The 108,107-nt window shown below is 43.0% G+C and overlaps 5 protein-coding genes across 9 annotated transcripts in view; 2 read left to right on the top strand and 3 right to left on the bottom strand.

Moving 5' to 3' along the window:
• Positions 1 to 3,584: 3,584 nt before the first annotated feature.
• Positions 3,585 to 40,674, bottom strand: SPPL2A (signal peptide peptidase like 2A). 2 transcript variants are annotated; one of them, XM_035131169.2, is made up of 16 exons: positions 40,104 to 40,674; positions 33,672 to 33,791; positions 32,530 to 32,712; positions 31,589 to 31,672; positions 28,753 to 28,886; positions 27,470 to 27,621; positions 24,360 to 24,456; positions 21,930 to 22,031; positions 21,463 to 21,544; positions 20,045 to 20,119; positions 18,794 to 18,850; positions 18,411 to 18,464; positions 17,895 to 17,994; positions 15,482 to 15,559; positions 15,219 to 15,379; positions 3,585 to 6,488 (listed from the first exon to the last, which is right to left on the bottom strand). In XM_035131169.2, the coding sequence occupies exons 1-16, from the start codon at positions 40,155 to 40,157 to the stop codon at positions 6,414 to 6,416; spliced, it is 1,608 nt and encodes a 535-aa protein (XP_034987060.1). In that variant the 5' UTR covers positions 40,158 to 40,674; the 3' UTR covers positions 3,585 to 6,413. The 2 variants fall into 2 exon arrangements, with proteins under 2 accessions (XP_034987060.1, XP_034987061.1); XM_035131170.2 differs by lacking the exon at positions 18,411 to 18,464.
• Positions 40,675 to 47,177: 6,503 nt separating this feature from the next.
• On the top strand, positions 47,178 to 61,370 carry LOC118092668 (nicotinamide riboside kinase 2). The gene is made up of 8 exons (XM_035131017.2): positions 47,178 to 47,442; positions 50,603 to 50,693; positions 52,860 to 52,905; positions 53,061 to 53,241; positions 58,644 to 58,715; positions 58,905 to 59,011; positions 60,747 to 60,829; positions 61,169 to 61,370. Exons 1-8 carry the CDS (start codon positions 47,417 to 47,419, stop codon positions 61,172 to 61,174), a joined length of 612 nt encoding a protein of 203 aa, XP_034986908.2. The 5' UTR covers positions 47,178 to 47,416; the 3' UTR covers positions 61,175 to 61,370.
• A 69-nt stretch (positions 61,371 to 61,439) lies between these two features.
• On the bottom strand, positions 61,440 to 87,314 carry SQOR (sulfide quinone oxidoreductase). Of its 2 annotated transcripts, none has more exons than XM_035131016.2 (10): positions 87,084 to 87,314; positions 79,158 to 79,409; positions 76,459 to 76,629; positions 75,556 to 75,609; positions 72,535 to 72,729; positions 70,221 to 70,430; positions 68,551 to 68,734; positions 67,059 to 67,126; positions 64,411 to 64,589; positions 61,440 to 63,443 (listed from the first exon to the last, which is right to left on the bottom strand). In XM_035131016.2, the coding sequence occupies exons 2-10, from the start codon at positions 79,389 to 79,391 to the stop codon at positions 63,386 to 63,388; spliced, it is 1,353 nt and encodes a 450-aa protein (XP_034986907.1). In that variant the 5' UTR covers positions 79,392 to 79,409; positions 87,084 to 87,314; the 3' UTR covers positions 61,440 to 63,385. The 2 variants fall into 2 exon arrangements, with proteins under 2 accessions (XP_034986907.1, XP_060138817.1); XM_060282834.1 differs by lacking the exon at positions 87,084 to 87,314 and adding an exon at positions 84,733 to 86,949.
• Positions 87,315 to 92,239: 4,925 nt separating this feature from the next.
• BLOC1S6 (biogenesis of lysosomal organelles complex 1 subunit 6) lies at positions 92,240 to 99,446 on the bottom strand. The gene is made up of 5 exons (XM_035132115.2): positions 99,288 to 99,446; positions 97,208 to 97,352; positions 96,925 to 97,012; positions 95,666 to 95,752; positions 92,240 to 93,857 (listed from the first exon to the last, which is right to left on the bottom strand). Exons 1-5 carry the CDS (start codon positions 99,349 to 99,351, stop codon positions 93,738 to 93,740), a joined length of 504 nt encoding a protein of 167 aa, XP_034988006.1. The 5' UTR covers positions 99,352 to 99,446; the 3' UTR covers positions 92,240 to 93,737.
• A 5,201-nt stretch (positions 99,447 to 104,647) lies between these two features.
• The window catches only part of SLC30A4 (solute carrier family 30 member 4), a 23,104-nt gene continuing 19,644 nt past the window's right edge, over positions 104,648 to 108,107 (top strand). Inside the window, exons 1-2 of one of the 3 annotated variants that reach the window (XM_035131842.2) lie at positions 104,648 to 104,743; positions 106,126 to 106,670. In XM_035131842.2, coding sequence (XP_034987733.2) covers positions 106,289 to 106,670 — 382 coding nt within the window. In that variant the 5' untranslated portion in view covers positions 104,648 to 104,743; positions 106,126 to 106,288. The other 2 variants (XM_035131843.2, XM_060282924.1) reach the window with 2 other exon arrangements.

The following is a 108,107-nucleotide window of genomic DNA, read 5'->3' as shown; positions in this document are numbered from 1 at the left end:
TCCAAGCTTTACAACACTTTTGGCGAAAGAAATACTGGGTTCCTTAATGTAGGCTGCTGGGAGTGTGGGAAAATAACCTTTACGTTGCGTAGCTCTCCAATTTTACTGCCTATTTATGCTTCCAACTTTAAAGCTAATGGGCATCTTTAAAGGAGAACATTTTCAAATTGCAAATTAATTGTGTTTGAGAGATGGTAAAGCATTAATTTCTTGTTTCTTAGTTGACCTTATTGTCCTTAAATTACAGCCCTCAAGACACTATTCCCACTGAAGGCAGACTACTCAAGCATAAATAGCACCTGCATTTTAATCACAAGTTCTTGTTACTGTTAAGTCAGTGCATGTACAAAACCCTGTCTTAATAGCAACATGAAATGTGGTGCACAGGATAACAAGGTCATTGAAACCAATTTTGGTTTTTTTCCATTTTAACTTGTTCCACATTGTCGCTAAAAGCTGGAATGTTTGAAGTCCTGGGTGGAGACAAATAATGAAATGTTCCAAGTTGAATGTTCCGGCCACAGCTTCACCTTGTGGAGTTGTTTCATAGCTCAAGATTAAAGGAAGCACTACTAGATTTTCCATGCTGGCTGAAGAAAATGATGGCAAGCCACACAACCTTGCAGAACATTCAGGACTTGGGGTGTGTGATTTTCTGGTCATTTAACTGACATACTTTTTTTCCACCTGTGCAGTTAGGCAAGGATGTGTCCTTGCTGATTTTATTTATACTTGACCGATCTTCCCACATATTTAGGCTCAATATCTTCACACCCTCCTAAACTCACCACTACTGTACCAAAGTTTACATTTTCTTATGCACAGATGATGTTGTCTCAATCTCACAATGCCGGCTAGGGCTCTGCTCACCGGAGATGACTGCAGAAAAGAATTTATAACTATTAACTTTGTGAAGTCAAAGGTTATGGTGTTTTCAAGAAGGAAGACCAAGTATTATTGGGCCATGGATAACCACAAGTTGATTTCTGCAGCTATTTCAAGATCTGGTTTCAGGACTGCCAACAACTGGACTGTGCTTGACAAATTAGCAAAGGCCAAAGCAGAGCATACGGTAAGAACATTACTTTGATTTTGTTTCGCCTTCACAAAAGGAGGTGAATTTGTTCCAGCAGCAATATGAATGAACACAGCAAAAGCTGCGAAGCAGATTTTATATGGTGCCTCAATCTGGTTACTCTCAGAATATGTGTGCGGAGTTAACCCATAACTTGGAAGCTGAAATGGAAATGGAGGTGACCTGAGTGCAACAGAGAGGTGAGCAAAGAAAGGAGCAAGAGGCGGGGGGAAATGGGCTGAAGATAAAAAATGGGGGTTGCAATAAGGGTATAAGAGGCATAGGAATCGGGATGAAGATGGGAGTAGGAGGCATGAAGGGGGTCTGCAGAATAGGAGGGGGTGGTGGCTTCACAACTGGGCAAAAGGTGGACAAAAAGAGTTGCTTTGCAGGGGGTTGGACTAGATGACCCTTCTGTGATTCTAAGGGTGCTGCATAGTCACAATGTGTGGGAGGAAGAAGATGCAGGAAGTTGCCATGGGGGGGGACTTGCATGCAAGGGGGGTTGCACAAATGGGGGGGATGTATATAAGAGTGAAGGTGAAAACAGGTATGCAAAGCAGGGCTGCAGAACAGAATTGCAAAGTAGTTTCAGAAGTCCGCTCCACTTCCCTGGGGGGCTGTGTTGCGGACTGGCATCTGGGACCTCCAGTGACACAGATTGGGGGGCGGAGGGATGCCGCCCACATCATGGGGATTCCTGGTCGTGTCATGCCCCCGGCCAACCAATCAGGCAGCCAGGGTTGTGGCCGCATGCCATTTAAACTGCGGGGCAACCAAGGGGGCGGGCGGCCTCCTTTCATCTCTTTGCCGGATATCCCAGCTCACCTGCCCTCTTTTTATGCATTGCTATGACAGTGAGCTTGCTATGGACATATGTTGGCCGCCATATTGATGGGTTTGGGTAGGAGTTTTTCCACTTGGCAAATTGGCACCTCCCACTTGGTTTCCATCTACCTTGTAGCAATTGTCACAACAAAGGTAAGCCTTTGTGATGGGAGGGGAGGTTGTTGCCTCTGCTTGCCCCTCTTCAGTTAGGGTATCCTGTTAAAAGGATCCAGGGGTGTGGATCCTGTCCAAAGCCTGGTTGTGGGCTAGGGCCATGCCACGACCCACATGTGTCAAAGGGCTCCCCCTGCTGGTGGTTTACCCTTAGTGTGACTCCTTGCAGACAGGCAGGAGTCAGGATATACATTGGTACCTTGGGTTACAGATGCTTCAGGTTACAGACACTTCAGGTTTCAGACTCCCCTAACCCAGAAATAGTACCTCGGGTTAAGAACTTTGCTTCAGGATGAGAACAGAAATCGTGCTCCGGTGGCGCGGCGGCAGCAGGAGGCCCCATTAGCTAAAGTGGTACCTCAGGTTAAGAACAGTTTCAGGTTAAGAACGGGCCTCTGGAACGAATTAAGTTTTTTTTTAATAACTCATTTTTATTAAAATTTCCAAATTCACATTACATATTCCAAATTTTATATATGAATATCAAATAGTCCAAATATTCTGCAAAATTATAATTTATTCTTGGTACTTCCCATGCTTCAAGGTTTGGAGGGCTCATCCTTATCTCAATTTTACTGCTTTTCATATTCTTCTAATAATTCCTCTAGTTCTTTCTGTTGTTATCCTTCATTCTTCACAGCCTCTGGATTATTCCCACAAGCAAATTAAAGCAAATGATATGTTTCTGTGTGGATTTTATATCCATCTGATTCTCTTCTATAAATTCACAACATCTCTTCACATGCTGGCATTTCTGCCAAATCAATTCAAAGTCCTTTCGTTGTTGGCAGACGCCATCTTACACAGTTCCAATAACATCAAATCTAAGCATCCGCTCTATAATTTCCCTGAAGCGGTGCATCAAACATTAGCCTTTCCAGGGGAGATTTACCAATTCACATAGAAAGTAAAGATAATCACGTATAATGAACAAATTAAGTTCTTAACCTGAGGTACCACTGTAACTCTGGTTCCACCCAATGCCTAAGCCAAACCGCTGACATCTGTAACCAATAAAGCTAGGGCCTATTTTTGCCCATTAACCTAAATTATCATGTCCGTGTTTATTATATATTAGGGAACTACAGGGCCCGGGGCCTTGTCACACAAACAAGGTTGGGAAGGTGAAAAGTGAGCCGAGTAGTTGCATGGAGCGGGAAAGGGAAGCTCTAGGGGAGTTAAAGTGGGGGGAATGGAAGGGCCCTGTGCAAGCAGTGGCACAGCCCTTAGTATAAATCTGTGAAACTGTTCCAGAGAAGGAATTTGCATTATTGTTGCCATTGGCACTATCCAATTGGTACCCACCGCAAACTGATCTTCTCCGTTCAAGCCTGCAGAACAATACTGTATTTTAAAAGTTGACTGGAACAGGAAAGTCCTCAACAACAACCCAAAAAGCAACTAAATAGGGAGTATGGTACCGCTTTATTTGTGTGGATTATGTTTTAATGTTTAATCCTTAATTTAATGTTTAATCCAGAAAAGAAATACAAGGATGGTATGGTACTCAATCTGTTTGAAAAGTTTATTAAATACCAAATATTCTAAATTATAACATTCTTAAAAACATTAATGTACAATGTTTCAGAGGTAAAGCAAGAAAGAAGGTTGTTATCAGAAATGATTGTTATTGTAAATGGCATTATGATTTAAGCAATATGTAATTGGTATTAAGGCTTATAAAGTGTACAAAGTCAACCAATTTTTAAACATTTAATGTTTCTAGTAAAAGCTTCCAACACCAGTCCTGTTTAACTAGATTAATAGCATGCTTCTCAGTAGATGATAGCTAAACTATCCTTTTTAAAAAAATAATCCAAGCAAATATTGTTAACACCCTGAAATCAATTCCAGCACATGAGAACCCCTTGAATATTAACCATGACTTGAGCAAACAGACCCCTTAAAAAAGCAAAAGTTTATGTTGATGATAAACATCCTGCCCCAAAATTAATTTACGGTACGTCTAGCGGAATATAATCCAAGAAATGTTTAGAAATGATTAAATGAGATATTCCTCTACAGATAAGATTCTCAATCTTGACAGCTACACAGCATCAAAGTAATGTAAAAAGACAGATTCTTATGTTCCCAGTTTTGTAAGGCAGGTTAAGAAAATTCTCATATTCACTGCATGCGTTCATGACTCAAAATAAAACTAGTTTTAACTACAATTTAGGCTCGTCCCCTCAAAGTCAGAGACCATTTTAAGGGAGAAACGCCTTCTGTGGCCACAATGTAGCTGGATGTTTCAGGCTAATTCTGTTGTTCACTACAATCAGCGTAAGATCTTAAATCTGCCGGTGTTCAAATTAGTTGACTAAACAATAACTTAAAACTGACGGCTCATATTTTGGGATGGGATGAGACAGCTCGGCGGCTATCGCTTCAAGTTTCCCAGGCTTGTAAACCTGATTGGTAAATCACCAATCTGAAAGCCACTTTGTGGCCATGGTTACTTCAAATGCATCTCCTGTATCAATTAGTCCTTTTGTAAGGCGAGCTTTGGAAAATGAATAATGTCCATCATTAAAGATGTCTCTCTACTGGGAATGCCTCAGAGGTAAAGGAGGAATATTACAAAGGTAGTTCTGTCAAGCTTCCGTTCATTGCTGTGGAGCTTATGTAGGAGAAAGGTATTGGTAGATTGTGCCTGCAGTTAAGAAAATTAGATTCTATAATTCTGTAGAGGAGCCCAAGGGCCCATGGCCCTTATCCTGCACCTCCACTGGCCACACATAGCAGGCCAAGGCTACAAAAGTGAGGCTAGCTGGTAAGCCCCCATTTTCTTCCTCCATTTGATTACTACGACATGGAGGAAAACACCAAAGAGGGTCCTTCTAAGTACTGAATCATTTTGAAAAGGGGTAGACAGGACATTTAAACTGCTTTGCAGAATAAGGCCTTCAAATGTAAGACGAAGCCACAGAATTCTGCTGCATTAACAAGCCACAGCGAGTTTTGGTCCTGAAGACAATTATTCCCCTTCTCCTCGTCTTGAATGCTCCTGCTTCCGATTTTAGCCAAATCTATTTCCTTAGACATCAGAACTCGAGGAACTGCGCCTTCATTAAACTATGATTAGTGAAAAGAAGCCAGAATCAAACCCTGCTTTCAGATCCTGTCTTGTTCTCACCACAGTTTAAACAAACCACGGTTCCTCAAGTTCAGATATCAAAGGAAACCGCAATTGGTTTAAAATCACAACATCCCCACCTCCTTTCCTAATTCATAAAAGAGGATAAATTCCTTATTAGGTCCATGATTTCTGGCTACTTCTGAACTGTGGCTAAGGCATTGCCAACAGTCTGTTGCAGAATCCTCCAAGTATCTTTGGTTTCAAAATGTGTGCCAGTTCAAACTTGGAGCTTTTTCTTCATTACAGCTTTCAAAAAGAAAGATTTAGAAGACGCTATCATAGTTGTGAAATATTTTCCAAATCCAAAGTGACAATAAGGATGAACACTACATTTGCTTTTCATACCTTTTCTTCCTCTAAAGCAGGATAGCAATTTATGAATAATAGCTGATGAACAATCATTATTGGTGACCTACATCCTTACTGAAACAAGGGGTTAATGGAATTTTCAAAAAGAATCCTGAATCCCTGGCATGGGAAGTAAGCTTTTTAAACATTAATTTAGGTTCTAGAATAAAAGGAGAGCATTTCTGTTTTCTTGGTTCTATGTTTATTATTTTTAACTGTTTTGGTGTTCACACAACTATGCAGAGAAAATAAACCCGCTTGAAAAGATAGAATATAAACCGAGTCAAAACTCAGTTGTGATAGAAGTGGAAGAACTGCCCATCTTCAACAAGAAAAGGCTATGATGAGACCATCTCATTTTAACCCTCAACCATTCATATTTCACACTGTGAGTTTGTGGCAATCCATGCCTTATTACAATTGCACTGTTACCTATGGTCCAACCAAATTATAATTCTTCATTCACTGCTACCGAAAGAATCTGTGTAAGATGCTTCTAGATTCTGCCACTCCGCAGCTAAACATCTTCAAAGAAGTATTAAGTCAGAGAGTCTTATACACAGCAGCAAGTTGGACAATATGTAAAAAATACTATCTGTTTCATAGGCAATTACCTTTTGAAGTAAACAAGGCACAGGGTTTATTGAATCTAGTTTGGCACTTTAAAAAATAAGAGCTTTATGTGATAGCATCATCAATAGTAAACGTTTCACAAAAATATATGTGCAAGTGTAAAAAAAAGGCAATTCTTTTCATAATAAATTGTAAGAAATATTCCAATTTAAAAATCAGACCAGTCTCTTATTATATTTGACTAGAAAATCTTAATACATTATTTTGGGTGCCCTGTTACTGTCTTTCACGTTGTTCGCTGGCTCTCGTCGAGTTTTCTTCATTTGCAGTGAAATCCATGGGATCCATCACCTGATAATAGACCAAGTACACTATTAGCAATAAAATCGTTGCGCACTCTTTCGAAGCAACTGTTACAATGATTATGTAATAGATACAACGGTATTTAACTGAACCAAGCTTGAGCAGCAAACAAAACAATATAAAAAAAATTCTAGCTAAATAATGCATCCTTTGTCCCTGGCTGCAATCTGGCAGCATGACACCCACAAGTACCCTTTAGAAATTTTCCTAGAGGTTTTTGAAAACTTGTTCTGTAGGAGGGTGCTGGTGGAAGGTTCTGCAACAAAGATGGAAACTGGCTACTCCCTCTCTCCAAGAAGTACATTTCAGCGAGAGAGTTACTGAGCTGATGAGGATCTTCATCAGAAAATTTGCAGCTCCTTCATCAGACTGAAATATTCTAAAAGATTGTGCCGATAAAGGCTGAATGAATGAATGAATGAATATTCTAAAAGAGTGGACTACAGAAGGCTAGGCAGCAGAAAGGAAAAGGACATATTGCTGATACTGTACAGTATGTCTAAAGCAATAGACCACTGGGTTCCATTATTTGGAAAAATAGAGGATAACTGCATAAATTAGTTATTTTGCATATTAGTTATTTGCATAAATGCAAATCTTCATTCTTCCCTACAACTACTAAACATCACACAATGTAGTCCTAATATATCATCTAAGCTATGAGATATGCATATTTGTTGTCATGCTAGCCCCTTACTGTTCCACACTGAATAGGAAAGGAGGGAAAGCTGTTTAAAAAGTTAGCAAATGATTTATAGTTTTGGGTTGAAAGGGGCAGGGGGTGGAAACAGGAAATGAAAACCCATGACTCCCCAGAAAGTAAATAGTCAGCATGGGTCATTATTTTCCTTGCAGTGGGCAAATGTCTGTCTACTGCTAGTGGAAAAACAAGAACTAAGAATGATTTCATCAAAAAGGGCTATCTATTAATATATCTGCCAGGAAGTCTGCAATCAAAAGAGGCAAAATAAACCCCCACATTTGGGCCAACTTGGTAGCTGGATGTTAATGTAAAATAAAAGCCATTTAAGTTAGCGATGCTTGTGTGACATGAATGACACAGGTTGCCATTCACATTGCAAATAAAGAACAAAGAGCTTAAGGCAGTATTGCCTTGCATCAATTACTTCTGCAAGCAAAGCATGTGTCTTTAATGAGTCAAGTATTTTCCTATGTGCAGTAATTCATAACACTTTTTTTTAAAGGTACGGAAGTGGAGTGGACTTGAGTCATGTTGCCCATTCAGAGCCAGGATTTGCTATTTATTGTACGCTGGGTCAGAGCCAAGGGTGAAGCAGTTTCAGGCTGCAGTTGACCTGCAGGAGAATCGTCTCAGAATCCAGACATGTGCCATTGGGGAGGGATTTTAATATTCAGCCCAGTTCATACGTTTGCCTCTTTAACAATTTATCGTGGGGAAACAAGCATCTGAGGAGCTGCTGGTCCAAAACTAGCTAAGAGGCAACCGCAGTTTGTCCCCATTTCATTTTCTTGTTCAAAAAGGGAGAGTGAAAAACAGCACAGCCATGAGGATGTGTAAATAACATCTCTCCTTGTCGAAAGTACGGCGAATGCTGGAAAGCAGGTAACAGAGGTACAGCTCTTTAGAAACAGAGCCACTGCAACAACTGGGAGGTTTCTTTCTACAGGATGCCTTCTTGGGAAGCAAAAGTATGAACTATGGCAGTAATTGTGTGGCCTCTCTTTGTCACATGTGGCATAAGTTGGCTTGCCTTTGTTATAGTTTTAAGGCATTTAGTTTAAAAACTAAAATCTATCACATTTCCCACATGAAGTAAGACCCACTCATGAACTTCTTGCTTGGTTTCTACTAATTAAAATTTTGTGGGTTTTTTGGAAAGCGAGAGCCCACACTGCTGTCCCAATCATTGCTGTCATAAAGACTTAGATTCCTCCATTGTCTCCAATGGGCAAGCTGGAGAAAGAAAGAAAAATGGCATCGAAAGTAACCAGAAAATCCCATTTCCACAACACAAAATGATAATTCTGTCCCAATTCTTGTGACTTCCCCATGTTGAAGCTAACCATTCAACACGGATCAAAAACTCAATGGGCTTGTCAAAATGAAATTCAAAAGCAAGTGGTTCATAGATTTCATTCTACTTTTCAAAATGATGCCAATCTGCAAAATTCCTTTCTACATTCAGGCTACTTCAGGGGAGTTAGGATTGACAGTGACAACCTTAGGGGACGCTACCAAACGGATGGCCAAGGAGTGTTGTTCAGAAGGAAAACATTTGCTTGCATACCTCAGGGAACAGTACAGAAAGATTATGCTCGAGAAGCCTGGGTACATGCAGCCCTCTGAACTAATACCATACATATTTGGAAGACAGTACAAACAGGCCTATGGAGATAAGCACTTCGCCGGTCTTATTTGAAGAGCAGATTTTGGCTGCACAATGACATGTAATCTAATGTCACTAGGCTCTCTCGTACTGGCAGGACTGAAACACAAAGCAGACCAATAAGTCACGCTGCCAACTCCAGCCAAAAATAAACATAGGTAGGCTGGAGGATGATCAGATGATGGCTAAAACTTAACACATCAACAAAACACACCCAAGTAGTTTGGGCGGGTGGTGGGGGATGTTTTGTTTAATTGAGCTACAGATGTGTATGGATTGCCCAGTTCTGCAGAACCACAGAATGCAGAGCTGTACTGAGAACTGAAATCAGCACCCCATGAACCAGCTTTCATGTTCAGTTACAACATTCCTTCTAGGAATTTCAACACAGGCTTGAAAAAATGGGTAATTGGTGAATTTTCTCAAAGATACCACAGAGGATTGTGGGTAGCAGTTCTAGAGGTCATCGTTTCATGGTCTTTCTTCATGCCAAGCAGAAGTAAATTGTATAAAATAAGGACATGTTAAAGCTGCACAATTTATACATGTTGCAGAACCGAGTTCAGGTCTAGCTGAGAGACTGGAGTGTGGCCAACCCCTCCACTTCCATTTCAGGGTTTTAACCCATTAAGAATATAGATCATTCCCACAAGGCTTTCTGAACAGTTCTATGCTTTCTTGGACTGATTCACATGATGGTGTCATTCTTAAGGCAGGGCTGAATAGGAGGTAGAACAAAGCAGCAACCTAACCAGTCCACATCTCGAATAGATTCTGGTTTGCATCACTGAAACTGTTCAGAATAGCTATTTTATGCTGTCGAGGCGGGTAACGGGGCACTCTTAACAACTATAGGTGTGCATTCAATCCAAATAAATAAATACAAAAAAACAGTGCAAATTAAATACAAGCCTCGAAATGCGGTCATCAACTAGTCCCTTGACTGGCACTTAGGCTGACTTATCAGGCTGCGCTCTCGCCTGGAGGTGCTGTTACTAGTGCCGGCTCAGTCTAGAATAAAACATAAATCACGCACAATTTAATCTCTTCATTCTCTGTACCGCACTAGTCAGAAGAAGCTGTGCAGGTCCTGGACTGGTGCCTGAACACAGAGGTGGGCTGGATAAGGGTCCATAAGCTAAGGCTGAGTTCCCACAAAATGGGAGAAAATGTGGACAGGCGGGAACTGAAGACATTACCTGTTCTGGATGGGACCACATTCCACTACAAGAGGAGGTATAGATGTTCCTGGTAACCTCAAGACTGGACGGTTGCAAAATATGGCACCTAGGCTGTGGGAGCATGCTGGTGAACTACTTCTAATTGTGATCATATCTGCACCATACTTTTTAACAGTCATGGCTTCTTCCCCAAAGAGTCCTGGAGAATACAATTTGTGAAGGATGGTGAGAGTTATTAGGAGACACCTCCTGTTCCCCTCACAGAGCTGCAATTCCCAGAGTTCCCTGAGAAGAGGAAGTGCTGGTGAAGACACTCTGGGAATTGTAATTTTGTAAGAGAAATAGGGGTCCCCTAACAGCGCTCAGCACTCAAACTACAGTTCCCAGGATTCTTGGGGGAGAGGGAGCAGTGTCTGTTAAAGTGGTATAATCGTGCTTTAGATATGGCCTCAAAAGATTTGAATAACATTGATTTGGAGAAACCCGACATAAGTCAAGGTCAACAGGCAACTAAGGCCCTGGGCCAGATGTTCCTTTCTGTATCCTGTCAGAAAGGAAAGGAAGTTTCAGGCCTCCGTACACCTTTGCCCTGATGGAAAAACTGAAATATGCAATGTTTTAGAAGCAACAATACACTTATTTGAACAAGGTCTTCCTGGCACAAACCTTTCTACAAAGGTTTCAGGAGAGTATGCCCTAACTACCTCTCTTTATCAAATGTGAGTGAACAGGGCTGCTGTGAATGGAGAGGGAGAAGAAGCCCAAGTTTTACTCAGGTACAATAGTACTGCTTATTATGCCTTGTGACAAGCATATTCTTGAGGAGTTCATTGCCTTGGTGAGAGCCACTTGTTTTTAATACACAAGAAGACCAGTGCAAAACAAGTAAAAAGCTCTCTAGGGAGAGCTGACTCGAGAAAGCTTGTGTCATGTGAGTATTAATTCAAGCACAGTCACATTTTACACTGCACATTTGGGACCTGATCCAACCCTGCAGGGAACATGCAAAAGAACCTTAAATGAGCCTTAGCTGTGCCGCCGCTGGGAGTGTGAATGGCACAGAATGTTTGCCGTGCAGCACTTCAAGATCTGGGAACTGTTTCCATTCTGTTATTATTTCCATTTCCATACTTTTCAACCAAAAAATAAAAAAATAAAAATCTATCACACAACAATAGTAAATCAATTCACTTCGCTCAGGATCTTTGTTTAGAATGGGGCGGAGAATCTGCTTTGTACCGGGAAGGTCCCAGGTTCAATGCAAGGCATCTCCAAGTAGGACGAAGAAAGACCCCGTCGGAAAACCACGAGAGCTGCTGCCAGGCAGCATGCACTGTAAGTTGTGAACAAATTTGGCCTGCCAGCTTCTTCATTCCACCTGCAAGGCCTTTCTGATGTCAGGCATGGTGCAGGAAAGAGCAGTACTTGGCAGCATCTGCAAAGCCCCTTTCAGTCAATAGGCAGCGCCCATCACATCCCCTTGTGCAGCTTCCAAAGTGCCCAACGGCCAGCTGTTTGCCGGGAGCTTCTGAAATGTTGTGCAAAGCAGGACTGTACTCCCATGCATTGGCAGAGGTGTAGTAGGTCAATCTTACTCGGTCCAGATGCACAAGAGGACTGAATCAAGCAGGACTGAGCTTCCCTCACATCAGCCAATAGGCAGAGAAGTCAGCCCTGCTTAGTGCTGGGTTAGTGCAATCAGCTGGTGTGAGGTTTGGGTTTGGATACGCTTAAGAGCTCCCTGCTGAGAGCTCGCTTATGCACCAAAACCTAGTGCTGAGCAGGAGTGACATCCTGTGTTAACAGCTGATGTGAGCAGAGGTCCATCCAGTTTGATTTGGGTGTTCAAGACAGCTCCCTGCAGGGAAGTCTCTCATGCACCCAAACCTGTTCAGTTTTGCAGCACTCTGAAGTCAGGACTTCATTGCACCTTGCAGGTGGCTGAAGTTTTCCTCCTTCGTTTTATCAGCTGGTTCAATGCAAAGTGGTTTTCAAAGCACCAAGCCACCTGACGTTATTTGAGCTTCCAGGTGAATAGCAACAAATTAAGAGCTGGGAGGCAGATTCTGATATGGATCTGGCCTGTGGAGCCAAAAAAGTCCCCCGCTCCTGGTGAGTGAGCGAGATAAACCAGTGGTCAGATTCAGTATAACACTTCCTATATGCCTAATAAAAAAAATGGACTAAGTATCTTTACAATCCATCCGGAGAGAGCACAAACAATATTGAAGTGCTGTCCCTCTTCCCCTTAAATAAAATGTACATGAATGCCTTTAAGTCTCACGACCTAAAGCATGCTGAAGCTTGCTGAGCCACACAATCAATATATATACCTCACCACTTATTTTGAAGGTCAAGCTAGATGGAGTAAAATATTATGAGAACAATTCCTGAAGCTGCGTGCATCAAGACCAGAGCAATGGTCTCATTAATCGGTGCACAATATTTGAACTGCACTCAGATTCCCAAATTTTAAGTCTGCGTTTTTCATTCCGAGGGAAGTCAAGCTGACACAAAGGTCCAAAGTTCAAAGCAATTTTAATCCTTCAAAAAGGAGCTAGCTGAGAAAAGCATATGAAACAATTGCTATGGCAACATAATACTTCTAAATAATGAAGCTTCTTATTGAGGTATGAGTGGTCTTTTGTTAGCTTAGGAACTAGGGCTGAAGTATTTAGAGCAAACTTCGGTAGTGAACAAAGGCAAAAACATCATTCAAATCCAAAGAATTTTATGCTTGAGTACTCTCTGAAAAGACAGTAACCAGAGCTTCCTTGACGCACACAGACTCTGGGAATCAGAACTCATACAGGATGTCATAAAAGCTGTATTTAAAAAGGTCTATAAAGCACACACTGGATGAAGCTGAACTTCTTTGGTTGACATTCTAAATATGGAAAGAAGGATCAGTCTTCACTAGATAGCTATGCAATTTTCCTGCTTCAACAGTCGACTAACCAATAACCAAACAGATATTCAATCATTCAGAGGCATATTGCCTTTGAACATGGAGGTTGCATAGCCATCATGATTAGTAGCATGTTGTGGTCTTATATTTTAGTACTGAGCATTCCTAGAACATGGCAGCCACCAGTACTGCAACCAAGCCATTAAAAGCACCAGTGAGAGGTGTAGGAGGCGGCATCTGGATTTAATATCCCCTAGCAAATAGATCTGTATCAGTAAAAACACCCTGGCAGTAAGCTGTTCAACAATGGAACAGACTCCCTTGAAAGGTGGCAGATTCTCCTTCATTTGAGGTTTTAAAACAGAGGTTGGATGGTCACCTGTCATGGAATCTTCAGTTGAGATTCCTGCATTGCAGGGGGTTGGAATAGATGTCTCCCAGGATCCCAATTCTACAATTCTATGATTCATTGGCTGCGTTTGGACACCACAATAAACTATAGTTTATTGGAATAGGAATGTGCCGAGGTGGGCCTTGGGCTTGAGGTCAAGGAGTTTGCAAGCTTTTACTCCCAATGTGAATTATCCACAGCTTAGCACGGCAACTAGCTCCTAAATTGCATTTCAACGTATTCTTTGTTGAAATAAGGCAGCTCCACAATCAATCTGTGGTTTGTAGTTGGATGGTTTCAAACAAATCATAGTTAAGATTAATCGCACAGCTCTGATTGGGGTTGAGACTAACTTCACTGGCTACCTATTTGCTTCTAAGCCCACCAAGTTCTGGTGCTCACCTCTTCACACTCATAAATGGCTTGGAACCAAAATACTTAAGGGAACAGCTCTTCCCACACCAACCTGCCTGCACATTATGGTCATCAGCCAACACCCTGCTGCAACTACACTTCAAAATGGAAGGGAGCAATGTAGCCAGAGAAAGGACACTTGCAGCAATTGTGACCCAACTGTGAAATGCCTTTCCTAGCAAAGTTGGTGCTATGTAAAACTCCCTGGGTTGAATAGTGTTCATTAATTTTCATGGATCTGCTCTGAGTAGGACTAGCGTTGGATACAGACACACCTTCTAGACAACAGGCAAAAATCTTTTTATTCAAACCAGTCATTTTAAAAATCCCGGCTCCTTTAAACTCTTGACTTTTGACGGTGATTTTATTTGCCACTTGTCAGGGGGTCTCTCTACAGAGAGCCCCCACCAATCATCCTCACCAGCTCCTCGCCCAGCGTCAGCACAAGCAGCGAGTCAGGAGAAAGGAATGAGGAAGTTAGCAGAGTGGAGAGAGGGCTATCTCATGTACCAGAGCCCCAGCACCGCTCGAGAGAGGAATAGGGGAGGAGGAGCACGGAGGGCTTTCGGACACAGGGCAGCCAGGAAGGCGGCCCTTCCCTCCGACGCCCGAATTGAGCCGCATGCCCACCCGTAGGGCCAGGGGGCGGCGCTTTAGGGTGCCCAGGCTTTTATGCTGGGAGAAAACCCGCAGGAAGCCATTGCGGGGTTCTGACACGGACTGAGCAGTCATGTTTGCTGATGTTCTTGCACTGTAAATAGTATGCGCAATAAAACTGAAAGACAAGACGGAGTGGAGCGTCTTTACTCAAGAGTAGCCGCAACCATCTCTGACACCACTCTAAAACTCTTATTGCATTGCTGTTTTATTTTTTGGATTTTGCATTTCAAATTGGCTAGAAACTTTTCAATATGAAGCAGTAAAGAATGGAACAAATAAAGAAAATAAAAAGAAAGTCCTCCATGAAGAAAACTATATAAACCTGAGCCCTAATACATTACCTTTCTATCTGGAGGGAATATTTCTGAATGAAGGAGCATTCAAGCCATGTGAACCCCCACTTGCAGTCTGCAATAGGACGGACAGAGGCGCATCATCTCAATAAGAACTAGGCCTTTGTCAATTTTACTATATGGAAGGAAAACACTTACAGTACTATTTTTCCTTACACCTGGCTATATTACTCCTAAAGAAAGTGACACAAAAGCAAGCTGTTATTGTTACTAAACAATTATTAGTCTAGGGAAGGGCCGGGTATTCAAATAAATGCAAATTCAAAAATTCTAACGTGAACAAAAAAAGACTGTCTCAATTCCGTATTTTGTATCATGTAACATGCAAGAGCTACGTCTTTCAAAAGCATCCATCTGTTAAATATCTGTGTGCCATCTGTATGTTTTTTTTTTTGAATGGACAAAATAAAAGCACATAATGACCAAAATGCACTGTGCCTACCTGGTAGCTGTTGCCATTCCAGAACTTTTTCATCTCCTTGCGATACAAAGCAACTAACGTGGACATAATTAGTGTGCACGGCACTAAATAGAGAAGGGCTGGTTGTGCCATATTCATTAGCACCAGGCCTGCGAATGTGACCAACATGCCAATAGCATAAGCTGTAGAAAGAGAAGGAACAAGAGAGCTGTTGAGTAACATATACCTAGTATGTTCATGGCTTCCCTGTAGATATACCCCCATTAAGAGTTAGAGTTGTTTACCTATCGTGGAAGAAATGAAATACACAGAGGAAGAGCTTGTCTGAACATCAAACCTGTGACAATAGGCCACCAGGAGACCTAGAAAAACACAAAATTATAGGTCAGAAATATTTGTCAGGAAGTAAACGAAGCAAGCAAAATCACTATCCACTCTTCTTATACTAATGAATAGGAAATCATAGAACAGGCATCCCCAAACTCAGCCCTCCAGATGTTTTGGGACTACAACTCCCATCATCCCTGACCACTGGTCCTGTTAGCTAGGAATGATGGGAGTTGTAGTCCCAAAACATCGGGAGGGCCGAGTTTGCGGGTGCCTGTCCTAGAATTACAAAAGGGGTTGGGGGGCGTTGGGGGGGCGGCACCCTTAGCTACTGTTTTAGAAGGCTACAAGAGGGCATGCTTTGCCCCATCTACCTTTATTCAAGCACTCACCATGAAGCTACCAGCAATATGGATCAATTTAAATCACTGATTTAAATAACGATTATATTTTTATGTTTTTATTTACTGATTATATACCACCCTATTTTAAAATCAGCAAGAAGAAAAAGCCAAACTTAAATCACCATTTTAAATCAAGTTTCCCACTGATATTTCAGAAAATTCCTAAAAATGTGGCCACTGAACAACTAAATTTACAACTAAATAGAGGATATTATTATTATTATTATTATTATTATTATTATTATTATTATTATCATCATCCATTCAGAAGGGATACCATGTACTGTTTTTTTTAGCTGACTTGATTTTTTAAAATTAATTTTAAAAGATACTGTTTAATGGACAACTTTTTAGCCTATAGGGGGAACTTATTTACAATATGCTCATTAAGGGTCTTTCAGCAACCAAACACTATGGTAGTTTTGTGGAATATAGGAACCTGCATTTTGAACCATTTTTCTCCTTTTCTTTTCAGTGCTCCTTACTACTTCAGCTCTCCACCTTAGCACAAGCCTATCCTTACAAAAAGAAAAAGTAGCAAACAAGAATGAAATCCCTACCATCTGTTGATAATTACTAGGCAGATGAGAGCAGTTGATTTTCATCAGTTGAAAATGAAATGCCTGTGTTTAGTAGGAAGAATGTACATTTGGCGGGGGGGGGGGCAATGAATTGGTTCATCATTTACCCTTGAAAAGCTTCCTTTAACTCATGGGTAGGCAAACTAAGGCCCGGGGGCCAGATCCGGCCCAATCGCCTTCTAAATCCGGTCCGGGAATCAGCATGTTTTTACATGAGTAGAATGTGTCCTTTTATTTAAAATACATCTCTGGGTTATTTGTTGGGCCTGCCTGGTGTTTTTGCATGAGTATAATGTGTGCTTTTATTTAAAATGCATCTCTGGGTTATTTGTGGGGCATAGGAATTTGTTCATGTTTTCCTTCAAAATAATAGTCCGCCCCGCCCCCCCCCCCCACAAGATCTGAAGGACAGTGGACCGGCTGCCTGCTGAAAAAGTTTGCTGACCCCTGCTTTAACTAAATGTATCCGGTCACAGGTATTGATTCAGTTTAGCTATCGGTCTGGGCTATTTTATTTATTTTATTTGGCAGTCACTTTATCTTGCCCAGGGCAACCCGAAGTGATTTACAACCAAACAAGTAGACAATAAACCTCCCATAGGTACATCAAAACCAAAAGGAAAGAGAAATACATGAAAAACATCCCACCCACTTCTAAATGGTTGCACATATTGCTAAACCATAGCATAACACACATGAACCTTAAGACTTCCTTCTCATCCTTGCTTTTTTATCCTTGTAAGTCACTTTCTGTTTCCATGGACAGAAAAACAGGTTAATTTGAAAAAAAAAGAAGTCAAAAGAATACCCATGAAGTAAAAATCCAGTAAAAAAATGTTTTTTAAAAATATTTAAAATTAGACAGAATGATTTAAAAACTTGCAGTTCACGGGGCTAAAGAAGCCTTTTGTCAACCTGGTCCTTTGGACCAACTCTCATCATCCCTTTCAAGCACAGCCAAACATCTGGAGAGCATCAGGTTGGCAAAAACTGAGTCTCGTGCAGCCATTACATGAAAAGCATTTCTGCTTATGTTGCCATTAACTCAGTTTGTCACTCATAAAATTTTTAAATATTAGCAATAATATGATTTGCAGTTTTTGTCCACTGTTTGGTCAAAATATGTTTGTTCTACATTGGCGCTTATCACGTGTAAGCACGTTTACTTTTCATTCATCAAGGTATTTGGGTTTTTAAAAAATTCTTTTGTGGTTATAAAAAATTGTTTGAGAATTGTTTGAGAAGTCTTTTTTAGGTAATTATTTTTTTAAACTCATTTCCTGTTCTTTTGGTTTTTGAGGGTGGGTTACATGCACCTCTCTGTTTCTCCATTTGATCATCATGCTGAGTTAATCTTAGTTGATGGGGGGAAAAAAGACACTTACCTGGTAAAGCAATGTCACCGTACCCAAGTAATGAAAATGGTCTTGAACATAAGCGCACTGCAGAGAATGCCATCCTTGGCACCCTGATTACCACTGGCAACTGCAAAAGAGTGTTTCCAAAATCCCACATAAGTCAATGCCAAATGGCACCGAAGAAAGGAAGCTTCAAAAATTCAGCAGAGCTATTTGCTCAACTGGTTTACATAGAACTTCAGATTATAAAGGACTTGATCTAAGAAAACAGCAACCAAGATACTGAGTGCGTAAAAGATGGCCAAGCATCTAAACCAGAAGGACAATGCATATGGATGACAAACATAGACACCACGCACAAGAGTGTTAAGAAAATGCACCATGTGAAGTGAGGAAAAACAGTGCTGAATTTAAGGGTGGCTGAGGAACAATGATATCCAGGCCCTGGATAAATAAATTTGGAAAGGGAGAGACAAGAGAGTCGAGATTCCCACCAATCCCAAATGCTATTCTTTTTCAGAGGATCTTAAATACAATCCTTACTTTCTCATGAGGAGCTGACCGCCCAGCAGAGGCTTCCACCAAGCTTCCATCATTCTAGGATCAAACCCAAGTCAACAAGCATTTAATACTTTAAAAGAAAGTAGGAAAAAAATGGCTATATTCTGTGAACAGGTTGCACGTAAATATTTAGGGCAAAATTCAGGCCAAGTGCAGCACTTTAGATTCCCTTTGGTTTGAAAGAGTTAAGCACATCTTTCATTATTCCACGTAACGAAAGTCAAAAGGATAGCAAAGTGCTAAACTTTAACTGGATTGTGCGTTAGTGCAAACTCAATACAATAGCAGCTATGAAAACTCAGTATTTAAATTCCTTACATAGCATGAGTATAAATTATGTATTTATCATATGACCATATGCTTACCATTTCACTACTATCCTTTGGACCTGTTGCCACTTCAACCATGATACTTTCTCCACTCTGAAATTTTAAATGGAGCATTGTGATACGGAATCATTCACCTAGCAAGTACATGGGTTTAATTGTTTATATTATTAAACATTCAGAATCTAATGTAATCCTCTTACAATGTATTTTGGCAGTACATTCCTCAGCAACTCCATGTGAAACAGAATGCACGAAAAGAAAACAGAATCGGTTCATGAACCCAAGTGTACAGATTAGTATGAAAGAGATCTAATTTTGTGAAAAGCAGAATTAAGCAAAGTCAACTTCTGCAGAAGTACTGGGTAAATCCTGCTGCAGGTTTAATTTCCAAATAAGCTTGAAACGGTGCAAATTTGATAAAATTTCACCAGATACAGAAGAATCAAAAGCAGACGCCAACACTAGAAAAGGCCGACTAATAATTTGAACTTCTATGTATTAAAAGTAGTTTCAAACATGTGGATATTAACTCTGTTTTCTTTTCAAACATTACTCTCTGTGTTTCGGCAATAAGGCCTCTAAGGCAATTTGGTTGTTGCTTTAAGGCAATCAGAATTCGGAGTCCTGTAGCCTATCTTGCAGGAGATATGCAGAACACAACATTGGGAAGTTATTCTAAGTTTGTGGTATCACAGTGCCACTCAAAGGCTCTAGACTGTACTCTGCAACAGCCAAGGCTTCATGGCCTACTTTAGAATAATCTTAGAATTCACTCTTATTAGAATCCAGGTTTTTAAATTTCTAAAATATTAAAATGCAAGTGATTCACAGTTTTTGCCTCCTATTTTGCCAGGTCTCTCTTCAGGTGCATTTAACTGCCACCTGGATCTCACTACCAAGTGATGCTCAGTTATCCCTCATGTTGGTCTCATTTAGACACAAGGTAAAAACAATTCTCTTTACCCAGATCTTTGAAATGGAACCAACCTTCTACATGGACTTTGTACTGCTTCTGGTTCTGGTATATATTTAAAGTAGATAATTAAATGAGCAAATGAAATGAATTTGAATATGCAAAAGATATTTTTTAAAAAAATATATTTAAGGAACCACAGAAAAGAGGGGGAAGGAAATCAAGCTTTGAAATGTTAAATTGATTGTAAAACTAATGTAATGTATAAACCTGAAAAGTATAAATAAAAACTTTAAAAAATAAAAAATACACTTTAATACGTACAATATTGGTGTGCTTTAATGAAAAAAATAGTTATAAACCTGCATACTTACTTTTGTAAGGTATGGTGTGATGAAGACAAAAAAGACATCATATACAAGAAGGAGACCAAGCAGAATAACACATGACTAGAGAACGAAAAAAAAGTTATTTTTATAAAGCTCATGAGCAATCATTAACACTAACAAAAATAGAACAATCACATCATACTATTTAAATAAACTGGCAACATATGCTTGTAACACTAAACCATCGTTTAAAGCAATGTGTATCAACCAGAACAAACCTGAGTGAAAGCTGGCTTAGCATTATGTATGAACTGTATGGCTAGAACAAACTCATGGCTAGTTGCCAAGAAAGCTCACTAACCCACCATTTCAAAAGTGAAACAAGAATATTTTAAATCATATTTGGTTGGTACCCAACAATAGTCAGGATCCCATGAAAGTAAGATTAAAACACTAGAGAAGTCCTTTCCTTTCCTTCACTCAGGCACGTTAAACTTGTGTCCATAACACTGTCGTAAGTGACTTCTCACAACACTGAGACTTTGGCTTAGTTTGGACACAGTGCTAAACAATGGTTTAGCTAGTGTTAAGAGAACGCATTGAGCACTCCAAGAGCTCCCGCTCCTCTGGCATGGCCACAAGGAGCAAATTGGAAGCTTCCACTGATATTTGAATTAACCACCATTTAGTATGGTTATCAAAGAAAGTTTTAAGTATAAAGGATAAATACAATTCAATACAAGAAACAATATTCAGCTTACACTAGCAATTCTTTTTGAAAACAGAGTTATTTTATCCATAAAATAAAAAATAAAGTAATTTCAAAATGTTTTTTATTTCACTTCTCAAACTTATGTTTAGGACTACAACTTAGAACTAGATATTTTTGTAATGGTAGTTGGTATTCCCATTATTTGAATTACATCCACACATACCTACTGCACATTGCATACCTTGCCACTAGATTTTGAATTTAGTGTATGTTTTTAACATATATTGTCCAGAGGATTGAAAAATAGCTGCAAGCTCGTTCATTCTCTTTTGATTCCCTCTTCCCTTTTAATTTCTTGTTTAGTGCTAACCACAGTTTGTCATTATGGGCTGGATGGAAACACAAATCACTCTTGGCCAATCTGAACATCATGGCAAACTATGGTTAGCACTAAACAAGAAACTGAAAGTGATGGCGTATGAAGAAGAGGATAAACACATGAGCCTACAAGGTCATTTCCAGCCCTCCAAACCACGATTTGAAAAATTGAGCCAGTAGCACTTTAAGAAGAAATTTATGTGGTTTGGGAGCTGTATTTGACACAGTCTACTTCCATCAGATGCTCTAGCCAACCATAGCTTAAGCTGCAAAAATCGACTCAACCTTTTCCGCAGTCCAACACAGCATACACTCTCTAAAACTGGTGTTCTTTGTGTATTTTAGCTAGAATGGAAAGATTACTGTACAGTACCTTAAAGTTGGGCAATTTGAGTGTTTTAATAAAGTTCACGCAAAAAGCAATTCCCAGGATATCTTGCAAAATCCATACCCAGCTAGAACAAAAAAGAATTGTTGCAGTAAAACACAGGGACAAAATAGTGCACATAGGTGAAAGCTGCAATCCTCAACTCACTTATTACAGGGTAAACCCCCTTGAAAAGAATGCAATTAATTTTGGTACAAAAATGTATAGGATTGAGCTGTAAGGCCAGGATTCAAAGAGGCTCATGCAATAGCATCATATACAGTGCTTGTGGACGGGGGAGAGCAGAAGGGGAAAAGAAGACATCTAATGGAAAGGGAGAATGGAAAAGCCTGGCTGTCTATGCAGTCTTTGGACTCTGATCTAAATATTTTGAAGGCAACACAGATTTAGAAAGCAACAAAGTTAGCATTTCTCATCATTTCAATTCTGAATCTGAGGAACTATTCACATACCTATCGTCATTCCGAAACACTGCCCAAACAACAGATGTTGTCATGCATATCAGAGCGAGAAAAACGAGTCTCACTTCGAGGCTACTGTCCCAGCATGGAAACCTAAAAATAAAGCGGGACAATAATATGTTATAAACACAGCAAATAATACATCTAGTTCTCCAACAGATACCAACAAGGGCAGCTTGCCATCTATAGGCATCATCCAGAGCAATTTTCTCTGGGGTTTTTGCATTCCAGTCAAAGTATATTTTGTGTATGAGGAAGTGCCCTAGCTCTAAGGCAGAGGAACTGTTTTCTGCACAGAAAGTCTCAGGTTTGGTCCCCAGCATCTCTAAGTAGGAATGGGAGAGATTATTGTCTGAAACCCTGGACAATCAGTGAGCTGGCAATACTGACCAATGGACTCAATCAGTATATTGCAGCTTCCTCTAATAATAACTTCTAATACTTGCAGAGTGTTCAAAGCACTTCATGTGTATTATCAAGCTGCAACCCTCACAGCAACCCGATAAATATTGTTATCCCGCCCCCATGTTGCAGGTTTGGGTGGGAGGTTGAGGGGAGGAAGAGAAGCAGCTGACGGAATGACTTGCCTAAGGTCACCTAGTGAACTCATGGCAGAGATGAAACAGGAACTTCCTGATTCGTAGCTCAGTCTCTAACCAGACTGAGAAGGAATTGAAAGAAGAAAGAGGTGGCATTATAAAGGTGTTCTGGCAGGCAGATCCAAACATAGAAGATAAGGGGGTGGAGGGCTCTGATGGCAAGGGCAAGGAACCCATGTTGGCTCTGGGAGTTGGAAGGAAGCCAATGAATGAGCTTAAGGAGAAGCATCATGTGATCAAAGTGACATGAAAGGTGAATGGTTTGGCAGTAGAGTAGCATAAAGGGTCCAAGATGAGTCAACAGAAGAAAAGAGAAGGTTGCAGGTTGTCTGGTGAAAGACGGTCAGAAGATGAAGCAGAGTTTCTGCTGAGGGGATAAAGAGAAAAGTTATGAATCTTGGTAATGGACTGAACAGGGAGAGCAAATGAGAGGAATATAATATAAAGCCTAGACTGAATGCCTGTTGAAGGCATATGGTAACACTGGCAATGGATAATGAGAGAAGGGCTTGGGATGAAAGATGATAAATCCAGTCTTTGGCATATTGAGTTTTGGACAATAACATCCAAGAAGAAAACTGATAAGACTGAGGTGTAGGATTGGAGTGAGGAAGTAGAGAGAAAGCTGGGTGTCATGTGCATATAGGAACTACTGATGAGGATTTTGAGAAAAAACAGCAAACAGTTCTTTGAGTCACAGCAAAGAGAAGGAAAACAGGAAATGAGCTTCCACCTACGTGAACACTGAAATAATGATTAGACAGATAGGAAAATAATGTGGTGAGGACAATGTCACAGAGACTTATGGCTTAAAGGAGTCAGGCAGGAGAGAGAAGGGGGGGAAACAGACCATCTGTATCAAGGGCAGAGTAAAGGACAAGAAGAATGATAACTGAACAGAGACTATTAGATTTTGCAGCAAGGAGTGATTTTTCTGGGGGCACCTTCAATGGATTGAAAAGGGTGTAAACTGGGTTGGAGGAAGTCACAAGCACAGTTACGTTTCCGAGCACAATTCAAAGTGTTGGTGTTGGTGTTGACCTTTAAAGCCCTAAACGGCGTCGGTCCAGTATACCTGAAGGAGCGTCTCCACCCCCACCACTCTGCCCGGACACTGAGGTCCAGCGCCGAGGGCCTTCTGGCAGTTCCCTCGCTACGAGAAGCCAAGTTACAGGGAACCAGGCAGAGGGCCTTCTCGGTTGTGGCACCCACCCTGTGGAATGCCCTCCCACCAGAGGTCAAAGAGAACAACAATTACCAGACCTTTAGAAGGCATCTCAAGGCAGCCCTGTTTAGGGAAGCTTTTAATGTTTGATGAATTTCTGTATTTTAATATTTTGTTGGAAGCCGCCCAGAGTGGCTGGGGGAACCCGGCCAGATGGGTGGGGTATAAATAAGATATTATTATTATTATTATTAGAGGAGAGAAAGTCAAGACAGCAGCACACTCCCGGAGTTTGGAGGCAAAGGGGAGAAGAGTGGCAGCTGGAGAGGAAAGGTGGGTTAAGGGATGGATTTTTGAGGAATAGGGAAGACAGGGGCACATTTGCATGCAGGATGAAAGGAGGAAGAGGTGTTGGAGAGGGAGATCTGGAGATTAATTGCATGAAAAAGAGGGGAATAACAGCAGGTTGGGAAACAGAAGGATATGGAATCAGGGGAGCAAGTGGAGATGTGAGAGGATGACAACTGGGTAGTCGACTCATCAAGTGAGACACAAGAGGAAAGCATTCATTTTACAAGCCAAAAGCCTGACCATATAACATAATTTTTCTTAGCCGCAAAGCTATTTAGGAAAGTCATATGGAGTTATGGACTGTACCTGCATTGCCCATAAGGTATTTTTCTAACTATGGCATGAAGACAGTTGAACAGGCTCGATGCAGATGCGAGGCAGAAAACTGTGATGACGACATACACTGGACAAAAAAGGAAAATAAGGATACATTGGATACAAGCTATCAGAAGCATGCCATCACAAATTATTCAAGGGAAAAAATATTGCTCATGCCAAACTGGATGGAATTATTGATGATGCACAATGGAAGACTATGTAGACCACTAGACCAGCAAAGTCTGTATCACGTTTGGGAACATACCCTAAAATAAATATAATGCGGGTGCAGGACACCTGTTCAGATCTCACAAATATCACTCAACTTTACTCCCATGTGCTGGCCAGGTTGCAATAGCAGGGGTGTGTACTGCCCCCTATTATGGGAGTGTCCATTGGCTAAAGCTTTTTGGAACAAAGTGTAAAGAAATTACGGACATTGTGACAGAACCACTGCAAATTATGTCTGAAGACATAAATATGGACATCAGAGCTAAGGCACTTCTAATCTTTTTACCAATGGCTGTGCAGCTTTTGATTGCTCAAAATGGAAAACCTAGAAATTTTGGACCTTGCATTGTGGTAACATTGAATTTAAGAGTTATACAGGGCAAAGCCCTCTTTATGTGGCTTGGTAGAATTTCATTACCGGTAATTATATTAACAATACCAGTCCACAACACCGGTTTTCAGCAGTTACCTATGAAAATCTGGAATTCATGACTGTGCTCTTTCAAATGTTACTTTCCTTTTACAGATTCCTTTGCCTCATTTTCTTCACCTCACTTGTATCACCTAGTATTTTGTTTTTTTATTCTTCGTAATATGGAATGTAACATTGCCTCTTCTGGGATGTTATTACACTTTTACGTCCGTCTACAGTATTTTGATTTATGCTTCTACCATACACAAACACTGAGCATGTTCACTCAAATGTAAACACTTCCACTGAGGTCAACAGGGTTCAGTTCCTAGTAAGTATATCTAGGATTGCAGCCACTGTTGTGTTTATGCATTTTCCTGAGGGAATATGCTTTGCCCTGAAGCCAATCCTGGTTTGGTGTTGCTTTGGGCTGACAGTTGCTTCTCCCCTTCTCTCTCATACTGCTATCTCCTTCCTGTTGTCAGTTTGCATTTCTTAGTGCAGAAAGTATTGATCTGATGTGTAGAGCTATTTCCCATTCTACTTAGTTCAAGAGGGTTCTGGAAGCTTCTCTGTGTGAAAGAAACAAGCAGAAGCTTCGTGATGTTTGGGTTATGCCTTCAGAGCAGCTGAGTGCAGCTGGTTTAAACTGGGTCTGTTATCTCTTTTGTCAAGGTCAAATTAACGATAAAAGAAAGGCCAGAAGGAGCCTGGGTTCCACTTTCTCTTTCTTTCTATCCCTCTCCCTTCTGTTGTGGTGTTCTGTATATACCGGTAATATGCTTAGAGTTAAGGTTCAGACTTACTATAAGTTATTGTCAGTTTAAGTTAAGTCTGCTGCAACTGGATTTCTTATGGGCTGTGCCAATCCTGAATGTATTGGATTTGTGACCATTATGCTCATTTGCCTTCAGTAGCAGCAAAGTTCTGCTGGATGAAATACAATTGCCTCTGGTCTATTTTTGGGGAATCCTAAAACATGTTTTTTCTCTGCTAACTATACATTGGAATCTACTCTGGATCAATATTGAGTAGAATTACATGACACCTGTTGGCTTGACTTTCACTTATGTCATCAATTGAGAGTCAATTGACAGCCTTAGGTAAGCCACACTCTCACAGCCTAAGTTCCCCCCGCAGTCTCTAAACAGGAATAATAATAAATGGTCTGTACTACAACATGCAGGATGCACGTGAAGGAAATCTGGACACTTTAGCTATATACACGTAATGCTGTTACTGCTATGCTCAAATGATGGATTTTTTCTTCATTAGAAGCAGAAGCCAAGTCCCAATTAATTTTGGATTTGGGCATCTCCCTGGTTTTTGCACCTGAATTTCAAAAGCCCATTGACTCAGAGAGATGACCAGAGGCTCGTCAGCAGATTCGTAAATTTGAACATGACCAAAACAATTCCCATTTTCCCAAGGTGGTCTCAGCTCACCATGGAGAGAAAAAACCTGAAGAAAAACTGAGAAAAAAACGAAGTTTGGGGATGCCTGCTTTAGAGGAAAGGTGGGATATATATATATATATATATATATATATATATATATATATATATATATATATGTTGTTTAGTCATTTAGTCATGTCCGCCTTTTCGTGACCCCATGGACCAGAGCATGCCAGGCACTCCTGTCTTCCACTGCCTCCCGCAGTTTGGTCAGACTCATGTTGGTAGCTTCAAGAACACTGTCCTCTGTCATCCCCTTTTCCTTGTGCCCTCAATCTTTCCCAACATCAGGGTCTTTTCCAGGGAGTCTTCTCTTCTCATGAGATGGCCAAAGTATTGGAGCCTCAGCTCCAGGATATATATACTGTATGTGTGTGTGTGTGTGTGTGTGTGTGTGTGTGTGTGTGTGTGTATATATATAGATAGATAGATAGATAGATAGATATAGATATAGTGTCTACTTATTCTATCTATCTATCTATCTATCTATCTATCTATCTATCATCTATCTATCTATCTATCTGCCCCCCCCAACAAGGAAGCTGTAGCTCAGTGGATATTTATTATAAAAATATCCACAGAGCTACAGCCTCCTTGTGGACAAAAGTAGGGAACATGCTTGCATATATAAAACCAAACAGAAGGAGAACAGAAGGAGCATCCTACGGAGAACTAAATAAAGCTATATAAATTCAGTGTTGAATTCAGGCATGGCCCCCAGTTTTCACTGAGTCTGTAAGCTTGAAATTGGGGCTGAACCACTCCAGACTCCTCCAGAAACACTAATAAATAATAAAAATACATCCCTCCCTATAAGAAGTGAAGCGTATCAGGAAAATGTCTCGCTAGAATGTTTTCTTTCTATTTTTATGGGGCATTCAATCATCAAGCCCCCACTTGCAACCTGGACCCAAGCCTACCACCTCAGCAGGAAGCAGTCTTAAGAAGGCATGGCAAGTTCAGAAGGTCAGACCAGAATAAATCCAAAGTCTCCTTACCTAGATATTTGTAGAAGTAGTACATCAAGACTAGCATAATACAACAAATGGCAACAAAGAAAACAGCGGTCATAGGAGTTAAAACCACATTTTCTTCACTATCTGATGAGTTGCTGCTGCTTCCATCATTTGAAGACCGCTTCAGACTCTCTCTGTGAGGGTAAACATAAGCAGTTATAGGCTCTCACTGCATCTTGTTACCATTTTCAACATAGGTCAATATGTGGACATTTCTTTCTGCTATAATGGATAGGCTTTTCTCAACTAAGCAACATTCAGCAAGATTACATCATGGTTCATAGACTGAATATATATTTATCTTATGGCATATGCAGAGCTTAATATTTATTAGTCCATTCATTAGTATTAATATGAACTTAATATCTTTCAGTCAAAAAAGACACCTGCTCTTAGGACTCCCCTATAGGAATGCTTTTCCTAGTTGTTCTGGTGGAGAAATGCCCACAAGAAGCATCAGACTTGAAATTCTGCACAGATTTCCCAGGAAACCTATTATCCTGCTCACAGATAATTCCTTAACAGTCCACGTAGCTTTTTCAATGCCAACAGTATTTTCCAGGCATTGTGCCAAAAGTGTCCCCATGGAGAAAACACTACAAAACAAAAATCAGGTAATTATCAGTTATAGATTTGATGCATATTTATACTGAATAAACATCAAATTAGTGAGATACTGAGATTCCTTTCTGTATTCAGCTCATCTCTAAGGAGTGCACTAAGCAGTGCACTTGGTCCAATCAGACTTTGTAGACCATAATGCTTTTTGGGAGACCTTTAACAAAGCCAGACAAGTCTACCATCAAACTGGGCCTTTTCCACGGGAATGCTTTCAGCACAATGAGTTGTATCCAACTGGCTGTCCTGCTCAGATGGAATTATCCATGAACAGGATACTGGGTTTATTGGGAAATCTGTGTGGTCCATCTTGTTCACTGGATGGCAGCAGCTCTCCAGGGTTTCAGACAGAGGTCTCTCTGAGCTCTACCTGAAGATGCTGGGGGTTGAAGCTTTTGCATGCAAGCAGACGCTCTAACTATTGTCTATTGCCCAGTTGCAAATCTATGGATTTCACCATCTTTTGCTCTTCCCATACAACTTATAGACCAGGACCTTGATCCTCACATATTTTTGTTTGAGAAAAAGAGAGATTCCCACTGGAACTGTTTGAGAGAAAGAGAGAACAAACACACAAACAAACAAAGCAAAATTGTCCCCATAGCAGCAAACTTTTCATATATTAAGGTTAAACCAAGAAAACTTACAGCTCTGCCATTCCACTCCAGTAGCCTCCCAATGCTACAGAGACCACAGCGATTAAAAAGATAACCACCATGCTGAAGTCAAATATGGGGGGAGGTGGTGAATATAATGTCACATTCACGTTATTTCCAAGATCCTGGAAATTATAAAAGCATCAGATTAGAGATGTCTGTTGAAAGGAGATGCTTTACATTTCAATATCTGACCATGATTCTGGGATATTCCGAAACACAGCCTTGCAAGGAAGTCCACTTTCCTTTACCAACCCACTTGCTTACACATGCATATTTTAGTCATTTGTAGCACATCAAATGGCCAGAACAAGAAAAGAGCCAGGGTGGCTCCAGTTTTGAATGAGGAGATGCAGGTTCAAAACCCCATGAAGATCACTGGATGACTTTGAGCCCTGCCAACCTAGCCTACCTCACAAGGTTGTAGAAAGGACATAGTGGAGAAGCAGGGAGAACATGAAAAAAAAGTCAGCAAAGAGAATAAACTCTTCTCCAATGTACAAAAACACTAGCCACCAAGAAGCAATTCTCATTCATGATGTGAATGTAGAAGCCTGCGGCAACAAAACTATTCACAGCTCAATCTTCACCCATCGGCCTGGTTTGCATGTCAGGCTAAGCCAAACCGTGGCTTAACACTGGCATGCAAGCGTGCAGCACCAGGACCATCTCTGGGTGGCCGTGGGCACCCACAAAAATTTTAATAAGAGGTCCGGCCCCCCCTCAGTATTCCGCAGCTAGGCGGGCTCCGTCAGGCCCTCCCCATCATAGTAGCAGGAGGCCCAATGGAGTCTGTCACAGCCTCAGCAGGCCCCTCCAGACCTTTTGGAAGGCATGCCTGGCATTCATCCCCAATAATTTTGCTGCTGCACTTCAATTGTTAGGATCTCTTACTCACAAGTAGGACCCTGGCAGAGACACATGCCCAACTGGCATGTTCCCTCCCTCCTGGTCATTCATTCGGGAGCTTCAAATGGTTTCTTCAGCCCAAACATCACAGCGACTGATGCCAACAGACATCAGCACACTTACGGATCCGCAGTTTGTTCAGTTGCATAACAGAACTCAGTAGCTCAGCATCTGGCTAATCTACGTTTATTTACATATAAACACACACGGAGCACGACAACATGGCTCCCTCTCTCTCTAGCATCAGGCAGCAAAGAGAAAGAACAAAGGACAATAGTTCCACTTCAGGAAACACAGTAACACAAACATCCTGTTTCCGTCATGTCCCACTCTGTGGAATGAAAAACATATACCATCATGCGATATACAACAATCCCATGACTGCAGCACGGGGAATGAATCTCCAACAGCAATGAGCTAAGCCAGATTCATGGTTCAGTTCTCCTGGACAAATCTGTCAGATTGCATTTCTTAGTACTGAAAGTATTGATCTGATGTGTAGAGATCTTTCCTGTTCTGCTTAATTCAATGGGGTTCTGGAAGCTTGTCTGTGTGAAAGAAACAAGTAGAAGCTTCGTGATGTTTGGGTTATGCCTTTAGATAAGCTGAGTGCAGCTGGTTTAAACTGGGTCTGTTATCCTTTCTGTCAAGGTCATGGTGACTATAATGGTAAGACCAGAAGGAGCCTGAACTCACTTTCTCTTTCTATGTCTTTGTTCTGATATGGTGTTCTGTTCTGTATGCTATAGTGTTAAGGTTTAGTCTTATAAGTTATTGTTAAGTTTAAGCTAAGTCTGTTGCAACTGGATTTCTTATGGACTGTGCCAATCCTGAATGTATTGGACTTGTGACCATTCTGCTCATTTGCCTTTAGTAAAGCTCTGCTGGATGAAATTGCCTCTGGTCTATTTTCTGGGAACTCTGCAACGTGTTTAAGTTTTTTCCTTCACACACAGACGACAAAATCATGAGACATAAATCATAGGAGAAACCTTGGTTGCAGCATGTAGTTAGTGTGAAGAGAACTAACTGATGAACCAGGGTTCGGACAACATGTTAAACTAAGCCATACTTTATCACTATTGTATGAAAAGCAGCAACACAAAATGAATAAAATAGGATGCAAAAAAAGAGGATTTCAGCTGCAAGCATAATCTACCATGGCCATTTAATAAGCCAAGTACATCATGCTCCTTCATTCTGGTTGCAAGTGTTCTATTGAAAAATGAGCACACAGTGGTAAAAATTAATGCTGACAAAGACAAACAAAAAAGAGGAAATTTGTCAAGTAACTGTCAGAGAAGAAAATAATGTACAAATATTGTCATTGTATCCAACTAAGTCCTAGACTCATTGAAATAAATGAGTGAGTCATGATCTCTGATTTCAATAGGTCTACCCTGTGTAGGAATGAGTTGAATACAGCCCTTGATTAAGGTGCTTTGTTTTGGACAAAGATATTTTATCCAGCATCTGCTCTTTTATCAGAGCAGATAAAAAACAAGTTAGTGAAGTCAAGACAACATAGCAAAGTATTTTCAGAGACTTCAAAGTACAGTGGTACCTCGGGTTAAGTACCCAATCTGTTCCGGGGTGCCGTTCGCACCCCGAAAAGTACTTAACCCGAGCGGGGCTTCTGTGCATGTGCGCGTGGCGGAACCTGGAAGAAAACACTGTATCTTTGAAATTTACATCCTAGTACCGGTAATCAGAAACTGGGGGGGGGGGGGAGCAAAGGAGATACAATGAGATGCTGCAAAAAGTGTATTTATCTGATTGGATTTCACCTGACCAAGTACTGAAAGAGGGGAGAAGAGGGAAGAAAGATGCGAAAGAGGCCCAGAAGTGAAATCAAAATCTCTCATTTTCAAACCCGTTTCAACTCCCATTTTCCGAAGCAATCCAGAAAAGTACTTACCTCTTTCAAATTAATTATATCTTCATTCCTTACAAGTGCAATTGGGATGGTGATGTTTGCAGTCTTGTTACCATAAGGAGTATCCTAGAAAAAGGACACTCTTAATGCATCTGCTTTACTGAACCAATCCCTACTACTCAAATATTCTGTCTTATCCCTAGGTCCATACTACATATTACTGCAGATTAATATGGCAGATCTGGATCATGGTATGCAACCAGAGCTGTAACTAGGTGATCTAGCCATGGACAAATTAGCTCTTCTTTCTGCCTCTCCTCCAGCCGCCCCCCAACCCATTCAATTCACCCTCTATTTAAAACCACTTCTTATGAGGCAATATTCAATATTTATATTTATGGACATATTTTAAAGCGGATTTTGCACACACCCCATCACCTGCGCCCCTGGTGGGGACCCACCTCACCACCCCCTAGCTACAGCCCTGTATGCAACCAGTCCAGGATGACACTCACCTGAAAAATCAGGTATGCAGCTTGGGGTCAATCTTGGACTCATTGCTGTCTGGAGAGGCACAAGTGCCTGGCAGTGCCCAGGAGTGCTTTTTATGAGTGGCATTTTGTACACCAGCTTTTTATCTGTTGCCATCACCTATATAATATTTTCCCTCTTCAGTTCTCACCATCAATATCAGCAAAAAGGAAAGGGTATTTATGATGGTGGCCACCAAAATACAGAACTCCTTTACAACCGACAGAAGCCTTGCCCCTTCAATCCTAACCCTAGATTAAGATTTGGTAGGGCCCGCAGGAACCGAATAAAATTGGACAAGTTCTGGATTACTGTCAGGTGGCCATCTCAGATTCAAAAAGGGGGGAAACACCACCACCTTAATGAAACCCACAGTAATGTGACAAAAACAACCACCACAATTTAAGCAAAACATTTTTTGTGCAAAAGCAGCCATGTATATTAGAACTTACTATGCCAGTTTTACTGGCAATGAGCAGCATTTTAGCACCGAGTTTCTGAGCAATCTCTGCCTTCTCTACAAAAGTGCAGTTTCCTCTCGACACGACGATTGCTTTGTCCTTGACAGTTTCACGAGTGGCATCCGAGGGACTACAAAGCAATTTGGGGGTCAAGATCTCCAGTCTTGTATACGTCTGAGATGCAAAAGGAAAAGATTTTTTAATATTTAAAATTGGAAGCACAAGAGTGAAGTTGAAAAGCCATTAGCAAAGAAAATGCACTTCCAGACACCTTGGTGGTTTAGTTTAATACAGTCATACCTCATGATATGTCTGCTTCATGTTGCGTCTTTTCAGGTTACGAACGCACCAATCCCAGAAGTCCCGGAATGGGTTACCTCTGGGTTTGGTGCATCCGTAACCTGCGCACATGCGCTAAAACGTGCTTTGCGCATGTGCAGAACCGCTGCATTGCGTCACACATGTGCACAGATGCAGCACTTCATGTTGTGGCCTTTCATGTTGCGAACGGGCCGCCGGAACGGATCCCATTCGCAACATGAGGTACCACTGTATTGTATTTACTGTACCTCTCAGACTGCTAGCATGGGATACTGTTTCTACATGTTTTCCCCACATTAACACTCCTTGCAAGTAGAACTCTAGTCCAGCATCCAGACTAGTCATCTGTTTGCAGCAAGTTTCTTTTACCAGAGGAATATTTGCAACTATTATCTGAAACCATTCTACTACAGTGGTACCTCTACTTACGAATAACTCTACTTACGAATGTTTCTACTTACGAACGGAGCTCCGTCCGCCTTCTTGGATGCGGTTTAGATAGGATTTTTTCTACTTACGAATTTTTAGATAGGGTTGCTTCGACTTACATTTTTTTTCTACTTACGAATGTGCGTTTGGAACGCATTAAATTCGTAAGTAGAGGTACCACTGTATTTCAGGCCTCAAAACCACTTCATTCTCACTACATTTTGTTGCACACATAGATCTAGCCTTACTTCAAGGTACACCCATACCATACATGGCATAGACTAGATGGAAAGATTGTGCCATTAGGATGTGAATGATTGTGACATATTTTTCCAAGGAAAAGTCAATTGATTCTTAGGAAACACAAGAGTATAATTACTTACAACATTCTTTAAGGCACTAGGAAGGGAGGTCCACTCAGAGTTATAATATATGCAGTAGTCCTTTGTTAACTGAGGATTATCGATCTGAATTGCATGCACGATTCCTCGACTGGCGTTGACCTATAATTGAAATTTTTTTCCATTAAACACTTTAAAATACGAATGAAAATGCTGAAAGGGTTTTAGATTATGCAATACCAAATAATTTCTTATAAAAGCATAATACTAGGATCCCAATACTAGGAACACAGTAGGGCCTTTCAGAGCACTTTCATACAGCTCAGATTTCCCTCCAAAACTGAAATATTAATATGTTAAGAACATGGGGAGATGGGACTCTTAACACTGGCAAGTGCTTGAGCTACAAATTAAGAACTATGAAATTTGCACTATGAAATTTGCATAAGCCAAATACCTATACAGTGGTGCCTCGCTAGACGAATTTAATTCGTTCCACGGGTCTTTTCTTATAACGAAAAAATTCGTCTAGCGAATCCCATAGGAATGCATTGAATTGTTTTTTAATTTTTTTTGCCCATAGGAACGCATTAATTGAATTTCAATGCATTCCTATGGGAAACCGCAATTCGCTAGACGAAAACACATTCGTCTAGCGAGGCAACCTCCACTAGAAAAAACCTTTCGTTAAGCGAAAATTTCGTTAAGCAGGGCATTCGTTAAGCGAGGCACCACTGTACTTCATAAACTGATACACGTTAATTTCATTGTTATTATATTTGCTAGCAGTTTTTCTCACAGAGTGACCCAAGGTAACTTACATTAAAACCATTTAACAACATTAAATGGAAACAAAAAAGCATAGTTAAACAGATAAAACACATTGGGGTTTACTGATCCCATCCCACTAAAAGAAGCCCAAATGCCACCATTCTAATTAATAGCCAAAAGCTTGGGTAAAGAGAAAGGTCCTTTCCTAGTGCCTAAAATAGATAAAGATGGTGCCAGGCATGTCTTCCTGGGGAAAGCACTGGAATCCTGAGCTGCATAGGCCTTATAGGTCAAATCTAGTACTCTGAATTGAGCCCAAAAATGAACACTGGTAGCCCAGCACATTTGTTCCAGAATCAGTGTTATATCCTCAGACTGTCCTGCCCCAGTCAACAACTGGCTAGCTGCAATTTCTGAACCGTTTCTACACCAGCTGCAGTTTCTGAACCATTTTCAAAGGCAGCCCAACATATAGTAGTGCGATTGCAGTAGTTCCTCGTTGGGACCATAAAATCATGGATTATTAAGCATGATCTTCATGCACCTATGCTCGTGCCTTGTTGTGAGATGGGAAACCAACCAGCAAGACACAGATAACCAGAGCTTCCCATTATGCATGAACCAGGAACTACTGTTAAGGTCTTCCAAAGAAATATAACTTTAAACCATGCTTTGAAATCCTGGCTTGTTTAGAATCCATTTACCATATTTTCCTGGTCCAAACATTAACAGGAAACTATGATCAACTGCAGCTTCCAGGCTTGCGCAAAGGTGCACGGAACTTGAGCATGCCCTTGTTTCAGAAGTAAGGATTTGATAGGCCAAACACAGCTTGCACAAGAGATGAAATGAAAACAGTACCAACAGTATTAGTGAATGTTCAGATTTCTCAGATTGTACCGTAACAGTATATGTAGTAACAATGCTTACCAAGGATCAATTGCCTCAAACAGATTTGCAGAGTATTTAAAAAGTTTCAGCAAACACTTATTTAAGACTTCAGAATCAAGTGTGAAAACATTCTTATTTCTAGCATTCATCCAAGGACAGAATTACATGTTACAATAAAGAATGTGTGTAATGAAACAGCAACAACTGCTGCTTCTCAGATTAAGTATTCCTCTCAATGGCACTTTTCACTAGAAGCAGCTGCTGCAGCTCAGTGACAGGAAAGCAGCACTCCTGAAACCTTTCACCTACAATTCCCCCCAAATCCTCTCACTCCCAAACAAGATTCCAGACATGCATTTGTGAAGATACACCTAACTTTACAACCCTATAGTGGGGAGGGGTGGGGGGTTGTGGGGAAATGAAGGTTGGGGAAAGGGTTAAGCTTCTCCTCCCACCTCTTCTCCGAATTGTCCCTTTGCACTTATCAAGGATTTTTGACATACAAATCTGATGTAACATAGAATTCTTCCTCAATCCCACTCATGGAAGTACCGGTATGTTAACAGAATGCACTGTGCAGGTCTCTTTACCTCAAAAGGAGTCTACATATCTGAGCAGGAAGCACTTAGATTCATCTGGACAAGTAGATTTTTTAGCAAGCTGCTACTGATGTCACCCCGTGACGGGGTGAGCTCCCGTTGCTTGGTCCCAGCTCCTGCCAACCTAGCAGTTCGAAAGCACATCAAAATGCAAGTACTGTAGATAAATAGGAACCGCTATAGCGGGAAGGTAAACGGCGTTTCCATGTGCTGCTCTGGTTTGCCAGAAGCAGCTTTGTCATGCTGGCCACATGACCTGGAAGCTATACGCCGGCTCCCTTGGCCAATAAAACGAGATGAGCGCCGCAACCCCAGAGTCGTCCGCAACTGGACCTAATGGCTCAGGTGACCTCAGTGGCATGGAGTGCCTTCCATCAGCCTTGGCTCGTAGCCCAAACTGCACTATCCGGATAGGGATAACCGTCTATACCACGGGTGTCAAACACAAGGCCCGGGGGCCAAATCTGGCCCGCCAGACCTCGTCATGTGGCCCGCCGAGCGCCCCAGCCAGCGGGACCCAGCAGCGAGACCTTGCTGCTGAAGCGCCGCGCTGACAAAGCGCCGACAAACAGCTGGGGCGGGGGGGGGGGTTAGAAAGGCGGCCAGAGCAGCGCTGCGTGGAGCGCCCCGAGCCACAGCAGGAGAAGGAGGAGGCAGCTTGCCGGGTCAGCGCCCAGCAGTGCCGCATGGAGAGTCCCGAGCCTCTGGCATGCAGCAGTGCTCTGTAGCACTTTGAATCCTCCTCCTCCTGCCACGGCTCGGCGCCTGGAAACGGCTGCTGCTGCTGCTGCTGAAACACAGATAAAGCACCCAGCAGCGGCGTGTGGAGGAGGAGGAGGATTCAAAGTGCTACAGAGCACTGCTGCGTCCCAGAGGCTCGGGACTCTCTGCACGGCGCTGCCGGGCACCGACCTGGCAAGCCACCGCCTCCGCCTCCTCTTGCCTCACCTCCTCCTCCTCTTGCCGCGGCTCAGCCTCATGAACGTGAGCTCAGCAGTGGCTCAGCCTCACGAATGTGCAACTCTGAGGCTTTACGCACTTCTTCTAAAACGGACACCCGCTGCCTCACGCTGCACGGGAAATGCTTTTTGCCCCTGGGTCCCTTCGCGCTCTTTTCTGGCGCTGAATCAAGGCAGCGACCCCCCCCTTCCCTTTCTTTCTTTCCCTCTCCTTCCTTCTTTATCTCTGTCTTCTCTCCCTCTTTCTTTTTCTTTCCTTCTTTATTCCTTCTTTCCTACTCTTCTTTCTCTCACCTCTTTCCTTCCTCTCTCCCTCCTGCTCCCTCTTTTCTTTCTTCCTTCCTTCCTTCCTTCCTTCCTTCCTTCCTTCCGTCCTTCCCATCTTTCTTCCTCTCCCTCATTCTTATTCTCTCTTTCCCTCTACTTCCTTCCTTCTTTCTCCCTTTCCGTCTTCTCTCCCTCTTTCTTTTTCTTTCCTTCTTTATTCCCTTCCTTATTTCCTATTCTTTCTCTCCCCTCTTTCCTTCCTTCCTCTCTCCCTCCCACTCCCTCTTTTCTTCCTTCCTTCCTTCCTTCCTTCCTTCCTTCCTTCCTTCCTCCCCTCCCCTCCCCTCCCTCTCCCTCTCCTCAGAAACATAGGATGCTGCTTTATACTTCTGGCCCTTAAACCCTGGAACCAGGAGAGCAGCTCCAGTGAGTCAACCTCAGCCGGTCCCTTTGGTGAAGGGTGGTGGCTCACTGGCAGAACATCTGTCCTGCATGCAGAAGGACCCCAGCATCTCCAGGTACTAGTAGCTCTGCAAAGGTCCTGCATGAAACCCTAGCGAGCCTCCACCACCAAGTGCAGTTACCAAAAATCATTTTTCAATAAATTGTACAATAATTGTACATTTGAATATCTACTTGCCATTATTCTGACTATGTTTCTGCTTTCAGAGCTAGTTATTACTTACATTATTACAAAAAACGGTAATAATTGAATGCAGTGACAATAATTTATGATAATAAAGAGTGGACACATAGTCCTACAGATACAACCGGCCCTTTGAGGGTGACCAAACTGCTGTTGCGGCCCCCGATGAATTTGAGTTTGACACCCCTGGTCTATACTCTAGTAATGTCTAGGTTAGATTTCTGTATCTTGTTATATGTGGGCTGCCTCTGAAGATGGTTCTGAAACTTCAGTGGCCAGGTTGCTCTCCGGGGCAAGATGGTTTGAGCAAAGAACACCAATCCTGGCCCAACTGCACTGGCTTCCAATTTCTGGGCCCAAATCAAAGTGCTACTTTTAACCTAGAGCCAGTGTGGTGTAGTGGTTAAGAGCGGTAGACTCGTAATCTGGGGAACCGGGTTCGCATCTTCGCTGCTCCACATGCAGCTGCTGGGTGACCTTGGGCTAGTCACAATTCTTTGAAGTCTCTCAGCCCCACTCACCTCACAGAGTGTTTGTTGTGGTTGAGGAAGGGAAAGGAGAATGTTAGCCGCTTTGAGACTCCTTAAGAGTCGGACACGACTAAACAACAACAACAAAGGGTAGTGAAAAAGCGGGATATCAAATCCAAACTCTTCTTTTTAAATGACTCAGGACCACAATACATCAAGGACCACTTCTCCCCATATGAACCAACTTCTCCCCATATGAACTTCTCCCCATATGAACCAACCTGGACCCTACAATCATCAACTGAGGTCCTTGTTCATTGCTGCACAAGAGGTCCAGCTGGTGGCAATATGAGAACGGGTCTTTCCTGCGTTGGCTCCTCACTTGTAGAATGCTCTCCCCAGTGAGACTTGCCTGGCACCTTCATTACACATCTTTAGATGCCAGGTGAATACATTCTTCTTTCCCAAGTCTTTGGCTAAGTAAACAATCTATGTCTTTTTAAAGTGTGTGTGGTGTTATTGTTATTACCTTATGTATTTTTGTGTTTTTACACTGTAAACTGCAGTGCAATCCTCAGCTGAAAGGTGCTGCAGAAATCGGAACTAACTAACAAATAAATCATTTATTTTAAACCGCATTGTTGTTGTTGTTTAGTCATATAGTCGTGTCCGACTCTTCGTGACCCCATGGACCAGAGCACGCCAGGCACTCCTGTCTTGCACTGCCTCCCGCATTAGTGAGTGCAAATACAAGTTTAGGCCTGGTAATAATCTAAGAGCCATTCCATCACATTAATAACACAACCTGGGTGCAGATAAAGTCTCTGGCATCATTCTCAATGCCTGCAGTTACTAAAGGCAGGGAGCAAGTTTAGCTCCCAAACCTAATGGTGCAAATTGCACCCTTTGACTTTCCCTCACAAAACTGAAAGCAGGGAAAAGGGCTTTAAGCACTTTTCTAAGGGTAAAAAAAAACTTGACCCGCATCCTGGACTTGCGGTTATCCTGACAGCCGCTGAATGAGATTATGCCAGGATGTGTGTACATACACACACACTACCCTACACATCTACAGCAAACCTGTACACAGACCCATCATTACCTCCTGGAATCTATGACATATTCAAGCCCTACCTACTAGAACTGGAAGCATTTTGTGAATTCATAGGAACAGCCAGGTTAAAAAAAAATCCACACCATCTCCCATCAGATCTCAGTGGTTCCCAACGTGGGGCACACATCCCACAGAGGGACAATTTGATTTTTAGGGGGGCAATTCAAGAATGAGTTATTAACAGTGAATGGCCTTTTAGGCTTCCTCCACCACGTGACTAGGAGCTCGCTTTTGGAATAATAAAAATAATATGTCACACGGGGGGGGGTGGCAATCAGGATTGTAGAGATGCTTAGGTGGGGCATGGCCAAAAAAAAAGGTTGGGAACCACGGATTCTAATTCCACATTCAGTTCCCAATCCGGTGCTCCTGGAGGAGGGAGGGAGGGAAGCCGGGAGCGCCGGCAATGGCCAAGGTACCGGTTTGCTTCCTCATCCCGACCTACCAATAGCCATGGAGGTTTCTTTTCTTTTCTCTCTTTCTCTCTCTCCCCCCCCCCCCGATCTACCCACAGCCATTAAGTTTCGTTAGTCCCGGACTGTGATTCTGTTTACGTGGCAAAGCATTTTAGAAGAACCCGGTATCGCAAACGCACACACGGGATCGATCCCCTGCCTCTAAGAAACGCCCCTCGCTAGGAAAGCTTCCCCGGTTTCCCTCAGGAAGCCGCCCCGACCGCCCCCCCCCGGAGGGGGCATGCCACGACCGGCGCCCGGTGCTTCGGAGGCCCGCTTCCGGGCCCAGGCAAACCCCTTACCAGCGGGAGGAGCAGGCCCCAAAGGGCGGCCCGGAGCAGCCGGGCGGCCCCCATCCTCCTTCCTCGACTCCTCGCCGCCGCTGGAAACGGGTCTTCTTCCCTCGCAGCACCTTCCGGCCCTTCTCCCCCGCGACTCTCTTTCTCTTTAACTCACAAATCCCGACCCAAACGAAATCACGCCCCGGTTTCTCTCGCCGTATCCGCGAGGGGCGGACGGCCAGCCTCCTCTTCGCCGTCGAGCTGCTCCGCTTCTCCTTTCGTTTCGCCCGGCCGTCTTGAAGCAGCGAGTCCCAACGGGTGGCCTTTTTCTGGGCGGGATTTCGCCGCGGGGAGAGGCGGCCCGCGCGGAGCGCCTGAGGGGAAGCCCAAGATGTCTCCAAGGTCTCTCTCGGGCAGCCCTCGAGGCCTTTGGGCACCGCGGGGGAAAGAGACGGCTGCTTATTTTTGAGGCCCCGGGGGTTGGGGGCTGCCGGGTAGGGGAATGGGGCGAGTTTGAGCGGCCGACGGTTCTCTGAGCATATTCAGAATTCCTCGCGGGGTTCCTGCGCCTGTTTCTGAGTTTCCCAAAAGCCGAAACAAAACACGCCTAATACCGAAGTGTCTCTTCCCTTTCGCTTAGTAAAGGAAACAAGGCGGCACTAGGTGTATGGCTCCATATGAAACCTCTCCAGAGCAATTTCACAATTTAAAAACACTTGAAATTCTCTCTTTTTTCCTCCCCCACCTCCCCGTATTTTCTTACCTTACAAGCCCAGCTGAGCTCCCTTTTGGGAGGAGTGGGGCATGAGATGTTTAAAATTTAAAGAGTTTATTATTATTCAAAAAGCCCGAGGATGTCTTTTAGTCTTTGTTTTAATAGTGTCTTTTAGTGTAACATCTCCCCCTCCCCCCCCAAAAAATTATATTGGACAGAAAGAATGCATGTTCTGCTGAGGCTAGTAAAACTCATAATATTTGGTAATCATGCGCTCAATGTCACCCTTTTTGGATGCATGTGACATTCCAGGTTGCCTGACATTTGCCCCAGGTGTGGTCCTGCCCTACTGGAATCTACTAACATCCAGTGGATTTATATCAGGGCTCCTCAAACTTTTTCAGCAGGGAGCTGGTCCACTATCCGTCAGACCTTGTCGGGGGGCTAGACTATTTTTTGGGGGGGGATGAATGAGGGACAATGAGCAGCGCACGAAAGGGCTCAGGAGAGGGACTGCCTTAAATGGCGGCCGTTTGAGAGGGGTACTCATCCAACCGCGGCTCCTGTGTCTTGCGAGGGAGAGGGAGGGAGGGAGAGGGAAAGAACACGTCCACTGGCGATCCACATGGAGGTTCCTGGACTGTCCGCAGGCCGGATTTAAAAGGCAATTGGGCCTGATCCGGCCCACGGGCCTTAGTTTGCCGACCCATGATTTATATGGTACACAGGTTACACAGTCAAATGTTACATTTGAAATCATTGCTCCAAGCATGAGTTTAGAGACAGGAAGAAGACATGTTATGATTTACCATGTTTGTGTAGGTGATTCTGGGTGTAAAGGTAAAGGACCCCTGAATGGTTAAGTCCAGTCAAAGGTGACTATGGGTTTGTGGCACTCATCTCCGCTTTCAGGCCGAGGGAGCCGGTATTTGTCCACAGACAGCTTTCCAGGTACTGTGGCCAGCATGACAACTGCTTCTGGCGCAACGGGACACAGTGACGGAAGCCAGAGCGCACGGAAACGCCGTTTACCTTCCCACAACCTATTTATCTACTTGCATGGTGTGATTTCAAACTGCTAGGTTGGCAGGAGCTGGGACAGTGCAACAGGGACTCACTCTGTCACGGGGGTTCGAACCGCCGACCTTCTGATCGACAAGCCGTAGAGGCTCAGTGTTTTAGACCAGGTGTATGGGGTGGGGGGGACATATTGTGCTCCTTCTAGGGTAGTTTGTTTACCTTTCATCTCCATCCTGCACTTGGCTCTCACCTATGGCTGTCAGCATGTCTAAAGTGTGGAAAGTAGTGTCAGACATTCAGATAAGATGTCCACAGGTGTATTGCAGGTTTCAGGTTGCACCCAACTCTCGTGGGAAAAAGAAAACAATGATTTGAGCCTTCATGTCTACACACATTAAAAACTAGCTCCATTCTGCCTCTATTTTCAGGCAGAACACACAGGTTCCTTTGATACGTGAATAAGCAGTTCCCATATAGTCAGAGGTAGAGATCAACTCTACTAAAGTCGGCTGTGTTTCACCTATGGATGCAGAATGCCGTTAACAGCTGGTTGCTAGGTTTGCAGACAGGATCAACTATTATGTGTTCTTCCAAAAGACCTGGGTACAACAAACCTGTACCTGAAAGGGCCTCATTTGAATATCTGATACCTACTCTCAGATTACTTGAAAAGACTTCTCTTCCCCCCTCATTGTGTTTTCAGCCATCTAGCCTGATAAATTCTGGCGCACTCAAAAATGTGCACATTGTTTTGTTTGAAATCTTGGTTAGTCCAATAAAGGAATTGCCCTCATTGGTGTAGCCCCCCCTAGAGCAAGCAAATCCTAATTCCTACTTGCCTCTGCCCTAGAACAAGTAAATCAATGAAAAAACTGATGTTCTGCCTCCTAACAAATCCTGGCTACGCCCGGTATTTTTACATGAGTACATGGGGCCTGCCTGGTATTTTTATATGAGTACAGGTGAAACTCGGAAAATTAGAATATCGTGAAAAAGTGCATTTATTTCAGTAACACAATTTAAAAGGTGAAACCAATATATGAGATAGATGCATGACATGCAAAGCAAGATATGCCAAGCCTTTATTTGTTGTAATTGTATTATTTGTTGTTAGGCAGGTCAATTATAAATGGAATGTAATTAATGAAAGTGCTACTTCTAAGCAGGCATGATTAGGATGCATAGTTAGAATACTTTGGTCAGGTTGTTTCCTCTCCAGCTGCCTAAATGGGAAAAATATTCCTGGTTTTGTTTAAAGTATCTGAAATTCTATCAAGCAAAATTGTACTCTTCCCCATACCTCTATGCATCTTGCTATGCCATTCAACAGTACTAAGAGAGTAGGGCTGCTATAGGGACCACAGTGTTGCCAATACATAAAATGTTGAGTATATATAGTAGGAATACATGTTTTAACATGAAGGTAGTTCCTGCCACAGTTAGCTTTACAAGAACAGGGAGCAAGTCCTCATCGTTTAAGACTACAGTTAGCCTGATTCCACTCAGCATGCTGTACAATATAGAGAGGATATCATAAAGATAGCAACTCAATGCTATGGTATCATACAAAGAAATACAAAGGGTGTCCTAAAGCTACAAAGTGCCTTTTAAGCCAACTATTCTGTGAGCAATTATTGAAGACAAAGCTCTCCAGTACTAACACTTAACTAGGCAACATAACAGATTCGTTGACATTAAGAGTCATTCTTATAAAATTTTCAGAAGCTTTTGTTGATCTTGCAAAACTGTCACCAGAAAGGTCTTAAAGACTTTTGTGGTTGTTGTTCAGTTGTTTAGTCGTGTCCAACTCTTCGTGACCCCATGGACCAGAGCACACCAGGCACTCCTGTCTTCCACTGCTTCCCGCAGTTTGGTCAGACTCATGTTGGTAGCTTCGAGAACACTGTCCAACCATCTCGTCCTCTGCCGTTCCCTTCTCCTTGTGCCCTCAATCTTTCCCAGCATCCGGGTCTTTTCCAGGGAGTCTTCTCTTCTCATGAGGTGGCCAAATTTTTGGAGCCTCAGCTTCACGATCTGTCCTTCCAGTGAGCACTCAGAGCTGATTTCCTTCAGAATGGATATGTTTGATCTTCTTGTAGTCCATGGGACTCTCAAGAGTCTCCACCAGCACCATAATTCAAAAGCATCAATTCTTCGGCGATCAGCCTTCTTTATGGTCCAGCTCTCACTTCCATACATCACTACTGGAAAACCATAGCTTTAACTATACGGACCTTTGTCGGCAAGGTGATGTCTCTGCTTTTAAAGATGCTGTCTAGGTTTTCTCCCAATAGGCAGGCGTCTTTTAATTTCATGACTGCTGTCACCATCTGCAGTGATAATGGAACCAAAGAAAGTAAAATCTCTCACTACCTCAGAAGTATAACTACTTCAGAAGTTATAACATAAAAGCAGCTTCTGAACAAGGAATAGCCAGGGTCTATAGTATATGGGGATATTTTGTCTTATCATTCAATACCAAACAGAGTTGATTTAATGCAAGCGCTTGAGTAAAAGCTATCAGCTGTATTTTAGACAGACAGCATATTTTACCAAATCCATTTTACTTTGCATAATGAAATATATTTGAGGTGCTACAAAGCAAGGAACAACATTTAGGAACAAACTCACAGCCAAGTCTTCTAAACCAGCCACTCCTCTAAACACTGTAGTTTTCCTAAAATGAAGGTTAAAATGTGGTATGCACTCCTTATATAGGCACATAGATTATCCTGTTTTCACCTCTATTTCCTCTGGTTTATCACCACTGCATTCTGTTTTGTTTTCCTCTAGGTGGAGCCCTTCTCACATACTGTTATGGCTCATTTGCTGAGGCATATTTACTTGCCCACCTACGTAGCAGTTCAAAAGCACATCAAAGTGCAAGTAGATAAATAGGTACCGCTCTGGCGGGAAGGTAAACAGCGTTTCTGTGCGCTGCTCTGGTCCGCCAGAAGCAGCTGTCATGCTGGCCACATGACCCGGAAGCTGTCTGCGGACAAACGCTGGCTCCCTCAGCCTATAGAGAGCTGAGGGCCGCAACCCCAGAGTCAGACACGACTGGACCTGATGGTCAGGGGCCCCTTTACCTTTACCTATTTTTCATTAAGGTTTCGAACCTATATGATAGCGGTCACTTAGATGTCTATAGTTATTTTGAGCACCAATATAAATTAGTGTTTACAAGCTTGCATAGTTGCAATATGCCCCCAGTCTTGCGAGGTACTACAAGAGATCCAAATTTTTGTTCATGAGGAATATATAGGGACTATTTGTGTTCCCATCACCACTCAAGATTGACCTGTGAAAGGAATAAACTAATCACAATTAAACAGTCCACATCTGGGTTTGCATTGCAGCATTTTATGGTGAGGTAGATTGTGTGTGTGTATGAGAACTGCCACTTGTTTCTTTAACAGAAATTTAATAAAATAGAAATTTAATAAAATTAATAAATATATAACAGCTATATGACAGGTCAAAATCCAACAGGTCAAGCTGTTCTTTGAACCTTGGTGTCCACCAGTGCGCCCGCCAGCCCTGCAGATAATAATGTACGTAACAGGAGTTATTCAACAAGGAATCCCAATTACAGTAGAAGCAAGCAGCCTAATGTCACTAAAAGTCAGGCAGAGCATAAAATAAGACAAAATAATGCCTGTCTTCATTTAGAATTGCTAGAGCTCCATAGGGGGAAAGGGGGAGGAATATAGGCTGGTGTTTTGATGATGACGATCTCATGTAGTTGCAACCAAAAGCACATTCATGAGAAATAGGGGATCTCACATTAGTCACTGGATTTCTGCCTTTTCACTGTTTCCATACAAACTGACCAATTAAAAACGGGGCCTGCTCTTTATGAAGCAAGATATGTTGTTGTTGTTTAGTCGTGTCCGACTCTTCTTAACCCCTGGACCAGAAGCAAGATATATACACGGTAATATCCAGCAGATTTAGACAGCAACACCAGTTTTGAATCCGCAGGCATGTTTTAATTTCTGTAGCGATGGACACGTTGGCCTGTGGCAGCAAAAGCAATGAGCCATCTTGAGGCATCTGAAGAACACTAGTCCACAAAACTACGCCCTTTTAAGAGTGCAATCCTATACAATGACTACTTGAAAGTAAGTCCCATGAGTTCAATACGACTTACTCCCAGGTAAGCGTATTGCTGCTTGGCAATACACTCATCCTAAGTCAGCTGCACTGACCACATTGAGAGTTTAACCAAGTACATTAAGTGTATACAGTATAGGATCACCCAGCTCGTTAACGTTTGAGACACTGTGATTCTTATATGAACGTCCGTTTTATCATTTTTGAAATTTCCACGGATCCTTTTAATTCCGTCTGTGAAATGTTCTTCCCCAGGGAGGTTCGCCTGGTGCCTTCATTATCTACCACTAGGCGCCAGGCAAAAATGTTCTTTTAACCAGGCCTTTGGTTGACCCGATTGACATCCTAGACCTATGCCCTTTTAAAAATGTGACTCTTTTTTGGGTTATTGTTTTTATTTTATATATTGTGATATTTTCTATGAACTGCCCTGAAACCTTTGGGTTGTTGTTGTTTAGTTGTGTCCGACTCTTCAGGCACTCCTGTCTTCCACTGCAGTGGAGACCTCTGGGTATAGGGCGGTATATACTGGTAAATTCAATAATTCAAACAAATAAAACAAGACCTTCCACATGATCGAATGAGCCTACAAGAGAAAAAGCAGTTCTTTTTTTCTGGGGGTACGCATACCCCTAAACATTTTGTGAATCTAACGGGAGAAGAAACTAATTTTTTTTGAATTTTTCAGTTCCTTCTCTAGCACAGTGAATCGTCAGTTCTATTGCTACCCCCAATGTCCTTTTACTGTATGTTTTCCCCGATTTGAACTACTGTATAAAATTGTGATTTTCTTGAGTCAAAATGAGAGTACCCCTAAACATTTTTAAAGAAAAAAAGCACCGATTATAAGCTACCGTTCATGGTTCCGTCTACCCTCCTCAGTGAAAAATAAAATAAAAACAAACACCGCCTGCTGCCGCCAGTAACCTTCCTCACCCCAATCTGCTGCCTCCACCCTCCCCGGAAGCTGTAAAGAAAAGGGAAACGTGTGTTGGGCGAGAAGTCATTGCAAGGTTGCACGAGGGGGCGTGTCCAGGGTTACCAGGGGGCGGGGACCGAGGACGAGCGAGCGATTGGCCAGTAGGAGTCGAACCCGCCTTCGTTTCTGCTCCAGGGTTGGACAGTGTGAACATTCTGCCGGCGCTCCGAGCCCGTTGGTTGGCTGAGGCAGCGGCGGCGGCGACCCTTCCCGCCCAATGAGCGCGCGTGTCGCCTCGGCGGACAGGCGAGAGGCGCGCGCAGCCGTTAGTTCGCTCTTCTTTTCGGCGTGCGCTTCGCCGCGGCGCGGACGGCTCTCCCTCTTGCCGCCGTTTCCCGGAGATAATGGCGCCCCTCGGGAGCTGACGTTCGTGGTTCCTCTCTTCCCCCTTCTCTGTCCTCCTCTTCCTCGTCCTCCTCCTCCTCTAGCCTCGGAAGGGACCGACTGTGAGGGAAGCCGACGCCGCCGACGCCTCCGGGCCTCGCGCGCAGCAACATCACCATCATGAAAGTCATCGTCGGCATTGGCGGGTGAGGAGGATTTTGGCGCGTGGGGCGCGGGCGCGCGCGGGAAAGGCGCGCGCGGGAGCCAAGCCCCGGCGGGGGGGGGGCGCATGGCTTTGGACCGACATAATATTCGCCATGCTGCTGCTGCTATTTTTATTTTATTTTCACTTGCTTTGATTTTTATTTTATTATAATTATTACTTTATTGTAATTATTACTGTTATTATCAAGCGGGGACGGGGGCGCGTGGCTTTGGGTCGACATATATTTGCCGTGCTGCTGTTGATATTTTTATTTTATTTTCATTTCGTTTTTGATTTCATTTTAATATAATCATTACTTTATTATAATTATTACTGTTATTATCAAACGGGGACGGGGGCGCATGGGTTTGGTTCGACATATATTCGCCGTGCTGCTGCTATTAATAATAATACTAATTTATTATCTCCTCTATTCAGATGGCTATTGTTTCTCCCAGAGCGGTTCAGTTTTGTTACTAGGGGATTGGGGAGAGAAAGAAGAGAGGGCTGAATTTTATTTTAACTTTTTTAATGCTTGCTCTCGTTTGTATTATGATTGACCCCAATAAATAAACTTCATTTACATAACTGGCGGATTTAAAAACAAGCAGCAGCAACAGGTTACATAAAATAATATAAAATGTTAGTTGTGGAACACCTTTTTAAAAAAAAACTAAGGCGGCCTTTAAAACAGATTTTTGTGGAGGGGCTTGCAATGCCATCAGGTTGGCAGAAAAGGCGCACCAAGGGCAAAAGGGGAAGGTGGAGAGATGGGAGGGAAAGAGCCAGAACAAAGTGGCAAATTACACAGGTGCTTATTTGGAGGATCCAGGCTAGGCTTCCATCCCTGTTGTTTCTTTATTATTTTAATTTTTATTTGAGTAGCAGTTGGCTTAGAGGGCAGCTTTACCCTCCCTGCAGGGCAAGTAGAGCTGAGCATTGTTTCTGGTAGGGAAAGTGATGGGGGCAGCGAGAGCAGAGCGAGTTGCTGCTGCTGCTGCTGCTTGTGACGCATACATGGGGCCCAGGATGGTTTTCTTCTGAAGCAGCAGCCACACACACCCTCCTCCCGGGGCTGCCAATGACTGCTGCCCTGTCTGCTGCCCATGTGCAAGATCTGGCAGCCATTGCCACGTGCCTTGTTTCCAATCTGTGTTGCAGCAGCTGTTGAGGTTATGGTGTAGGATGTTAAAAGTGTGAGGCGGGGCTGGTTGCATGCGACTGTTTCATTTTCTCTCTTTTAATTTTAATTTTATTAATTTTATACATTCTTTTTTATTTTGACAAATTAATAATAATAAATAGATAAGAATAAAAATGTGCACCCCACCACGGGGACATTTCCATTTTAACTATGCAAACTCCCAAAATTTCAACACCTCTTGCGATGGCTTGACCCATTTCCATTTTAACAGTACATATTCTACAAACACTTTCCATATCTCCTCAAAATCATTTATCCTGCATATTCTTTAATGTTGCTTGTTAATTTATTATTAATAACTATATCCCACACTTCTTTGTATCATACTTTCTTTTTATATTCTGCTTGCCCCTTCCACTTCCTTGCTATAATAATTTGTGCAGCAGTCAATAAATTTGTGAGCAAATCCTTCATAGCCTGTGAACCTTCCACCCCATTGTAAATTGATAATACCGGTAATGCTACCTCTGGGCTTTTGGGCAGCTTTCACCCAGTGATTTCTGTTATTTGGTTTTTATGGAGATCTTGCATTGCATGGTATTGGTTGTTTAATAAACATGTGTGTTAAAACCAGTTGGGTGATCAGAAGCTAGATTATGTGCCTGGTTGGGGAGGCTGCTTAAGAACCCATGCGACGACGGCACAGCTTTTTTAAAATTATATTTTTATCTTGCCCTTTATCCAAGGAAAGGGCTTAAGACAGCTTCACAGAAGATTAAGTTAACAGTGGCTCCTATGCCTGCTTCCCCCAGGAACAGAAGCAGCATAGCACTGAATACCAGTTTTGGGAGAACAACAGTGGGAGAGGACTATTGTCCTTTTGTCCTGCTTGTGGGCTACCTGTAGGTATCTGGTTGGCCACTGTGGGAGACAGGATGCTGGCCTAGATGGGACTGTGATTTGCGCCATCAGAACACTTGAGGCCAAATGCACATACGTGGTTCTACTTGGCATTGACAACTCTGAGCTAGGCTGAAAGGGTGTGATTGGCCCAGAGTTTATGGCTGGTTAGGGTGCCCTAAAACTATTTTAACTAGTACCGTATATTCCGGCGTATAAGACGACCCCCAACTTTTCCAGTTAAAATACAGTGGTACTTCTACTTACGAATTTAATGCGTTCTGAACGCACATTCGTAAGTAGGAAAAAAAATTGTAAGTCGAATCCCATAGGAATGCATTTGGAGAAAAAATTCGTAAGTAGAAGCAACCCTATCTAAAAATTCGTAAGTAGAAAAAATCCTATCTAAACCACATCCAAGATGGCAGATGGAACTCCATTCATAAGTAGAAACATTCGTAAGTAGAGTTATTCGTAAGTAGAGGTACCACTGTATAGAGTTTGGGATATACTCGCTGTATAAGAAATATGACCCAGTGTATAAGATGACCCCCAACTTTTGAGAAAATTTTCCTGGGTTAAAAAGTATTCTTATATGCAGGAATATACTGTACTTTACTTTGGCTTGTCTATGAATAAATGCAGTGATAAAACAAAGACTTAATGTATCTGACTAAGAAAATTGTGTGTCTTCAAAGCTACAATAAATGGTGCTTTGCTGTTTAGCTGCAGGAAGCTGACATGGCTACGCCTTTGAGTCTTAAGTTTTTGTTTTAACTGAGGATGTTTTAAAATGGTAGACTGTGTGTGTGTGTGTGTGTGAGTGAGAGAGAGATAGCGCCAGACAGACAGACAGACAGACAGAAGGGAAGCTTATGGGCGGTAATCAGGACATAGTTTGCTGTCGCTATAAGCAGAATCAGGAAGTACAGCTGTCTTTTCTAGCAGCTAGTTTCATATTTCCCCTTCTTTATCTCTTTGGTTCACTCATCTCCTCGCAAAGTTTTCCCGCACAGAGAAGTTTCTTGCTTCCCTCAGATGTGTTTGAAGTCTGCATGTTTTCTAATTTAATTCACAACTTTCTTCTTCCATCCTTCCTCCCCCATTCTTATTTCAGGATCACCAATGGTGGGAAGACCACCCTGACCAACAAACTTATGCAGGCACTGCCTAATTGCAGTGTTGTGCACCAAGACGACTTCTTTAAGGTGAGGCAGAATTTAGTTTGTATAATGTATACCCTTCTATAATCCCCACATTCCTTGCATCACCTCCTACCATATCCCGTTTTGAAGAAATCCTGCAATCTGTTGTAAGTAGACTACGTATTATAGACGTATTGCAGTCTGTAAGGGGTACTTCACTTGACCCTTTCCATATAAGGTGGCTTTGGGAAATGGGTTGAATTCTTAAGATGAGGGTTGTACTGTGTGGCAGTGCTAGGGCCATCAACACCCAGTGTTCTGAGTGCTGAATCCAAAATACATCCTATTTCAGTCAGGTGTCTGTGGAAGGAGTGGTGGCTGGAGTCTCCCATATAGTCCCACAACAGTAATAGATTGGTGCAGACTTTCTGCTGCAGCAAGTAAACCACAAAGGATGCTTTAGTATCTAATATCCACAATTGTGTATCAGTGTCAATATCTACATGATTGAGAAATTTCTGTTGTGCCGTCACCTGTGCACAAACAGAGCTGAACTTCTACATAACATGGGCAGAACTGCTGTTCTGACCTTCTAGGGCAGCCATCTGACTACCTCTGTTTGTGCTGAATAATGGCCACTGTATGCAGAAGTTAATATTAGTTGATCATATGTTGTCCAGTAAGCTGTTAAAACCAGCATTATTTATTTAAAGCACTTTTAACTCTACTTCTTAGTCAAGAAGGCTCCCAAAGTGGCTTAACAAGATCAAGTACGGTAGTAAGACAGTCCCTGCCCCCCAGATTACAGTCTAAAATAGGTGACTCACAAAGAAAAAAGAATGATGTAAAAAGCAATCTTAGGTACCAGTTATTAACCTTATGACTCATTTGTGTAAGTAATGCCCAAAGAAGTTGTTCATCTCTTACAAAAGTGGTATTTTCCCTTTTTGTCCCACAGCCATAGTAATGTTTTGCAGGGCAAATACTAGAATACAAATGGTCCTGCTAAAATGGATTTTTGTACTGGCCATACCTTGGTGTGGCAGATTTCTAGTTGTTATAACTGAGGAGAGTTTTGCAGATGTGTTAGAAAATAACCTGCTATTTGCAGAGGTTAGGGAGTGGGGCTTCGGTGATGAGAATAGCTTGTTTTCCTCACAACTAACATGATAAAATATGCAAAAACATGTTGGTTTGTTGGTGTTACCTTACCTAATTGCAAATGTTGGCTACTTTAATACAGAATGTTCACCTGAATTCTTAACTTGGCAATAAGACTCTAGATAGCATCAGCAGCAGATCCATACATTTAAAACTGGATCTGCTCCCCTCTCCAAGAAAAAAGGGGGACAAGGTATTCACTTCTAACAGCTGAATGGGATGGTGAGTGAGGGCCCTGTGTCCATTGTATACTTCCCCATAGCCTCTCTTAATCTTACAGCTTAGCTCATGTCTAGTATTGGAACTTAGCTGAGAAGAACACATCTGGAGGGAGAGATAGAAGGCTGGACACACCACCTCTTTTTGCTGTAAAAATTAGATACTCTTAAATATTAAGAGAAATTTGGTTTCAAATATGCAGATCTCCCGTGGTTGTATTTAATTACCTCTACTTTAAACATATGTGATATGGGACATAATTTAGCCCACCTAGACCTTTTTTCCACACTGTGTGCAAATTGCTCCCCTTATTTCTCTTTCTCCCACCCCCGGCATTGACCACTCAGTTGGTAACTTTGGATCCTAGGAGTATAGAATCAACCCACTCTTGGTGAAACTGCTCCATAGCCAGCAACATTTGTTTTCTCCAACTTGGTAACTTAATGGGGTTTCATACTGTTCCTACCTGATGTTTTAGGACGTTCTTCTTTGTCTTCTTGGCCTTGTTTCTGTTTTGCTACATCAATTTACTTTGGGAGGAGGGTTGATGCATGGGAGTTGTTCTGCAGTCTGTGGATAAGACCCCAGTGTGGCCTCTGGATGACATTTCTGTTTTTGAAAGTAGGTTAGGTGTGCTTGTGGTAGTGATTAGATAAAGGGTGAAGTGTCTTGTTACTGTCTTGTAGGTCTACACTACTTACATTTATTGAAGGTGCAGCTGTAAAACATTTTTAAGGGCAGTAAGTTACCAGAAATCAGTTTCAACAGGCTCTTTTACCCATCATGCTCTTCTTAAAATGGATGTTGAATATGTTAGCAGTTCTGTAGACAGTTCTTATTCTGTTTCAGCCCCAGGATGAAATAAAGGTTGAAGATGGATTTAAACAGTATGATGGTAAGTTCTGTTTATATCCATGCAATACTAAAAATAAAAATTCTAGTCCTAGAACTGCACAATAGGGTGTGAGTTGGTAGAGTCCCTTGGAATTCATAACTTTGATAACGTGTGTTTTTCTTGAATCTAATGAATTTACTGCTTTTTTGTCTTAGTTATTAGTGCTTTGGACATGGATGCAATGATGAGTACCATCAACGCTTGGAAGAAAAACCCAATCAAGTTTGAACGATCTCATGGCATTAACACACTAGATACTAGAGCAATAGAGGATTCAGAGGAGGATGATACCATCCATATTCTTATCGTAGAAGGATTCTTGCTTTATACTTACAGGTAACTGAAGCACATGGTTAATGAGTTTAATTAGGTGATTACTTTAGAGTCATGACATTTCAATGATCCCTTCTGTTTGTAAGTAAAACGTAATATTCCTAAAGCTGTTCCAGCTGTCTGTATCTAATCACATAACTGCTAGCAGCTGCTTGGCAGGTCTTTGATAATGTCATGAGTGTTGTGTGATTATTTTTAATTGTATGGGCACATAACAGCAAACTGATAACATAACCATTACTTGTTCTGGTGCATGATAGATACTTGCTGTTCTGAAGGGCAGTTCTTTCAAAATGTGACCAGGGCAGAAATGAAGGACTAGGTTGGTTGGCATATTTTCAATGAGGAAACTCAAATCTTAGCAAGCATTTTAAAATTTATATTCCTGATTGCAGCTTGAATATGAGCAAGCCTATAGTAAGGGACTTGGACTTCCAAACAGCTTTGGATCATCTCCCTCGCCAAAATCTCCTGAGTGAACTTAATGATCATGGGTTAGAATTGCCAGTTCTTTTATGGGTCATTTGAGTTCAAGAGCAGAAAACGGCAAGAACAAAGGGTTACGTTGTGCTATCTGCCAAGGATACGTATTGGGACTAGTGCTATTCTTAACTATCCGGGTGAGCTGTGAAATAGTTAAAATTGTGAATGTGACACCACAATGTCTGAGATGGTGAAAATCTAAGCTGATTACAGAGAACTCTAAAGCAGGTATCTTCAACCTTTAACCCAAACATGCATTTGGGGCCCCATTTCTTAATTTTTAAAATTTCATATTGTACAGTCCTACCTTGGATCCTGAACGCCTTGCGAGTCAAACGTATTGGCTCACAAACGCCGCAAACCCGAAAGTGAGTGTTCCGGTTTGTGAACGTTCTTTGGAAGTCGAACGTCTGACGCGGCTTCTGATTGGCTGCAGGAGCTTCCTGCAGCCAGTTGGAAGCTGCGCCTTGGTTTCTGAATGTTTTGGAAGTTGAACAGACTTACGGAACGGATTCCATTCGACTTCCAAGGTACCACTGTATGGTGATAGTGCCCAACCCACCAGTTGAAGACCAGTTCTCACAAGGACTTGTCCAAGTTGAGTGAACAGGCAACAAAATGGCAAATGAGTTTCAGTGTTAATAAATGTAAAATGATGCACATTGTGGCAATAACATTCACATGCATGCTGCAAGGATATTGTCACAGATGGGGTGTTGGCTAGTCCCGAGTAAGCACTCCACACATCCTCTGGATTTTCATAGTTTTATTGTGCATGCTATATACAGTGGTGAGATGTCTCAAATCATGTCTGCTCTGCATGGGGCAGAAGCCCACAATGGCGTCTCGTGGGCTCTGACCCCCCTTTTAAGACTCCAAACGCCCCTCCTCCTTGCTCTATGGGTCCTCCGTGGTCCCAAACCAGGCTCCTGAGGTGCCGTTCTCTCTCCTCCCTCCTTTCCAGCCCCTGCTGAAGCTAGCTCCTCCCCTGCTTCCCTGCTACCAACCTGGAGCTGAGCCACCAGGACTCTGCAGAGCCCTGGACCCGTCTTAACCCTTCCTGTTCCTGATTTGAACTCCCAGACTTGCTGCTGCTCTCCCATCTGGTGGAAGTAAGCAGAGTGGGCTGCTCTCTGCAAGCCCTCTCTCTTACATCCACCCCCCCTCCAGGCTCCCCCCCCCTTTCTGAGGCCTGGTTTGCCTGGTCTGATGTCTGTAAAGAGGGCTGGAAGCCTGACAGGTCTTCCTCCTCTGTAGTGTGTGTAAAATCCTGTTCCCCGTCGGTGCTGGGTGGCTGGTCCGTGTAGTTCCTTCCGTTGTCATCCTCCTCCTCCCTCTGGAAAATTGCTTCCGATTCCCGGAGGGCTCCTTGGGTCTGCGTCTCCCCTGCTCCCCACCTGGGATCGCCCTCCCCCTCTGTGTTCCCTGTGCTACTGACGTGTGGTGGTTTGGGTCTGTGGGAGAAAGGAGCGTGCAGTTCCAGTGTGCGGTCCTCCCCTTGCATGGTGTGCGTGGTTGCCTCCGCGTTTTGGGAAGCAGGAGTGCCCTGCCTGGCCATCAGACATTTTAACCCCCCCTCCCCCCACCGGGAGCCCGGGCTCGCTGTGGCACTGTAGACCTCCTCCTCTTCCTTTCTTTCTGGAACCTCTTGGCTGCCTTCTCCCTCCACCCTTCTGTCTAGTGTCTTTTGTGTGATTTCCTCCCCCTCCCTCCTGTCAGCGTCTTGTGTTGGATGTGTGTCACGTCCTCTGAACCTTGGGCTTTCCCTAAAGTGTGAGAGCAAAGACCTGTGACCCACGGGATGGACCTTTCTCGCTGTAGGTACTTCCCCCCTGAAGGTGACAGGGTTGATCTGTGTCAGAACCTTGAAGGGCCCCAGCCTTCTGGGTGCCAGCTTCTTCCCCCTTCCCCCCATGGGAAGGCCTTCTGACCACAGCCAGACCCTGTCGCCTCCGTGGAAGACCTTCTCCAGTCCCCCGTGATGGTCTGCCCCCTCCTTGTAAGCCTCATTGCTCCTTGCCACGTCTCCATCCAGTTGTTGGTGTACTGTCTCCCTCCTCTCACCCCATGCCTCAATAGGTGGTCCCCCAATCTCCCCCTCCCCCTGCTCTGGGAAGGCTCTGGGGTTTCGCCCAAGACTGGCCTTACTGGGTGTGAGCCTCGTGAAGACATGTACTGCATGCCCCTCCGTGGGGTTGTCATGATATTGCCTGAGAATCTTCCCTCTGAGGGAGTCCTGGGGCATATACCGGGCATCATTGCTAAAGAGTAACCCCTCTTTCTCGGCAAGCCCTTCCCCTGCCCCCTTTTTCTCCCTCAAGTCCCTCCGTATGTTCTGGGTAAAAGTGTCCTCTTTGGTGAGTCGGCTCAGTTTCTCTTCCTGCATCCCCGCCTCTGCGTCGTTCCATCCGCCTGGGGAGCTGATGTGGTGCGATCCTGAGGATTCTCCTTCTTTCCTGCAGTGCTCCTTGCCGTCTGCATCTCCAAAGGTGAGATCTCCCCGGCGCTGGCTGCCCACAGGGTCATTGTCCATTAAGTCCAAAGCTAGCACTTCTGCGTGCTTGTTCACTGTCATCTTCCGAGAGGGGGTCTGTTGCGTGACCTCACCCTCCTGCAATTCCCTGCCGTCTATGGCCGAGACGCTCATGGGAAGCTTCCTTGGGAAAAGGGGAATCTGATTCTGCCTAGCAAAGTCCACCGATAGGAAATCGTTGCTGCTGCCCCTGCGGAGAAGCCCGACTGTCTCCTGGGTCTGGCCTCTTGGCAGCTGCAGACTCACTTCCATCTCTTTGTCGTGCTGTGGGGTGTTACAGGAGGGCTCAGTTGTTGGTGCTCTGCCTGGCCCCTCCCCTCCTGATCTGGCATCCAGGCTTGTGTCTGTGCCTGCCTGCTCTCGCCATTCCTTCCTCTGGGGGCAGTGTTCCACCCAGTGGCTGGGTGCATTGTAAAGGCATCTCCCGCCTTTCTCTTCCCTCTGTTTTCCCGCGTCAGCGTTTGAAAGTACCCGCGCACGGGCTTTGTCCCGCTGCATCACATCTGGCTGGAGGGGGCTGTGCTGTGCTGCAGCTGCCTCCCCGGGACTGTATGGGAACTTGTGGCCGCTGCCTTTCCCCTCCGTCTGTCCCCTCTGCCCGGACTCGCCTCTCAGCCTCCTGCACTTCCACGCCACCATGCCTCTCAGTCTTAGAGCCAGCTTGTGCTGAGGGTCGCCCTACAAAGTGCTGGCCCGTCCCGAGTGTCCTCTCTGCTTGTCCAGCCTCCGCTCCTCTGGCTTGGCTGTGTTCCGAGCTGCTCGGTTCACTAAGCTTGGCTTCCCCTGTGCCCGGGTGCCTACCTGGTGCTTGAGCCGTTCCATAGTTGCAGGGTGCTGGCAACTCATGCCAATCCTCCCTCGGCATCTCTCTCTTCTGCTTTAGATGCTGCCAACTTCATGCCGGCTGCTACATTTGCAGCCCTCTTCCCTCGGGGTAGCCATCAAGAGATTGTGGGCTTGCTGTCACAGATGGGGTGTTGGCTAGTCCCGAGTAAGCACTCCACACATCCTCTGGATTTTCATAGTTTTATTGTGCATGCTATATACAGTGGTGAGATGTCTCAAATCATGTCTGCTCTGCATGGGGCAGAAGCCCACAATGGCGTCTCGTGGGCTCTGACCCCCCTTTTAAGACTCCAAACGCCCCTCCTCCTTGCTCTATGGGTCCTCCGTGGTCCCAAACCAGGCTCCTGAGGTGCCGTTCTCTCTCCTCCCTCCTTTCCAGCCCCTGCTGAAGCTAGCTCCTCCCCTGCTTCCCTGCTACCAACCTGGAGCTGAGCCACCAGGACTCTGCAGAGCCCTGGACCCGTCTTAACCCTTCCTGTTCCTGATTTGAACTCCCAGACTTGCTGCTGCTCTCCCATCTGGTGGAAGTAAGCAGAGTGGGCTGCTCTCTGCAAGCCCTCTCTCTTACATCCATGAACTGGCATCAACACTTCAGGAAAGATATTTTGTTATAGTGTGTAATAATATCAAATCATCAAGCCTCTTGGCAGCCTTGAAAATAAAGGTCCATGCTAGGAATTGAAAGTAAAATGACACATTGTTGCCCTGATGGAAATTTTATGTGACTACATTGAGAGTGCAGGTAATTTACAACTTACAAGTGTTTGTCAACATTCAGCTTTATGCACTTGGCAATTTAAAAAATAATTACCGTAGAAGAGGAGGCAGGTATATGGGGAAAAGACTGGCAATCCTACCTGCCGTTGATCCCAGTGAGTTTTGACCATACGCACTGTTGGGTCTAGGTGCTATCTTCTCTTACTTGTATGATGTTAGCCACTCTGAGCCTGGCTTTGGCCGGGGAGGGTGGGATATAAATAAAATATTATTATTATCCAAAGATAACCCCCCCCCCCGCCAGGGTAAGTTGAGAGTCACTGTATTGTGTACACTTCTGGTTGCTCAGTCTTTAGTAAAAGTATGATAGAGCTGTAAAGGTGTAGCAAAGGGAAATATAAAATATCAAAGGGTGGAAAGGGAAAGCATGTGGGCTTTTCAGTTTATAACAACCAGTGTAGGAGAGGGTATGACATATTATTCATGGTTATGGATTTCACATAATGAATTTGATGAGCAGACCATTCAGGACAGAAAAGAAAATATTCTTTCACAGGAGCTTAATGTATTACATTCACTGCTGCAAAACATGGTTGCAGCTTAAATGGCTTTAATAGGGGATTAGACAATTCATGGGGAATATGCCTGTCAATGGTTCTTGGCTATGAGCCACGTAAGAGGCAATGTCCTGGTTGCTGGATGTAACTATTGTGTTGATGCCCATTGTTGGATAAAGGACACTAGACCATTTGGTATTATTCATGAGGGGTTTTCCTTTGTTGTATTAAAACAACAATACCCAGGTCACCTTTTCTTTTCTTTTTAGGCCCCTGATTGATGTATTTGACTACCGGTATTTTCTTTCTATTCCCTATGAAGAATGCAAGAGGAGGAGAAGGTAAGCCCACACACATACCCTACAAATAGCACAAGTTGTTTGATAATCTGAAAAGTCATGTTGAGACGACTAAATAAGTAAATAGGGTTTGCATGAGCAAAGGACTCTCTTAATTTAGTAGGTAGCACTGCAATCACATTCAAGCTGAAACTTAGGGTGTATTTTTCTCCCTTTTCCCCAAATTTTTAGTTCAAGGAATTACACTGTACCAGATCCACCGGGTTTGTTTGATGGTCACGTCTGGCCCATGTATGTCAAACATAAGAAGCTAATGGAAGACCTTAATGTTGATGTGGGTAAGTTTAAATTGGGGCATGGGGTCAGTTTTAAAGATGTTTGTATTCTGTGTGGTAGGTGTTACAAGTTTAAGATTTTATTTTCTGCATTTTCAAAGGCAATGTTCCCACAGTGATTTTACCAGTGTGAAATATAAGTGTTATTGAAATGATTGATTTGCTCAAGCTGCAACAGTTGCTCATTAAAGAATATGACTGTTTGAGTAGGGCAGTGTTGAATTGAGTAGGGCAGTGTTGATCTGCCCATCTTTCACTTTATAGTAGTCCTTCTCTAGCAGCCCAGATTGTCTCCTTTACACAGCTTCAAACAGCTGGGGCTGCAAAGGATGCTTTCATATCACATGGATACTAAACTTTCTGCCCCAAGATTCAGAACAAGTTTTCAAATTAGAAACGAGTGGGATATGGTGTACTCAAAGCTTACAAATCTGTCTTTGGGCTAGAACACCTTTGGCCCTCCAGATGTTGCTAAACTACAACTCCCAGCTCCCTTGCTGGGGCTGAAGAGAGTTATAGTTCAGCAATATTGGGGGGGGGGCTAAAAGGGTAGGTGGTTTGGATGGGCTTGCTTAGTTGTCTGGGGACAATTTTACTCACTGCAGGCACAAAACTTTACAGTAATCTGTAATCCGTATCCTAGCTCAGAGGCTTTCAACCTTTTGAGGTCCATGGCTCCCTTGACTAACTACTTTCTTTCTGTGGCACCCCTGCGGGGCTCAGGAGCCCAGTTATGTCACCCCTTGCCTGCAGAGCTGGCAGCCCCTCACCCCTCCTTTGTGGAGGGTTCCATCAGCCTCCTCTCTTCTCCTCTCTCATTGGGAGTCCTCTGGGCAGCTGCTGCCCCGATCTCTGAGCTGCTTACCTTGCCCCAAAGAGAGGTGCCTCCTCATACTGCCCCGCAGGTGCCTGGGAAGCAACCCCTGGACTCCCCCAGAGGCACCATTTGCCTGGGGAGCTCATAGCCAAGGCTGCTGCAACAAACAGCTGTGCAAGCCTTTGGGAGGCAGAGATGTGTTGAGGGCATAGTAGGAGGGAAGGAAAAAGGGACAGGCCAGGGTTGCCTGCGGCACCCCAACCATCATTCAAGGCACCCCAGTGCCACGGCGGTTGAAAACCACTCTTCCTAGTTTGTTAACAAACTATACAGTCATACCTTGACATCCGAACGCTTCGACTTCCGAAGGTTTCGACTTCCGAAGTCGACAACCCCCGGAAGTCCTTTCGACGTGCGCACCTGGCGCATGCGCAGAAGCACAAAGTCATGCTTCGTGCATGCGCCGTAGCGACACTTTGACATCCGAAAACCTATACTTACGAAGACGGCTGCGGAACAGATCGTCTTCGTAAGTCGAGGTACCACTGTACTTTGAACTGTACTTTATTTCCTGTTTGCTGAATTGCCATGGTTCATTACTAGGATCAGAAACTGTAAAATTCCCATTGTAACAACAAACCAGTATTTTGTTACATCCGAATCAGGCCTGTAAGGGGTCTGAAAACTTTGAATAATCCAGTATATATTCATGAAAATGAAACTGCATTCATTCAGGAAGATCTTTGTGAATCTTAAACATCTGCTTTCCTCCTCCCCCTAACTCTTGTTGGCCAGATTTAAAAATGCATCACATGTGCAGATCTGTGCGCCTGGCATACACAGAAATAGCAATACTTAAAATAACTAGCTTATTTCAGCTTGCTTGCTTGCTTCTTCAAATGGTGGTGTTTTATATTTCAGTTCAGTTGGATGGAAGAAAATCAAGAGAGGAGCTCTTTAATGAAGTCTATGGACACATTCAGAACAGCTTAGAAGAACTGCTGGTAGGAATTGTTCTTAAGTAAGGGGGGGCAAAACGAGTTGCAGATTGTTCCGTGTAAGATGATTAACTCTCAATACAGTTCCAAAAAAGTACATCTGTGTGCATGTGCATGCATGCTCTGTTTTTTAATTTGGGCTACCTGCTAGGGTTGCTAACAGGTACTTGATGGTGAGAAATCTCTCAAATAATGATTTTTTTTCAATGATTGCAACTATATAAAGGCTACATCCCATGTCATACAGCTGTTATAAGCATATAATTACCTCTATTGGAAAATGTGTTTATGTAAAGTATGTGTAGCAGTCACTCCCTTAATGTTTCTTTCTTTCTTTTTTTACAGAGATAGACAAGTGGTTGGAGGATTCTTGTGAAGTAGAAGACACTTGTTCAGTAACTTATTTTTTTCCTACATATGCCTGGCTTGGCAGTAAAGTTCCAACTTCTATGAAGATCCCCCCCTTTGCTTTTAATAAATACATTTTTCTTGCTGACTTAAGTCTCTAAAATGTGGCCTTGATTAAAAAGCATTTACCACCTTCAAAGCTTTTGAGATTGATTTTGTTCTTTTTTATTAACATTAATCTATATTTGCATTGGGTTCCTAGAGGTTGTATTGTGCAAATTATACTATCAAGAGTACAGGATGCTTCCTAATACCTGGCCAGACTGCCTAGTCTATTATTATTTATAACCCACCTTTTTCTCAATGTGGCTTACATCTAAAAATAAGAACCACTAAAAGAATAAGCAATAATTAAAGAACAATTAAATACTGATCTAATTAAAACTATATATAACCTGTTAAAACTATGCAAATAATTACAATAGAAACAGCACAGCGCCAGCTCTTTCATTAAAAGCAGTCAGTTCCCAAAAGCCTGTTGGAACACAAAAGTCTTCCTGCCAGCAGGAGGACAGCAAAAAGGGATTCAGTCTACCTTCTCTAGGGAGGGAGTTCCAAAGTCTGGGAATGAGCTCTCCTGAAGAGTTCAAAACCCAGGCAGGTTCACATGAGGGAATACAGTCTTTCAGATAGTTTGGATCTAAGTCAGGCATCCCCAAACTTCGGCCCGCCAGATGTTTTGGACTACAATTCCCATCTTCCCCGACCACTGGTCCTGTTAGCTAGGGATCATGGGAGTTGTAGGCCAAAACATCTGGAGGGCCGCAGTTTGGGGATGCCTGATCTAAGCCATATAGGGCTTAATAGGTTAACCAGCACTTTGAATTGCACCTGGAAAGACAGGTACTGTAGTTGGTGGAGTAATTGTGGAATGCCCTCTCATCAGATGTCAAACAACATTTGACTTTTAGAAGACATCTGAAGGCAGCTCTGTTGAGGGAAGTTGTTAATGGTTGATGTTTTATTGCATGTTTAATATTTTGTTGGGAGCTGCCCAGAGTGGCTGGGGCAACCCAGTCAGATGGGCAGCATACAAATTGTTATTAACGAGGGAGTCGTATGCGCCCAATAACCAGCCCTAGTCAACAATCTGGCTGCAATTATTTGAACCTGTTGAAGTTTCCGAGCACTTCAAATCGGGCATCTCAAGGAAATGGGTCCAGCTGGCAAACAGCAAATGTGCTCCCCCCCCCTCCGAGCTTCTCTAGCTTAGTATTGCCTACTGGCAACTGCTTTCCAGGCTTTCAGGCAAAAGGGTGTTTTACACCACCCATCTCATTCTTTGAATTGGAGATGTTAGAGATTGTACCTGGGACACTGCCTACAAAACATAGGATCAATACTACTGAGCCATCATTCCTCCCCAAAAGAAGAAAATTCTGCAATTGCTGACAAATCACAGGAAATAGGCAGTTGAGACAGTTCCTACTTACTTGGCTGCTATCTAGGGAATATTGACTTAAGCAGTGAGATACAATACGTTTAACAATGCAGATATTTGCAGTACTGATAGAAAAGGCCACAAAATAAAGCCTGGTTTTCATTGAACAAGTGCAGAATGTTCCATATTTGTTGGTTGGCATGCTGATGGAGAGTTGGTGCAATTGAAATGATAACACGACATTTTATAGAATGCTTTCTGAATTTTCTCTGTAACCCTCTGACAGATTTGTAAGGTAGACCATTATCTCTGTATTACAGACTTGCAACACTTCTTGAACTGGGATCATTCAAGGTCAATGGTTAGCCACTACACCAGCTGTTAAAGCTGGGAAGAGAGCACATATATAAGCTAACACAACTCAGTATATTATCTCATGGGTAGACTCAAAATAGAAAGTCAACAGCTAAAAATGCAGCGGTTGCTACACTACTGGATGGTGCATTTACTAGCTGGATAAAGTTTTCTTTAAAATGTAGATTTGAGACCTATAAAGACATTGAAAAGTACCAAATTTATTTGCTTTAAAAAATATTAATACATAAAATCCAAGTATAGCATGTAAGATATAAATGAGTCTGAAGCTTTAGTCTCTGCTCAGAAACTTATTGATATACTGCACAGGACACCTACTGCTTCTATATCTTGCTGTATACCTTTTAAAGCTGTGGTCGTACTTTTGTGGTTCGTAGCAGGTACAAAAGGACTGGCGGCTACTTCATCCCTAGGTGTAGCAGCTTTCGTATCAGAGCTGGACCTCCCCAGTATCCCCTAGAAGAATTTTTTTAAGGGTTAGAACTGGGATAAAGATCACTTCAAACTTCATCATCCTATTCACTAAAAAAACCCTTTGCATTTAATGTTGTAACTGGCATGACAGAATATAAACTGAAGCCCCTGAAATTGGGGTGTTCTGGGGCTGCCACAAGAGCTGCTGTCCTGTCAACAGCAATGGGCCTGATCTGGGCATCTTTGCTGCACTAGCCTGAGAGTTGGCTCAGTAAAGGGCCATTCCCTGCTCCCCTGCCTTGCGCTCAAAAGATTGACAGCCTCCAACTTGGATAAGACAAATTTATGGAGGATCTGAATACTTAACTGCTAGAAATTGCAGGAGATCCTCGTGGGCTTCTTCTAGGAGGTGGTTCTGCTTGTGGGCTTGCCATGGGCAGCAGGTTGTCCAGATTCTGGACAAGATGGCACTGTTGTGATCCAGCAGGCTCTTATAACCCTAAATTGGGGCGGTGGCTGTGTCAAGCCTCACTATGGCCAACCCAGGCATTGGGACTGCAGTTAAAGCTACCCCTCTGGAAAATGAACTTGGCAAGTCAAAATTTCCCTCTGCAGCTTTGTAAATTGAAAGCTGTGTCAAACCATTTGGAACGGCAGAATGCTAAACTTTATTTTTTTAATTTAAAGTGCTTTTTTGTGCACTTCGGCATTAAACTGATAGCACATATAGAACTTACCTCTATAAAAGCGTCTTTGAAACACATAATTGCATCTTTAATTCGCGGCCCCCCCCCAATATAAGATGTTAAATTTTTTCTACGGCGGTCCAAATGGCTTTTTTAAAGACATTCACCGTTCAAACGAAAACCTACCTGTGCAGCTAGGAAATGTGCAGCTGGTTTGCTGTATTGCACAAACCTGTGCCGCAAAAAGTGCCCTTGCATTTTGCGTTGGTTTTTCCATACCCCCCCCCAAGTTAGTTTGGCATATATACACAAGGGATACTTACTTCAATAGCCCATGCCAGTAAAGGAAAGGCATGAGATCAGCTTTCATGTGAAAACTTGTCAGCCGCTCCTTGCTCTGGTCAAAAGGAAACGTTTCTAAAGGCTGCGCGCTGTAATCAAATTCTGCCAGGATCGCGCGGTTGTAGTTGGTTACCAGGGGACAGGATGTGTATCCATCATACTACAAAACATTTTGTAGTGTGCATTTTACATAATGGAACAACAACAACAACAAAACCCTTCACTTGAATATTGCAAAACAATTTCTCAGGTTCCCCACCACCACCCGAAGGATCCCTTTAGTCTGCTTATGTCCAAACTTTTTTCAAAGAGGGCCAGATTTGATGAAGTGAAGGCCCGTGAGAACCGAACTACGTTTTTAACCTTTTTTTAGGATTGAAGTTTTTAACCGTTTTTTTTTTAGGATTGAAGTTTTAGGATTTTACTCCAGGAAATAAACTGCCACAGGGGCCGGATTAAAAAGGGCAGGCTGGATTAGGGCCCCAAAATGGACTTTGGACATGCCTGGATTATATAAAATACAATCGTACCTTGGAAGTCAAACAGAATCCGTTCCAGAAGTCTGCTTGACTTCCAAAATGTTAGAAAACCAAAGAAGCTCCTGCAGCCAATTGGAAGCCCCGTCGGACGCTCATCTTCCAAAAGAACGTTCGAAAACCGAACACTCACTTCCGGGTCTGCGGTGTTTGGGAGCCAAAACGTTCAAGACCTAGGCTGTTCGAAAACCAAGGTACGACTAATAAATTAGCCTTTGTGTAATACTATCTCTTTACCTCTTTCATGCAACATAGTACAGTGGTACCTCTACTTACGAATTTAATGCGTTCCAAACGCACATTCGTAAGTCGAAAAAATTTGTAAGTCGAATCCCATAGGAATGCATTGGGAGAAAAAAATTGTAAGTCGAAGCAACCCTATCTAAAAATTCGTAAATGGAAAAAATCCTATCTAAACCACATCCAAGATGGCGGACGGAGCTCCATTCATAAGTAGAAACATTCATAAGTAGAGTTATTCGTAAGTAGAGGTACCACTGTATATAAGTTATTATAAATTAGTTTGGAGATGGTACTTAACAGTAGTCAGATTAAATCAAATAAGGAATATTCGTTGGAGGGGATGCCAAGAAATGGGGAATTATATTCACATGGTAATTTACACAAGTAAATATGTACTTTTTTTTTTTGCAAAGGGTATTTAAGGAGATAACAGAAACCACTGGGTTAAAGATGACCAAAAGTCCAGAGGTAGCATTATTATAAATTTACGAAGGGGTGAAAGGTTCACAGGCTAGGAAAGTACCCAGTTCTCATTACAGTGTTTTGTCTTTTTCTACTGGCTTTCCTTATGTCCAAAAGCAGGGATATAATGGCAATTTGGAAGTTCTCTTGCCTGTTGTTGTATGTTAGGAGTGTTAAAAAATGAACATTGCAGAAAAGCCCATAAATAAATTTGTGAGAGTTCAGCATATAAAATTGTTGGGATGGTATTTTTCCAGAAAAATGCAAGAATCCAACCTATGAAAAGCATAGGCACAAGTTATATCTGCTCTTGTATTGGCAGTAAAAATTAAATAATTATGGTGTGTTTATGAAATGCGGTTGGGCCATGATAGCAGAGCAGCAGAAGAATGGAACCCTCTTTTAATTAAATTGATTAAGTTAATGCTCCTAATTGGGGGCTCCTCACATATTACTAGGAAATATCATTTGCCAATACTTGTGTGGGCAGAGATGTTGAGAGAGATTTATTTCAACCATTTATCTCCCAATAGTCTGTTAACTGGTTTACAAAGATAAAATAATAATTAAAAACTATAAAATAAAACTATAATTAAACTGCTTGGTGGATTTTTTTTAAAAAAAAGTTCAGTTGGCACCGGATGTTCAGTAGGTCTGTTTGACCTGAATTGGAAGGGAACTCTAAAATATTGGGCCCACAATACTCATTGTACAGATCCAGGTGGATATTAACTATGCCTTCGCCAAAGATCTCTGTGATAGGGCAGGAATATAAGAGATTAGGAGGTCCTTAAAATATTATGGACCCAAATTATTAAGAGTGGGGCTGCCATATGTCCTGATTTTCCAGGACATGTCCTGAAATTCACCTCCGTAAATGGCGTCTTAGATTATTTTTCATAAATCGGGCAAATGTCCTGGAAAACTGGCAATGGGGGTTAAACCGTACCCGAAATGCCTCAAAAATTCTTGTAGCTTCTGCTGAAAAAGGTCAACAATTTCGGAGTCTTCCTTTAAAAACCTCAACAAACTTTTGGGGTGTCCTGGTTTTTACTTTTTGAAATATAGCTAGCGCAGACTTTAGAACATGGGTTATGTGCTGGTGACAGTCTGTCCCTGTCAACTGTCTAGGAACAGCTTTTTGAATCATTTTTTTAAAATGCAACTTAAATACCCCTGCCCACACAATATTTGAGGACGACCTGTGAACAAGGCGTTTTGAATTTGGGCGAGAAACTTTCCGATCTTTAATAAGAAAGAATACTGCCTCGAAATATGTTATGAAACTTAATTCATTGCCCAAGGGATCTTTATTAAAAATAAAATTCTTGATTAGAAGTGATAACTCTACCCATTTAATGACCAATTAATTGAATGAACCAGCTTACCTTTTTAGCTGGAGGCTTGCCCTTCATTATACAGGAAATGGTGTTATCAAGCACACCAGACTGGCCAGCTACAGAAGAGATAATGGTTTGTTTACATTAGTGCCGCAATGTTTTTCTTCCTGAAATAGGAACACTAGAGTCTAAAAATAAATTTCTATTTTTAACTGCTACCCCGCGAAATATTTCTCTGTGTATTCCTCTTACTGTTTTTATTTATTATTATTTAAGCTATTCATAGACCACTTAATTGCCAAAGTTTCTAATTGGTGTTGTATTGCAATTACTCTTTCTGTCTCAATTTCCAAACGGACCAACACTGCTTCCTCTGTTAGAATATTCACTAATTTGTACCATAATTTAGTCAGCGATAAAACAGATGGAGCCTGGTCTAGCTAAAATGATTTGTAAATAAGTCCTATTAATTCGTTCTAAGGCATTACTAACTAAAGGCATATGCTTTTATATAGGGCAGATTAGAGAGAGCAGTTGTGTAGCTCAGGGGCAGAGCAGAGAAGACCTGGAGAAGACCTGAGATCGAATCCCTGGTATTTCCAGTTTAACAAAACTGGAGCTTCAGATACAAAGGCTAGAAAGGCTGATATCTGAGGCCTTGAAAAAATTGGGTTGGAGTAGAACAAGCATGGGAAACCTCAGGCTCAGGGACTAAATCTAATCTAACTCAGCTACATTAGTAAAAAAAGCAGTATTTTGAATGCATTATGAACATGCAATACCAGATGGTGCCAGAGAGCAAAAGAATTTCTGTGTGATTTTCCATAGCGTTTTCCCCCTTTTCTTATAACGATTTAATTTCTGACTTTGTAATAGCGTTTTTTCCCTGTGTGTAGATGCACCCTTGGTCAGTTCAATAAACTTTTTTAAAATCATTGCCTATTTCTGATCTTTCTGAACTCAGATCCATAAAACGCTTCTTTTAGTACAGGAAGCTTAAGACTCAATGTTTAAGGCCCGTTTTGCAGCAAACATTTATTATTATTTATTTCAGGTATTTATATACTGCTTTTCTTCGGATATCAAAAGGGTTTGCAAAGAGAGGAAAAAAGGCAAATAAGAATTAAATACAGTATTTATGTTAACATAAATTAAAGGTAAAGGTACCCCTGTCCGTTAGGTCCAGTTGCAGACGACTCTGGGGTTGTGGCGCTCATCTCGCTCTATAGGCTGAGGGAGCTGGCGTTTATCCGCAGACAGCATGTGGCCAGCATGACAAAGCCGCTTCTGGCGAACCAGAGCAGCACATGGAAACACCGTCTTTCCCCCGGAGCGATACCTATTCATCTACTTGCACTTGACGTGCTTTTGAACTGCTAGGTGGGCAGGAGCTGGGACCTAGCAACGGGAGCTCACCCCACTGCGGGCATTCGAACCGCCGACCTTCTGACCAGCAAGCCCTAGGCTCTGTGGTTAAGACCACAGCGCCACCCGCGTCCCCATTAACATTGAATTAGTTAATTGCAAAAGCCACTCTTACCTACAGCTGCAGCCGTCTTTGAAGTAGGGAGGTTAGTGCAGTCTCCGATCCCAAACACATTTGGGTATTTCTTGTGTTGCAATGTCTCCTTGTCTACATCGACCCAGCCCCCTGCATCAGAAACCGGACTGTTCAGAAGTACGTTTTGGGGTCCCATTGGGGGGGTGACGTGAAGCATTTCGTACTGCATCCAGAGAAAGAGAAAGGAGTTCAAGCACAACTGTATATCTGCTACTATAGATTAGGGAGAGAGAGAGAGAGAGAGAGAGAGAGAGAATGAATTTTCCCTGGCTAAGCTGTTGTTCCCAGAGATGCATTTAGGCCAGTGTTTCCCAACCAGTGTGCCTCCAGATGTTTTGGGACTACAACTCCCATCATTCCTGACCACTGGTCTTGCTAGCTAGGGATGATGGGAGTTGTAGTCCCAAAACATCTGGAGGCACACTGGTTGGGAAACACTGATTTAGGCAACTACAGCTGCAAGCTGGGATGGGATGAGGATAAGAGGCCGACAAAGGCAGACTGGCAGATGAAATCATTGGAGTATGCAGAAATGGCAATATTGACTGTGAAAACCAGAAATCAGAAGGATTAAAACTTCAATAGAGAATGGGACAAATATACCGGTAGATCATATTTAAAAAAACACTGTAAACACCTGAACTCTTGCAATGTTACAAAGACTTTGGATATTTTGCAGGACCGTAATTCAAAGGAACTATAATATGCAGTGGGTTAAGATATATAAGGGATGCAGGTGGCGCTGTGCTTTAAACCACAGAGCCTAGGGCTTGCCGGTCGGAAGTTCGGCGGTTCGAATCCCCGCAATGGGGTGAGCTCCCGTTGCTAGGTCCCAGTTCCTGCCCACCTAGCAGTTTGAAAGCACGTCAAAGTACAAGTAGATAAATAGGTACCGCTCTGGCAGGAAGGTAAACGGCATTTCTGTGTGAGCTGCTCTGGTTCCCCAGAAGCGGCTTAGTCATGCTGGCCACATGACCCGGAAGCTGTTTGCGGACAAACACCGGCTCCCTCAGCCATTAAAGCGAGATGAGCGCCGAAACCCCAGAGTCGTCCGCAACTAGACTTAACTGTCAGGGATCCCTTTACCTTTTAAAGATATATAAAGGACCCATGGAAGGCAGGAGGGAAGTCTCAGGATTCGGAGTAAGCTTGTTTTATTTTAAAAGGTTAAGAAAAAAGGTTAATTGTGTGATTTATTTTGTAAAACCAATAAAAATTATTTCAAATAGAAAAGAAAAAAGGAATTCCCAGAGATGATTGTCGTGTTTTTAATATTCTGTTGGGATGGGGTATAAATAAATAAAAATAAAAATATTTATAATTGTTATTGTTATTAGGATAATGTGCTTATAAAGTCCCCCCTCCCAACTTCTTCACCAAAGTGTGCCATAGGTGGAGGGGTCTGTTGCAATCTCATCCACTTTGTCCAACCATCCCAGCGCTCAAAGTTGTTTGGTCAGTTTTTCAACTACACTGTATCAACTGTTTTCACCTTCTCACATCACATACTTCGATCAACATTTTGATTTACTGTTTCCTGCCTATTCTAACAAACAGGAAGCCAATCCAGATCACAAGCAAGAAAACCATGATAGTCACAGCAATTCGCTTCGTACATAGATGCACCTGAAAAATCTCATTTTGCTGACCTGATAGACCTCCGTCTCCCCACTTTTGTCCAAGTTCTCAAAGACCGCTTCCTGTTGATCAGCTCGAACTTCAACGAGGTTGTATTTGTAGTTGACTGTAATGTCCCTCGATTTGATAATCTCTAGCAGAGCATTGGCATACTTCTGAACACCAAAAATCACTCCAAGGGCAGTATTGAAGATTATTTTGGCTTTCGGTCGTTTCCCAGTCTACCAAGAGGGATAATTCAAAAGTAATGGTTCAAAATCATAGTTACGAGTGTCAAACCAGAAGCAGGAGACAGAATGCTATTTTTACAACACCCACCAAAATAATCCAACATAATTTAGTACAACTTTTTTGGGGAAAGGGTGGAATTCAACATTGCGCTATTACAGAAAATACAAGCATATCTGCTGGGCAGACAAAACAATTTATCCTCCCCCTGTGTGCTGTTCTGGGGGTGCACTGGGAGAGGGGATCTCTGCAGCAAAAGTCCTTTTGCAGGGCTTCCGCTGACAAAAATCCCCACCCGCAATTTATTACGTTTCATTCCCATCCTTCCTCCAACGAATTCAAGGTGACACACATGCTTCTCCCCACCTCCATTTTATCCCCCAAACAACCCTACAAGGCTGCGAGTTGATGACTGTTTCGAGATCAGCTCCTGAACTCCACTGCGGAAATTGAAAACATTTCAGTCCCAGTGTTATAATAATTTTAAGGTCTCAAATACAGAATATTCATAAATGCACACACATATCTAAATATATGAACCATGTGTCTGATGTAGTACGGGAGAGCAATCCTGAAGCCATTTTGACTCTCCCAATGACAGGGATGGGCAACCTTTTGAGCTTGGTGTGTCAAAATTCGCCAAAAAAACCGAGCATAACTCGGGTGGTGTGTCACTTCGAGAAAAAAACCATAATTTCACGATATTTATAGTTTAAATAACAAAAATGTATAATTGTAATCTATAACTGTATTTAATAAACCAAAAACTAATTATTTAACCAAACCAAACCAAACCAAAACCCCCTTATTTATCACAAGGTGCCCAGAGTTGTTGAGCTTTTCGGGGGGAGCTGCTGACCAAAGTTTTGGAGGTTTTTTTTTGTGTGTGTGTAAAAGTTGCTTTACTTTTTTTGGTGGGGGTGCCCAAAAGCTGCTGAGCTTTTTGGGGGGGGGGAGAACAGAAATAAATTATGAATAATACCTTCGCTGGAACTAACATGCAACACCGACATAGTCTGCCAAAGCGCCAAAAAACCCTAGCACAGAACAGGTTAAAAAATGAACGCTGTTACACCCAATCATTGTCTGCCAAAGTGCCAGAAAAAACAGCACAGAAAGGGTTAAAAAACCAATATCTGGCTACCAGCAACAACAACAAAAAAGGATCCTGGTTTTAACAGCGGAGACAAGCTGTAGCATGAGGAGCGGGAGAACAAATGGGGGGGGGAACAACAGCGTGAATGGGCCGATGAGGCGTGTGCCAGCAGTGAGTGCTCTGCGTGTCACATCTGACACGCTGTCTTAGGTTCGCCATCACTGCCCAATGACTTCAAATATTCCTCCGCGGTAAGGGAGGCAAATGAGGAAAGCCTTCCTGTTGTCTTTTTGCTTGCAAAACCAGTCTTAAGGGTGTATTTGTGTATGAATAGGGTGAGCCTGTGACCTGCATTCAGGATCTAGTATTAACCACCACAAAAGAAGGGCCAGGCTGCCCAGGTAATGCAATCAGTGACCGTTATCAGGTATCTTGGCGCACAGGATTTCTGCCGTAGACCACCTCATTCTGTGATGTATGTATGATGGGTTTTTTGGGTGTGTGTGTGTGTCTTGGGCTACAGGGTGGGCAAATTCAAAAGTCTGTATAGGGGCTCGTGTACCATTGCTTGAGGTTCTCCTCCCTCCTGCGTGTGGTGAGTGGGGACCCTGTTACAACAGTTCCTTGAATAAAGATCAGGCTTACTAGCTGCTTTGCTTCTCAATATTCTCTGGTTGGCCACCTTCCGATAGGGAACCCACTTAAGGACTCTATACGGGCTCTGGAATACCCCATAAAGGAAAGGGAGCAGTATTTTCTTATAACATAATCAAGGGACACCCTCCCTCCTACCATCTCTCTCAGGAGATGAGAGATAAGTCCACCCTAACAGCTAAAATGTTTTTGTGAACAGAGGCTGAGAGTCCCAGCAGTTTAAAAGAGCATAATATCTGTGCAGATGAAGACCTGGCCCTTTTGCATTGCAAATATCTTGCTATCTGCTCAAGCAACAACACAGATCTATCGAGTCTGCTCAGCCTCCGGCAGTAGATGGTGCATACCTTTCTCAGGTACGCCTCTGACAAGTACATGATCTTTTGTGGTGCACCGGCACATTTTATGGGTGTGTTTGGAAAGGTGAAAATGGCATTTCCTTCCTGGAAATCTTGCAGAGCCTTCCAAGTTTTCTCCACGGTGTGAACGGAATAATTGGAACCTATTTTAGGAGTGCTGAAAGCTTCGGGCAAGCCCTTGATCTGCAACAAAACAAAATTAGCTGCGTAGTATTTAATTGTGTCAGGCGCGTGGGAAATGCAAATAGAGAGTGCCTTCTTTCCAGCTATGTTATTAAAACCGTTGAGTATGGGAGGAAAGGGCCATCCACAGTATCATAGCTAACACAATTCCTATGGACTTCCTTGGGACCGAGATCATGCTCAGAGCTATTACATCAGCATTTATCTTGATTCAGTACAGTGGTTACCTTGGTTTAAGAACAGGTTAGTTTATGAACAACTTGGATTAAGAACGCTGCAAAGTAGGTGTTTTGGTTTGTGAACTTTGCCTTGGAAGCAGAACATGTTTCACTTCCTGTTGAGTGTGTTCCATTTTACATTGAGTCCCCCGCTGCTATGGGAAAGCACGCCTTGGTTTAAGAACACTTTGGTTTAAGAAGGGACTTCCGGAACGGATTAAGTTCATAAACCATGGTACCACTGTACTGGTACAATATTCAGACCAAGTCTTTGCATAAACAAAAGGCATATTATTGTGTAATATGTCACATGGTGTCTCCTGGTTGGTTTAGGCAAGCAATAAGTAACCTGCAGCTCTCTAGATGTTGCTAAACCACAACTCCCATCATCCATTGGGGCATTGGGCCTCTTTTAACTAGAGGCAATAGGAGTTGGAGTCCAATAATATCTGGAGGGTCGTAGGCTCCTGTCGGATATTAACTGTTCCTCAAATTACTGATGCCTCCCTGTCCCTGAATCTATGGAGGGCTATGGGGTCATAATTTGGTAAAAACTGCACATGCGTTGGAGATGCAATAGGGATAATGCTTCTCCAAAACATGTTTTTTCACTGTCCTATATTGCTAGATTTTTGGCAGAAGGTAACTGAAACCATCAACAGAACTGTACAGAACAACTTTGCATTTACAGAGCAAAATATCCTCTTGAAGTATATACCCAGCACATGGAACTTTACAAAAGGACAATATGAGTGGACACTCCGTGCTCTTACCACAGCAAAAAGACTGACCCTGATGAACTGGGGAAATAAAAATGTGGCTCCCTTTTACGATTGGATTGAAGACTTACACAAACTCGCAACATATGAACAACTTGCATATAAACGCAGACTTGCCGTGGACAAATTCAGTGATATTTGGAATCCATTCTTATAAATACTGTAATAAGTTAAGATCTTGTGAAGTATAATAACAACCTTGTAAAATACACAGATTTGGGGGTTTCCCCCTCCGCCCTTTGTTTCCCCCTTTTGCACAGGTTCTGTTTCTCTTTCTCTCTTTCTCTTTTTTGTTTGTGTCTCACCATGTTTAGTGCACATATAGTCATGTACCTTTTGAACTTTCAATAAAGATTTTAAAAAACCTGCACATGCGTAAGTTAAAGAAGCCTTCCCTCACATAAAATGAGCAGTCTAAAACAGAGAGCAATTGACAAGTTGCTTCTATTTTTTTTTTTAAATCAAAGAGGTTGTATTATTGATGAGGGAAATGAAATTCGATTCTGGATGTACTTCAAACCGTGTCCAAAATTCCACCACTACCTGTCATATTCTAACACGCACTGCGGATATTCTCCGATTTGAAGCAAAGCTCATTCATTCTCCCACTGATCCCAGGCATGAAGCGAGTATTAGACCTTCGGATACATTCAACTTCATAAGATAGACCACCAGAGGGCCCCTGCAGGCCTCTGTTAGCCTGATGAAGTTTAGACAGTACCAGTGAGAGACGATTCCAGTGATGCACAACAATTCTGACATGGAAAGCACTCCCTTCAGGAAATACATGCAACTTGTCTTGTCGTGATCACCATCTGGAACAAACAGCCTGCATGCACACACTCCCAATTAAAAATAGTGCCCTCACAGCACCCAGACCCTGAACATCCTGGCCCCAGCCCATCACGGATTCTAGTACAGTTGTACCCTGGATCTCAAACGCCTTGATTCCCGAACAAATCAGCTCCTGAACTATCGAAATCTGGAAGTGAGTTTTCCAGTTTTTGAACAATTTTCGGAAGCCGAATGTCCGGTGTGGCTTCCACGGCTTCTGATTGGCTACAGGATGCTCCTGCAGCCAATTGGAAGCTGCGCCTTGGTTTTTGAACAGTTCCGGGACTCAAAAGGGCAACCGGAACGCATTCTGTTCGAGAACCAAGGTACGACTGTACGCTTAAAACCATTGAAATAAGTGGTATTCAAAGTGTATTTAACTCTGATTGTAGGTATTCTAAATGTACATTGGCCCCACACCTGCATGCAAATAACTGCAAAATTTCCAGACTGGAATGCCTTCCGGGGATGAATTTTTGTCCACCCACCCCTGCCTGTTTTGGGAAACAATATAATGTCGCAAGGAAAAAACAAAACATGATTTTTCATTGGTGTTAGTTTTTCCAGCAGAAACATTTAGAATCCGGCCAGTGGGGAAGGTCCAGCCTTCTTTTAAGGCAATTTGACTCTCCAGAATCAGGAAATGGATTCTCAGGGCACCGGAGTGAATTTCAGTGGGGCTTACTCTCGAGGAAGTGGGCATCGGGCAGCATCAGCTTTCACCAACCTGGTGGACCCTTTATATTTTGGACTATAACTGCCACAGATTTTTGGACCGACTGGCGTACATTACGTAAGCTATGTCGTTTCACCGCATTAGACAGCAAGTTGAATAATGCAATTTGCAGCAGGATTGCAGCAGAACGGAATCGGCGCTGCATGAGACAAATGCAGGAGGGACAGAAAAATGATGCCCAAACTAACTCTTTGTATCCTTTGTATCACACCAGGGTTTTTACCAGCAGAGAGGTTTTTTTTAAAAAAAAAACAGATACCTTTTCAAAATGCAGCTGAAGCCCAAGGGCGATGATCAAATACTTGTAAGATATCTGTAATATATGAAAGTCATTCATTACATTAAGCACCTTTGCCAATCTATGCTACAAAGCTGTTTTTTCACAAGCTACATTGACCAACCTTGGCCAATAACTTCTCTCTTTTTTTGTAATCGTTTTTATTTGATTTTTCAAGTATAAATTTATAACAAAACCAAATACATTTCCATATACAGAGATTGCTCTGAATCTCGTGACTTCCCCCCATCCCTCCGTGAGTCCTAATGGCCAAGAACTTCTCAAAAGCAATTTGACCTGAAGCAGACTTAACTCATAACTCAAGCCAATAAATACCAGTGCCTGCTTAAAACCATTTCTGTTTAGGTGAACCTCTTCACGCACATAGGTGTTGACATGTTTCAATCTCTCTCATGGTTAACTTTATTTTTCTATAAATGTTTTTAATTCTTTTTCACTTCTTTATTGATCCTTTCAATATTTCTTGCAAACCGCCGAGAGATTTTACTACAATCAAGCGGTATATAAATTTTGCTAAATAAAACAAAATAAAGTCCTCAGGCTTGCAGATTGCTTTGTGTAGCCAGGCATCAGTGTTTCGGGCAATGCACCATTGTAACATGACACATTTATTTGTTGCATTTACATACCACCTTTCTTCCTATTTATCTACTTGCACTTTGACGTGCTTTCGAACTGCTAGGTCGGCAGGAGCAGGGACCAAGCAACGGGAGCTCACCCCGTCGCGGGGATTCAAACCACCAACCTTCTGATCGGCAAGCCCAAGGCTCTGTGGTTTAACCCACAGCGCCACCCGCATCCCTTAGTATTTGTAGTAACGAGGATTAAATGAAGATGCAGCTGAGAGCTGAATATGTGTGTTACCTTTTGGTTGTTCTCCAAATGGACACAGTTTTTGTCTGGATCCAGCTTCTGCACTCTGGATTGGATCCACTTTACACCGGAAGGAATCACACTTGCCGTTGGACGGGAAGAGGGTGCCAGTGGTTTTGCTCCTGCCCCGACCAAAGTCCAGAGTGGCTGATAATAGTGCTTCTGAAAGACAGCAGCAGAAGCCACACAGCATGAGCTAAGCAGGTGTGATAAGACAGGAGCATCTGAGCCTCAGTGCTTAAGTTGTAACATCTCCAGTTAATAATCTTTAGTATAGGGGCTTATGGTGCTGGAGAAGACTCTTGAGAGTCCCATGGACTGCAAGAAGATCAAACCTATCCATTCTGAAGGAAATCAGCCCTGAGTGCTCACTGGAAGGACAGATCCTGAAGCTGAGGCTCCAATACTTTGGCCACCTCATGAGAAGAGAAGACTCCCTGGAAAAGACCCTGATGTTGGGAAAGATTGAGGGCACTAGGAGAAGGGGACGACAGAGGACAAGATGGTTGGACAGTGTTCTCGAAGCTACCAACATGAGTTTGACCAAACTGCGGGAGGCAGTGGAAGACAGGAGTGCCTGGCGTGCTCTGGTCCATGAGGTCACGAAGAGTCGGACACAACTAAACGACTAAACAACAACAAAGTAAACACCTGTCTTTGGCAGCCCACTGCCCAGAATAAACAATACAGGGTTACAGTAGGAATGTGGAAATCTGTCAATGTTTGTTTCTCTCTATTTCTCAATTTTCCACATTTCCACCTTGCGAATTATGTTTTTTAAGTCCTTATGAAAATTCATCAGTATTCAATGTGAATTTATCCTAAGATATACACTTGTATGCAATTTTCCCCATTATAGATTTTTGCAAAGCAATTTCCCCTCATGTATTTTTGTATGTTATTTTCACTAACATGGGCATTTTTTTATACATGCTTTATTCTAACGTATCCAGTTTTGTACACAATACGTGGCTGGAGAACAGCAGAGCAAATTTCAGAGAAGTGCAAAATCTGATGGATTGCTGCATTTTGGTTCTCACATTGTGCGAGTTACAATGATGTGTCTTTAAAAGTCTACTGAATCAAATGTCTTCCTTTCTCCCTAGCCTACAGCTGAATGCGTGCTCCGACTCCATATAGGGCAGCTGCAGATTATGTCCACCACCTGGCGACAAATTTTAATATTTCAAAATGCGTAAACTCAGCCCAAGTCCTGGATGTTCTATTTCTAGATTAGAACAACCCACATCCCTCCCGGTGAGTGATTTTTCCAGGTCAAGAAGCAGCCCCCTAAGTGTCAAAAATGAAGGCCAAAACTGAGACAACTTGTACGTGGGTGTGCAGGATTCAATCCTATCCTGTTAACAGGAGAACGTCTTGTCCCAGGCAAAAATGATCTGAGGGCGACTCTCTCTGATTGCTTGCTTAAAATCCTGCCACGAAGTGTTCTTCTTAAAAAAAAAAAAGTTACTTATATTTGATTCTACAAATGAAAACTTATAACAATACCAAATACATATCTGTATATAGAGATTTCTCTGAATCTCAAGACTTCCCCCATCCCCTCTGTCAGGGGATTGTTACGGCTACTCCCGAGTAAAGACGCTCCAGTCCGTTCTGTCTTTAAGGGTTTTATTGTGCATACTATTTACAGTGCAGAGATAGCAGAAAACATGACCTCCTAGTCACTCGCAGAATCCGGCAATGGCGGCCTTCTGCTCCTGGGCCAGCATAATAGCTTGGGGACCCCAAAACGGCACCCCCTAAACCTGCGTTTGGGCGCGCGCCTCAATTCGAGCGCCAGAAGTGGCTGCACTCCCTCTTCCACCTGTTGGCTAGGGCAGTGCAGGGGCTCTGATACCTCACTGAGCCTTCCCTCCATTCCACTCCCCTCCTCATTCCTCCCGCCTGACCCGCTGCTACTGCTCTCGCTGGGCAAAGTGCTGGTCAGGATGACGGGGGGAGGCTCTCTGTAGGGAGTCCCCCTGACACCCTCCATGGTTCCTATTGTCAACATTTCCAACTGCATATTATTTCATAGTCTATATTTTATATCTGTCCATATTGTCCATCGTATTTGCTACATTACAAGTGTTATTAGAATCCTGCTAATGTTTTCATCTGCTTACAGTAGTCTCCTAAATAAATTATATATTATTCTTTTAATTTCAATGAGGCTTACAAACTTTGAACAGTCCCCCAGCAGACCTAGCATCACCTAACTGAAATTATGGATATTGGTTTTATTTAGCGAATTTATATACATCCCACCCCTGCTCAGCCGTGAGAGAGAACTTCTCAAGATTATTCTGTCTGGAATGCCTGTGGGAGAGGAATGCAATGCATGTGAGTTAACTACAGTCATACCTCGTGTTACTTCTGCTGTGGGTTGCGTCTTTTCAAGTTACAGACACGCCGAACCCAGAAGTCCCGGAACGGGTTACTTTCGGGTTCGGTGCGCGCACATACGCAGAAGCGCTAAATCACGCTTTGTGCATGCGCAGAAGCGCCGAATTGTGTCGTGCATGTGCGCAGACGCAGCGCTTCAGGATGCGGCCTTTTCATGTTGTGAACGGGCCTCCGAAACAGATCCCGTTCGCAACCAGAGGTACCACTGTATTAATATTAGGAACTTGCTGCCCATTGGGATGGATGCAGGAGGAGGAGAAGAGGGAAAGCCACATTTTTACCTCACTGGGCTCAACAACCGCCACATTGCCAGCTCCGACTTTTCGCTTCATCCGTGCGCTCATGGAGACCCCACCGGTGCCTCCTCCTAGAACAAGCACCTCGTAGTAATCCTTCGAAGCAGACCTGGCCGTGGTGTGCAGCTGGGACGATCTCATTTTCTGAACCCCGTGCCTCAGCAAAGACGCCACGGGACGCCCACTGGCGCACGAAGACACGAATCCAACTGTTGCCATCTTGGGTCAGCGTCAAATCTGCGAAGCGATAAGGAGAGATGTGAGCGGTGAAAAGGAACATTGGTTTTTGTTACCATTTGGGTACTGTCAGGGACCATGCTGAGGGGGGCTGCATTCCTCTTGATCCTGAATCTTCCCAGGAGCAGGAAGACAGTATAGATTTGAAACAGTGGTTTGCAGAGGGGCATAGTTCAGAAAGCAGATGCTGGGAAATACTGGACGGGGAACAGCTAGCAGAAGAAACACTAGAAGAGAGAGAGTTAACAGATTCACTTTCTCTGGATAGTATCCACCCCCCTTCCCCAAAGTCCCGGAGAGGCTCAGAAAGTGGCAGAACAGAAAACACAGAGGCTCCAAGCTCAGGTTACAAGACGTAGAAGTGACGTAGAATAATAGGGACAGAGGGGGGGACTGAACTTAGTTGGGAACACCACCATTCTAGGAGATGTGTTCTCTCCCTGTGATTCTTAAAGTTTCTAACTGGTAAGAAGACTTCTTTTCCTTTGTTCTGCTTATCTACTGCCACGGGGGGCGGGGGGAGCCGATTCTGAAGCCTGACAGGTACCGTTCCTATTACAGGTTCTGTGGGTAGAGCCATGAGTGCGAGCTGCCCAAAGGCGATATACAAACAGCTGTTGACAACCCGGAATACTCAGGTGTTGTGTCAAAGGTCACATCCACAGCGTTCCTTTAAATAATCCTTGTACCACTTTAAGAGCCAGGGCTTCCTCCCAAAGAATCCTGGGAAGTGAAATTTGTTAAGCAGATTGGGCATTCTAACTCTATGAAGGGTGAACTACATTTCCCAGCATTCTTTCAGAGAAAGCACTACACATTTATTTATTTTATTAAATAATTTTTATTTGACTTTACAAGTGTAGAGTTATAACAATACCAAATACATATCCATATTTAGAGATTTCTCTGAATCTCCAGACTTCCCCTCCATGGGTCCCATTGTCAACGTTTTCAACTGTGTATTGCTTTATAATCTCTATTTTGTATCTGTCCATATTATCTGTTACATTATAAGTGTTATTAAAATCCTGCTAATGTTTTCATCTGTTTACAGTGGTCTCCTAAATAAATTATATATCCCCCCCATTATTTCTTGAAGTTTTTGTCTTCTTGCCTCCTGGGCCTTCTGGTCAGTTTTGCCATTTTGGCGTAGTCCAACAGCTTAGTTTGCTACTCTTCTCTGGTACCAGAAAGCACTACACATTTAAAGCAGTATCAAACCACTTTAAGCAGCGATGGTTCCCCCACCATCTCCCAAATCCTGGTGAATTCTACAAAATTCTCCTCAAAATCATTTCTCCTGCATCTTCCCCGTCTTACCTTAATGGCACATGTTAATTTATCATTAATTGCTACACCCCACACACCTCTTTATACCATTCTTCTAATCTATATTCTGCTTGCCCCTTCCACTTCCTCGCTATAATAATTTGTGCAACTGTTAATAAATTTGTGAGCAAGTCCTTCCTAGCCTGCGAACCTTCCGCCCTATCGTAAATTGATAATAATGCCACCTCTGGACTTTTGGTCAGCTTTAACCCAGTAATTTCTGTTATCTCCTTAAACATCCTTTGCCAAAGCCAAAATGTACATATTTCCATCCCCACCACATGCGAAGATAATTTTATACACTTCTGTCGCATTCCCCCTCCTTTACAGTGGTACCTCGGGTTACAAACGCTTCAGGTTACAGACTCCCCTAACCCAGAAATAGTACCTCGGGTTAAGAACTTTGCTTCAGGATGAGAACAGAAATCATGCGGTGGCGGCGCAGGGGCAGCGGGAGGCCCCATTAGCTAAAGTGGTGCTTCAGGTTAAGAACAGTTTCAGGTACTCATCTTTTTGTAAACTAAAAAGTCCTGAATGTCGCAACTTTTCCTCCCAGGGGAGTTGTTCCCTATTGCAGTGTTTCCCAACCTTGGGCCTCCAGCTGTTTTCAGACTACAATTCCCATCATTCCTGACCACTGGTCTTGCTAGCTAGGGATGATGGGAGTTGTAGTCCAAAAACAGCTGGCGGCCCAAGGTTGGGAAACGCTGCCCTATTGTTCTCTTTTCCCTCTGCCACCGGCACTGCAGACTTCTCCCGACAGGAGGAAGTTGGGGAAAGTGGATGATGTTCAGTGAAATTTCGCAAGGCTGCTATATTTGATATACACAGAGCGTTCATGTTGTTCTCGGGACAAATGACTCAGCTCTTTCAACTATTTCCTTCTCCTTTCCCATCCCAGGCTTTGCAAAGCAGGCTGAGAGATCTTTTGCCACCCACCTCGCATCCACCCCCCTGAATTTAATCCCTTAAAAGTTGGGGGCAAAGAGATGATCTAGTGGCTAAAACAAGAGTCTTGTGGCACCTTAAAGGCTACCCCAAATTTATTATGCCCAAAGCTTTTATGGACTGCAATCGACTTCATTAGTCATATCGGATGAAGGAAGTAGATTCTAGTCTGTGTTGTTTTTGCTGGAAAAACCCACCACTACGTTTAAGAGGCCATTAGTTCTGATGAATTCTAGATAAGCCACAAAATAAACAACTTTACCAGCACTAATGAGCCAAACTTAATGGAATGGCAGAAAATCTATGCATTTAAACCAGGGTTGGGGCCGGGCAAGGGATCCAATTTTCAGATTGGGAAAGGTTATGGAAAACTGACTTACATTTTTCGGCATGCTGTTCGCTGAAAGAAAACTACAGTGGTACCTCGACTTACGAACGACTCGACAACCAAATTTTTCGACTTACGAATGGGGGTAATGGCCGTGCGCTTACAAATATCTTGACATCCGGAAAAAACCGCGGCGGTTTTAGATAGGGATTTTTCAACTTACGAATTTTTCGACTTACGAAGGTGCTTTCGGAACGGATTAAATTCGTAAGTCAAGGCACCACTGTATATGAAAATGATGTACAGATGGTATTTGACTCCTAGTAAACTAGCAAAAATGCATAAGACAGGTACAAATATCTGCTGGAAATGTAAAGAAAAAGAAGGCACCTTTTATCATATGTGGTGTTCCTGTAAGGTAACAAAAGCATTCTGGGAAATGATATATAATGAGTTGGAAAAAAAATGTTTAAACTAACTTTTATTTTTTTTAAAAAAATACCAGAGACTTTTCTATTAGGAATTGTAGGTGCTGATATTCCAAAGGAGCAGAAAAGACTTTTTATGTATGCGACGACAGCTGCACGGATGCTACTAGCCCAGAGATGGAAAGAAGATAAAGTCCCTACCAGAGAAGAATGGCAAATTAAACTGTTGGACTATGCCAAAATGGCAAAACTGACTGGAAAGCTCCGGAACCAAGAAGACCAAAACTTTAACAAAGAGTGGGGGAAATTTATAATTTATCTTGGATGAAAACATTAGCAGGATTGCAATAACACTTGTAATGTAGCAAATATTGTGGACAAAGTGGAGTGACTAAAAATATGGACTGTTGGAAAATATGCAGTAGAAAAGGTTAATAAAAGGACCAATGGAGGGAAAGGTGGGAAGTCCAGAGAGTCAGAGGGATCTTTAAATGTGGATGTGGATGGTTGTATTATTATAATTTTATACAGTACTTGTGAAATCAAATAAAAATTATTTTTTTTAAAAAAAATCCCACATTGCAGGGGGCTGGACTAGATGATGCTCAGGGTCCTTTCCAACTCTACAATTCTATGATTCTATGAGACTGAAGCCATTTTGACCAGATTACTGAACAGAGGGGAAATGTTGCCCGGCTGGGTGCTGATTTGAACATGGATGCTGCTGTGGTTATGAGAAACCAAGTGTTTTGTATGTGCTTGTATGTACACACACACACACACAAATTATTAGGTGGTCTGCTGAGATTTCCCAGCGATTTTAAAGTGGTCCCCCGAAAAGGAAGACCACTGTGTTAGAGGCTATAAAACTATGGCTGGACACACCGTCCGAAGGTAAAGAATTAAAGTTAACTTTTGCACTAGTTTTATAGTTTGACAGCAATAAAAGCACAATCCTTTCTCCCCTTTTGGCAGTGGAAGCATAAATGTATAACCCAACAGCATATGTTCCATATCTCCATCATTGCCCTGTAAATAAAGCTCTTGCTATCAAACTCGTGATCAATGAAAAGGGGATGACTGCAGTTTCCTTCTCTACCAGGCTCTGTGGCTTAATGATTAAACAGCAGCTTCCTTCAAATTGTAAAAAAGTGGGGCGAAGCACGCAATATAATCCCCACAGTCCTCTGTGTGCAACAGTTCAGCAGAGTAGCTGTCTCAAGAGTGATTGCAATGAAGAAAACATTTGGTGCCCACCTGTATTTTATAGAGTGCAAAATGCTGTCCACTGCATTTTGTGGGCTAGAAACTTGAATGGACTTATTTTACCTGGCTGCTTCTTCTTTCTGGTAATAATTTTTATTAGTTTTCAATTACAACAATCCAATAATAGCCTCGTTATATCAATGTCAAATTATAATACAATTCCTAATATCAATCATTCAAATACCAAATTATATAATTTAGGTGCCCCCCCAGCGTGCTAGAATTGATGGTTAGACGATTTACTTTATTTCTGCGTTCCAAAATCTTATTGATCTCAATTACATTCCAGTCATCCTAATACTGTAATCCCCTATACAACAGCTGCGATATTTATAACTTCTTATCGTGGTGACACATTAAATGGTTTATAAGTCTACAAGTGAAGATCTCATACTGTATCCTTGTTCTTCCTGTGTGTGGCATTTATTCTGTCCATATTGTTTCTTCCTGTCCTTGTAAAATATTATGTCTATCTTTTACCAGTTGTTGCTGCTATACGTCATGCCTTGTGCGGAGCTGATGTCCCGATGTTATGCCAAAATTACTTGGCTGCTTTTTGACAAAAGCCCAGCAGGTACATCTTTTCTCAGCATGAAACTGGAGTGAGGGAGAACCCATGCTCTGCACTACGGTACAACATGCAATAGCAGACAGATGGTGAAAATCAGGAAAACTTGGGCTTCTATTTCATCCCACCCACCCCTACAGACCATAACAGTGATACTCTATGTTTAGTTTGGAGGAATTATGACTGCAAAGACAGCAGCCAGAGGTCAGGTAAACACACATATAAAAGCGTGCTCTGGATGGCGAGAATGCTTGATATAAAGCAGAGACTGACATTGTCTTCCAAGGTCTTGTTTATTGCTACATACAGCCCATCACAATGCCAAGCAAGCAAAGGTCTGCAATTTACTGCTGAGCTGAAGTTGATTCCTGTTATGGGCTGGAGCTATCTAGCAGGGATTGGGGACCAACTTGGCTGCCTCTTAGTGCAGACCCAGGTCATCGAGCCTGAACTTACATCTTCTTCTTTGGCGATCCCTCGTAGCCGAGTAAGATTGTCTTCCACGAACACGGTTTTAACAGTGAGTCCATAAGTGACTGTGGAGACCTATTCTGGATCCACACGTCCTTCCACAGTGGGGACATAGGTTTCCGGGCGGGAGTTGATCACGGTGAGGGTTTGCCAAATGTGCCTTCCTCTTAGCACGTTTCTCCCTTTCGTCTTGAGTTTGAACATCTTCTAAGCCAGTGACCCCTTTGGTGAAGGCTGTTCTCCAATTGGAGCCTTCGCAGGTGAGTGTTTCCCCGTTGTCAACGTTTATACTGCATTTTTTTTTTGTAGATTTGCCTTGAGAGAGTCTTACATAGCCACTGCCTGCAATGAACCACCTTTTTAGCAGGGCGGGCAGCAACCACAGCAGATATCTCCTAGGCTTATGCTAATATTTTATTCTCCTGCTAATTATGCTTCTTTAAATGTGTACTCCGCTCTCACCTGTGGCTCCTAGAAGCTGTCATCATGTGACAGCAGCCACACTCCGGGAACAGCTTCGGCTAGCTGGCTAAACCAGGTAGGGGTAGCCGTTGGGTTTCAAACAAAGTAAACCATCAAACCATCAATTCTAGCACGCGGGGGCCTACCTAAATAATTTGGTATTTGAATGATTTGTATTAGGAATTGTATTATCATTTGGCATTGTTATAATGAGGCTATTATTGGATTAATGTAATTGAAAACTAATAAAAAATACTAATCACAGCATTATCGCAATTCAAGGAGGAAACTTTCCACCAAGGCCAAAACACTGGAGGAGGGCTTGGGTAAGTCCTAAGGGCCAGAGAGAGAGAAGCTTGAGGGCCACATTAGGCCCCTGGACCTGAGGTTCCCCCACCCCTGTCCTAAAAGCTGCCTATATATGCCCTTTTATTGCACAAGAAAAGCTTTTCCTACCAGAGAGAAGGGCAGAACAGAAGTCGATGTAAGCTTATATTTGATTTATCTGAGGCAGGCATCCCCAAACTGCGGCCCTCCAGATGTTTTGGCCTACAACTCCCATGACCCCTAGCTAAGAGGACCAGTGGTCAGGGATGATGGGAATTGTAGTCCAAAACATCTGGAGGGCCAAAGTTTGGGGATGCGTGATCCAAGGGCAACGGTCCTAAGTTTGTTTCTTTAGCTTCCTTGCCACACCCTGGGGTTTCAATAAACCATTCAGCGGCAGTCCTGTACACATTTCCTTACAGAGGAAGTGCCTTGTACCAGGCTCCATCAAGCCTAGCAGTGCCTACTCGGACTGGCAGCAACAATCCTATCGCCTGCCATGTTATCCTTTTCATGAGAGATGCCAGAAATTGAACCCAGAACCTTCTCTATACAAAGCACATGCTCTGCCACTAAGCTACAGCTCTTTCGAAAGGAGTGCAATGTAATTGTTAACATGTCATTTTATTTAAAATCATAGCTGCCAAGTTTTCGCTTTTCTCGCGAGGAAGCCTATTCAGCATAAGGGAAAATCCCTGTAAAAAAGGGATAACTTGTTTAAAATGCATCTCTGGGCTAATTGTGGGGCCTGTCTGGTGTTTTTACATGAGTAGAATGTGTCCTTTTATTTAAAATGCATCTTTGGGTTATTTGTGGGGCATAGGAATTCGTTCATTTTCCCCCCCTTCAAAATATAGTCCGGCCCACCCCAAGGTCTGAGGGACAGTGGACCGGCCCCCTGCTGAAAAAGTTTGCTGACCCCTGCATTAACTCAACAAAATCCCATAAAATTGAATATGTTTTTTTCCGCTCTGTCAACACCGCCTAGTTAGCTTACTGGGCTGCAGCCAAATCGACACATGCTCAGAAACACTCTCTTCTGTCCCATTTGTCAGGAACAAAGCCAGTCATTCCAGGGGGGGGGGGAATCCTGTTGTGGCTGAACTCCCATCATCCCTAACCAGTAGCCCTGCTACCTGGGCTTGATGGGAGCTGCAGTCCAAGAGGGAGCCACAGTTCCCCCCACCACCACCTCTGCTGTGGCTGATCCCAAGCCGAAAATCCTCTTGCCCTGCTGCTCCTCATTTCCCTCCAAACCCCTCAAACTCCCCCGGTGGAGTTTTGCTGGCAGAAAAAAAGATCTCGCGACGGGCGGAGCTTGACCGGTTGAACTTCCACCTGGCGCAGCTGTTAGAAGCGCAGAGGAAAAAAGGAACGCTGCAGGAAAGAAAGATGCAAGAAGAAAGAAAGAAAGAAAGAAAGAAAGAAAGAAAGAAAGAAAGAAAGAAAGAAAGAAAGAAAGAAAGAAAGAAAGAAAGAAAGAAAGAAAGAAAGAAAGAAAGAAGCAGGCAACTTCAACCCTGATCCCCCTAGGAAAGGAAACTCACCAGCCAGAGAGAGAGAGAAACCGACCTCCCAGCTCTGCTCTCTTTAATTTCAGAGCTGCAGGCCGATGGCTGCGCAGCCTCCGCCCGCCTGTTGCGCAAGAGCTGCTCTTTCGCCTATCAGAGGGAAGAGCCCGGAGAGGCCGGGCGGAGGCCGGGGCTGAAGGCAAACAAACGCCGCTCCCTCTCCGGATCAAACTTGCGCCCCGGCAGCAGGATGTTTCCCTGCCCAATAAATTCTGGGCGCACCAGAAACGCCGGTGCGCTTAGGTGATTTTAGACTCTGGACTGCATGGAGTTATCTGTAAACACACGCACCCTCTTTTATTGGCTGGCAATGCGTTGCACCCAACTCAGTTTTACTCAAGAGTAGGCCCATTGGAATTAACACAAAAATAAAAAAATTCCTTCAGTAGCACCTTAAAGACCAACTAAGTTTTTATTTTGGTATGAGCTTTCGTGTGCATGCACACTTCTTCAGATACACTACACAGTTCGCGTAGAATCGTGGAGTTGGAAGGGATCCCGTGCGGTCATCTGGCCCAAACCGGTGCAAAGCAGGAATCACAGCTAAAGAAGAAGACCGGAAGAATAAGAAATCCGGAAGAATAAGAAATCAAGATAACATTTTTTTAAAAAAAATAAAGTAAAAGAATGGAAATAGTTTGTTGAATGTTTACAGATAACTTCTAAGCAGATGAAAACATTGGCAGGATTATTGTAATAACCTGCAGGGTTTTTTTGAGAGTACTGTATATATTTACAGAAGATGAATAAATGAACAAGCAAACTAAGTTAATTTGGATATGCAGAATATATTTTAAAAAAATTAGGGAACCACAGAAAGAGGGGGAAGGAAGTCAAGTTTTGAAATATCAAAATGATTGTAAAGTCAGTGAAACATATAAAATTAGTGAAATGTATAAAATTGAATAGAAGTATAAATAGATAGATTAATAAATAAATAAGAGTATTTTGTGATGATTTACTTGATTTAGGGGGGCAGCTGCCCTCTCTGCTCCCCCTGCTACGCCCATGAGAGACAGCAGTTACGCGTAAGAAGTTACCAGTCTCTGCAGCCACAGCAGGCACTGTAATTCTCCAGGGGTTTGACTTCACCCCTGGAGGTGCACTCCATTGTCTTTCTGAGTCAAGCTAATGGCTTTTGCCCAGAAGAGAATGCAGCTTTGCACCCCAAGCAGGACTTTTGAGCTTTCCAATTTCAGCGGCAAAGGTAAAAAAAAAGATAAAGGACTCCTGGACGGTTAAATCCAGTCAAAGGCGATTATGGGGTTGTGGCGCTCATCTCACTTTCAGGCCGAGGGAGATGACGTTTGTCGACAGACAGCTTTCCGGGTCATGGGGCCAGCATGACTAAACCGCTTCTGGCGCAACGGAACACCGGGACGGAGACCAGAGCAAACTGAAACGCCATTTACCTTCCCACCACAGCGGTACCGATTTATCTACTTGCACTGGCATACTTTCGAACAGCTAGGTTGGCAGAACCTGGAACGGAGAAACAGGAGCCACCCTGTCGCGGAAATTCAAACTGCCGGCCTTCCAATCGGCAAGCCCAAGAGGCTCAGCGGTTTAGACCACCCTGTGCAAAGCTAAAATTTGGAGCCCCCTCCACCTCTCATGCTCTGTTCTGCAGCATTCTTTTGGCGCCCCCTGCAGTCTGGCACCCAGTGCGCTGCCCTAAAACTGTCTCTAGTGGCATTGACGCAGCAGAGAGAATCACTCTCAAACGCAGGATTCATGATCTTCCCCACTTCTGTAGGTGCCTTGCACTGCAGAAGCTTGTTGTCATTATTTGCATGCTCAGGGCTTGTTGATCTTTTAAGCGCAGGAGTACGAGCGCTAAATTAATCTGTAAACTCAACATGTTTGTCTGGCAAACCTGCTCAAGGCTCACATCGTGTTAGGCAGTGATAAGCTATCAGTCTTGCTACAGCAGCATCTCCCTGAAGCAGTACCTTATTTGATCCCTGGGTGTCTGTGCACCAAGAAAATTCTCACGCCTGCCGCTCCAGCCATTTGCAAGTGGAGGGGGGGGGTTCCTTCTGAAACTTTGGCAGGCTGCTGCCAATCAGTGTGGACAGTACTGAGATAGGTCTAAACCACTGAGCCTCTTGGGCTTGCCGATCAGAAACTTGGCGGTTCGAATCCCCGCGACGGAGTGAGCTTTCGTTGTTCTGTCCCAGCTTCTGCCAACCTAGAAGTAGTGTTTGGATTTGATATCCCGCTTTATCACTACCCTAAGGAGTCTCAAAGAGGTTAATCTCCTTTCCCTTCCTCCCCCACAACAAAATCTCTGTGAGGTGAGAGAGGCTGAGAGACTTCAGAGAAGTGTGACTAGCCCAAGGTCACCCAGCAGCTGCATGTGGAGGAGCGGGGAATCAAACCCGGTTCATCAGATTACGAGTCCACCACTCTTAACCACTACACCACACTGGCAGTTCGAAAGCATGCCAGTGCAAGTAGATCAGGGGTTCCCAAACTAAGGCCCAGGGGCCGGATGTGGCCCAATCGCCTTCTATATCCGGCCCGCAGACGGTCCGGGAATCAGCATGTTTTTACATGAGCAGAATGTGTCCTTTTATTTAAAATGCATCTCTGGGTTATTTGTGGGGCATAGGAATTCATTCATATTTTTTTTTCAAAATATAGTCCGGCCCCCCACAAGGTGTGAGGGACAGTGGACCGGCTCCCCTGCTGAAAAAGTTTGCTGACCCCTGAAGTAGATAAATAGGTACCGCTGTGGCGGGAAGGTAAACGGTGTTTCCATGTGCTCTGGTTTCCGTCATCGTGTTCCGTTGCACCACAAGCGGTTTAGTCATGCTGGCCTCATGACTCAGAAAGCTGTCTGTGGACAAACGCCGGCCTGAAAGCGAGATGAGCTCCGCAACCCCATAGTTGCCTTTGACTGGACTTAACCGTCCAGATGGACAAATGGTCTGACCTGGAAAAGGCAGCTCCCTACATGTCAAAAAGCAGGATACAAACGCAGAACAGACCCATCTCAGTCCTAAGTGCTACTACCCTAATCCAAATGCAGGGAGCCCTTACACACTGGGGTTGCCCAAGACACTTCAGTGCATGAGCACACAATGAAGTTTTAAAAAATCTGAGAAGAATGGCAATTAAAGCTGATGGAATATGTGCACCTTGCGGACTAAACATATAGAACAAGAACAATATACGTTTAGCTGAGCTGTGAATTGTGTTATATTATTTGTGGCTTGTACGAGTCCACTGTTTTATTTGATTTGTTGTGTTGTGTTTTATGATGGGTGTAAAGCCGAATAAACATCTTTGTTGTTGTTGTTATACGTTTAGAGAAGGGTGGAAAATGTTTATTGAATATATGTGGGGAAACAGTGTACACTTGAAAACTGCTGGCAGCGTTAAGATAAATTCAAGAGTGTAAATAAATTTTGATGGATGTATTAATAGCATACTGAATGGTTTAGTTCATGTAAAATATGCAGGGATTTATGTTATGCAAAATGAACCATGGAAAGAGAAGGGAAGTCACTGATATTTTAAGGATGTAAAAATGAATTTTCTACAGAAAATTGAATAAAAATTACACACACACACACACACACACAGAGTGCACTTTTTTTCTGGGATACGCAGGAGTACGCATACCCCTAAACATTTTGTGAATCTAAGTTTGGCCTCATTGAGGGGCAAGTATTTCAATATGAGTAGGAGAATGAGAGTACCCCTAAACATTTTTAAAGAAAAAAAATGGCTCTGCTTACTGAGTGTGCACAGAAAAACTACCCGGGGGGGGGGAGGAATTTGAGAAGGAAGTGCTGAAAAGGTTTACAGCAAATCCAAGAAAACTTGTAGTTGAGATTTTTTAAAAAATAAGGTGAAAAAGGCGTGTTCTTTGTGATTTTGCAAAATATACTTGCTAATGGCAAATAATAATAATAAATAAATCCGAGTTTCATTATGACATTTTAAAGCTCCGAACTTGAGTATCCATCACTGTGAACCAAATTTATGGGCCCAGAAACCGCATGAGAATTTATAAACACATATACCAATAGTAAGGTTTTTATCTGATCACTTGTAGATACCATCTTTCAGAACGGTCCAGAATTGTGCTTTTCTAATTCTTGGCTACAGTGACTCTTAAGTGACTAATTCCTTGTGAAGCATCATTTCCAGGCTCCCACAAAAAATAGATAATAAAGCCATTTGAAAGTTGGCATAATAATAGAACCTATCTATATTTGTGTCCATTTCATTTTAAAAATTCCCCAAACTTATTTTGATAGGGCATGTCCACCACATAGAATAGGGATTATTTCTAAAAGCTTAGACTGTAACTAACAATACATTTTCTCTATGCAATATAAGCCTTGAAAGGGCCAACTTTTATTATTAAAACAAACTTTTAATTTCTAATAAAAAATATGACCTGGCAAGTTTCGGGGTTTTAAAAAAGGGAATTTTAATTGTTGGAAGTCACGCTGGTTTTACAAAGAACAAGCCCTAAACAAATGGGCTAGTAGCTGCCCGTTTGGCAGTTTTGTAGGCAAGTAATCCCTAGATTTAAGGGAAAAGGGAATTGCAATGTAATGCATGTGATTACTCTAGCTAGCACAAGTTCCTGCAAGTTTCCTTTCAGAATGTTTGAAAATGCATCATTTCACAAGTCTGATGAAAGTTCTCTTGTTCGCTCTTACAGAAAAGGATGGAACACACTCTTCCCCCTAAAGGGAGAGGGAAGTGAAATAATAGGCATTAACAATTATATATATATATATATATATATATATATATATATATATATATTAAAGTTAAAGACAAAGACATTTGATAAAATGAAGTTGGTTGAATTGTTTCTCTTTATTTTTTCATATTGTGTCTCTTTTTTCATTTTATTGGAATTAAGCTATATATATATATCTGCAATCTAATTTCATTTACATTTGATTACAAATAAGGTGTTTTAACAGGAGATACTCTGTCCCAAAACAAAAACAATAAAACCCTCCTGGACTTTAGATTTATATCTATATATCTATACAGTATATATCCTTTAGAAATAAGTGGAAAGCACAGCATCTATCAAGGATTTCCCCCCACTGAGAAGTACGCAATTAAATTAAATTTATTTTTAAAAGGCAAGCAGAACCTTTTAAAGTATGCTTTTTATTATCTGCAACCAAGTCAGGTAACCCATTTTGGCCCCCAAGATTGTTTGAAATCCAATTGGCCTTAGTTACAGCAGTCATTTTTTTTGCTTTTTCCATAATTTGAGTAGTTGAGGACATAGAAACATGGACATAAAAAAACAAACATGTTACATTGAAGTGAAGCAATAAGGACTCAACACATGGAGTTTTCCACTAGCTTTCTAGCTGTTCAGATGTCATTCTATTCTTTTGCCACATATAGAAGATGTCATTGCAATGCATATTGAACTACAATTCTAAAACCACTTGCTACGGAGCACCACTATGAAAGCTGGAACCAACGGTTATAATCTACAATAACTTTCAAGGGGCTCCCTAGATATGTCTCTAATCCTTTCTAACCCTCTGGCCCTCTCCCTCGCCCATAACCCCATCCCTAACCCTCCAACCAACACCCTAACCCAGGCATCCCCCATCTGCGGCCCTCCAGATGTTTGGACCTACAACTCCCATGATCCTTAGCTAACAGGACCAGCGGTCAGGGATGATGGGGATTGTAGTCCAAAACATCTGGAGGGCCGAAGGTTGGGGAGCCTGCCCTAACCCTCCAACCCTCTAAACATGGGAGTTTAAATATGGAAGGGATGGGGAACTTTTGGCGCTCGAGATGCTGCTAGACTAGAACTCACATCATCCCTGACTGTTGTTTGTGCTGTGCTGATTAGGGCTTCTGGGAATTCTAGTATTACCACATCCGGAGGGCCCTGTATCATCCACATTTTGCGATTTCAGCAGGAACCTGCAGCGTATGCAGAGCCAACAGTTTTGCCACGTAAACTTCACTACTGCCACCACTGAAATCAGTGTTATGCAAGAGCACTCCACTTATTTGCCCTTGGTTTTTACAGACATACTTTAATTCTGACATGATCGGAAGACAACATAATTGAATCTAAAAGCCTGACTTCGCCAGCAGTGCCTTATGTTCTCAGAGTTGAAATAAAACGGACAAGGTTGTCTTACGGGCTTCTCATTCCTAGTCGGTTTATGGCTGCCACGCTTATTTTGTACACGGCAACAGGAAAGGGAGAATCAACGAGCCAAGAATTGTAAACCAGACTTAAAGATTAAGCCTATAGTTAATGAGGTAGAGGTCAGCTATCAACAAAACATTCATACATGGGACAAGGATGCACCAACCTAGACCATCTAAGATGTTGTTAAATAATACATTGTTCTATTTGTGGGAAGTAAGAAAAAGGCTGACACAGCAACGTTAAGTTGTATACCGTTAATCAAAAAGGCATACTGAGCTGCTGGTAAGCTCCCTGTTCCTGCTTTCCTGATTAGGAAATAGCAACCTGGAAACGCTAATACTGAACTAATAGACTTCTTGGCAAGTAAGAACATCAGGTTCAAGAGGTACGACATGGGCCTCCCCACCAAGTCCAGAGAATAGTGTAATTAATTCGACAAGCCAAGACACGTTCGGCTTTCATGTTCTTTTAGCTGGCTTGGCGGTTAACTGTTTCTCTCTTTCCAGCTCTTTTTCCCGTTGCTGCTCTCGTTCCAGTTCTTCTTTCTGCCGCTTTTGCTGGAGTTTGAGAGCTCTTCTCTGAAATGAAAGGCCAGAAAGGAATGTGACTTTCCTGAAGCTGTAGAATTAGATTTGACAGCACAGCAGCAACGATATCCCATTGTTATTTCTCCTGAGGTTTTTCAGAGAACTCCAGCCCCCCCCCCAAAAAAACACACCAAGTGGGATTTGCAACATAATGTCACAGTGGATCCTCCTAACAGAAGTGTTCCTGTTCAGGATTTTAGCCAGCCATTCCCTCTAAGCATAGTATCCCGTTCTCTTCCCCTCTCACACATTTTTGCCACTTGCTTTTCCAACTGACACTCAATACTGGATTCCATGGCTATTCAGTGTGCCCAGACAACATCAGGCTTTTTTTAGGTGTGTGTGGAATGCTCCCTAAGTTGATACTTAGTCCTTCCGCAACCTCACAGGTCCCTCCCAAAGAGGCTGATGACAATACAGTCGTACCTTGGAAGTCAAACAGAATCCGTTCTGCAAGTCTGTTCGACTTCCAAAACGTTCAGAAACCAAAGCACGGCTTCTGATTGGCTGCAGGAAGTTCCTGCAGCCAATCGGAAGCCGCACTGGACATTTGGCTTCCGAAAATTGTTTGCAAACCGGAACACTCACTTCTGGGTTTTGATCGTTCGGGAGCAGATTTGTTCAGGAGCCAAGGTGTTCGTTCGAGATCCAAGGTACGACTGTACCTTCTTTTTATTTTCCAGTAGCCTTGCTTTTATTCTTTTTCTACCAGCCCTCACCACCTGAGTTTGCTATTACAGGGAGTGCTGTTGGTCTATCTAAGGAAAAACTATGTGCAACACACACAAACAATTCAAATAATTCTATAAAAAACCCGTTAATAGATTCTGTATTTATATTTACATACACTCCTACCAGTACAGCAACTGAAACAACACTTATGAGTAGCCAATATATAAGGTAAAGGGACCCCTGACCATTAGGTCCAGTCGTGACCGACTCTGAGGCTGCACGCTCATTTCGCGTTATTGGCCGAGGGAGCCAACGTACAGCTTCCAGGTCATGTGGCCAGCGTGACAAAGCCGCTTCTGGTGAACCAGAGCAGCACATGGAAACGCCGTTTACCTTCCCGCTGTAGCGGTACCTATTTATCTACTTGCACTTTGATGTGCTTTCGAACTGCTAGGTTGGCAGGAGCTGGGACCGAGCAACAGGAGCTCACCCCGTTGCGGGGATTCGAACCACCGACCTTCTGATCGGCAAGCCCTAGGCTCTGTGGTTTAACCCACAGCGCCACCCGTGTCCCTCAGCCAATATATAGACTGAATATTTAGCTTATGTATGAATAAAAGATGAATTCATCATTAGGTAGCATCTATAGATAATTTTAATACAGCCCATGTATGCTTACTTGTAGGGAAGTTCTGTTTTGTTAAGTGGTGCTTGCTTGCTGGTAAGCAAGCCTAGGACTGTCACCTTCATTCATTAGAGACCTAAATCTGACATGTACAACTGGATATCATGTATATATTAATAAAGAAGTAAGTCTCACTAAGTATAGATGATTGCAGCCCAAACATACTAACAAGATTGCAATATCATAATATTACGGTAACTATTCTCTGGTAGCCTGATGAATTCTCCTCATGGTAGCACTAATGGTACTAGGGATTCTGCTGTACACAAGCCTTTAATCAGAAAGAGAACTACTTCAAAAACTGGAAAATTAAGAAAATGCTAGTTCCCAATGGAAATATAAAGCAAAAGCAGAGTATGAAACTTGATCTGCAAGACCTCAAAGAACAAAGAAATAAGCAGTACTCTTTAACCTTTGTTAGTCAAAGTGAAACAAAACTCACTTTCAACTTTGATGTTTTCTCATGCAGCAGCAACATCTCCTTCCTAATGTTTACCAACTTGTTGTGATAGTACTTTGCTTCTGAAAACTTAAAAGCGACAACAAAAAAGAAAGAATTCAGCAGAACATAGAACTTCAAAATCAGCAACTCACGTAACTGCCTGAAGTTACTGAAATAAATGAAAAGTTGTAATACAATGCGTACGTACTTGGGAGTTAAGTTCCACCTTCTCAGTGAGAGTTTCTTCCACGTAAACTTGCATAATGATTGGGATGTATGATGCTAGAATGTGCTAAAAATCCATCTATTTTAAAAGGTCGTACCACATCAAGAGCTGACCTGCACTCTCATTTATGTATGTTTGCTCAAAGGTAAGTCTCACAGTGTGTGATGGGGAGTACAGTGGTACCATGGTTCTCAAACACCTTGGTTCCCAACCGCTGAAAACCCGGAAGTGTTCAGGTTCTCAAACGTTTTTCGGAAGCCAAATGTCTGATGCGGCTGTCGGCTACTGTTTCCGGGGCGCCTGCACCAATCAGAAGCGGCGTATTGGTTTGCCAACATTTCGGAAGTCAAATGGAACGGGCTAAGTTTGGCACTTTTGTTTTTGCTATTTATTTTGTGTTTTTGTTTTGGAGGCTTTTTCTGTTCATTTGTTTTTGTGACTGTCGGGAATCCAGTTCAGCTACTGAAAGATTGTGTGACTGCAGAAATGGATAAAAGGCCCCCATCCAAACAATGACTATCACCAGTGCAGGTAAGAAAAAATAATAATTTTAATTTTTATAATCTACAGTACTGTCTTATTTATTTTATAGTACAGTACATTGGTTATTGCTTTTATTTTATGGATCAATGGTCTCATTAGATAGTAAAATTCATGTTAAATTGCTGTTTCAGGGGTTGTTTTTAAAAGTCTGGAACAGATTAATGTGTTTTGCATTACACACCTTGGTTTTGGAACGGACTTCCGGAACAGATTAAGTTTGAGAACCAAGTTACCACTGTACTCCCATGTTACATGTGCAAAGGACTGCAATCTTAGGAGAGACAATTGTGAATACAAATATGCAAGGTATGAAACTTCAGAATGAGATGCTAAATTTCCCTGGTTGTGGTTAGTTATCCTGTGTTTAGGTTTCCCCACTTAGCATAGATTTTTCTCAAAATACAAGATTCCATTTGTAGTGTTTTTGTACAAACACATGACCTTTAAAACTGAGGAAAAAGCAAACAGTTATCTGACAGAACACACTTACCAGCACATTGATATCAAGAACAGAATTGCATTCTTTAAACTTTGAGATTTCTTGCTGCAGAGTTTCTAGTAGTACTTCTTGGTTCTGTCTGAAAGAAGAATGCTATAGTTTACACATATTTCACAATAAAACAACGTATTCAATTACAGAATTTAGTGAAGAGCAAATGCTGCCTGCCAGAAAAGTCAAACATTCTTTTATTCTCATTCTTTTCTTACAATCTACAGTATTTAGCATTTGAAAGAAAGAAAAAGAAACACATGCATTTTGATTGTTTACATACGTTAGCTCTTTTAAGGATAGTTTTGATCGTTGTAGATCTGGTAAATAATGTGAAATCAGCCCTTCTGTCAGCTGCTCCACAGCTTTCTGGTCTATAACAGTGAAGTCTTCTATTAATCCTTCATCGGGAGAATTATCGTTAGAATCTGTAAGAGATGTCATACATTTTTATCAAATGTGTATACATGTGCACACAAATACTAATTATGTAAATACAAAATTAAAAACCCCAATGAATAAGCATACAAAATACAACTAAATAACAAGCACTTAAAAACCCTAAAGACTAAAGAGTATCTGAAGAAGTGTGCATGCACACGAAAGCTCATACCAAAATATAAACTTAGTTGGTCTTTAAGGTGCTACTGAAGGAATTTTTTTTATTTTACTAAAGAGTACTGCAAGATCCCTGCTAAAATTATTTTATACTGCGGGTCACCCAGAGAACATTACTGGGTAATCTGAACAACATGCATAAATAAAGGCCACCTTATTCACCCACCCATCTCTTCAATTTTTGGTAGTTTTCTAGTGAAATCGCACTGTACTCTTTTTTGCTGCTTGCTAGAGCAGTGTTTCTCAACCTTTTTTGGGCCACGGCACACTTGTTCCGTGAAAAAAATCACGAGGCACACCACCATTAAAAAAGTTTAAAAAATTAACTCTGTGCCGCCCTATATTATAATTATGACTGTAAGAAACACTTGCCAAATATTGCTTTCCGGCGGGTTAGTGTTGTGTGCTCGTTTGCACTGAGCTTCGGGAAAGAGGAGGAGAAATATTGCTTTCCGGCGGGTCAGCGCTGCTTATTGGCGGCTGCCAGGCACGTGACAATGCAAATCGCCCTTCTCGTCGCCGCACGTCGCGGCACACCAGCCAGCGTCTCGCAGCACACTAGTGTGCCACAGAACAGCGGTTGAGAAACGCTGTGCTAGAGTACGGTTGTGAGTTTTATTTTATTGTTTCACCTTTTATAAACTGCTTTTGAGTCTTAAAAACAACAACAACAACTCATTCAAGAGGCATATGCACTTTTAGAAAACAAACAAAGGTAAGCAGAACCTTTCAAAGTATGCTTTTTATTATCTGCAACCAAGTTGGGTAACCCATTTTGGCCCTCAAGCGTCTCCACCCCCATCGTTTAGCCCAGACACTGAAGTCCAGCTCCGAGGGATTTCTGGAGGTTCCCTCCCTGCGAGAAGTGAGGTTACAGGGAACCAGACAGAGGCCCTTCTCGGTAGTGGCACCTGCCCTGTGGAACGCCCTCCCATCAGAGTATAAACAATAAAATTATTATTATTATTATTATTATTATTATTATTATTATTAAATCCAATTGGCCTTAGTTACAGCAGTCATTTTTTTGCTCTTTCCCTAATTTGACTAGTTGAGTACATGGAAACATTGAAGTGAAGCAATAAGGACTCAACACATGGAGTTTTCCACTAACTTTCTAGCAGTTCGGATGTTATCTTATTCTTTAGCCATATCTAGAAGATGTCGTTGCAATGCAACAAAGAAACAAACGAAAACACATCCTTTGGAACAAAACCAAAAAATCCTGTGGCATCTTCCAAGAACTGAGGGGCTGCATCCCAACTACCGTAACAGTTACACTGAAACACGGACCTGTCGAGATTAATGGGACCAGAGTTGGCCAATAATAAAATACAATTATGATGATGATGATATTTATACCCGCTCATCTGGTTAATAAATAATAATAATAATTTAATTATTTATACCCCGCCCATCTGGCTGGATTTCCCCAGCCATGTCCCACAGTTCTCAACAGGTCTACTCCGAGCAGGGATAACGCCGGATGCAACCCCGTGATATTTTATGACGGGCTTAATAACATTTCACGGCGTCTGAAGGAAGCGAGCCGTTTTTTGCTGCGGTTCTGGAAGGCTCCTGCCGCATGATCCGCAGATCTGTGAGCGGACTAGACGTCTTCCCAAACGGACCAATTGCGAGCGGATCAAATCCGTACAGACTTTGAGGGCCCCGCGAGGGGACCCCCGGGGGTCATCTAGCCCAACCCCCCGCAACGGCAGCCCCGGCCGCCGAAGCCAACATACCCAAAGCAGGGTCGTTTCGGGCCTGCAGAGCCGCCTTCACGTCCAGCGGGTCCGCCAGACTCATCGCTTCCTCCCTCACGAAACAGACAGACAAGATATTTATTTTCGAGGGGAAGCCAAGGCAACGCCAGGCCCCGCCAAAGCCGGAAGTAGGAGTAGGCCTTCCGGTCAAAAAGGCAGCCAGCCTCGACGTAGGAAGGAAGACGGGCGCCTGAGAACCATAGAGATAATAGAAGAAAAGGCTAGAGGCGAACAGCAATGTTGTTGTTTTTAAAAAAACATCTCTATTGAAAGTTCGAAGTACATAATTTTAAAGTATTTTTAATCTTTGTTGGAAGCAGCCCACAGTGACTGGGGAGACCCCGCCAGATGGCCGGGGTACAAATATATTATTACTGTTGTTGTTGTTGTTATTAGTGAGCCAAACATGGTGAGACGTAAATGAGAGAAAGAGAAAGAATAAAGAGAAACAGCACCATAGTATTCTACAAGTAGAATAAAGGCAACAAAACAAAACCAGGCAACCAGAATATATAGCTTGGGGTGTGTGTGTGTGGAAATATCCCCACCTCGCAATTAAAGCAGAAGCTGCCAATTAAAAAGAAAACTATTCATGGTAACTAGGGTTGCCAGACTCAATAGAGGACAGGACTTCTGTGCCTTTAATTGCCTTGCTCTCGTTTGAATCTGGAAACCTTAAAGAGAAACCAGCAGACCCTTTGCTTGGAATCTGTTTAAGGTTTCCAGACTCAAAAGAGAGCAGGGCAATTAAAGGCAATTAAAGAAGTCCTGTCCTCTATTGAGTCTGGCAACCCTAATGGTAACTCTAAAGGGGACCATGAGCAGTTGACTTTTGCTCCAAGTTTAATCTTCATTGATTTTTCAAAATACATCACGGTTATCCTTCTCCAACCAGAATACAGTGGTACCTCTGATTAAGAACTTAATCTGTTCTGGAGGTCCATTCTTAACCTGAAACTTATTAACCTGAGGTACCACTTTAGCTAATGGGGGCCTCCTGCTGCCGCCACGCCACCAGAGCACGATTTCTGTTCTCATCCTGAAGCAAGGGTCTTTTTTTTTTTAAAAAAATAATTTTTATTAATTTTACAGATTACAAAAACGGTACTTACATGAACATGAGACTCGACAGCAAGAGTTAAAGCAGCAATTCCAGATGGTGATTGCTAAATATGACTTTTCAGAGGATGAAGGTACTGAAATTGAAGGGGAAGATAGTGACAATGACAGCGACAGCGATTTGGAAGACTTTGACAATGATGGAGACTGTGATTTGGAGTGTAAAGATAATAATGATGACTGTGATAATACAACACAAAATGAAGCTCACCGCGAAGGAAAAGATTTTTTTACACAAAAGGACAAGCGGAATACCCCTCTTTTGAGGAGGGAGCGACAGGAACCAGCGGAATTTCAGATTACCCACAAGGAGAACAAGAACAACCTAAGAGGGGGAGAAACTCAGGGGGGCCTTATGGATGCACTGGAGGGCAAAACATTGGAAAAAGGGGGTGGGATGAAGGGAGAATGGGTGTGTGATCAATAGGATGGATTATTAGGATTAAAACTGGACTGCTGACCACGGAACTTGCTGGATTGGAGGGAGGTAGCCGGAAATTGGGGAAGAAAGGTTATATTGGGAATTGCTAGAGTGTAAATGAGACTTGATTATGGAAAAAGTTTAAGCTAAGGAAGTTTATTGAGGGGGAAAATTAGGCAAGGGAAGAAAAATTGGATTTGGAATTATAGGGATTAAGAGATTTGGTGAAAATGATAATAGTTAAGTTTAAAAGTTTTATGAGGAATAAAAGTAATTATTTTATAGACAAGGAAACTGTTAAAGAGGATAATAAAGGGATGAAAACCGGGGAAGGGGGGAGGTAGGGGAAGCCCACAAAACATGGTTTATTAATGTTGATTTGAAAAAGACTATTTTTGTTTTTATTTTATTTTCTTCATATTTTCTTTTTTGTCGTTTTTCCCCCTATTCTTCCATCTGTATTCTTTTTCTTTTTCTTTTTTTAGTATAGATTTTTTCTTTTTGGTATGAGAATGGATGGTTGGGTGGTTGTCTTCCTGCTTTCTGCCCTGACTCCCTAGAGCTTTCTGGTGGCAGGAGGGGGCTTTGGGGTGGGGGAGGGGGAGGGGGACATAAACCCAACCATAAAATGGACCACCTTCAACTGTTCGCCTGCATGGGATTCTCCTGTGGCAGGGGAGGGCCCATGGAAGGGGGGGTGGAAAGAAGGCTGAAGCAAGGGTCTTAACCTGACACACTATTTCTGGGTTAGCGGAGTTTGTAACCTGAAGCGTTTGTAACCTGAAGCGTTTGTAACCCGAGGTACCACTGTATACACCAAAGAAATACTAGTGTGTTGGAAATGAAGTAAAGATAAAGGTAAAGGGACCCCTGACCATTAGGTCCAGTCATGACCGACTCTGGGATTGTGCGCTCATCTCACATTATTGGCCGAGGGAGCCGGCGTATAGCTTCCAGGTCATGTGGCCAGCATGACAAAGCCGCTTCTGGCAAACCAGAGCAGCGCACGGAAACGCCGTTTACCTTCCCGCTGTAGCAGATCCTATTTATCTACTTGCATTTTAATAAAGTATTGAGACTTCCCACCACCCCAACATGGGTCCTCTCCATCTCTGTATTAACTGCATATTGAATAATATCTAGTTTATACTTATCAGTTATTTCCATAAGTTATGTCACATGCTGTCACAGATGCTCTCTTACACATGCTGAGCAGTTGACTTTTGATCACATTTCCTCAAAACTGCCATCCAGTTTTTTCAGAGCAATCCTAAATGATGTCAGGGAGACAGCAACATGGCAGCTCTATTGCTTTGTGCCAGCCAAGGCAGTAGCTACGGAGAATGCTGCTTTGCAATTTTTCACTATGCCAATTTCAGGGTCCCTTGGGGGATTTGTGGAGCTATTTATGAAGATGATCCAAAACTTTTGGGTGACAAACCTTGAAAGCCTTTGGCTTATCCTGAATTTTAATGGATTTATCAGTTATAAGGGGTTGCCGGCCATCAATAGATTTTTAAACCATAACCCGAAAGAGCAGCTTGATATGCACAAACCAGCAAGTCAAGTTATTCAAAGTATAAACATTTTCCCCTGCTAATGACTGTGCATTAGTTGACTCCAATAGGCACAGTTTCAATGATTGGTTCAAAAGCTGGTAATCCCATATTTCTTCAGGAAGAGTTAGTAGCCTGTCAGGATTCAACCTCAATCTGTTAGCTGCCATCCATCCTCCAACCGCTTCCTGACACTCACACATAAGGCTTTATGAACCAGAACTTTTTGAATTGTGCTCAAAAATGTATAGGCTGTCAGAGCAGTTGGGCCAAAACAGGTGTGCTATAAGGTGATGCTCTGACCCTAGCTATTAATCTGGCTCCTAGATTTTACACTAGCTTCAGGTGCAGCTTTTCTCCGCCTACCTAAATCTGTTGATAATCTTCTGCACAACTTTAAAAGATACAGGAGCCCCCTTTCCCCTTTAGCATAAGGATGGGCTGAAAAAGGGAAGAGAAGCTACAACCTTGTTTGAATATAAGAACATTTTTTCTCAATACCTTGCCTACTGTTTTGAGTTTTACAGGAAAGGCAAGATAGAAACAGGTATCACCCGTTGATTTTCTGCCTAACATGTAGCTCTTGAAGGTGCAGAATGTCTGCCCATAAGAAGGTGGTAACACTTTGCTAAGCCCAGGAAACCACAGCATTTAGCAAAGCAACGAATCCAGAGGCAAGCCAGAATGACTGCTGTTAATCATGCTGTGAGCAATTAAAAAGGTATCTACGGCAAGGATTTTGTACTGTTATGTCAGCGTTTTTCATTGCAGAGTATTGCTTTGTTCAATCTTCTCAAAAGCATTGTAAAATTTGCACTTCTGCTAATGACCAAATGACCACTGCAAGCAGTTAGCTATTCTAGTTTTTGTGGTTAAAAGATAAAGCTGTTGGTTATGTACAATGTGACTTTTTTGTGCTCTACAAAGAACAGCACATTTTCCATTTGCGTAGGGTAGTGCCCTTGCTTCTCATGAGAAATTATTAACAGTTTTGTTAAACATTTGGTGAGAAGTGGCATAGAGCACAACCGAGGTTTCTTGGTGATGGTCTAGCATGTTGTACTGTCAGTGCAGAATGCCAATCGACACATCTTGTAAGAAATATAATTAATATAAGGCAAGATTTACTTCCAAACCCCATTGATTTCAGTGAGAGTAAAGTATATAAATGCACATTTCCAAAAACAAACAAACCCCAGAGTCCTTCTGGTTGGGGATAATTCAGTGGGAAATTCCCAGTCGTCAAAAAAGACTACAGTATTTATGTATGCTACTACTGTGGCCCATGTCTTGTTAGCCCCTAAATGGAAAACGAGTGAGGTCTCAACCAAAGAAGAATGGCAACTGAAACTGATGGAATACACACATTTTGCAGTTTTAACATGTCCAACAGTCGATCACTGGGGTGTCACAGGTTGATCGTGGCATGAAGTACAAAAAAAAACAAAACCTCAACAACTTTGATCAAGCCCCCCTAAGAAAAACTCAACAACTCCTGGCAATGGCCATGGGTACTAGCTGGCCTGATATAGAATAAGAGAAGAAGAAGAGCATAGGTTTAGAGAAGACTGGAAAATGTTTACTGAATATATGTGTAAAAATTGTGTGCATTTAAAAACACTGGTAGCGTTAACATAATTTCAACAGTGTAAATAAGTTTTGATGGATATAACAATAGATAACTGAATGATTTAGTTCATGTAAAATATTGTGAGAATGAAAAATTGAGGGAGATTAGCTTGTACAACTCTTGTAGGTACAGGTAGGTAGCCGTGTTGGTCTGTCGAAACAAACAAACAAAAATACTTTCCAGTAACACCTTAGAGACCAACTAAGTTTGTCATTGGTATGAGCTTTCGTGTGCATGCACACTTCTTCAGATACCTTAGTTGGTCTCTAAGGTGCTGCTGGAAGGAATATTTTGTTTCAACTCTTGTAGGGTTACAGTAAGCAAACAAACAAACAAACAAACAACAGAATGCAGACAGGAAAGCAACAAAGCAACCTGCATCATAGCTGCCAAGTTTTCCCTTTTCTCGCGAGGAAGCCTATTCAGCATAATGGAATTTCCCTTAAAAAAGGGGATAACTTGGCAGCTGACCTGCATGCGTGCATTTGCTTTAAGGCTTATTTATTGCGCAGGAGGTCATGCAACAACCCTCCTTCTCTAACTGCCTACAATTCCCAGCCTGCCCCGCGCTCCGACTCCATGTGCACGCTTAACCCTTTCGAATCCTCGGCGCCGTTGCTGCAGCGGTTGAGATTCGGAGCTCAGATGGGTGTCAAGAGAATCCGGGCACGTGAAACGGCAGCTGGCTTTTCTTCGTCTCGAAAAGGCGGTGCGTTTGCGTGTGTGTGTGCATGTGCATTGCAACCCCCGCTCCCCCCTTTTTTTCTTGCTGTAACTCCGTGATCCCCAGACCCGAATCGTGAGAACGCGTCTCGCCTTTCTGTAACCGATCAGTCAGCTTCCCAAAGAAAACAGCAAACAAAAAATGGCCGGGGGAGAATTGCTGGGGGGCAAGAGGCGCAGCAGCCGGGACCCGGACGCTAGGACAGCGGCTTGCACATCCGCCATGGGGAAATCTAATGCAAAATTATGATTTTACAAAGGCCTCTCGGAAGCTGTGCGCCTCTGGACTGGCTGGTTTTGGGGGGTTCCTCCTCCTGCTTTGGGAGGTGAATGTGGGGGATGGAGCGATCGGCGGAGAGACCTTCCCTTTCTTAGGGGGAGGCGAAGCTGCTTGGATGAATATTCAGGCATGCATATTTTTCCCGAGAAGCCCACACCCTCTTTTTTTGCTAATCCCCTTGCAAGCGGGCTCTGCCCAGTTGGCTGCCGTTGGGGGAGAAGAGCGCAGGAATCGTATTCTCTCCGACTTGAAGGACATATCCTGAAGCGCTGGATCGCGCGCAAAGCGTCTTCTCCACGGGGGCAGGTAGACCGCGCGTCCCTACGCGCTGCTGTTAGGGACCCTGTTCTTGTGCAGACGTGCCGCGATGTCCCCGCTCCGCATCGGGATAGCGGCTGCGGTTTTCCCTGGCGGTAGGAATCATGCCATTGTCCCCGAGGCACGCCAGCTGTGCCACTGCGCGCTATTGTTTTGGTTACGCGCAGGGAGGCATATGAATTGCGCTTCCCTCTGTCAGTTGCAGGGTCGCCACTCTGTGCTTTTGTATTCAAGCTATGGGGGACCCCGGCTGGATTGGGGGGGGGATAATCCTGTTGATTATGTTGCTTTGACTGTATACTTTATATTTGACTTTCTTCTGAAATGTTTTGATTTTGGATTGTTTCATTTATATTTCAAAATGCTGTAAATCGCTTTGAGATTTTTCTTAAAAATATAAAGCGGTATAGAAATGAAATGAAAAATAAACAATAAGCCACCGGTGTCCCTGGAGCCCTTTCCCCAGTGGCGTTTTAGAAACATTTCCTTCCCTAGAACATCCTGATCTGATGATTCACAGGGTGCCACCAACATCCATGGCACTTTTTTTGCGTAATAGTTAATGGAAGCAGGTCCCTGCCCCGAGGCGCTTGCAGTTAAAGGGATTAGACAGATGGGAGAGGCATGGGATGAGTATGAGGAAATGGGCTACACCTCCTTAGACTTTGTAACCCATCAGGCCGGGCAGCTTATTGCAATCCTGGCACAGTATCAATGGGCAGAAGTTTAGCTCTGTTCCTAACCCGCCCTCCTTTCGCCTTGTGTTGCAGTTTTGATCTCTCGGTGAACTCGGCGCACCTGGCTTCTCCCAGGTGAGAGATGACCCGGGTAAACAGCAAAATGAAGCCCTCTGGCCTGCGAGGGGAAGTTGCCTGAGGAGAAAAGGGCCGAGCGGGCCAGCCCCTGGCTGCGGTGCCGTCCGGCAACCTTACCATGGCTCATTCCAGCATCTGGAACAGCCTCAAGTCTGTGCTGAGGAAGAACAATGACCCCTTGTTCTTGAACGACTGCAGTGCCTTTGACTTCTCCGACGAAGTTGGCGAGGAGGACTTCCCCAGGTTCAACAAGCTGCGGGTCGTGGTTTCGGAGGATGTGCCGGACGCTTCGGCCAACGGGGCCCATGTGGGCCCCCACTCGGACGACGAGTCCTTGCTGGACAGAGACATTGCTCTGCGGACCGCACAGACTGGACCCGGCGCAGAACCTTGTAACAATTGCAACAAGCAAAGGGAACTCTTGAAGCAGAAGAAGGTGAAGAGGCGGCTGGTTCTAGCAGCCTCCCTCTATCTCCTCTTTATGACAGGGGAGCTTGTAGGTAAGAATGCCTTGATCTCTCCTGAGAAGGAGATGTTCCAATCACTTCGCTGTGCCTTCGGGGACAGGCTTTTAATTATTTACTCGCTGAGAGGGCATCTTGAGTAGGTCAGAGCAATGTGCAGGGGAAACAGGGTGGAAAAGGGCATTGCCACCTTTGCAAATTATTGTTACATTCATCGATTCTCCTGAATAGTATGTCTCCATTTGCAAAGTGGAGATTTTGTGTTCCTGTTGGTGATGCTTTTCTGAAAGGATAAAGGAAGTTGAGTAGTAGTCGTAATAATGATAAAACTCTCTCTTTTTAAAAAGCAAAAACAAACAAACCACAACTTTGTATGCCCCCTCCTAGAAAGGTTCAGAGGGTGGCAACACGAGAACGGGCCTTCTCTGCAGTGGCTCCCTGTCTGTGGACGTTCACCTGGCGCCTTCACTATACAACTTTAGGTGCCAGGCAAAAAGGTTCCTCTTTAACCAGGCCTTGATCCGATTTACTTCCTATGCTCTTTTAAAATGGTTTTTTTTTGGTGGGGGTGATTGGGTTGCTGTTCTTATTTTTATTAGGTATTTTGTGATTTTATATCTTGATTTTATTCTGTGAACCGCCCTGAGACCCCCGGGTATAGGGCGGTATATAAATTCAATAAATAATAACAATAACAACAATAATAATGGGGCACTAGGTAGCTCGGTTGGTAGTGCAGGAGACTCTGAATCCCAGGGTCATGAGTTCAAGTCCCACATTGGGCAGAAAGCTTCCTGCATCGCAGGGGTTAGACTAGATTACTCTTGTGGTCCCAATTGTACACTTCTATGATTCTGTGAGGGATGTGGGTGGCACTGTGGTCTAAACCACAGAGCCTAGGGCTCGCTAATCGGAAGGTCAGCAGTTCAGATCCCCGCGACAGGGTGAGCTCCCGTTGTTCGGTCCCAGCTCCTGGCCACCTAGCAGTTAGAAAGCACGTCAAGTGCAAGTAGATAAATAGGTACTGCTCCGGCGGGAAGGTAAATGGCGTTTCCGTGTGCTTCTCTGGCTCACCAGAAGCGGCTTAGTCATGCTGGCCACATGACCCGGAAGCTGTCTGCGGACAAACACCTGTTCCATCGGGCTATAGAACGAGATGAGCGCCGCAACCCCAGAGTCATCCATGACTGGACTTAATGGTCAGGGGTACCTTTACCTTTACGATTCTGTGATCTGTTAGCTGTATGTCACATGCCCAGAAGTAACAGCCTTGAGGCTTTCTCTTGAACTGTGTGGAATTTAACACGGAAACTGTCCCTCTGATGGAGATAACTTCCAAAAAAGTTAGTTGCAGCTAAATTCCATGGAAATCAATGGGCCTCAGCTTAGTCCCATTCCATTGTTTTAACTGGCATGATCATAATGGATTGTGACCATTGTATTTGTTACATGCATAGTTCAAGCTCTTTATCT

The sequence above is a fragment of the Zootoca vivipara genome, chromosome 14, assembly GCF_963506605.1.
Source record: "Zootoca vivipara chromosome 14, rZooViv1.1, whole genome shotgun sequence".
Taxonomy (NCBI): Eukaryota; Metazoa; Chordata; class Lepidosauria; order Squamata; family Lacertidae; genus Zootoca; species Zootoca vivipara.
The sequence above is the reverse complement of the archived record's forward strand: the minus strand, read 5'-3'. Positions and strand labels throughout refer to the sequence as shown.

Excerpts from the sequence above, each read along its gene's own strand:
- LOC118092668 (XM_035131017.2), top strand. The coding sequence starts at position 47,417 with ATGAAAGTCATCGTCGGCATTGGCGG. Across the intron at positions 50,694-52,859 it reads ACCAAGACGACTTCTTTAAG|CCCCAGGATGAAATAAAGGT; the intron begins GTGAGGCAGAAT and ends ATTCTGTTTCAG. Across the intron at positions 52,906-53,060 it reads TGGATTTAAACAGTATGATG|TTATTAGTGCTTTGGACATG; the intron begins GTAAGTTCTGTT and ends TTTTTGTCTTAG.
- SPPL2A (XM_035131169.2), bottom strand. The coding sequence starts at position 40,157 with ATGGGGGCCGCCCGGCTGCTCCGGGCCGCCCTTTGGGGCCTGCTCCTC. Across the intron at positions 32,713-33,671 it reads CTAGTGCCTTAAAGAATGTT|ACGTATACAAGACTGGAGAT; the intron begins GTAAGTAATTAT and ends TTTGCATCTCAG. Across the intron at positions 18,465-18,793 it reads CAAAGGATAGTAGTGAAATG|AATGATGGAAGCTTGGTGGA; the intron begins GTAAGCATATGG and ends GTTTGATCCTAG.
- BLOC1S6 (XM_035132115.2), bottom strand. The coding sequence starts at position 99,351 with ATGAGTCTGGCGGACCCGCTGGACGTGAAGGCGGCTCTGCAGGCCCGA. Across the intron at positions 95,753-96,924 it reads TTCTTGATATCAATGTGCTG|TTTTCAGAAGCAAAGTACTA; the intron begins GTAAGTGTGTTC and ends GTCGCTTTTAAG. Across the intron at positions 93,858-95,665 it reads AGAAAACATCAAAGTTGAAA|AGAAGAGCTCTCAAACTCCA; the intron begins GTGAGTTTTGTT and ends CTTTCATTTCAG.
- SQOR (XM_035131016.2), bottom strand. The coding sequence starts at position 79,391 with ATGGCAACAGTTGGATTCGTGTCTTCGTGCGCCAGTGGGCGTCCCGTG. Across the intron at positions 70,431-72,534 it reads CAGAGGCGTACCTGAGAAAG|ACTGGGAAACGACCGAAAGC; the intron begins GTATGCACCATC and ends CCCTCTTGGTAG. Across the intron at positions 68,735-70,220 it reads GGGAGACGGAGGTCTATCAG|TACGAAATGCTTCACGTCAC; the intron begins GTCAGCAAAATG and ends CTCTGGATGCAG.